General features: G+C 42.1%; 5 protein-coding genes and 1 pseudogene across 5 annotated transcripts in view; all 6 read right to left on the reverse strand.

Annotated features, from left to right (window-relative positions):
• Window positions 1-7606: 7606 nt before the first annotated feature.
• Window positions 7607-11645, reverse strand: LOC139918920 (uncharacterized). Its single transcript, XM_078286082.1, is given in 14 exon segments — window positions 7607-7627; window positions 7795-7926; window positions 8049-8144; window positions 8239-8343; window positions 8428-8598; window positions 8687-8812; window positions 8926-9129; window positions 9228-9539; window positions 9685-10026; window positions 10118-10301; window positions 10533-10729; window positions 10811-10912; window positions 10992-11147; window positions 11277-11645. Coding segments are annotated over 14 exon segments (2517 nt in total).
• Window positions 11646-14326: 2681 nt separating this feature from the next.
• On the reverse strand, window positions 14327-25696 carry LOC139912157 (myosin heavy chain, fast skeletal muscle-like; annotated as a pseudogene).
• A 10249-nt stretch (window positions 25697-35945) lies between these two features.
• LOC139912156 (myosin heavy chain, fast skeletal muscle-like) lies at window positions 35946-47254 on the reverse strand. The gene is made up of 39 exons (XM_078286509.1): window positions 47048-47254; window positions 46822-46965; window positions 46571-46727; window positions 46450-46477; window positions 46250-46361; window positions 46048-46140; window positions 45896-45959; window positions 45716-45814; window positions 45518-45621; window positions 45256-45394; window positions 45016-45134; window positions 44175-44324; window positions 43903-44073; window positions 43515-43815; window positions 42274-42353; window positions 42077-42164; window positions 41832-41949; window positions 41629-41752; window positions 41410-41546; window positions 41072-41327; window positions 40735-40977; window positions 40474-40650; window positions 40239-40384; window positions 40064-40154; window positions 39570-39959; window positions 39357-39483; window positions 39039-39157; window positions 38763-38959; window positions 38484-38667; window positions 38210-38375; window positions 37944-38068; window positions 37479-37787; window positions 37193-37396; window positions 36966-37091; window positions 36691-36861; window positions 36501-36605; window positions 36301-36396; window positions 36060-36191; window positions 35946-35966 (listed from the first exon to the last, which is right to left on the reverse strand). The coding sequence occupies exons 1-39, from the start codon at window positions 47252-47254 to the stop codon at window positions 35946-35948; spliced, it is 5820 nt and encodes a 1939-aa protein (XP_078142635.1).
• Window positions 47255-71490: 24236 nt separating this feature from the next.
• LOC139914295 (myosin heavy chain, fast skeletal muscle-like) lies at window positions 71491-82829 on the reverse strand. Its single transcript, XM_078286504.1, has 39 exons — window positions 82623-82829; window positions 82397-82540; window positions 82146-82302; window positions 82025-82052; window positions 81825-81936; window positions 81623-81715; window positions 81471-81534; window positions 81291-81389; window positions 81093-81196; window positions 80831-80969; window positions 80591-80709; window positions 79750-79899; window positions 79478-79648; window positions 79090-79390; window positions 77904-77983; window positions 77707-77794; window positions 77462-77579; window positions 77259-77382; window positions 77040-77176; window positions 76702-76957; window positions 76365-76607; window positions 76104-76280; window positions 75871-76016; window positions 75696-75786; window positions 75202-75591; window positions 74989-75115; window positions 74671-74789; window positions 74395-74591; window positions 74116-74299; window positions 73842-74007; window positions 73576-73700; window positions 73014-73322; window positions 72728-72931; window positions 72501-72626; window positions 72226-72396; window positions 72036-72140; window positions 71836-71931; window positions 71602-71733; window positions 71491-71511 (listed from the first exon to the last, which is right to left on the reverse strand). Exons 1-39 carry the CDS (start codon window positions 82827-82829, stop codon window positions 71491-71493), a joined length of 5820 nt encoding a protein of 1939 aa, XP_078142630.1.
• Window positions 82830-104935: 22106 nt separating this feature from the next.
• Window positions 104936-121077, reverse strand: LOC139914330 (myosin heavy chain, fast skeletal muscle-like). The gene is made up of 38 exons (XM_078286527.1): window positions 120886-121077; window positions 120660-120800; window positions 119635-119791; window positions 119517-119544; window positions 119321-119432; window positions 119122-119214; window positions 118971-119034; window positions 118774-118872; window positions 118576-118679; window positions 118314-118452; window positions 118059-118177; window positions 117622-117771; window positions 117352-117522; window positions 116969-117262; window positions 116559-116630; window positions 116360-116447; window positions 116155-116272; window positions 115952-116075; window positions 115733-115869; window positions 115395-115650; window positions 115055-115297; window positions 114794-114970; window positions 114561-114706; window positions 114386-114476; window positions 113892-114281; window positions 113674-113800; window positions 113362-113480; window positions 113086-113282; window positions 112806-112989; window positions 112525-112690; window positions 112250-112374; window positions 112025-112093; window positions 111270-111338; window positions 110995-111165; window positions 105480-105584; window positions 105278-105373; window positions 105049-105180; window positions 104936-104956 (listed from the first exon to the last, which is right to left on the reverse strand). The coding sequence occupies exons 1-38, from the start codon at window positions 121072-121074 to the stop codon at window positions 104936-104938; spliced, it is 5283 nt and encodes a 1760-aa protein (XP_078142653.1). The 5' UTR covers window positions 121075-121077.
• A 15398-nt stretch (window positions 121078-136475) lies between these two features.
• The window catches only part of LOC139923159 (myosin heavy chain, fast skeletal muscle-like), a 10578-nt gene continuing 2874 nt past the window's right edge, over window positions 136476-144179 (reverse strand). Inside the window, exons 12-39 of the mRNA XM_078286498.1 lie at window positions 143668-143817; window positions 143396-143566; window positions 143006-143306; window positions 142758-142831; window positions 142559-142646; window positions 142315-142432; window positions 142112-142235; window positions 141894-142030; window positions 141556-141811; window positions 141217-141459; window positions 140956-141132; window positions 140723-140868; window positions 140548-140638; window positions 140054-140443; window positions 139796-139922; window positions 139574-139692; window positions 139299-139495; window positions 139014-139197; window positions 138751-138916; window positions 138475-138599; window positions 138022-138330; window positions 137739-137942; window positions 137512-137637; window positions 137237-137407; window positions 137021-137125; window positions 136821-136916; window positions 136587-136718; window positions 136476-136496 (exon numbers count right to left, since the gene is read on the reverse strand). Of these exons, the coding sequence (XP_078142624.1) occupies window positions 136476-136496; window positions 136587-136718; window positions 136821-136916; window positions 137021-137125; window positions 137237-137407; window positions 137512-137637; window positions 137739-137942; window positions 138022-138330; window positions 138475-138599; window positions 138751-138916; window positions 139014-139197; window positions 139299-139495; window positions 139574-139692; window positions 139796-139922; window positions 140054-140443; window positions 140548-140638; window positions 140723-140868; window positions 140956-141132; window positions 141217-141459; window positions 141556-141811; window positions 141894-142030; window positions 142112-142235; window positions 142315-142432; window positions 142559-142646; window positions 142758-142831; window positions 143006-143306; window positions 143396-143566; window positions 143668-143817 (4548 nt within the window). The remainder of the gene's footprint in view (window positions 136497-136586; window positions 136719-136820; window positions 136917-137020; window positions 137126-137236; window positions 137408-137511; window positions 137638-137738; window positions 137943-138021; window positions 138331-138474; window positions 138600-138750; window positions 138917-139013; window positions 139198-139298; window positions 139496-139573; window positions 139693-139795; window positions 139923-140053; window positions 140444-140547; window positions 140639-140722; window positions 140869-140955; window positions 141133-141216; window positions 141460-141555; window positions 141812-141893; window positions 142031-142111; window positions 142236-142314; window positions 142433-142558; window positions 142647-142757; window positions 142832-143005; window positions 143307-143395; window positions 143567-143667; window positions 143818-144179) is intronic.

Consider the following 144179-nt stretch of genomic DNA (forward strand, 5'->3'; position numbering starts at 1 on the left):
GAGAATTTGGTTGGAAAACATAATTCAGTTTTTTATTACACCCCACATCAAAAGCAAACAGCTCTTGACACAACAGCAATGCTGAAAAGATCAAGGTTTTCTGGGATAAGATATGCTCAGCTTTGAGAGAGATCTTAGGATACGAAATCTCCAATGACTGTAAGATACTATACCTTGGTGTAATATCAGAGGATGTGGTATTAAAATGTGACTGGTACCTTTGTAAGATTTTACTTGCTGCTGGCAAGAAAGCAATCACCAGAAACTGGTACAAAACTGAAGCCCCAGGACTCGAACAATGGATGGACATTGTAGGGGAAATATTTACAAGGACTAAGGAAGATGTATTCCATAGAAAATGGGACAAATGGATGATCTACATCACAAACAAAGAGGACACTGCCAACTCCGATATGAAAAAAAACCACACACACTGTGTTCATTGTTATCTTTTGTACGATAATAAGTGACAAAACCACGCTTTATTGTTAAGAGACAATTCAAGCATTTCAGTGAGCAACCATTCTTACATAATGCATGGGAATGCTTTAAATAATTTGTTATCACTATATGTGATAAGCATGCTCCTACTAAAAGGTTTAGAGTCAGTAGAAGAGATAACCAATGGTTCTCTGATGAAATCGCCTCTTTACTCCGGCTTATGCAGCTTGGGCAAAGGCCAGGAGATCCGATACTCCACCTGACTTGACTTTCTTCAGGGCACTAAGAAATAAGTGGACCACGCGAATCAGAATGTTCTTCTTCTACTTAAGGGTAGAGACCTCTCTGATGTTAATAATTATCGCCCTATTTCTAAATTACCTGTCATGCTTTAAGTATTTGAATCATTAGTGATTGCACAGCTGAAGCAGTTCTTAATGGAAAACAATATTCTTAATGAATTTCAGTCTAGCGTTAGATTGGGGCACAATACAGTCACAGCAATGACGCTTGCTACCAATGACATCATTAGTTCCCTTGATAAGAAGCAACATTGTGTAGCATTGTTTGTTGACTTATCTAAGGCTTTTGACTCAATAGATCATGAATTACTCTTACAGAGACTATATCTACTAATTACATTGGATTCAGTCAGGAAGCATTAGGCTGGTTCTGGAATTATCTGACAGACAGAATGCAATGCGTCTATGCTGAGAAACACAAATCTGAATTTCTAGAGATCACTATAGATAGTATTCGATCAGCGTCATCACGGTCGCCGCGGCCATATTGTTGACATACCGCTGCAGCTGTCAAAAGTAACAAGTGACAGCCTAGGTGACAGCAGCGCTAGGAGGACGCTAGCCACCGTTAGCCTATTACCGTTTTTACTGCGTTAGGATCTATTGCACAACAGCGATGGTGTCCTGTGTAATACACGGCTATACTAATAACAGCAATAAAACCCCCGGAGTTAGTTTTTATGCCATCCCTACTGTCCGCAGACGTGAAGGGAAAGAGACTGAGGATCTAAGCCAGCGCAGGAGAGACCTGTGGCTAGCTAGGATAAACAGGCGAAACTTTCAGCCAACTCCTCACAGCAAAGTCTGTTCACATCATTTTACCACAGGTAGACATTAACGTTAGCTAAGGGAAGAAGACTTTGTAAGATCAATTGATTGGTCATGATTGATCTATTAAGTTAACAGTGAACCTGAGCCTGTGTGGTTTACCTGCTTCTCTAGCTCCTCCTCCTACTTCTCCTTCTCTGAGTTTTGTACCTTACGGCAGATCGCAAACCAACTTTTTTAGGTGCATAGCGCCACCTACTGTACCCGAGTGTGTAGTATCATGACAACATATAACTTCCATAACTGTTAAAATATAATTAAAATTCTATTTAGTAAACCTGGATCTTAAAGAAAACTAATGAGATCCCCTTCCTTCCAATCTCACCTACCTTACCACAAATTCTGTACCTTTCCATAGTAAATTTACTACATGTAATAGTACACATTCTACATTTTACTATTACATTCCTCGCATTTATCTGAAGCACTCTTGTCTATAATAAACAAAGTGGACTTTTGCCATAATTCCATCACTGGCATGTCTAATTGATCCTCTCCAGCTCTCACCTTCTTGATCTCTTTCTTTCTCTCCATCTCTCCATCCCTCCATCCTGTGGAAGCCCCTTTCTGCCACCTATTTAAAAAAATCCGGCACATAACTTTTGCATGCTTTTGTTATGCGCCAAGTATTATTTTCACTATATGACTTAGTAATTATGAGAAGCTTTCTCATTATTTATGACTTAGTGTCTCGTAAATATGAGAAAGTTTCTCATAATTATGAAATACTAAGTTCTAATATTGAGAAATCACTTGATGAAAAAAGAAGATAGGCTATGTGCCAGATTTTTTTAACAGGTGGTGGAAATGGGCTTCCACCTCCCCTCTCTATCTCTCTTATTTGTTCTCCAAAGCCTCCCCCCGTTTCTGACAGAGCACTTTCTTTTAGGCAAGCCATCATACCTACATGACAGCACTCATCCTGACTGGGCCCCCTCACTGAAGCTGGCAGGAGAGACAGGAAAGACAGGAGAGACTGATAGAGGAAAACATATCAGATCAGGGAAGGCAAGAGTAATGGCCAGGTACAACAGGGTGCAGCAGCGTAGAACACAGAAAATGGTGGCAAGCACAGAGAATGTGGCACAGGAGCAAGACAGTTCAGGGATGGATACTACTGAGGCTGTTATGGATGCTGTTGAAACTGTTGAGGAGGACACATGCACATCTGAAGTGTGCTCTAAAACAAAAGTTGATTATCAGAGACTGCTTACTGAGAATATTGCACTCAAATATCAGCTAGACAGTGAAAAGATAACCATGGACACACTCAGAGACAATGAGAAGAAAGTCAGATATTACACTGGTTTACCCAGTTTTGCTACGTTAATGGTGCTCTTTCATTTCATTGAAGGCTTCCTCACTGACAGCGTTAAAACTTCACTCGACAAGTTTCAAAAACTTGTATTGGTACTGATGAGACTCCGTCACAACTTCCCCGAACAGGATCTTGCCTACAGATTTGGCATTTCACAGTCTACAGTGTCCAAAACCTTCGTTTGTGTTATACATGTTTTGTACGTGAGGCTTAAGAAGTTCATTTTTTGGCCAAGGAGAGAAGAGCTTTGGAAGTCTATGCCAATGACCTTTCGACAACATTTTGGGCCTAAGGTTACAGTAATAATCGATTGTTTCGAAATTTTTATCGAGAGGCCTTCAAATTTGACAGCACGCAGTCTCACTTGGTCTTCATATAAACACCATAACACTATTAAGTACCTTATAGGCATCACACCTCAGGGATCGATTTCTTTCCTTTCTAAGGCATGGGGAGGGTGCACTACTGATAAATATATCACAGAAAATTCAGGCTTACTAGAGCTGCTTACCCCAGGTGATTTCATCTTGGCAGACAGAGGCTTTGACATACAGGACAGTGTAGGCTTAAAATGTGCACAAGTTGTAACACCCAGTTTTACTCGAGGAAAGTTACAGCTGTCTGCTCTTGAAGTTGAGGCCACCCGCAAAATTGCACATGTCCGCATACATGTTGAAAGAGTGATCGGACTGGTGCGTAATAAATATGTGATACTGTCAGAGAAGATACCAATCTCCTACTTGGTGACATCAGGATCTGAGACAGCAACTATCGATAAGATAACAACAGTGTGTTGCTGCCTAACCAACATGTGCACTTCTGTCGTACCTTCAGACTAAATGTAGGGTTGTAAAACAGGGGTTGATACTGCATGTGTAGTGTGACCTTAACATGAAAGACCTTAATCACAAGAAGAGAGAATTCAGTATGGAATTAGAAAAAGATGTGTATTTTCAATGTACATTTAAGGCAGATTTCAGGCCAGATCTGAGAAATTACACTTAATAGATTTAACTGAGTTTACTAAAACAAATTGTTACACTGTTTATGAAATCAAAAGTTCAGTATGGAATTAGAAAAAGATGTGTATTTTCAATGTATATTTAAGGCACATTTCAGGCAGGATCTGCAAAATGACACTTAATACATTTTAACAGTGAGTTCACTAAAACAAATTGTTTATGACATTAAAAGTATAGTAGGGATGGGACGATATGCTGATCTCTCGATACGATTCGATACACAATATGGGATTCACAATTTAATACAACCACAATGCGATGTAATACATATAAGTTCAATGACAACAAAGTCTAACTGTTCAGAATTATGGTTATTTCTGAGACATAAATCTTTCCAGAAATGTCACTGGCTTACTAGAATTTAAACAATTTAAAAATGTCATTACAAAGTGCAAATAATATAATTTGGATGGAGAGCTTGTGAAATTGTGGACACGCATCTCCTTTGTGATTACTGCAGCAGAATAAAATGGAGCTGATATCACGATTAATTTCTCTGCCCCACGATACATATTGTCAGTTTTATGCATTGCGATATATTGAATTTCCATACATTGTCCCATCCCTAAAGTATAGCATGACAAAATACATTAAAATAAACAGTATAAATAGTATTAGTATTTTAGTATTAGTATTAGAATAGTATGAGTATTTTACTTCATTTCACTTAATAAAACCCTGTTACTTTGAAATTATCCCATTTCATGTGTCATACTCTATTCTGGTTACGTTCACAATAATGCCATTTGTTCCCGTCTTGAGTCTATTTCATTTGCAAATGTAAATTAGACTAGAATAGTCTAAAAGTCTGTATCACAAATGTACAAGTCAGTACCACTATCACACTTTGGATCTACACACCAAACAGTACCATTTGCTCCCCTTTTTAGGCATTCGTTTCATATTCATACATGAAAGATGAAACCATCTATGAAGGCAGTCCTCACTGTGACAAAGCACCACACGGTCACGCACTTTGTATGGTTGCTTGCACACGCAGACAATGTCTGATGGGATTGACATTTTTCTGCTTTCAGAGGTATCCACTTGGGTCATGTCAGCTGTGTCAGTCGGCATTGCTGATGGACATGGCCTTGAGAAAAGTTTTCCCACAAGCTCTGGGAGAATGGCTCTGTCAAAAAGAGCTCTAGATTTTGACTTCATTAGCTCCCACAGTTCCATATCTGGTTCTATTCTCTCTATGTGTACATCATTCTCTGACCATACAACAAAATCTGCAAACTCCTTATTGCATACAAGCAGCTGTGTCTGGACTTGAAAATAGTAGACATGTGAATGTTTGAGCTGTAATCTGCCATTAGATTCCCCCAAACAGAATCTGCCGTCAACACATTCTTTGAGACTTATACTATCATGTGCACAAAATGGACATTTAACCTCCACTACACCATCACCACAGCAATCACAATGTATCATCCCATCAGGTGTAGCCCCCATGTGAGGCAGCTCTGGATTTATTACAAAACCACTGGTTTCACATCTAAAGTTGGTGTGTGAAACCATTTGCTGACGATAACAACTTAGTGCCTGTAGTTCATGATTGCATCCCCAAGCGGTTGCTTTAGTTGTAAACCCTGTGCTTAGAGGGTAACAGATGTTTTTGATGAGACTTGGTGATGGATTCTCAGGTGGTGTGCAACAAACAGCTTTCATACGTGAGGCTGTAACTCTGCCAGCCCTAAATCTATACCAGGCTTTGCTTTTAGACTGTTCTCTTGTCTGCTGTTCTATTATGTCAGCTTGCCTTTGAGTAATGTCAACTGCAATAGCACCACAATGTAGGAGTAACTCTTCGCTTGTCATAGAAATGCGCTGTTCATCAAATAGCTCACTCGGGAGCTGGCATGTATTAGTGTTGGACACTGGAGCATAGAGCTCAGCATAGTCTGCCATGACAGAGAGCAAGACTGGTTTATCATCTGTAGCATTCAGCTCACCAAGGAAAGCAGCAATCTCAGTATCTGTTGGCTCTGACACATCAGGTAGCTTTTGTTTTTCCTTATATTGTGTTGGTTTCCCTTCTGACAATGTTGTGTCTAGCCTCTGTTTAATCGTCACTTTTGAGTGAAAGTCAATGTTCTCCACTTCAAGGTACTTTTCCTTTGGTTGCCCACTCGGAAGTAACCAATATGCAGGTTTTTCTGTCACAGTTTGGGACTCACGGAGCGAAACAGCTGCCTGGATAGCAAAAAGTACCGCTCCAACATGGCTGCATGTCTCCCCTAATCATGCCATGCATGTGCAGTGCGCAGCCAGGATAATGCCATCCTTCTGGGCAATGACCCATGGGTGCAGAGGTGGGGCACTTAATTTCTGACTGTGTTTCACCTGTGGAAAGACAAGAACACAGATTGTTTGCAATCAAGATTTCAAAAACCAAGAGGCATCATATACAAGCACAGTATGCCAAGTGTAGCTGCTGTTAGCTGCCCAGAGAAAGCAGCTCTAGAGATCCTGATTAGTTGGTTTGTTGATCGGTGACTGTTGGTTCCTTGGTGGGCCCAGGAAATGGTTTGCTGTCTGGCAATGCTTGACTGACTGCTGTAATTAACATTTTTAACAAAAGTGTGACCTAGCTCTTTGGTTATTTGTCATATGAAATTATAGGAGGTGGACAAAGTAACACAAACCTTACAATATAATGCAATCCAATACAATAGTCCTTCCATACATACCAGTTTTGTTAAGCTTATAATATTACATTTGTGTTGAGACTGTGTCAAGGAGGTGTTGATTCAACTCCATGGTATTTTTTTATGGTGGTTTATGGTGTCCTTGAGCAAATATGTATTTTCATTCAGTATGTTGGTCAGGGTCTACTTGTGACCACTGTTCCTCTTAACCAATGCAATTTGCCTATGTTTGGCATAGTCATCATGTCATCATTAATGGCATATCTGATTTAACCATAGAGTTTATTCAACACTTACCTGACAGTCCCAACAAAAATGTAATATTATAAGCTTCACAAAGCTGGCATGTATTGTAGCTGGTATGCATTATATTGTTTAGATAGCCACCACAAGTGGGATCCAAGTTGTGTTTTATCAAAAAGACAAAATTGCAGAAATCCAGTATGGTGGACAGGTGACATCCCAGTGGCAAATTTGTACAGCACGTCCGGCTGCATAAGGATACCAAGTTTGGTGTTAATTGGACTTTCAGTGTAGGAGTTATGTGTATTGGGTGCCACTAACTGGACTATCAGGGACATTTTTCTTGAGGAACAATCCACCATCAATATCTATCGTTTGCCAAATGGAATGACTGTATCATGTACCATCTCACGGGTATATTGCAACAATAAACCAGCACAAAAACATAACCTGCACAAAAACGATAAGGATTCTGCCCTATGGGCTTGTGTTGTATTTCTAAGAAAAAAATTTGGTTAATCTGACAGTTTCTTCTAAATCTATATTTGTATATTTGTAAACTGTAAATGCTGTTTATCTGTGCTTTTACCACTGTGCTTTTACCACTGATTTCCTACATTTTCCTACAGTTTATCAGCAATGACCCAAAACTCATTCTTCACTCAATACATCTTAGGAGAAAAAAATGACATAACAACTGAAAGTGATTGAAATGAAAGTGATTTTATTGAACAATAAAAACTGTCCTTGATATACCCATCATATTATTTGATGAGAAACAGTCAGCCATAGTGTGTTTTATTCAGCTGCCTCTTTTCCCTGTAAAAGACAAAATAATTTAGTTTATTTTTTTGGTCACAATTAAACATTTTATTTGTCCTATTCATTTTAAATTAAATATCTGCACACTACATATTCAGTACACACAGTATCAATTAAGGGTTTTATTTTCATAAATTGTTTATTTGTTGTATGGCCTCAGTTACCTTGCCAGAGTCACGGCTCTTAGCTCTCAGTTTGTTGACCTGGGACTCAGCAATGTCAGCACGCTCCTCAGCCTCCTCCAGCTCATGCTGAACCTTCCTGCACTTGGACAGATGAACGTTGGCTTGCTCCTCCTGGAATGCCATAGAGATAGCTCAGTGTTTAAATCTCTGAAATGACTGTAGGTGTACTTTGATTGAAATTTAGTATAGTATCTAGTAGTTACACATGTAAAAGATGAATATTTTGCCCTTACCGCTTCCTCAGCCTGCCTCTTGTAGGCCTTCACCTTGAGCTGCAGCTTGTCTACCAGATCCTGTAGCCTGGTAACATTTTTCTTGTCCTCTTCAGTCTGACAGAAAGTAAATATGCAAGTGTAAATATCTTCAGTAATAACTATGTATATTTGACTGATATGGATGCATCAGCTGTAAGTCAGATTATACCTGGTAGGTGAGTTCCTTCACTCTCCTCTCATATTTGTGGACACCCTTCATAGCATCTCCTCCTTGTCTCTGCTCTGCCTCAACCTCTGCCTCCAGCTCACGCACCTTCAGAAAAGAATCAGATGTTAAGAATCCATTTTTTTTAAACAGTCTCATATAAACCATGCAAATCTAACATATTTCTCTTACTCTAGACTCCAGTTTCTGGAGCTGCTTCTTGCCACCCTTCATTGCCAAGTTCTCAGCCTCATCCAGGCGGTGCTGCAGGTCCTTGACAGTGACCTCCAGGTTCTTCTTCATCCTCTCCAGGTGAGCGCTAGTGTCCTGCTCCTTCTTCAGCTCCTCAGCCATCATGGCAGCCTAGAAAAAATGTGTATTAGAAATGTCATAAAAACATGTACTTACTTGGAGTAAAAAGAAGAAAGTAACAACCGCAATTTAAACCTACATCAGTGATGGCCTTCTTGGCCTTCTCCTCTGCATTCCTTGCTTCCTGAACAGTGTCATCTACTTCACCCTGGACCTGGACCAGGTCAGTCTCCAGCTTCTTCTTTGTGTTCAGAAGGCTTGTATTCTAGAAGAGAAAAAAGGGTTAGGGTTAGGGTTACTCATGACTATAATGATATACACATATTTTAAAAATGCATATATTTGAGAATTAGTGAAGCAATGATTTTGTTTGTTTACCTGAGAGTGCAGAAGGCCAACATGCTCACTTGCATCCACCAGCTCTTGCTCAGCCACTTTGCGGCCTCTCTCTGTCTGCTCTAGAGCAGCCCTAAGCTCCTCAATTTCAGCCACCATGAGACCGTTCCTACGCTCCACCATGGCAGCCTGCTCCTTGACATCTTCCTGTGCTCTGGTAGCATCATCAAGGTGCAATTGTGCATCCTAATGCAAAAAATATCAAGAAAATGTTTAGTGAAATATCAGAATGTGACTACACTAACAATGTCTATGTATGTCTGCACAACTGCTGTGTGTCCTACCTTCAGTTGTCCCTGGACATTCCTCAACTGCTTCTGGGCCTCAGCAGCCTGGCGGTTAGCATGACTCAGCTGAATCTCCATCTCATTCAGGTCTCCCTCCATCTTCTTCTTGATTCTAAGGGCATCATTCCTGCTCCTGACCTCAGAGTCCAGAGTGCTCTGCATGGAGTCAGTCGCCCTCTGGCTGTTCCTCTTGATCTGCTCATGGATCTCCTCATCTTTCTCTGCCAGCTTTCTGTCAACCTCACCCTTAACCTGGTTGAGCTCCAGCTGGACACGCAGAATCTTGGACTCCTCATGTTCCAGAGTTCCCTAAGGATTTAAACAAATATTGAAATAGAGCCCTTCCTACCTTTCGAATATTAAATTGAACTGTCTTCCATTGCTATTTAAATTTCTTGTAGAAACCTAATACACAGATTAACAATTACAATATTAAACTCTATAGAAGTTTTACCTCAGCTTCCTCAAGTGCTGTCTGGATTTCTCTGCAGGGGGATTCATGTGTTTAATATTGCTAAACCTTGAAATGTAGATTATATAGTTAATTCAAACTAATGTACATAGATCCAGCCTGTTCTCATTTCAAGCCAACGTAACTGCAAAGTCTAACATTTACTGGAAGGAACTCACGTTGCAGGTTCTTGTTCTCACGTTTCAGGGTCTCCAGCTGATCCAGAGCTTCCTCATAGGAGTTCTTCATCTTGAACAGCTCAGTGCTGAGAGAACAAGCCTCTTTCTCAGCTCCTTCAAGCTCTGCCTGACCCTCCTCATACTTTTGTTTCCACTCTGCCAAGACCTGAATAAGATGCAACCCATACAGTTGACATAGTTTCATATTCATCAATACAAAAACAACTGATTATACTTCAAGAAGAAAAAAATGCTACCTTGTCAAAGTTCCTCTGCTTCTTGTCAAGGTTGGCAGCCAGCCCATTGGCCCTCTCCACATCAATCATGAGGTCCTCCACCTCACCCTGGAGCCTCTGTTTGGTCTTCTCCAGAGAGGCACACTTGGAATTCACAGCCTCAATCTGCTCCTCAGCTTCCTGAAGGCGCTGGGCAAGCTTTTTCCTGTTGAATATTTATAATTTGTCTCTCAATGAAAATAAGTAACTGAAGCCTTAGTCTATTGCTTGATTTTCTGACTAGGCCTATATCAAATACAAATAAATTATGCATAGATGTTTGAAGGGCAGGATTCATGGATGGAAAGTACATTTGAAATATACGAACATGGCCACCAAGAGCACTATGCTCCAGTTCTGAACTGGGCATTGATGTGTGGTTTTGGATTTTACTCACTTGGACTCCTCAAGCTCCTCAGTGCGCTGGATAGCATCAGTTTCATACTTGGTCCTCCACTGGGCCACTTCACTGTTGGCCTTGGACATTCCACGTTGCAGCTCAGCCTTTGCCTCCTGCTCCTCCTCAAACTGCTCCCTCAGAAGATCACAGTCATGGCGGGCCGATTGCAGTCCGTGGGCAAGGGCATTCTTGGCCTGTTAAATTAAAGACTTTTGAGTATGCAAAATTTCCAATACAGACAAGACTTGATCAGTGGACACTCAATAATTTCCTACCTTAACCTCCTCCTCAATCTGTCTCTTCAGCTCCTCAATCTGCTGTGTGAAGGCCTGCTTGCCTCTGGTCAGTTGGGAGACAAGAGCTTCTTTCTCTTCAATCTAATGACCAAACTCGCCCAATTGGAATATTGCATCAGTTTTGTATGCTCGGTATATCTGAAAATACACACAGCAGAACACCCTGTTTGAATGGTGAACTATACATACCATTTTCTGTCAGGAGACGTGCTTTCTGTGCACTTGAGTCATTCATCTGATGGAGATTTTCATCATTCTTGGTCTTGATTTCACTGAGTTGATCCTCAAAAGTTCGGCACATCTTCTCCAGGTTTCCCTAAAAACAATAAAACAATACTATTTTAATGTATTCAGCCTCTACTTTATTACTGGATCTGAGATTAGATTTTTAATGTTACAAATATTTTAATAAAAGCATATCAAAGCAAAGGTACATAATATATACCTTTGCTTTAGCAACAGCTTCCATGTTGCTGGACAGGTCATCGATCTCCATCTTGTATTCACTCTTCTCCTTCTCAAGCTTCTGCTTGACACACTGGAGGTTGTCGATCTGTTCTCCCAGTTCTGCAACACTGTCGGCCTGTTTCTTGCGGAGAGCAGCAGCGGTGGCTTCATGCTGTAGGGTGGACTCCTCAAGGTCACGACGCAGCTTCTGGAACTCTGCCTAACGCTTCTTGTTCATCTCAATCTGAGCAGCAGTGGCTCCACCAGCCTCCTCAAGTCTCTCACTGATCTCTTCAAGTTCCCTGGAGAGGTCAGCTCTCTGCTTCTCAACCTTGGCGCGAGCATTGTAGTGCAGAAGAATTTTCATGTGTATGAAACATAGATTGTAAAAAAAGATGTAGTGACATAGTGACTGTGACGTCACCCATAGGTTTCTGAAGGGCCGTTTTGAAGCCAAAAGTTGGGGTTCACGAGCGCCGCCATGTTGACATTTTTTGGAGCCGGAGCAGCCAGAGGTTTCCCACAGCTCCGCAGCGCCGCCTGCTATTGGTACGTGATCTGCGACCTGCGTGATCACTGGACAGGTGACCTGTCAATCACTCGGTAAACTACCCCATTTTATAACCGTTATAGCTATTCTTCTGCACCACAATGCATTTGCTTGAGAAAGTATTCAACCCCTGAGTCAAAACTTTGTTGAAGGATTTTCTCCTAATCTTCCTTGCACATAATCTCAGGCTTGGTAAATTGGATGGGGAGCGTCTGTGACCAGCTATTTTTAAAGTCATCCCACAGGTTTCCGATGGAATTCAAATCTGGCCGTTGGCTGTGGTACTCAAAGACTTTCCCATTCTTGACGCAATTATTTTGAAAATCGCCATACGGACCCATATTAGAAGAAGTGAAATTAGCTACTGAGACCATAATCTCGTCGAAAACATTTATTGACTTTATATTTTGAGTGAGAGGTTGAGCTGTGGTCCCATAGACATGAATGGAGTTGGGCGGGACTTAGAGTCTTTTTGGAGCCGACCCTAGCGGACGTTAGAGGAATTGCAGCTTTCAGCCACTTCCTTATTGGCTTCAAAATTCACCCGTGGTTTTGGCCGCTTGGTATGAAAGCAAACCTGTGAGGGGAAAAATTTTGGAGAAAATCCCCAAATCTAGATGTGCCAATATGATACAGATGTATCCCCCCACCGCCCCCCCCCCCCCCCCCCCCCCCACACACACACACACACTCACACGTACGTACGCCCTCATGCACACACCGATAAAACGAAGCTTGACTTAAAATCAAATGAAAGTGCAATAAAAATAAAACAATATGGGAATAAAACACAATTGAAGAAAACTACAACAAATAAAAGGCTTTTTGAAAGAAGAATGTTTTAAGAAGCGATTTAAAAGAAGATACTGATTTAGCAAGCCTGGGCTCCTCAGGCAGGTCATTCCAGAGCTGAGGAGCCCTGATAGCAAATGCACGGTCACCCTTAGGCCTCAACCTCGAGTCAGGGACAGCCAGCAGGTTCCTGCCTGAGGACCTCAGGCTGCGCACTGGTTCGTAGGGGGATAGTAACTCTAAAATGTAATCAGGAGCCCGGCCATGTAGAGCCTTAAAAGTAATCAGTAAAACCTTAAAATCAATCCTAAAACAGACAGGTAACCCCACCCGTTCTCATTCCCAACTCATCCTATGTTGACTCTTTATCAAATCCCTTGGCGTCGCTATAACGACGCAAAAGGTACCCTTTCGCGTCTGTATAGGACGCACCGGGTGTTCCATAAGGTACATACCCTTTATTATTGGGGAGACAATCCCTAGAGGATTATATCCATTCATTTTGGAGTGTTTAAGAGTAATAATAATATAATTAACTTTAGATTAGCCCAGAAGGAAAAATTTTATTATTTGGCGAAATAAAAACAGTTGGGACATACAACCAGTATAATTGGGAAGATTAACCCTGGAGTCTCATTGTGTGATTATTGAATGGCTTTTAATACATTTGACTTAATGGGGCCTTCGAGGATTGGGGAATTTCGGGGATATACCCTTGCTGTCGGCCCCGACAGCATCCTAGTTTGACTTGTTGTAGCTTACTGCCTCTGAGGATTTGATATGTTCTGATTGTAATTAACTTGTGTAACTAAGCTTATTATCAAGTTCATTTATTAACATTCATACTGTAAGGTTAACTGTGGTGGTTACATTTAATTTTAATTTTGAAGCCGTTGCTAATGTAATTATGGTTCCCTGATTCTGAATTTAAGCTTACCAATTGGTGTACCGGTGAAAGCAATTAAGATTTGCTTTTGGATTTTAGGTGTGTACACACATTTATTATTTTAGTTTGTTATTTTGGCCAATTATATTGATACTATTGGAGTACTTACCTGCTTTAATTTCCAATACAATATATATTTTTCTATACAGTTTTGTGTTGTCTCTTTCATTACTGCTGTTCAACATATATGCTACACAAGACATCGAGTCTGAATTATTTTTGATTGGGTTTATGTTCAGAAAATAATAGTGCCTGGTTCCAAGCAAAGATTTTGAATGACCTTCAACGTTATTCAACTGGATAGTTCCTCCACATCACGCAAGACAGTATAGTAGCTGGAAATTTAACCAGGAATAACCTGAAACAGCCAGATTTTTCACTGCGTAATTATGAATTATGGGTATGATGGACAGTAATAGCAGCTTGCTTACTTTGGTTCGTGGTTCTGAGTGTAATATAATGGTTTATGGCCATAGTATGTGTGACTTGTATTGCTGTGCTGTTGGGCAAGTAGTGAATCTCACTCTCTCACACTCTCTCACCAAGTAAATCTAATAACAGTGTTATTAGTTGGTTGGGGCCCTTTATCACTGACTATCACTCCTGATATACAATAACTCAGAGGCTTTGATCGCTTGCTTTCTTAAAGGAATGAAACAATGACTAAATACAAGACAAATATTTGTGGAAACATTTATTGTATGTAATAAACAATGTTGTCATATTTTATGACTTATTGTGATGCTTTTCATGAGAGAATTTATTCAGCTGCTTCTTTTCCCTGTGAAAAATAAACATATATTTAGACTAAACCCAAAGTTCAAAGTTAATATTCAATGAATTAACATGCACTGTTGAAAGACATGTATTTACCTTGCCAGAGTCACGGCTCTTAGCTCTCAGCTTGTTGACCTGGGACTCGGCAATATCAGCTCGCTCTTCAGCCTCCTCCAACTCATGCTGAATCTTTCTGCACTTTGACAGGTGAGTGTTGGCCTGTTCCTCCTGTGAAACCATCATAAATTCTCATTGCAAATTCTAAAAGTAGAAAAGTTTGCAAATAGATGAAGCATTTTTACATCTTTTTATTTATTTTTTTTAACAACTTACCGCTTCCTCAGCCTGCCTCTTGTAGGCCTTCACCTTCAGTTGCAGCTTGTCTACCAGATCCTGTAGCCTGGTAACATTTTTCTTGTCCTCTTCAGTCTGACAGACAGTAAATATGCAAGTGTAAATATCTTCAGTAATAACTATGTATATTTGACTGATATGGATGCATCAGCTGTCAGTCGGACTATACCTGGTAGGTGAGTTCCTTCACTCTCCTCTCATATTTGCGGACACCCTTCACAGCATCTCCTCCTCGTCTCTGCTCTGCCTCAACCTCTGCCTCCAGCTCACGCACCTTCAGAAAAGAATCAGATGTTAAGAATCCATTTTTTTTAAACAGTCTTATATAAATCATGCAAATCTAACATATTTCTCTTACTCTAGACTCCAGTTTCTGGAGCTGCTTCTTGCCACCCTTCATTGCCAAGTTCTCAGCCTCATCCAGGCGGTGCTGCAGGTCCTTGACAGTGACCTCCAGGTTCTTCTTCATCCTCTCCAGGTGAGAACTAGTGTCCTGCTCCTTCTTCAGCTCCTCAGCCATCATAGCAGCCTAGTAAAAAACATTTATGTTAATCAGGAATGTCATACAAAATTCATGTCTTTCCAGACGTATGAGATAACATGAAGATACTACCACATAAGATTTAAACCCACATCAGTGATGGCTTTCTTGGCCTTCTCCTCTGCATTCCTCGCTTCCTGAACAGTGTCATCTACTTCACCCTGGACCTGGACCAGGTCAGTCTCCAGCTTCTTCTTTGTGTTCAGAAGGCTTGTATTCTAAGAAGAGAAGGGACTAATTAGCAATGACTATAATGATGTACAAATATTATTTAAAAATGCATTCATTAAAGAATTAGTGAAGAAATTATTTTGTTTACCTGAGAGTGCAGCAATCCAACACGCTCACTAGCATCCACCAGCTCTTGCTCAGCCACTTTGCGGCCTCTCTCTGTCTGTTCCAGTGCAGACCTAAGCTCTTCAATTTCAGCCACCATGAGACCGTTCCTACGATCTACCATGGCAGCCTGCTCCTTGAGGTCTTCCTGTGCTCTGAGAGCATCATCAAGGTGCAACTGGGCATCCTAATGTTAAGATTGCGGAAATAGGAAAAGATCAGAATGTTGCTACACATAGAATGACCTGCACAGTTGTCATGTGATGTACCTTCAGTTGTCCCTGGACATTCCTCAGCTGCTTCTGGGCCTCAGCAGCCTGGCGGTTAGCATGACTCAGCTGAATCTCCATCTCATTCAGGTCTCCCTCCATCTTCTTCTTGATTCTCAGGGCATCATTCCTGCTCCTGACCTCAGAGTCAAGAGTGCTCTGCATGGAGTCAGTCACCCTCTGGCTGTTCCTCTTGATCTGCTCCATCTCCTCATCTTTCTCTGCCAGCTTTCTGTCAACCTCACCTTTAACCTGGTTGAGCTCCAGCTGGACACGTAAAATCTTGGACTCCTCATGTTCCAGTGTTCCCTAATGATTTAAAAAATATTAAAATAGAGCCATTCCTACCTTTTGAATATTAAATTGGACAGTCTTCCATTGTTTGATTAACTATTTAAATTTCGAGTTCCCTAAAATGTAAAAATATTAAAACATAGCCCTTGTTGCCTTCTGAATGTAATATTAGGCATGTCTCTATTGTTCAATAATACATGTAAATTTCATGGACAAAGGATAACACACTTTTACAATTCCGATGTTAAACTTTCCAGTTGAAATTTTACCTCAGCTTCCTCAAGAGCTGACTGGATCTCTGCCTTCTCTGTCTCTGTCTGCTTCTTGGACTTCTCCAGCTCATGGATGCTTTTTCCAGTCTCACCAATCTGTTCAGTCAGGTCTGAGATTTCCTCTGCAGAAGGTTGTATATGTTGAATATTTATAAGTCAAAGAATGAAGGCTATGTATGTCATTCTAACTGATAAACAGTGTATTAACAATTAATTAACAATCATAGTCCATATTTCAAATTACTATTGCAAACATTTTTGGAGGAGAACTCACGTTGCAGGTTCTTGTTCTCGCGTTTCATTGTCTCCAGCTGATCCAGAGCTTCCTCATAAGAGTTTTTCATCTTGAACAGTTCAGTGCTGAGAGAACGAGCCTCTTTCTGAGCTCCCTCAAGCTCTGCCTGACCCTCCTCGTATTTCTGCTTCCATTCTGCCAGAACCTGCATAACAATTTAAACGGAATGAACAATGCTACCCAATTTTGGAGGCTAAAATTCCAGCGGCTATGGCATTGTAAAGTAATCAGTGTCAGTAATCAGTGATAATACCTTATCAAAGTTCCTCTGCTTCTTGTCAAGGTTGGCAGCCAAAGCATTGGCTCTCTCCACATCAATCATGAGGTCCTCCACCTCACCCTGGAGCCTCTGTTTGGTCTTCTCCAGAGAGGCACACTTGGAATTCACAGCCTCAATCTGCTCCTCAGCCTCCTGAAGGCGCTGGGCAAGCTTTTTCCTTTTTTGTCAAGCATTTGCCAAATGTAATCAATCATGTGTACTATTGTAAAAAGTATTTTGTAGAGACTGTTATGAAAAACAAAATCTTCATTGACTTACTTTGACTCCTCAAGCTCCTCAGTGCGCTGGATAGCATCAGTTTCATACTTGGTCCTCCACTGGGCCACTTCACTGTTGGCCTTGGACATTCCACGTTGCAGCTCAGCCTTTGCCTCCTGCTCCTCCTCAAACTGCTCCCTCAGAAGATCACAGTCATGACGGGCTGATTGCACACCGTGGGCAAGGGCATTCTTGGCCTGCAAAACATTATTAAAACAAAAAACATTTAACAAATGAACATATAATACTTAAAAAATCTTTGAAAATGTTCCTCACCTTAACTTCCTCTTCGATTTGTCTCTTCAGCTCCTCAATCTGCTGTGTGAAGGCTTGCTTGCCTCTGGTCAGCTGGGAGACGAGGGCTTCTTTCTCCTCAAGCTGACGACCAAACTCACCTAGTTGGAAATTTATTTTTTAAAGGTTTTAGTCATTTTCCTAGAAATATATGCAATATATACAAATATATGGTGGGCCCAGCATTAACTTTTCAATAAATGGTTTCCAATTATAGATTGATTGTAATTATGGATTGAGTTCAAAAGTACATTGACATTTTTTATGAAAACAAAACTGCACTTTGAAAATAAGACTTGCCATTCTCCGTCAGCAGTCTTGCTCTCTGAGCGCTGACATCATTTATCTGGCGAACATTCTCATCATTTTTTGCCTTAAGTTCACTATGCTGGTCCTCAAGGGTGCGGCACATCTTCTCAAGATTTCCCTGTTCATCAACATTAGAGAGGTTCAGTAATTCTTTCACCAATACACGTTTTTTCTCAAGTGTGAATGTACAAAATAATATTATACCTTGGCCTTTGCAACAGCTTCCATGTTGCTGGACAAGTCATCAATTTCCATCTTGTATTCACTCTTCTCCTTCTCAAGCTTCTGCTTGACACGCTGGAGGTTGTCGATTTGTTCTCCCAGCTCTGCAACACTGTCGGCCTGCTTCTTGCGGAGAGCAGCAGCGGTGGCTTCATGCTGTAGGGTGGACTCCTCAAGGTCACGACGCAGCTTCTGGAACTCTGCCTCGCGCTTCTTGTTCATCTCAATCTGAGCAGCAGTGGCTCCACCAGCCTCCTCAAGTCTCTCACTGATCTCTTCAAGTTCCCTGGAGAGGTCAGCTCTCTGCTTCTCAACCTTGGCGCGAGCAGCACGCTCAGCTTCAATTTCTTCCTCCAGTTCCTCAATACGAGCCTTGAAAGGTAATAAATATTGATCAAGTTAATGCATGCAGCTGATACACTGCATACATATTCAATGATAAGTTTTACATAGATTTTAAATTCAACATTACACACCTGGAGCTCTTTAATCTTCTTCTGTAGCTGAGCACCCAAAGATTGTTCATCTTCAATCTTACTAAGAAGCTGGCTTGTCTCAAAGTCCTTCCTGTTGAGTAAATTACATAATGATAAGATATGAGTTGCAATAACATATTTTGTATGTAGAATTTTCAAAATATGTCCACATTACTTCTTGATTTTCTCCTCAGACTGCTGCTTGTCATTCTCAAGATCCATGATGGATTCCTGGGCCAGTTTCAAATCACCCTCAAGCTTCCTCTTGGCTCTCTCAAGGTCCATGCGAAGCTTCTTCTCTTGCTCCAGAGAACCTTCAAGCTGCAAATTAACACGTTTGTAATTCCAAAAGATAAACGGCAAGTATATATTCTCACTGAATAGCAAATACCATTTTCATGAACTCACATCATCCACTTGCTGCTCAAGCTTGGTCTTGGCCTTGGTCAGAGTGTTGACTTTGTCTTCCTCTGCCTGCAGGTCATCAAGAGTCTGCTGATGTGCTTCTTGGAGGGCTTTCTTCTCCTTGGTCAGCTTAGCAATGCTTTCATCTTGAGAGGCCATCTCTTCAGTCAGGTTCTTCACCTGAATATGTAAAAACAAATTGTCATAATCAGGTAATTATTCAAAAATTGGATGATACAGTAGTTAAAGTGAATATTCATTAACCTTGTTCTCAGTGGCATGCTTCTCCTTCTCCACTTTGGCTAAGGTAAGCTCCAGGTCATCAATGTCCTTCTTGAGTTCAGAGCATTCATCCTCCAGTTTCCTCTTTTTGGCAGTTAGCTCAGCATTGATTTCCTCCTCATCCTCCAGTCTCTCAGTTGTCTCTTTGAGTTTTGCCTCCAGCTGAATCTTACTCTTGATAAGTCCCTCACATCTCTCCTCAGCATCTGACAGATTCTCTGATTCCTAGTTAAGAACAAAAGTGAAAAAGGGAACATATCAACATTTGTTCTGGAAAAGCTGTGAGAAATCACCAAACTTTCTGTTAACATTTACTCACAGATGCCACTTGCAGCTGCAGATCATTCTTCTCCTGCAGAAGAGACACCATCTTCTCCTCCAGTTCCTTCTTCTTAGCCAGGGCCGTGGCCAGGTCTGTTTTCATCTTCTCATAGTTTTCCTTCATGTTCGCCAGCTCCTTCTCAGTTTCGGCACTCTGCAGAAGAGGCTTGATCTTGTAGTACACCTTCATCCATGGCCAGTGTTTAACATTCATGAATGAGCGGACGTTGTACTGGATGGTGTAAACAGCATCCCTATGGAAAAAAAGTTGCTGTCATGGATAATGTCACTTTTGGATTGGGTGGTATATGACAGAAATATTTATTTAGAATGTGTTGTTTTCAACATGCCTTGTCGCCGTCATCTTCACGAACTCCTTCCTCATGAGGTAAGCACGGCAGAGAGCCTGAGTCATGGAGACCAGAGAAGCAAGCTTCTCATCTCGCATCTCCTCAAGGGTACCCAGCAGACCAGCTTTGAAGAACACCTGATGAGAATATAAAAATATTTTAGGCAAAATACTTTCAGCCGTGGAACAGAGTTTAGTTTTTTTCTTACTGAATGCTCACCTTGGTGTGTCCAAATTTATACTCTTCATGATCCACATCAATTGATCCTAGCAGCTTCTCAGAGGCCTTCTTGTTGTCAATGAATTGTCCCTCAGGGATGACGCTGGCATTCAGTACTTTGTATCTATTGGAAAAGAGTTAATTATCAGATTTGGCACCTTCTTTTCAAAGTCCTGAAAACTCTGTGGTAAATTGGGTAATACCTCTGCTTGAAGTCACCATAGAGGATTCTGCTGGGGAAACCTTTCCTGCAGATTCTGATACCCTCCAGCACACCGTTACACCTCAACTGGTGGATAACCAGGAAGTTTTCCATCAAACCTGAAAAGAAGTCATCATTTCATAATTATTGTGAGAAAGTAAAGACTCCCTACAACTAAGTTTAAATTACTAAAGCAACCTATACAGACAATAATAAGAACATTTGTTAGTTGTCAATGTACAGTACCTGGAGTCTTTGACTCATTGGGAATCAGGCAACGTACAAAGTGAGGATGAGTGCTTCTCAAGTTGGTCATAAGCTTGCCCAAGTTCTCCTGTAGGTACACGATAAAATCAAACATTCTTCATGAAAAGCATAAAATATTTTTGATTTTATTTGAGCTTAATTCTAACCAGGCAGTTTAGGTTGTTCTTAAACTTTACCCTGAACTGTGAGGACACAGTCTGCATGGAACCACCCTTCTTCTTGCCTCCCTTTTTAGCACCGCCAGATTCTGTTGAATTGTTGATTTATTAATATCATTAGCTGATAGGTTCAATGTTATTTGGTCATGATCAAGCTAGAAACAACTGGGATCATTTAACTGACTTTTTTCAGTAGACATATTATTCATCCCAAAGACAAAAACATCACATTATTGGGCTCATTCACAAAACTCTGCGGTAACAGAATAGTGGCGTGAAAAATCTGCGACCCGGTAATTTTACCTAATTCATAAATTCACCACCGCTGTGAATACCGTGACAGAGCCACATCACCGCTGTGTTATCCACAGCTGCAGGCCGGGAGACAGCCAATCAAAACCAACATGTTAATTAAGCTTTACATATATAACACCTATCCACCTGTGTGTCAGTGCAATGGGCAGGTGTCACCCTCCTCAGTCACTCCTATTGCTTATGATGTTACTTACTGAAATTATGAATTGACCATAGGTGGTGATCTTGACCTGATGTAGACCTATCGAAATGCTGTAAGATAAATAAATATATGGGAGCATTGGCAGCAGTGAGCAGCGTTCTCTTTGTCTTTCTCAGCTCTAGTACACTCCAGCACCTGATTAGAAGTTTATGGGATGTGTGTATGGTCATCTTCTCTTTTGTGTCATGATAAACTGAAACATAAGCTATCAGAAACTGGCTTTTATAACCGCAATCAGAGTGGTAATTAATAATTGCAAAGCCAGTGTGTGAGTCATATTTATTAAACATTTCCTTGTTTCCAATGATAATTAATGACCTGGAACTTTATCTATCTATTTATCTATCTATCTATCTATCTATCTATCTACTTTTTTAATGATTAAACATTTTAATTCATTTCTACAATATACTGTCTGACTAGATCAGGTGGTATTTTTTGCGCCGCAGTGTTCTTTTATGAATCACTTTAACAATATGTAAATGATCAAAAGGGGTGGAAGTATGGGGAAAATGATAACGCTAATAACGCCCCGGTATTTCACATTTATGAATGAGAAAACACCCTACCGTGATGGTATCTGCCCCCAACGTCACGCTAAACCTGCTGGTAAGTTTTATGAATGAGCCCCATTGAGTTACAAATTTCAAATTTCCATGATCCTAATCAGAGTTATAAAGTAATAATGTACCTTCAACAACAGGGGGATACAGGACAGGCAGCAGCTTAACTGAGGACTTCTGGTACAGCTGTATAACAGACTCGTTCAGGGGATCCTTGTTCTTGTCCAGCCAGCCACAGATATTGTAGTCCACAGTTCCAGCATAGTGCACCAGGGAGAAGTGGGCCTCAGCCTTGCCTTTGGCGGGCTTTGGCTTCTCAAATGCTTTGTTTTTACCAAGATGCTGGTCATACAGTTTGTTCTTGAAGGTTGTGTCTGAAGCCTTGGGGAACATGCACTCCTCTTCAAGGATGGAGAAGATACCCATGGGCTGTATAAAAGGTGCAGAGAGATACATCATGAAAAGGCCCTGTTGTAGCTGCAAACAATAATTACATAGTCACAACATTATTCATACCTTTTCAATAAGCTCAATGCAGGCAGCCAAGTCCATGCCGAAGTCAATGAACTGCCAGATGATGCCCTCCTTCTTGTACTCCTCTTGCTCCAGGACAAACATGTGGTGGTTGAAGAACTGTTGCAGTTTCTCATTGGTGAAGTTGATGCACAGCTGCTCCATGCTGTTGTACTGTCAGTGGACAAAGGATTAACCAAATATAACACAAACACGGTTAAAAATCATTTTTTTTCTATTATCTAGTCAATGTATTACCATGAATGCATACTTACATCAAAGATTTCAAAACCAGCAATGTCCAGCACACCAATGAAGAATTGCCTCGCCTGCTTGGTGTCTAGCATTTGGTTGATACGGATCACCATCCACAAGAACATCCTCTCATAGATGGACTTAGCCAGGGCACTCACTGAGTTCATGACCTGAAGAAAATTTTGAATTGAATCAATATCATTAGAATCCATAGATTTAATAAAGTAGAGATCCATCAACTGAAATTTAGACATTGGATTTACTTGATTTTCTTGCTACAGGACAAATATTACATCACATCTAGCAGTACAATTTTAACTGAAATAGAACTAATGACAGGGCAACCAACACATGCAGTACAGTCCAGCTAACAGAGGACATTCAGTTACAAACTATTCCAGATAAATGTAATTCATGAAATGCCTCCACTCCATTTGAAATACTTTATACATACTTCAGCCTCATGAGGAATTTGCAAACTTCTCTCTGCTTAATTTTGTAGCAATCGTGTAGCCTTCCACTCAAAATCTTACTTTCACTTCAGTTTCAGAGAAGTTTTATTGATCAAACAAAAAATAGAATGGCATAAAAAGCGGAAATTTGCAACTGGAAATCTGTAAGGACAGTCCCTGAAACTCGAGTAAAGTATATTTCCTGAACAAAAATATTCATCCATACTCCTCCCCTGTCTTTTGTAACTGCTTTAGATGTACTAATAAAGCACTTGTTCATGGTATTCACAGTCATTTACCTGAAATTGCAGCGTAACCACATTCATGCACTCTTGAACTACTGCTCTTGACTTAATTATGAGATATGTATAAAATTAATTAAACAACAGAACAATCGTGCTCACCTGGGGTACAGTCTGTCCTTTGGTGACAAACTCATTTCCGACCTTCACTCTGGGGTAGCACAGAGCCTTCAGCATGTCAGCTGAGTTCAGACCCAGCAGGTAAGCAACCTTGTCAGCATCTGAAAATGTCACAAAAATACATTTACTACATATATAAGTGATTGTAAAATGTGACATTATAGAAAATACTAATTGTATTAATTTCATGCCAGAGGTTTTTTAACTCAAGTTAATACTCACCCTCTGTGCCGTCTGGCTCAGCCTGCTCTTCACGCTGCTTCTGCTTGAACTTCATGCTACCATGGTGGAGCACAGCACCGGTAAACTTGTAGATGCCCATCTTTTCATCATTGTTGAAGCCCAGAATATCAATAGCTGTCTGTATTCAAAAAAGGCATTGACATTGAGTGAAAGTCTGTATAGAAAATACATTTTACAGATTAATTGTGATGGCACATTGAATGTATAATAGATTAAGAAAATGAAAGCGCAGATCCCTCACATCAGTGGCAACCAACTCCTCTTTGTCATCAATACTGGCCACAGTGATCTGACCCTGACTGCACATGGGGAAGTCATAGGGGTTGGTGGTGATGAGTGTCATTTCTGGAGATTTAAAAAGGTTTAAAGGAATGAGTGATTATGGATTATGTAAACAGTTTGTGTTAGGGTTAGCACGATCAGTTATTCATCTTACCAATCAGCTCAGGCTTGTGGTTGGTCATCATCTGGTAGAAGATGTGGTAGCCTCTCTCATCAGGAAGCTGGAATGTCACTCTGGACTTCTCCAGCAGATCTGTAAGGGTTGTTCATAACTCAAAATCTGGTCCACTGATTATGGCAGCCATTTTCATTCACCATAAGAACTTTTTACTTACATGTCTCAATATCAGCACTAGACAGTTTACCAGTTGTGCCGAAATGGATTCTGATGAATTTACCCTGTTTGAAGGAGCATACTATTTAATGTAGCTCTACACTGGCAATATATAATGGAACAGGTTTTTTTTTCACAGGTTGAAATCCTTCCATACTTACAAAGCGAGAGGAGTTGTCATTCCTCACAGTCTTGGCATTACCATAGGCCTCCAGCAAGGGATTGGCTGCAATAATCTGATCCTCCAGTGAGCCCTATAATCCATTTTTTATATTAATATTGATTTCAGTAGTAAATTTCCACTTTTTCTTTATTTCACAGAAGTGTTTTCAGTGTTTTTAGAAAACATTCATGATAATATACCTGTATCTTTCCTGCTTGCTCCTTCTTCTTGTCTCCTCCACCCACTGAGATTGTTGCAAAGTACTGGATGACACGCTTAGTGTTCACAGTCTTTCCAGCACCAGATTCTCCACTGGGCATAGATATGTAGAATCAGACAAATTTACTCAATGAATTGGATTATATTGGTGTTATAGAGGTGCAATAGATATAAAACTTACGTGATCAAGACAGACTGGTTCTCCCTATCTGTAAAAGGAAAAATTAAGAAATATATTTCTCATCTATGTAACATAAACCCAGTTTATTGATAATTTATCAATTTTCTTGACAAGGACATACCAGTAAGCATGTTTTGGTAGGCATTGTCAGAGACAGAGAAGATGTGGGGTGGGGCCTCCATACGCTTTTTGCCTCTGTAAGCACTTACAACCTCAGAATCGTACACTGGGAGCCACTTGTAGGGGTTCACAGTGGCACAGAACAGCCCAGAGTAGGTCTGAGGGGGATGAGAGAGATGTGAGCACTTACAGTATGTTATATATGAGTCCATGCACAATATTATACTTTACTCCATAGGCAGAATATCTTACGTAGATCATCCATGCTGCATAACGCTCTTTGAGGTTATACAGCACAGAGGCTTCATTGAGATGGGTCATCATGGCCATGTCCTCAATTTTGTCATACTTGGGAGGGTTCATAGGGGTGACATCATCCTCCTTAACTGTCTTCTCCTGAAATATTGAAACACAATGTTAGTGTTGAAATTCCAACTGCAAGTTGGACTGTCGTGAGTTCCGTGAAACGTCAGCCTACCTCCTGGGTGTCAAGGACTTTCACGGTGACTTTGCCACCATCTTTCTTCAGGATTGTACATTTAAGGTACAGCTCCTTAGCATCGACCACATATGCAGCACTTTTGGCATCAAAGGGTTTATTCTGAGCCTCAATCCTCTCTTTCTCTGGTTTACGAAGGTAAATGGCGGCCTTGCCATAAACGGCCATCTCTGCGTCCGTACTCATGGTGGCGGCTTTCTGTAGATAGACAAATAGAAATTAGATTTGCCTCTCAACAGATTGCTTTGGAGACTGAGCACTGCATGCAAGAATAATTCTTTACATTCTGTAGTTTAAATAGAGAAAATATAACTCTCACCTTTTCCTACTACCCAATCACAGAGGAACTTTTCACAACCGTCACCCCTAAATGAATGAAGAAAGTTTTGTGACGTTTTTGAGTTATACTTTGAGTTTTAAATGATAGATAGTACAGAAATTATAGATTAGTACAGTATATTATAATGAAATACAGATTAGTATATACTCACTCATTTACATTTGCTGAACTTATAGTCACACAACCCAATTTTTACCCTCGACTCATAGCTTACTGATTTGCAATATTCTTTCTTCACACTGACGTGTTTTCTCATCTCACATTATCATGCCATTATCTAAATAAACATTAAACTGGTTATTAATCAAACACTTGAGTCAAGCACTAAACATCTCTAATACAACTTCTTTATTATGAATGACAGCTGAAGCATCAGTCTCACTTACCACCAGTTAGTTTCTGAAATCCCCTGTAGTCTGTCCGTCCCATCATGACCCTCCTTATATTGAGGTTGTTCTGCAGGCCAAGCAGAAACTAAATAGGGGCATGTCTTCAAAAGGCTCTTATGCATTTTGATTTACATTTCACTCTGCACTGGCACCCATCTTGTAGTGCAAAATAATGTACCATTTAAATGTCTCATATTATACAAGATTAGAAAGAATTTCCTGCCTATATATTTCATGTATTATAAGTGAACACTTAATTGCCACTCTAATGTATGTCAATCAATTATCATGCTTAAATCCAACAGATTAAACAGTTACATTCATAGCATGCAATCATACATGTATAAATTGTGCACTGATTACAATACATGAGATTTACCAACATTTCTAAACTCAATTTCAGATATTATATTACATTTGCAAGTATTGCAAATAAATATTTAAATTTGACCATACTATTTCATTTTTTAAATTGGTTCCCATACATATGTTGATATCAATTAATTTGTTTTGACTCATTAAAGAAAAGAAATCTATAAATAAATCATGTCAAGGTGCATTCAACATTGCAACCATAACTGGCAATCCTTTTTTTGGCATGCGTAAAGCCTATACATTTTTGAGTCCATGCCAGAGGATAAGATTCACAGGAGCGCACTAGCTATTTTACAGTGGGTGTAGTGTTGCATGTATTTATAATTTGTTAGGATCACATTTCCATTACTACATGTTTTGAATTCATCAACATATTTCATCTTCTAATGAAAATAATATTGTTTTCCCTCATCATTATTAATGAGGGGAAGCTTTACTACATTTTTAAAATAGCAAAACTCAATCCTGTTGTGCTACATGTAAGTTAAATTCCATAAACAAAAATAGAGCATGTATAATGGACCTTCTAATGAGCTCATGTAGGTGTATTTGATGTGTGAGTGTGATATTTATGAAGTCAAACCCATAATGTAGCATTGTCTCAACTGATTTCCATGATCTCTTCACTCACACCATGATTTTAAATCCTTGTTTATATTTTCAAGTGGCCCATTGGTGAGGCAATCTTTTTTCCAATTTAAACAGAATTGTCTTGGGACATTGTAAGGATAATCATATTTTGTTTAATTAAAAATCCCTATTGAATAAGACATTCACAGCTGTCAAGCACAGCTTTTACTTTGTAAGATATAAAGTTGATGTCAAAAGGCACAAGAGCCCTTGCTTCTACTGAAGAACAAGACGCCTGGTTTCACACGACGCCTAATGGCCACATAACGGCCCCGAAGCGGAGGCCGCTTCCTTTCAGTGCCCATGTTAATGGATCAGGTCGTTCACACTGGCCGCAGCGCGGCGCGGAGCGGAGCTCGCGGCTCGTGATCTGGAGCGCCAGTTTCGGCGTCTGGTCTATTTTCTCTGCGTGCCGTGGCGCGTATTTCACAGGAAAACACCATAGAAATACACTAAAGATGGTCATATCTCCATTATATCACCACAGACGCACAAATATATTAAATGATCAACTTACCAGGGTCTTCACTGTTGTTGATTAATCCATCTGCACTGATGCAAGTTTTAAATGCAACACATTGTAGGATGATGATCTATCTGGTTTTGAATTATCACTTGTCTTTTGAAAATTGTGTCTGTTATTGAATTGCCACAAAAGTAAACAAGGATATGTGGTATCCTAGCATGATGACCCTGTTAAGTAATATTGATGATACTTACCTAGTAAGAAGAATACTACGTTTTCTTGCCTTGTTTGATACTGATGTAGAAGAATGGTATCTGTTACTAACAAATGGTCCAGTAGGGGGCGAGCTTACACTGTGTTAGGGTAGAGTGCATGTTCTGTAAGAGGAAGGATACAACCTGAGTTCATGCTAGCTGGAGACATGTGAGAGTAACATGTAAATATGCCACACCAAACAGTTCAGTAAAGTGTTCCACAGTATTGGATGTTGTGGACATTCCGTTCTTCAGGCTACTTAATTTATTTAGGCCTATATGTCATTATTTAAAGAGAGAGAGAGAGATAGAGAGAGAGAGAGAGAGAGAGAGAGAGATCTAGGTCCCCTAGGCTTTCCTATTGCCTGATCACAAGTCACGACAAGATGGATAAAGTTCATCCCTAATGTGGAAAAGTACAGTGAGCTGTCAGCATTGTTTCTACAAGGACAGAGGAGCACAATGTAAGAAGCCTACAGCTGTTTCCGCGGGTTTTTCTCCTCTTGTAGAGCAGGAGAGCTGCTGGCGGGAGTGGAGAAATACGCTTCTTGTGTGAACAACGGTACTTGGCCGCTACGTGTCCTGTGTGAACCAGCCCCAAACTATTTACAGTCTATACTATTTACACACCCCTTGGCTACAGACACTGCCAGACGCCGTGCTGTGATGCCCAGGGCCTAGGCGCCAGACACTACCCAGGCTTGACTGACCCCGGCAGGCGCAAAGACCAGCCACAAAGGCGTGGCGAGGCCGCTCAAGTTAGCCAGCCAGATGCTAAGCTAACTGAAAAAGGATAACGTGACTTCACCCCTAGACAGGGCCCTGTTGAAAGGGGGCTCTACCATCCTGGGGGAATGGTAACACGTGAGTTGTTCTACTGGGCAGTGCCTAACCCGTTCACCAAACGAGGTGCTGGCTGCCACATTCATGCTGTAGAATCTCGCAAACATGGATGGGGCACCTCACTATAAGGCTCAAGAGGTCACCACGCCCCGTGTGGAATGCGCATGCACCCCCACTGAGGCTGGCATGTCCGTCTCTTTGTGTGCTTGCTGGATCGCATCCACAATCCAGTGGGAAAGTCTAGACTTAGAGACTGGCTGCCCGAGGCATTTCGGTTTGAAACAGACAAACAGCTGGTCTGTCTTCCTGTGTGCCTCTGTCCCTTCAAGGCCCTAACTAGGCACAGTGGTGACTGTCCACTGACCCCTCCCTCACCTACTTGAAGAGAGCGGAAGGGGCACAGCTTGACTGACGGGCTGACATGGAACTCAGAAAGTACTTTGGGGAGGAAAGCAGGGTTAGGGTGTAGCACCACCCCCGCATCCTCAGGCAGGAAGCGGCAGCAGCTCTCATGCACAGAGAGAGCATGCAGCTCCCCCACTCTTTTGGCTGATGTCATGGCCAGCAAAAATGCAACTTTGAGTGACAGTCACTTAAAGCCCACTGTTTCAAGTGGCTCAAAGGGACCATGCCGCAAAGTACTCAAAACCCGCTCTAGATCCCATGGCGGGACAGCTGGTTTCCTACAGTTGGGGCCAATCCCGCCTTAATAGCCGCTGCCATGCCCCTAAGGGTCGAAAGAGATTTCCCCGCTTGCAGCAGCTCCTGTAGGAACTGCAGAACTGCGTGGGACGTACAGAAGAGAGGGTCGACCTGCCTTGTCTCACACCATGCTCTAGGTCCAGGTGTAACCTGAAGAGATGTGTCTTTAGTCTCCGCTGAAAGATGGGCAGTGAAGAGCCAGAGGAACCACCTGTACTGTGGCCGCCATTAAGCCCAGAAGGCGGAGGCACAGTCTCCAAGTAACTCTGGCCCCTAAGTGGAATTGAGAGAAGCAGGCCGTGAAGGACACCTGCCTCACTGGAGTCAAAGATAAAGTTGCTGTCCTGGCATCCAACCACATACCCAGGAACTCTGCTGATTGGGAAGGCTGGAGCCTGCTCTTTTTCATGTTGAGGCGCAGGCCCAGGTCCTGAATGTGACCTATGAGCCAAGCCACGTCTTGGTGACACTGCTCCTCTGACCGAGCACACACTAGCCAGTCGTCCAAATAACTGAGAAAACCTTAGGCCCTGCCGCTGCAAGGGTGCAAGGGGCTAACGAAATGCCGAATGGGAGGACACAGAACTCGAAGGTCCTGCCGTTGAAGGTGAACCTGAGGTAGCGCCGGTGCCCCTCCCAAATTGGGATCTGAAAATAGGCATCCTCGAGGTCGATCATAGCAAACCAATGTCCTTGGAGGATGGCTTGTTTGACCCTTGGCACCTTCAGCATTTTGCACTTCAGGGGCGCAGACATTTGTTGAGCCCCCTCAAATCCAAAATTGGTCTCAGCCTCCCATCCTTTTTGGGCATGAGAAAGTAACGGGAGTAGAACCCAGCCTGCTGGTTGTCTTTCCCCACCTCCCTGATTGCCTTCTTGGCCAAGAGAGTGGAGATTTCTGCACACAAGACCTCCCTGTGACCTGCACCTTTCTACTTTGTTAGCCATTGTTCACCTCGTGGTTAGAGACTCAGCTGACCCTGGAAGTTGTTGAAGGCAAGAGCTAAACACGCCAAATGTTCCATTGTTGGCTGCAAGGATGAACATATATCATTACATTCATTCCCAGCATCCGAAGATAAAAAGTGGTTGAAATGTATTTTTAACAATAACATTCTGGCTACAGTTAGTCCAAATTTGTATGTGTGCGCTAATCACTTTGTGTCAGACTGCTTTGCAAACGAGGGTCATTTGCAACAAAACTTCTCCTGAAAGATGGATCGATTCCGAGTGTACATGACCTAGCTGCAAGCGTGGAATCGGTAAGTGTCACCACTTTGTGGTAATCTTTACAGTTTATTCAAAGTGTTGCGCTTTGCTAACGTGTGTAAAGTTATGTACCATTAGCTTGCTTGTGACATTGTTCCTTGTTTGTTTTGCTGCATCAGTTGTCTTGTGTAGAGAGATGTGTCCGCTAACGTAGCCAGAGAAAGAGAAATGGATAAGGTAGTTTATGCAGGGGTCTTCAACCTTTTTCAGCCCAAGGACCCCTTGGTCGATAGAGAAACAGAGCAGGGACCCCCTAGATTAAAAAAAAAAAAATTGTGTTGCATTTTAAGCCTGGCCTATAATAAAATATTTATAATCCCTTATTAACCTATTTATATACTCAGTTATTATGCTTACGGTTGCTAAAACGTTTATACATAATTATTATTATTTATGATGATTATTATTATTATTATGATTATTATAGATTGAGGCTTACACTTTTTTTTTTTTTTTATACAATGAAACATTTAGCTTAACTTTAGCTTCAGGATGACACAGGCCTACCTCAGTGAGATGACTGACCCTGGTGAGTGGCACAGCTTGTCTATTCTGGGGGAGATGGAGGTTGTCAGGCAGAGCATCATATCATCCTCAGGCTGCAGTCTTGAACGGTATTTACTCTTCAGGTAGGTGAGGGAGGAAAATCCACTTTCACAAAGATAAGTTGCTGCAAAAGGCTCACCATTGCCTTTGCTGTCAGCTGGTAGAAGGCTTTCTGGCAATAGATCCAGGACTGGATGAGAGGCCTTGACTCATACACATTCTTGTGCATACTGTCTGTGGATAGGTCGATCAGCTGATCTTCCTCAGAGGCTGTCAAATTTGAGCCGTCCAATGCATTGTGTTTGAATGGAAACTGTATCCATGTCTTGTCCCTTCTCCAGGACTCAGCCTCAGAAAAGTATTTTTCAAATTGACTTTCGAGTGCCTCCAAGTGTCCAACAATTGCGCGTTTCACGTCAGGCGAGAGCACCGCAGAATCAGCCAACTCCTCCATTGATGGAAACATGGAAATGTTACCTCCCCTGATTCGCTCTCTCCATCTTTTTGTTTTCTTCAGAAAGCCTTCCATCTTGTCATACAGCTGAATGGCATTTTTATTGCGGCCCTGCATAGAACTGTTCAGTCTGTTCAACTCTGAGAAAACGTCTGCCAGATATGCCAGTTTAGTGACCCAGACATTGTCATTGAAATCCGCAGCCAGCTCCACGCGGTTTTGACCAACTAAAAACTCGTGGATAGCTGTGCGTAACTCGAACACGCGTGCCAATACTGATCCACGAGAAAGCCATCTGACCTCAGAATGGTAAAGGAGCGCATTGTGTTCCTCTCCCGTAGCATGGCAGAGAGAAGCAACGAGACGCGTTTGCAAGGCACTCTTCTTAATAAAATTGACAGCCTTCACAACAGTGTCCATAACGTCAGCAAATTCAGCACTCATTTCTTTGGCAGCGAGAGATTCTCTGTGTAACATGCAATGAGTCCACAGAACTTGTGGGGCCACTTTTTTGACAAGCGCAATCAGTCCACTTTTTTGACCAGTCATAGCTTGCGCATCGTCAGTACAAATCATCAGTACAACACATTTTGCCCAGATTATGTCATTTTCTCTGAAAAAGTCATCAATCAATTTGAAAATTTCAGAACTTGTGCGTTCAGGAAGCTTCTTACAAAACAAAAATTCCTCACACATTTCGTTTTGGTCAACAAAACGCACAAATGCCAAGAGCTGTGCGTCTTTGGACATGTCCACAGATTCATCCAACTGTAATGCAAACGCCTCCGCCAATTTTAGTTTCTTGATTAATTGCACCCTCACATCAAATGCCATTTCACCAATTCGCCGAGCAATCGTTGTGTCTGACAACGGGATAGTCTTCAGTTTATTTACATATTCATCATTCCCAAACATTGTCTTGCACATATCACTGGCCGTGGGCAATATCAAATCTTCTGCAATTGTATATGTTTTTTTACACTGAGCAATGCGAAGAGCAACTTGATATGAGGCTTTCAAAGCAAACTCTCCAACTTTCGCTGATTTTCTCATCATTGTCTGTTGGTATTGGAGAGAGTTCAGACGAGCCTGAAAGTATTCCAGTGTTTTATCTTGCAAGTGGCCGTGATTCTTCTCCAAGTGTAGCTGCAGCTTTGATGGCTTCATGCTTTTGTTTGAGAGCGTCGCTGAACAAACACACACCGGCAATTCAATCCCTTCGGTTTCTTTGAAGGTAAATCCAAACTTTAGGTAGGTTTCTGAATATTTCCGGGACTTCTCTCTTTTGTGTTTACCCTCTGCCGCTGGGGCAGGTTCACCTGTGGTCTCGGACAAGGTGGAAGGAATAATGGTAGGATCCCGAGCTCGAGGCCTAGTTACTGTTACAAAGCGATCCATTCTACTTCACATATTAACCTAGTAGTAGGCTAGTTATTAATTATTTTAGCACCGAACTGCGTTTTAGCCAACACTTAGCTTGCTAGCAAGCCAGCTAATTTTTTCAATGGCGGTTGGTCACGTGTAGGCTCTGCATCACGCACAGTGGTTGCATGGGAATCATTCATTTTGTAAATCGTTTTTGTCAAAAGTATCTTATTATTGCCTATTAATACTTGGAGTTTGCTCAATATTATTATTTTTGTCTAAAATACATTTTTAAATTTTTCACATAAATTATTTTGACGAAAATTGGCGGACCCCCTGCAGTACCTTCGCGGACCCCCTAGGGGTCGCGGACCCCCGGTTGAAGACCACTGGTTTATGGTATGCTCTGATGAAGGCCACTAGGCCGAAACGTTAGCATGTTTGTTGACATGGCCAGAATAAATTGGTGAAATTGAGATTAGTCAACTTTGTCCTGAAGATCTGTGTGTGTGCTACCTTTTTACCTTTGAATATTCAACGTTGGTAGTTTATGGTAGCTCAGTCTGATTAGCATCGGGTATCAACTTTACTCCAGTCCCGAGGAGACGGAGTTTGATGTGGGCCTGTGAATAGGATGAAGCCTGTTGGCCACAACAAGAAAAGCTAGCAATTGGGGCAGAAAAAATGTGCAGCCAGAGTCGGTTGTACCTCAACTGTCGTCCAAAACAAGCACCTTGTCTCCTACGGATTTCATTAAATTGGCTAACTTTACCCGAAGCCTATAGGACAACATTACTATGTTCAAGGTTAGGGGCTAGTGCCGCCAACAGCTAGCTAATCTAGCGCTAGCTAAGGTTAGATCCTCTGGCTAAGTTTGCGGACACATCTTTGTAACTAGGCAAAAGTTGAAAAGTAGCCTACTTTGTTGATCAGGGACTCTTGTCACTACGAACATTACACTTCTAATGCCAAATGAATGGAAGGTAGTTATTGGTTATTGATGAGATGTACAATTTCAAGTTCTGTTTTTGCACCAGTCTGGTAACTCCAGTCTTGTAATCAGCTGGCGTTGTGGCGAAAAATAAGAAAACCTGAATAAAAAGACAACAGCCCTTCAATAAATACTACCTTTCAGAAGGTTATAATGTCCAATTTTTGTTGAGACTGTGTTAGAGAGATTTTGAATCAACTACATAGTAATTATTGGGGCTGTAGTTTGTGTGTTGTGACAATATTTGTATCCCCTAAATTTATTTTTCTTTAGCAGCTTCACATCAATTTCACACCCTCTTCAAAGCAGGTGAAGAGGGTAGTCCTGTTTGTTTCAACTGAGAAATATATCCAAAATCAAACCATTCTTATATTCTCCTTACCTAGAGAAGATCATTCATGCCTTCATCTTCTCCCGTCATGACTACTGCAACTCCCTCTACTCCTCCCTCAGTCAAAAGTCCCTCTCACGCCTCCAGCTCCTAAAGAATGCAGCTGCCAGGGTTTTAACAGGTGCCAAACATAGAGATCACATCACTCCAATCCTTGCTTCCCTCCACTGGCTACCTATCATTTTAGAATTGATTTAAAGATTCTTCTAATCACTTTTAAAGCTCGTCTAGGCCTGCCGCCTACCTAGATTTCAGATCGGTTAACCCCAAATGAGACAGGGCGCAGCCTGAAGTCGGGCAGAGCTCTGCTGGCTGCTCCCCAGTCTAGACTGAAAAGTAAAGGTGACCGAGCATTTGCCATTAGACCCACGACACTGTGGAACAGCCTGTCAGAAGAAATTAGACTGGCAAAATTTGTGCAATTGTTTTATCCTGTTTTTAAATCTTGTGTTTTTGCCCTGTGCTTTTCTATTACTGTCTGTCTTTTGTGCAACTGTCTTCTGTATTACTGTCTGTCTTTCTTTTTTGAGTTGTTTCTCTTGTTTCCTGTAAAGCACTTTGTAAACTCTGTTTCTAGAAAGGTGCTATACAAATAAAGTTTATTATTATTATTATTATTGTTATTGTCATTATTACTGATCACATGAATCTAGAGTTCCCAACCTACAAGGATTGACCGGGAGACTGGATTTCCTTTGCTCTCCCAGAATGCAAGTCCATCCAAATCCACAAATTTAACCAGGAATAACCTGAAACAGCGAGATTCTTCATTGTATAACTGGCAAAAGCATGATGGGTAGGATGGACAGTAATAGTAGCTTGCTTACTTTGGTCATGGTTCTGAGTGTAATATAGTGATATATGGCCTTAATGTGTGTGACTTGTGTCGCCATGCTGCTGGGCAAGTAGTGAATCTCTCTTTCGATGAAAGGATGTCAATGAAAGTAGTGGGCTAGAAAAGGGTTTAGTATGATTGCAGGGCCACCATAATTAAACCATGTGTTAACTGATGAGGTACATTTAATTAGGGACCACACAGCCAAACAGAAAACCAACCTTACTATAGCCTAGAGAGCAAAAGTAGTGGCCACAAAAATAAAACTCTAGTTCCTTGCAAGTTACTGTTGCAAGTCACAGTTGAAGAATGTATCCCCATATTAATTTAAAACTTCAAACCCATATGTCAGTTATAGTGGATGTGTGACTGAGTTTGAACTACAATTGGGGCCCTCTGTCACTGACTATCACTCCTGATATAGAATAGCACCTTCTACCTAAGTCCAATACTTTGATTGCTTGCTTTGTTAATGGAATGAAGCAATGAATAAATAGAAGACAAATATTTGTGGAAACATTTATTGTATGCAATCAACAATGTTGTCATATTTTATGACTTCTTGTGATGCTTGAACTTATGAACTCATTCAGCTGCTTCTTTTCCCTGTGAAAAAACCCATATTTTTAGACTAAACCCAAAGTTCAAAGTATTAATATTCAATGAATTAACATGCACTGTTGAAAGATGTGTATTTACCTTGCCAGAGTCACGGCTCTTAGCTCTCAGCTTGTTGACCTGGGACTCAGCAATATCAGCTCGCTCTTCAGCCTCCTCCAACTCATGCTGAATCTTTCTGCACTTTGACAGGTGAGTGTTGGCCTGTTCCTCCTGTGAAACCATCATATATTCTCATTGCAACTTCTAAAAGTAGAATAAAAATTGAGAAAACGTTTGCAAATAGATAGAATAGTTTGCATTATACATTATTTAAACTTACCGCTTCCTCAGACTGTCTCTTGTAGGCCTTCACCTTCAGTTGCAGCTTGTCTACCAAATCCTGCAGGCGGGTGACATTCTTCTTGTCCTCTTCAGTCTAATGTAAATACACGAACATGAATGACCATTAATAATTAGCATATTGTCTAATATGGTAATTTAGTCAATAGGAACACCATCTCAAAAGTAAGCTTGGTTTACCTGGTATGTGAGTTCCTTCACTCTCCTCTCATATTTACGGACACCTTTAACAGCGTCTCCTCCACGTCTCTGTTCAGCTTCAACCTCTGTCTCCAGCTCACGCACCTTCAGAAATAAATTATACACTATGAAACTCGTTCTTCTTATTTTGTAATGTCATTTGCTGTAATCTGTGTAACATTTATCTTACCCTGGACTCCAGTTTCTGGAGTTGCTTCTTGCCACCCTTCATGGCCAAGTTCTCAGCCTCATCCAGGCGGTGCTGCAGGTCCTTGACAGTGACCTCCAGGTTCTTCTTCATCCTCTCCAGGTGAGAACTAGTGTCCTGCTCCTTCTTCAGCTCCTCAGCCATCATAGCAGCCTAGAATTTTTTTTTAATGTTAATCAGGAATGTCATACAAAATGTATGTTCTTCCAGATGTATGAGATAACATGAAGATACTATAACATAAGATTCAAACCCACATCAGTGATGGCTTTCTTGGCCTTCTCCTCTGCATTCCTCGCTTCCTGAACACTGTCATCTACTTCACCCTGGACCTGGACCAGGTCAGTCTCCAGCTTCTTCTTTGTGTTCAGAAGGCTTGTATTCTAAGAGGAGAGAGGGAAAAATACCAATGACTATAATGATATACACATATTATTTAAAAATGCATTGATTATAGCATTAGTGAAGAAATTATTTTGTTTACCTGAGAGTGCAGCAATCCAACACGCTCACTAGCATCCACCAGCTCTTGCTCAGCCACTTTGCGGCCTCTCTCTGTCTGTTCCAGTGCAGCCCTCAGCTCTTCAATTTCAGCCACCATGAGACCGTTCCTACGGTCCACCATGGCAGCCTGCTCTTTGAGGTCTTCCTGTGCTCTGAGAGCATCATCAAGGTGCAACTGGGCATCCTAATGTTAAGATTGTTGAAATAGGAAAAGATCAGAATGTTGCTACACATAGAATGACCTGCACAGTTGTCATGTGATGTACCTTCAGTTGTCCCTGGACATTCCTCAGCTGCTTCTGGGCCTCAGCAGCCTGGCGGTTAGCATGACTGAGCTGAATCTCCATCTCATTCAGGTCTCCCTCCATCTTCTTCTTGATTCTCAGGGCATCATTCCTGCTCCTGACCTCAGAGTCCAGAGTGCTCTGCATGGAGTCAGTCACCCTCTGGCTGTTCCTCTTGATCTGCTCCATCTCCTCATCTTTCTCTGCCAGCTTTCTGTCAACCTCACCTTTAACCTGGTTGAGCTCCAGCTGGACACGCAGAATCTTGGATTCTTCATGTTCCAGTGTTCCCTAATGATTTAAAAAATATTAAAATAGAGCCCTTCCTACCTTTTGAATATTCAATTGGACAATCTTCCATTGTTTGATAAACTATTTAAATTTCTTGTAGAAAACAAATACACAAATTAACAATTAAAATGTTAAACTCTATAGAAGAAATTTTACCTCAGCTTCCTCAAGAGCTGACTGGATCTCTGCCTTCTCTGTCTCTGTCTGCTTCTTGGACTTCTCCAGCTCATGGATGCTTTTTCCAGTCTCACCAATCTGTTCAGTCAGGTCTGAGATTTCCTCTGCAGAAGGTTGTATATGTTTAATATTTATAAATCAAAGAATGAAGGCTATGTATGTCATTCTAACCGATAAACAGTGTATTAAAAATCATAGTCCATATTTCAAATTACTATTGCAAATATTATTGGAAGAGAACTCACGTTGCAGGTTCTTGTTCTCGCGTTTCAGGGTCTCCAGCTGATCCAGAGCTTCCTCATAAGAGTTTTTCATCTTGAACAGTTCAGTGCTGAGAGAACGAGCCTCTTTCTGAGCTCCCTCAAGCTCTGCCTGACCCTCCTCATATTTCTGCTTCCATTCTGCCAGAACCTGCATAACAATTTAAAAGAAATGAACAATGCTACCCAATTTTGGAGGCTAAAATTCCAGTGGCTGTGGCATTGTACAGTAATCAGTGTCAGTAATCAGTGATAATACCTTATCAAAGTTCCTCTGCTTCTTGTCAAGGTTGGCAGCCAAAGCATTGGCTCTCTCCACATCAATCATGAGGTCCTCCACCTCACCCTGGAGCCTCTGTTTGGTCTTCTCCAGAGAGGCACACTTGGAATTCACAGCCTCAATCTGCTCCTCAGCTTCCTGAAGGCGCTGGGCAAGCTTTTTCCTGTCAAGCATTTGCCAGTGTAATCAATAATGTATACTATTGCAAAAAGTATTTTGTAGAAACTGTTAGGAAAAACAAAATCTTCATTGACTTACTTTGACTCCTCAAGCTCCTCAGTGCGCTGGATGGCATCAGTTTCATACTTGCTCCTCCACTGGGCCACTTCACTGTTGGCCTTGGACATTCCACGTTGCAGCTCAGCCTTTGCCTCCTGCTCCTCCTCAAACTGCTCCCTCAGAAGATCACAGTCATGACGGGCTGATTGCACACCGTGGGCAAGGGCATTCTTGGCCTGCAAAACATTATTAAAACAAAAAACATTTAACAAATGAACATACAATACTTAAAAAATCTTTGAAAATGTTCCTCACCTTAACTTCCTCCTCGATTTGCCTCTTCAGCTCCTCAATCTGCTGTGTGAAGGCTTGCTTGCCTCTGGTCAGCTGGGAGACGAGGGCTTCTTTCTCCTCAAGCTGACGACCAAACTCACCTAGTTGGAAATTTATTTTTTAAAGATTTTAGTCATTTTCCTAGAAATATATGCAATATATACAAATATATGGTGGGCCCAGCATTAACTTTTCAATAAATGGTTTCCAATTATAGATTGATTGTAATTATGGATTGAGTTCAAAAGTACATTGACATTTTTTATGAAAACAAAACTGCACTTTGAAAATAAGACTTGCCATTCTCCGTCAGCAGTCTTGCTCTCTGAGCGCTGATGTCATTTATCTGGCGAACATTCTCATCATTCTTTGCCTTAAGTTCACTATGCTGGTCCTCAAGGGTGCGGCACATCTTCTCAAGATTTCCCTGTTCATCAACATTAGAGAGGTTCATTAATTCTTTCACTAATACACGTTTTTTCTCAAGTGTGCATGTACAAAATAATATTATACCTTGGCCTTTGCAACAGCTTCCATGTTGCTGGACAAGTCATCAATTTCCATCTTGTATTCACTCTTCTCCTTCTCAAGCTTCTGCTTGACACGCTGGAGGTTGTCGATCTGTTCTCCCAGCTCTGCAACACTGTCGGCCTGCTTCTTGCGGAGAGCAGCAGCGGTGGCTTCATGCTGTAGGGTGGACTCCTCAAGGTCACGACGCAGCTTCTGGAACTCTGCCTCGCGCTTCTTGTTCATCTCAATCTGAGCAGCAGTGGCTCCACCAGCCTCCTCAAGTCTCTCACTGATCTCTTCAAGTTCCCTGGAGAGGTCAGCTCGCTGCTTCTCAACCTTGGCGCGAGCAGCACGCTCAGCTTCAATTTCTTCCTCCAGTTCCTCAATACGAGCCTTGAAAGTTAATAAATATTGATAAAGTTAATGTATGAAACTCATACACTGCATACATATTCAATGATAAGTTTGAGATAGTTTTAAAATTAAACATTGCACACCTGGAGCTCTTTAATCTTCTTCTGTAGCTGAGCACCCAAAGATTGTTCATCTTCAATCTTACTAAGAAGCTGGCTTGTCTCAAAGTCCTTCCTGTTGAGTAAATAACATAATGATAAGAAATGAGTTGCAATAACATATTTTGTACATACAATTTTCAAATTATGTCCAAATTACTTCTTGATTTTCTCCTCAGACTGCTGCTTGTCATTCTCAAGATCCATGATGGATTCCTGGGCCAGTTTCAAATCACCCTCAAGCTTCCTCTTGGCTCTCTCAAGGTCCATGCGAAGCTTCTTCTCTTGCTCCAGAGAACCTTCAAGCTGCAAAATAACACATGTTTGTAATTCCAAAAGATTAACAGCAAGTCTATATTCTCACTGAATAGCAAATACCATTTTCATGAACTCACATCATCCACTTGCTGCTCAAGCTTGGTCTTGGCCTTGGTCAGAGTGTTGACTTTGTCTTCCTCTGCCTGCAGGTCATCAAGAGTCTGCTGATGTGCTTCTTGGAGGGCTTTCTTCTCCTTGGTCAGCTTAGCAATGCTCTCATCTTGAGAGGCCATCTCTTCAGTCAGGTTCTTCACCTGAATATGTAAAAACAAATTGTCATAATCAGGTAATTATTCAAAAATTGGATGATACAGTAGTTAAAGTGAATATTCATTAACCTTGTTCTCAGTGGCATGCTTCTCCTTCTCCACTTTGGCTAAGGTAAGCTCCAGGTCATCAATGTCCTTCTTGAGTTCAGAGCATTCATCCTCCAGTTTCCTCTTCTTGGCAGTTAGCTCAGCATTGATTTCCTCCTCATCCTCCAGTCTCTCACTTGTCTCTTTGAGTTTTGCCTCCAGCTGAATCTTACTCTTGATAAGTCCCTCACATCTCTCCTCAGCATCTGACAGATTCTCTGATTCCTAGTTAAGAACAAAAGTGAAAAAGGGAACATATCAACATTTGTTCTGGAAAAGATGTGAGAAATCATCAAACTTTCTGTTAACATTTACTCACAGATGCCACTTGCAGCTGCAGATCATTCTTCTCCTGCAGAAGAGACACCATCTTCTCCTCCAGTTCCTTCTTCTTAGCCAGGGCCGTGGCCAGGTCTGTTTTCATCTTCTCATAATTTTCCTTCATGTTCGCCAGCTCCTTCTCAGTTTCGGCACTCTGCAGAAGAGGCTTGATCTTGTAGTACACCTTCATCCATGGCCAGTGTTTAACATTCATGAATGAGCGGACGTTGTACTGGACGGTGTAGATGGCTTCCCTATGAAAGGAAATGACTATTATGCACAAAGATATTTTGGCACTGCATTCAACCTAAATATATGGTTAAAATTTTCACATGCCTCCTTTCCATCATCTTCACAAACTCCTTCCTCATGAGGTAAGCACGGCAGAGAGCCTGAGTCATGGAGACCAGAGAAGCAAGCTTCTCATCTCGCATCTCCTCAAGGGTACCCAGCAGACCAGCTTTGAAGAACACCTGATGAGAATATAAAAATATTTTAGGCAAAATACTTTCAACTGTGGAACAGAGTTTAGTTGTTTTCTTACTGAATGCTCACCTTGGTGTGTCCAAATTTATACTCTTCGTGATCCACATCAATTGATCCAAGCAGCTTCTCAGAGGCCTTCTTGTTGTCAATGAATTGTCCCTCAGGGATGACGCTGGCATTCAGTACTTTGTATCTATTGGAAAAGAGTTAATTATCAGATTTGGCACCTTCTTTTCAAAGTCCTGAAAACTCTGTGGTAAATTGGGTAATACCTCTGCTTGAAGTCACCATAGAGGATTCTGCTGGGGAAACCTTTCCTGCAGATTCTGATACCCTCCAGCACACCGTTACACCTCAACTGGTGGATAACCAGGAAGTTTTCCATCAAACCTGAAAAGAAGTCATCATTTCATAATTATTGTGAGAAAGTAAAGACTCCCTACAACTAAGTTTAAATTACTAAAGCAACCTATACAGACAATAATAAGAACATTTGTTAGTTGTCAATGTACAGTACCTGGAGTCTTTGACTCATTGGGAATCAGGCAACGTACAAAGTGAGGATGAGTGCTTCTCAAGTTGGTCATAAGCTTGCCCAAGTTCTCCTGTAGGTACACGATAAAATCAAACATTCTTCATGAAAAGCATAAAATATTTTTGATTTTATTTGAGCTTAATTCTAACCAGGCAGTTTAGGTTGTTCTTAAACTTTACCCTGAACTGTGAGGACACAGTCTGCATGGAACCACCCTTCTTCTTGCCTCCCTTTTTAGCACCGCCAGATTCTGTTGAATTGTTGATTTGTTAATATCATTAGCTGATAGGTTCAATGTTATTTGGTCATGATCAAGCTAGAAACAACTGGGATCATTTAACTGACTTTTTTCAGTAGACATATTGTTCATCCCAAAGACAAAAACATCACATTATTGGGCTCATTCACAAAACTCTGCGGTAACAGAATAGTGGCGTGCAAAATCTGCGACCCGGTAATTTTGCCTAATTCATAAATTCACCACCGCTGTGACGGAGCCACATCACCGCTGTGTTATCCACAGCTGCAGGCCGGGAGACAGCCAATCAAAACCAACATGTTAATTAAGCTTTACATATATAACACCTATCCACCTGTGTGTCAGTGCAATGGGCAGGTGTCACCCTCCTCAGTCACTCCTATTGCTTATGATGTCACTTACTGAAATTATAAATTGACCATAGGTGGTGATCTTGACCTGATGTAGACCTATCGAAATGCTGTAAGATAAATAAATATATGGGAGCATTGGCAGCAGTGAGCAGCGTTCTCTTTGTCTTACTCAGCTCTAGTACACTCCAGCACCTGATTAGAAGTTTATGGGATGTGTGTATGGTCATCTTCTCTTTTGTGTCATGATAAACTGAAACATAAGCTATCAGAAACTGGCTTTTATAACCGCAATCAGAGCGGTAATTAATAATTGCAAAGCCAGTGTATGAGTCATATTTATTAAACATTTCCTTGTTTCCAATGATAATTAATGACCTGGAACTTTATCTATCTATTTATCTATCTATCTATCTATCTATCTATCTATCTATCTATCTATCTATCTATCTATCTATCTATCTATCTATCTATCTATCTATCTATCTACTTTTTTAATGATTAAACATTTTAATTCATTTCTACAATATACTGTCTGACTAGATCAGGAGGTATTTTTTGCAGCGCAGTGTGCTTTTATGAATCACTTTAACAATATGTAAATGATCAAAAGGGGTGGAAGTATGGGGAAAATAATAACGCTAATAACGCCCCGGTATTTCACATTTATGAATGAGAAAACACCCTACCGTGACGGTATCTGCCCCCAACGTCACGCTAAACCTGCTGGTAAGTTTTATGAATGAGCCCCATTGAGTTACAAATTTCAAATTTCCATGATCCTAATCAGAGTTATAAAGTAATAATGTACCTTCAACAACAGGGGGATACAGGACAGGCAGCAGCTTAACTGAGGACTTCTGGTACAGCTGTATAACAGACTCGTTCAGGGGATCCTTGTTCTTGTCCAGCCAGCCACAGATATTGTAGTCCACAGTTCCAGCATAGTGCACCAGGGAGAAGTGGGCCTCAGCCTTGCCTTTGGCGGGCTTTGGCTTCTCAAATGCTTTGTTTTTACCAAGATGCTGGTCATACAGTTTGTTCTTGAAGGTTGTGTCTGAAGCCTTGGGGAACATGCACTCCTCTTCAAGGATGGAGAAGATACCCATGGGCTGTATAAAAGGTGCAGAGAGATACATCATGAAAAGGCCCTGTTGTAGCTGCAAACAATAATTACATAGTCACAACATTATTCATACCTTTTCAATAAGCTCAATGCAGGCAGCCAAGTCCATGCCGAAGTCAATGAACTGCCAGATGATGCCCTCCTTCTTGTACTCCTCTTGCTCCAGGACAAACATGTGGTGGTTGAAGAACTGTTGCAGTTTCTCATTGGTGAAGTTGATGCACAGCTGCTCCATGCTGTTGTACTGTCAGTGGACAAAGGATTAACCAAATGTAACACAAACACGGTTAAAAATCCATTTTTTTCTATTATCTAGTCAATGTATTACCATGAATGCATACTTACATCAAAGATTTCAAAACCAGCAATGTCCAGCACACCAATGAAGAATTGCCTCGCCTGCTTGGTGTCTAGCATTTGGTTGATACGGACCACCATCCACAAGAACATCCTCTCATAGATGGACTTAGCCAGGGCACTCACTGAGTTCATGACCTGAAGAAAATTTTGAATTGAATCAATATCATTAGAATCCATAGATTTAATAAAGTAGAGATCCATCAACTGAAATTTAGACATTGGATTTACTTGATTTTCTTGCTACAGGACAAATATTACATCACATCTAGCAGTACAATTTTAACTGAAATAGAACTAATGACAGGGCAACCAACACATGCAGTACAGTCCAGCTAACAGAGGACATTCAGTTACAAACTATTCCAGATGAATGTAATTCATGAAATGCCTCCACTCCATTTGAAATACTTTATACATACTTCAGCCTCATGAGGAATTTGCAAACTTCTCTCTGCTGAATTTTGTAGCAATCGTGTAGCCTTCCATTCAAGATCTTACTTTCACTTCAGTTTCATAGAAGTCATATTGATCAAACAAAAACAAAAATAGAATGGCATAAAAAGTGGAAATTTGCAACTGGAAATCTGTAAGGACAGTACCTGAAACTCAAGTCAAGTATATTTCCTGAGCAAAAATATTCATCCATACTCCTCCCCTGTCTTTTGTAACTGCTTTAGATGTACTAATAAAGCACTTGTTCATGGTATTCACAGTCATTTACCTGAAATTGCAGCGTAACCACATTCATGCACTCTTGAACTACTGCTCTTGACTTAATTATGAGATATGTATAAAATTAATTAAACAACAGAACAATCATGCTCACCTGGGGTACGGTCTGTCCTTTGGTGACAAACTCATTTCCGACCTTCACTCTGGGGTAGCACAGAGCCTTCAGCATGTCAGCTGAGTTCAGACCCAGCAGGTAAGCAACCTTGTCAGCATCTGAAAATGTCACAAAAATACATTTACTACATATATAAGTGATTGTAAAATGTGACATTATAGAAAATACTAATTGTATTAATTTCATGCCAGAGGTTTTTTAACTCAAGTTAATACTCACCCTCTGTGCCGTCTGGCTCAGCCTGCTCTTCACGCTGCTTCTGCTTGAACTTCATGCTACCATGGTGGAGCACAGCACCGGTAAACTTGTAGATGCCCATCTTTTCATCATTGGTGAAGCCCAGAATATCAATAGCGGTCTGTATTCAAAAAAGGCATTGACATTGAGTAAAGGTCTGTATGGAAAATACGTTTTACAGATTAATTGTGATGGCATATTGAATGTATAATAGATGAAGAAAATGAAAGCGCAGATCCCTCACATCAGTGGCAACCAACTCCTCTTTGTCATCAATGCTGGCCACAGTGATCTGACCCTGACTGCACATGGGGAAGTCATAGGGGTTGGTGGTGATGAGCGTCATTTCTGGAGATCAAAAAATGTTTAAAGGGATTAGTGGTTATGGACTATGTGAACAATATGGGTTGTTTTAACATTGTATCACAGTTATTTAGCTTACCAATCAGCTCCGGTTTGTGGTTGGTCATCATCTGGTAGAAGATGTGGTAGCCTCTCTCATCAGGAAGCTGGAACGTCACTCTGGACTTCTCCAGCAGATCTATAAGCATTGTTCATGATTCAAAATCTACACCACTGATAATGGCAGTCATTTCATTTACTATGTGAAGTTGATACTTACATGTCTCAATATCAGCACTAGACAGTTTACCAGTTGTGCCGAAATGGATTCTGATGAATTTACCCTGTTTGGAATACCACATTTTTTAACATATCTGCATAGGCAATATATAATGCAAGATATTTCTCAGTTTGAAATCCTTCCATACTTACAAAGCGAGAGGAGTTGTCATTCCTCACAGTCTTGGCATTACCATAGGCCTCTAGCAAGGGGTTGGCTGCAATAATCTGATCCTCCAGTGAGCCCTATAATCCATTTTTTATATTAATATTGATTTCAGTGGTAAATTTCCACTTTTTCTTTATTTCTCAGAAGTGTTTTCAGTGTTTTTAGAAAACATTCATGATAATATACCTGTATCTTTCCTGCTTGCTCCTTCTTCTTTTCTCCTCCACCCACTGAGATTGTTGCAAAGTACTGGATGACACGCTTAGTGTTCACAGTCTTTCCAGCACCAGATTCTCCACTGGGCATAGACATGTAGAATCAGACAAATTTACTCAATGAATTGGATTATATTGGTGTTATAGAGGTGCAATAGATATAAAACTTACGTGATCAAGACAGACTGGTTCTCCCTATCTGTAAAAGGAAAAATTAAGAAATATATTTCTCATCTATGTAACATAAACCCAGTTTATTGATAATTTATCAATTTTCTTGACAAGGACATACCAGTAAGCATGTTTTGGTAGGCATTGTCAGAGACAGAGAAGATGTGGGGTGGGGCCTCCATACGCTTTTTGCCTCTGTAAGCACTTACAACCTCAGAATCGTACACTGGGAGCCACTTGTAGGGGTTCACAGTGGCACAGAACAGCCCAGAGTAGGTCTGAAGGGGATGAGAGAGATGTGAGCACTTACAGTATGTTATATATGAGTCCATGCACAATATTATACTTTACTCCATAGGCAGAATATCTTACGTAGATCATCCATGCTGCATAACGCTCTTTGAGGTTATACAGCACAGAGGCTTCATTGAGATGGGTCATCATGGCCATGTCCTCAATTTTGTCATACTTGGGAGGGTTCATAGGGGTGACATCTTCCTCCTTAACTGTCCTCTCCTGAAATATTGAAACACAATGTTAGTGTTGAAATTCCAACTGCAAGTTGGACTGTCGTGAGTTCTGTGAAACTTCAACCTACCTCCTGGTTGTCAAGGACTTTGACGGTGACTTTGCCACCATCTTTCTTCAGGATTGTACATTTAAGGTACAGCTCCTTAGTATCGGCCACATATGCAGCACTTTTGGCATCAAAGGGTTTATTTTGAGCCTCAATCCTCTCTTTCTCTGGTTTACGAAGGTAAATGGCGGCCTTGCCATAAACGGCCATCTCCGCGTCCGTACTCATGGTGGCAGCTTTCTGTAGATAGACAAATAGAAATTAGATTTGTCTCTCAACTGATGTGGATTGTTTGCTTTGGAGACTGAGCACTGCATGCAAGAATAATTCTTTACATTCTGTAGTTTAAATAGAGAAAATATAACTCTTACCTTTTCCTACTACCCAATCACAGAGGAACTTTTCACAACCGTCACCCCTAAATGAATGAAGAAGGTTTTGTGACATTTTTGAGTTATACTTTGAGTTTTAAATGATACAGATAGTATAGAAATTACAGATTACTACAGTATATTATAATGAAATACAGATTAGTATATTCTCACTCATTTACATTTGCTGAATTTATAGTCACACAACCCAATTTTTACCCTCGACTCATAGCTTACTGATTTGCAAAATTCTTTCTTCACACTGATGTGTTTTCTCATCTCACATTATCATGCCATTATCTAAATAAACATTAAACTGGTTATTAATCAAACACTTGAGTCAAGCACTAAACATCTCTAATACAACTTCTTCATTATGAATGACAGCTGAAGCATCAGTCTCACTTACCACCAGTTAGTTTCTGAAATCCCCTGTAGTCTGTCCGTCCCATCATGACCCTCCTTATATTGAGGTTGTTCTGCAGGCCAAGCAGAAACTAAATAGGGGCATGTCTTCAAAAGGCTCTTATGCATTTTGATTTGCATTTGACTCTGCACTGGCACCCATCTTGTAGTGCAAAATAATGTACCATTTAAATGTCTCATATTATACAAGATTAGAAAGAGTTTGCTGCCTATATATTTCATGTATTATAAGTGAACACTTAATTGCCACTCTAATGTATGTCAATCAGTTATCATGCTTAAATCCAACAGATTAAACAGTTACATTCATAGCATGCAATCATACAATATAAATTGTGCACTGATTACAATACATGAGATTTACCAACATCTCTAAACTCAATTTCAGATATTATATTGAATACATTTGCAAGTATTGCAAATAAATATTTTAATTTGACCATACTATTTTATTTTTTAATTTGTTCCCATACATACTTTGATATCAATTAATTTGACTTGACACATTAAAGAAAATAAATCTATAAATAAATCATGTCAAGGTGCATTCAACATTGCAACCATAACTGGTAATCCTTTTTTTGGCAAGCGTAGTGCCTATAAATTTTTGAGTCCATGCCAGAGGATAAGATTCATAGGAGCACTAACTACTTTACAGTGGGTGTAGTGTTGCATGTATTTATAATTTGTTTGGATTACTTTTCCATGACTATATATTTTGATTTCATAGACGTATTTTATTTTCTAATGAAAATAATATTGTTTTCCCTCATCATCATCTTAATGAGGGGAAGCTTTATTACGTTTTAAACAAAGCAAAACTCAATCCTATTGTACTACAATTTAAGTTAATTGCCGTAAACAAGAAATGTATACTGGACCTTCTAATGAGCTCTTGTAGGTGTATTTGATGTGTGAGTGTGACATTTATGAAGGCAAACCCATAATGTAGCATTGTCTAAACTGATTTCCATGCTCTTTTCACTAACACCATGATTTTAAACCCTTGCTTATATTTTGAAGTGGCCCATTTGTTTGGTAATCTTTTTTCCAATTTAAACAGAATTGTCTTTAACTGGTATCTGCAGACATTGTAAGGATAATCATATTTTGTTTTATTATAGACTCCTATTGAATAAGATATTCACAGCTGTCAAGTACAGGTTTTACTTTGTAAGATATAAAGTGGATATCAAAAATATACACATTCTTTAACTTTTTTTGACACATTTTCACTTTCATTGGGATATAATAACCAGCAACATTACAGTAAAAACAAAAGGCTACTAATTTCTGACAATGTATTAAAAATGGAAAATCAAAATACCTTGATTGCATGAGTGTGCATATCCTTTAATTAATTCTTAATAGAAGCACCTTTTGCTTTGACAACAGCAGTAAGTCTATATGGATAAGTCTCCAAGTCTCTACCAAATTAGCACATCTGGATTTTTTTTTGTTCAAGCTCACTCAATTTTCAATGTTCATAAAGTTCCTCCTATGCATACTCCTCTCTATGTCATCCCACAGATTTTCAATGATAAAATCACATCAAATAGAATCTGATAGATTTTCCACAGGATTGAAATCCAGGCCATTCCTTGGTCCGGTTGGTCTGGCTTGGTACTGATTTTTCTTTATTCAGCCATTCCTTGGTTGATTTGGTTGTGTCCTTTGGATCACTGGCATGTTGGAAGATCTGTAGCTTGAACTTTGTTCCAGAGGGCACACAAGCCCTTGCTTCCGCTGAAGAAAAACGGCCCCATAGCACTGCCTAACTGTTCTAAATTGGTTTCATCAGACCTAAATAATTTTCATAGTTTTGGGAGAATGTGTCCTCTTGCATAGATAATTGTGGCTTCTGTCCTGCCCTGAATGTTGTTGGCTTGTTAGCTTTTGGTTGTCTCTATGCTAGCTGATATATTGTTTGCAGGTAGCATGACTGTTCTGGCTGTTTGCTAGGAGGCTACTGTAGCCAGTGTTGTGCAAGTTCACACTTCACAAGAGCTAGCTCAAAGTTCACTTCACACAGATTAAAATGAACTAGTTCACGTTCATAGTTCACAATTTTGAATTTTGAACTAAGTTCACTGTCCCAAAAAATGACCTAGTTCACGTTCATTTCTTCCGTTTTTTTTAAATGAGCTGCTCCGAGCTATTCTTTTTCAATAGAACCTCCCCTACCTATCCATCCCCAGCTCCCAATCATTGCCACTGCCAACTTCCCAAACTAAATGAATTACTGTATACTATTATAGAATTACAGACAGAGATTACTTTTAAAAGCCAAGAAAAATCAATGTGAGTATATGTTTTACCACTTAAACAATGTGTTGTGGCGGACTCTATAGACATTATTCACCATAATCTGTGGTTTGGGTATGTTTAACACACACAGTTATATTGTGTGCTTCTCAGGGTTAAGGAGACACTGTCCCGTTAAGAAAGTCTGGTTCTGAGTCTGACGTCAGCTCGACGTATGTTGGTTTTTGAGCGCAAAATAAATGACACACGAGTTGGTGTAGTCAACAAGAGAAGTCGTCTGTTTCACTTTCCTGCAACTTCTACACTGGTGACCCCGACGTTTGTCTGCTGGACGTTTCCAGTGACAGCTCTTCAAGAACATGGCGACTTTCCCTCAAACTACCGGAGTTCTGGGAATCGTCTGCCTCGGCCTGGTTCACCCAGATGGAAGCACAGTTCGCGCTTCCATCTGCAGACGCCACAAGATACTTTTACGTGGTGTCGGCCCTCGGGAGTTCGACTGCATCCTGAGTGGTGAACCTCCTCAAAACTCCCCCGCTGCAGGATAAATATGAGACACTCAAACCCACCTGTTGAGAGCTTTTGAACTTTCGAACGCCGAGCGGGCTAGCCGGCTCTTCTCTCTGCAAGGCCTCTGTGACAGCAAGCCGTCTGAGCTCATGGACAGGATGCTGAATCTCCTGGGTGGGCACAAACCCGATTTCCTCTTCGTCCACCTGTTCCTGCGACAGCTGCCTTCCCAGATACGGGCTGCCCTGGCCAACACCGCCATCACTGACTGCCATGCTCTGGCCGAGGAGGCTGATACATTTTTCCTGGCTGGTCAACAACACTGCGCGGCCACGCTGCTTCCTGCCCCAGCTCTTTCACCACTGCCTGGAGGCACAACGGTCGCCGCCGTAGCAACAGCTCCTCGTCGGCGGTAGGACCCCGGCCTGTGTTTTTACCACGCAAAGTTTGGACCCACAGCCAAGCGGTGCCGAAGCCATGCAGCTTCGGCGTGGCCGGCGCTCAGTAGTGGCCCTGAGCGTCGGCCGAGGTACGTGGCGCTGTGTTTCGGCGGACAGCGGTTTGACTGGGACTTTGTCACGGCGAAAGTGTCCGTCTCCCTCCTCGGCGCGGATTTCCTATGTGCCTATGGACTGCTGGTGGATGTCAAACACCGCCGCTTGATCGACGCTGTCACCTTCAGTTCATACGCGTGTACACTCAGCGGAGCAGACTCCATCAGACTGTCTAGCATGCTGTCCGCCGCGGACGAGTTTCTCCGTCTTCTCGTTGAGTTCCCGGACCTCACGCAGCCCACCTTCTCGTCATCCACCGCCAAGCACAGGGTGGAACACCACATCGCCAACACCGGACCCCCGGTCTACGTCCGGGCCCGGCGCCTCGACCCGGCCAAGCTCGCCATCGCCAGGATGGAGTTCGAGACTATGGAGCGCCTCGGCATCATTCGCCGCTCCAACAGCCCGTGGGCTTCACCCCTCCACATCGCCCCAAAGCCCAACAGTGGGTGGTGCCCGTGTGGCGATTACCGCTGTCTCAACAACGTGTCGACACCGGACCGCTACCCGGTTCTGCACATCCAAGACTTTTCCGCCCACCTGGCGGGGAAAGTACTCCCATAAAAACTGACTCAAGTAAAAGTGAAAATTACCATTTGAGAAACCTACTCAAGTAAAAGTAAAAAAGTACCTGGTTAATAAATTACTCTAATAAATTACTCTAATTTGCGGCCGCAAATTATTGGCAATGGGCCAAAAGCTCTCAATTTTTTTTTGAGTATTCTGATTCAGAAGAGAATCTTTAAAGCCATTTTTGTCATTTTGTACTTTTAGACACATGAAGAATTAAAAAGCTCATAACTCTGGATCTGAGAAAGATATCGCCATCATTCAAAAATATATGAATAATCAGAATCAGAATCAGAATTCTTTTATTATGCCGAGTATGTTTGCACATACAAGGAAAGTGACTTGGTGTGGTTGGTGCATAGGTACATAAATATAGCAAATACAAGAAATATCAAAATATTAACAAAATATTAACAAAATATTAACAACATATATACAATAGGGGAGTGTTCCTAGTTTTCAGAAATATAAAAAAAACAATATGTTAAAATTTCACCATGTGAAGGGCCACCCAGGACACATTTTAAAACATCTTATATTAATAATTTGATACACTGCAAGAAAACTTACCCAGCTTTATGATGCTTTCTTTGTGTGTCCACTTGGTTTTGAACTTCGGGAGCAGGATGGCTGCAGCAATGAGCTCGGGGTCCTTCTTCATTTCCCCAAATCGCTTGTTGAGGCCATGTTGGAGAGCCTGTAGTAGTGGGAGGCACACTTTGACTGAAGTCTCCATCTTTGCCAACTTAGATGGTGATAGATGATAGATGGCGGGGAGAAGCCAACCCATGTGAGAGTTTGTTTCTGCCTGGAGAATCTTGAGAGCTGCTGCCATAGGCTTCATCACTGCGATGTACTCCTCCAGAAATGACAGTTCTGCAGCGCTCAACCTAAAATTTAAGAAATGAGTAGAGCAGGGCAGAGACAAAAGTAGGGACAAAAATGTATTCATGCTACAGCCAAGTATTTATTAATTTTTTGTTCAGGTGCTCATAATCTTAAAGAAAGACTACAAAAACATAAAACATGTCCATCATTTAATATAATGACATGAAGTAACAGAAATAAATGAACAAAAGAGGCGTGTGTGTGTGTGTGTGTGTGTGTGTGTGCGTACTCAATACATATAATGATACTTACATCTTTATTTTGAACTCGGAACAGATATTCCTCATGGCTTCCTCTCCTTTCTCCTTGACAATACGGACAACCCGCTCCACTGCCATGAATGTGGAATTCCATCTTGTCTGGCTGGGACGGATGAGTTGCAGATCACACTCATTCTCCACCACTTCTGCTGCCCGACTTGACCTCCCCACCTTGTTCCATAATGCAGTGCACTTAGCAAATGTAGAGCGAAAGAGGCATTTGAAAGTCTCGTTGTCCCCCTTCTCCAGCTTGTCTGATGTGGCCACAAGATTCAGTAGATGGCAGGCACATCTTTGATGTGGTGGTAGCTGGTACTCCAGGGTGTGGTTGTTGTCACTTAATATTTCAGTGGTATTCTGGAACTCCATATCTTCTGGCTCATTCTCAGGTGCGTCCTCATCCTCATCCTCATCATTAATCTCTGGCTCAGGTTCTGAGATTACTGTGTGCTCCTCAAACACCCTAAAAGCTTTAAGGAAATTGGAACCACTGTCAGTAGTTGTCTTGACAACCTTGTCATGGATTTGATATTCAGTGTGGATGTCTTCCAAAGCAGCAGCCAGGACTTCAAATGTATGTGACCCCCTCAGGGGTCTGCACGACAGAGCAGCAGAGCGTCTTTGGAGACTGTCTATCCAGTGGCATGTGACTCCTAGGAAGCTGCGTTGCCATGCGGTCCAGCAGTCAGTGGTGGTTGCCACATACTTGACAGCACTCAACTCCTTCACAGACGATTTCATGGCCTCAGCTGTTACATCTATCCTGGCTCGTAGAGTTTTTCTGTTCATCATTGAGCTTTTTGGACTGAGTGTTACCACAAGCTTTTTGAAAGCAGGTAGCTCAATAACTGAAAAGGGGAGTAAACCGTCACACACAATGTCAATGATGAGCTGGTCAACTTTCACCTGGGACACTTGGCAGAGTCTGGGCCCACCAGTCAGTTTGGTTTGGACAGTTGTGGCACTGCTTTGATTTGAAGTTACGTTATCTTTTTAACCAAAACATAGGCGGGAGGCAATGATTAGTACTGCAATTATGAAAGTAATGTTAACATTGAAGTTGGCACTACGTTAGGTTAACTGCTTTCTAAAGCACACCAATTTAAAAGCCCAACAGACCACTAGCTACAAGATAAGTTAATGTCATTATCATAACATCAAAGATTAACGTTACACATGAAAAATTAACATAGCTAACGTTAGCTAGCTAACTACATTTTCACCTACAGTATGTGCAACTTACTTCAATGTGCTTGCGGAGGTTAGAAGAGAGAGAGATCTCAGTGTTTTTCGGGAGGCACAGCAAGCACTTCATCATGTAACTGTTGTCTTTTTTAGATTTTGGTATAAAAGTGTGGCCAGATGTGGCAAAACCCAGAACCCTTGTTCTGGGTTTTGCTCCGTCATCATTGCATCGTGGTCAAAACAGGTGGTGCTTATTTTTCTTCCAGGCAGCTCGCAATTTGGCATCTGCAGTAGAGGTGCTCCTCGCGCGCTCTCCCCCCCTACACTCAATCCCCGCATTTAGAGCAGACTAGTTGGAACGAAGGTATAAATAGCAAATGTAATGAAGTAAAAAGTAGATTACTGGCTCAAAAATATACTCGAGTAAAGATTAGAAGTACGGTTTTAAAAAAGGAACTATAAGTAGGCTCGTTCCTTAAAAAAAACACGCAGTTCCCGGTGCCCGAAAGGAGGTCGACCACGTCAACGTGGACCTGGTGGGCCCCCTTCCCCCCTCCCACGGTTTCACTTACCTCCTCACCATGGTGGACAGGACCACTCGATGGCCAGAAGCCGTCCCGCTGTCGTCGACGACGTCCACCGAGGTGGCCTGGGCGTTCATCGGGTCCTGGGTCGCCCGGTTCGGCACCCCATCTGACCTCTCCTCTGACCGAGGCCCACAGTTTACATCCGAGCTCTGGAACGCAGTCGCAGAGGGCCTGGGGGTGAAGCTCCACCACACCACCGCACCACTGCGTACCACCCACAGGCTAACGGGTTGTGCGAGTGGTTTCATCGCTCCATGAAGGCCGCTCTTCGGGCCAGCCTCAAGGACAGCAGCTGGGTCGACAGGCTCTCGTGGGTCATGCTGGGCCACAGGACCGCCCCTAAAGAGGACCTCCAGTCCTCATCTGCCGAACTGGTTTACGGCCAGCCGCTGTGGGTCCCAGGGGATTTCGTCCCTAACACCACGGCTCCCTGGGCTGCAGCCTGCCAACGGGCCACGCTCCGGGACAACGCCAGTGTTTTCGCACCGGTCCCCACTTCGCATCACGGCCTCCCACGGTCTCACGTCCCCACAAGTCTCCAGTCGGCAAGGTACGTTTTCATCTGCCACGACGCCCACCGTGGGCCCCTGCAACCTCCCTACGACAGCCCGTTCCGCGTCCTGGAGGCCGGGGACAAGCACTTCGTGGTGGACGTCGGCGGCAAGCCGGAGCACGTTTCTGTGGACCGCCTCAAACCAGCTCACCTGGACTTGGACCAACCCCTTGGCCTGGCCCTACCCCCGCGGCGGGGGCGCCCCTCTGCCCTGCCTCCACCCCCCACCCTGGCCCCGCGCCGCCGCAGGGTCCCCAGGGCTCCTCCTGCGGGCGCCCCGGCCCCCGCTCCCGTTCTGCGGAGCCGTTGTGGCCGGGTCATCCGTCCCCCTCCACGTTGACTTTCTCTGTTATGGTGAATTCTGGGGGGACGTATGTGGCGGACTCTATAGACATTATTCACCATAATCTGTGGTTTGGGTATGTTTAACACACACAGTTATATTGTGTGCTTCTCAGGGTTAAGGAGACGCTGCCCCTTTAAGAATGTCTGGTTCTGAGTCTGACGTCAACTCGATGTATGTTGGTTTTTCAGCGCGAAATAAATGACACACGAGTTGGTGTAGTCAACAAGAGAAGTCGTCTGTCTCACTTTCCTGCAACTTCTACAGTGTCATATTATGCAGAAAGTGAAAAAAAGGGGTGCAGTAAAGGTATACTGTAGATGCAATGGAAATGTTATTTAGCCTGCATGAACCAAATTATGCAGCAGTTCAAAAACATAAAATAGATTCATATGCTTCCAAGCGAGCTGGTACAGCCTCCACCACTGGCTTCATTACAGTCGCTAGCTGAAAGATGTGCTATGATTTCAGTTCTGCAGAGCACACATAAAGAGTATTTAGAGTGCGTAAGCAGTACCGGTAGCTGCATCTGAATTGCCAGTTGCACTAGCGTCGTTAACTCTCGTGGGAGTTAACGATGCTCACGTTCACGTTCATTAATTGCAAACGGATACGTTCAGTTCACCGCTCACCAAAAACATGAGCACGTTCAATGAACGAGCTCTTTTAGCGCGTTCATGCACAACACTGACTGTAGCATGGTTGCTGGTATATGTGTAGCAGATCGGCGGCAGAGAGGGCTGAGACAGCATACAAGGGTTTACTAGCTGCTGGAGCTCCACAGCTGGCCGCCCGTCCTCTCACAGAGTTTTATCAGGAGTGGTGGGACCACTGTGTGTTGACAGAATGGATGGACAGGACACTATGGCTGGGTTATTCACTCCAGTTCCATTCCATTCTGCCTCTGTTTGCGAGAGTCGATCATGAACGGAGGAATTGCGCTCCAAAAGGAGGAAATTTCTGTGGTTCCTCAGGAGGACAGAGACAGAGGTCTGTACTCTGGATATTTTCTTGTTTCCAAGAAAACCGGAGATATGAGACCCATCTTAGATCTCTGCCCACTAAATGTATGTGTCGCCCAGAGAACATTCCACATGCTTACACTGAAAACGCTGCTGGAATTGGTTCAGCCAGGCAATTTGTTAACCACAGTGGATCTGAAGGATGCTTACTTTGATGTCCCAGTGGTGCAGAGACACAGGAAATTCCTACGTTTTGCTTTTCAGGGAATTACCTACGAGTACAATCAACTGCCGTTCAGCTATTCCCTGGCTCCTTGTACCTTTTTGAAGTGTGTGGATACAGCACTTGAACCGCTACGCCGCCGAGGTCTGTGGGTCTTCTTTAATCTAGACGACATGATCCTCATGGCTCGGTCGAAGGAATGGGCTATGTTTTATCAATATGGTCAAAATACTTTATGCTGTTGAAAACAATTAATCCTGTAACTTTTCACTCGACAAAGCACTCCATATCCTTATATGCAGATAACATTATTTTATTTCTTGAGGAAGTGAAAACCTCTCTTCCAAATATCCTAACTATTATGGAAGAAGATGAAACGGTAGGCCTGGGTATTCCTGTAGTTTCTAATTTTAAATATTTAGGAATTGAGATACAACCCAGTCTGGTCCAAATGGTTTATGGGAATTTTAATAATACCCTTAAAGCCACTGAAATGGATCTTGGAAGATGGAGAAATCTCCCCATATCATTGTCAGGTAGGATATCAATTGTCAAAATTAATATTCTTCCAAGTGTCAATTTTTGTAGCTCTATGCTCACTTTACCGCCTCCTCCTGGTGATTGGGAGAAGTTGCACCAGTTCATTTCAAATTTTTCAAAAAGAAAACGGTGGCCTTTTACTTTCAAATTTTAAATTATACTTTCAGGCTTTGCATTTACTTGACTCCAATGAAAGCCTATCATATGAAGAAGACAAGTACTCCAACATGTACCATATGCTCATCGAATCAGTTAAGTACATATTTAAAGAGGGAACAGGTCTGACTGAACAGTTCAGAGGATCAGTGTCTCAGTCTCCCCACACCACTTCTGAAAACCCAACCATTTCGCTTGTAATTAACAGGGACTGATGCATGCAGGATTGTCTGCAAATGTGTTGCAGACTATCCAGGGTGCACAAGCGCAATGCTCGTGCACCCTGGATAGTCTGCACCACATTTGCATTACATGTACCATATGCTCATTGAATCAGTTAGGTACATATTTACATATGATGTGGGCTTGTCATCCAGTGAAAATCTTGCACTCTCAAACACTCTCAATCAAACAGCAACAGGCTGTTGCTGTTGCTGTGTCTTTAAGGCTCATTAATATTACCGACCCCTCTTTTCTGATTGGCTAACCGTTTCAAGAGTGACCTTTAATTTTCGTTTAACATGTTCTCCTCAACTTAACCCATTTGTTCCCAAATTTTTCCCAGACATGTCCATACAGAATTTGTATTCTATTTGTATCACTAACAAACAATCAATCTTAATTTAAAAAAAAAATCAAGGACAAGTATGTGAAAAGGTGTGTTTTATTTCTGGCAACAATTGTGACCGGTGGTATAACACAGGGACTCTATGTAGTAAATGGTAAATACAATATAGAGGAGAATGAACATAGGGATCTTCAGTCACATCTTGTAAACAAATACTAAAGGCTTTTCCAAAACTTATATTTATTTTTGAACACTTCAAAAATACTCATAGATTTACTTAACAAGAGCATTTTAGATCAAACCACTTCAACTTAGAAAAAAAATTGAATATTCACCCTTCATAATAAGGAAGGTTTTACAAAGGGCCCACTGTTTGTACACTCAAAATAACTTAACAGAAATAAATAAAAATGTATTTTTAAGTAAAAATGTAATTTTAACAATTTTTTAAATATTTTTAAAACACACGTTAAACAATGCATGTAATTTTAAAAGTAGCATAAGTAGCATATACTTCATCTAAAATTAATTCATCCAGTATGACCCATTACTTATAGCATCTCAAAGGACTGAACCATCAAAAACTAAAACAAAAACTGAACAATTTTCAAGGCTTTTGCTGCTACTCCTCCTGTGTTGATAGTGTTTTGGTAGTATATTGGTAGTGTGGTGGTAGAGCGGTGGCAGTGTAGTGTGCTGCTACAGTGGTAGTAGTGTTGTGGTAGTGTGGTAATGGTGTGTAGTGTGTTAGAAGTGTGCTAATGTGTTATTATAGTGTGCTGATAAAGTGTTGGCAGTGTACTGTTTGTGCGTTGGTGGCATGTTGGTAGTGTGCTAATTTAGCACTGATGGAATTTCTTGAAACATTCTATATGTAGTGGCTTGGCACACTTCTCACAAGCGTATGTTGTGCGACCATCACATACAAGACATCTGGAAAACCGCTTCCCTGTGGAAAGATAAACAAATAAATATTTCCCAAAGGTTTTCCACTCTCTTATGTACTGAGATTTTTAAGAACTCATTTCTTGAAGGATTCTATATACGTGTGTGGCCTGGCACTTCCATACAATGATATGCTGAGTGACCATTACAAACACTGCATCTGATAAAGTGATTACCTGTGTTGATTGACCTGGCTGAATCAACCACAGTGGCTGACAGTGAGGAGGGCCTTCCATGACCTTTTGGTTTGGTTCCAAATCTTTGCAGAAGACTCTGTGCAACAATGCGCTGAAAGCGTAGAAGGTCATAATCATCATTTATTTGATCCCTGTAGAACAGCCAGCTGTTAACTAGGGCAGAGTTGAGCGTCCATGAGTAAATGGGCCACCACCATTTCTTGGATCTGATGGTGTTGTGGTAGCAGGACACCTGAACATCATGGAGATCCACTCCTCCCATTCACTTATTATACGACTGGATGGTTTGTGGCTGTTGGAGATGATCAAAGGTCTTTTTTTCCTTGTTCCATCTTTTGACTGGTGCTTCAGTGTATTGGTTTTCGATATTTGTTGCCACAGTAACGACACTGTTATCCTTCCATCTGGTGAGAAGTTTTTCTCCTTGGACCAGTACTTCTATGGATCCTCGTGGCATTTTCTCAAATTCCTTCACAGATTTGAATGGAACGTCAAACAGGCAATTTTGCCGCATGGTCCCTGAACAGCCATAACCGCGCTTGGTCATTTCATCAATTAGTGACAATGACGTGAAAAGGTTATCATGTGTGAACTTGCAGCCTGCAGGAATCCCAGCTTGCTCTGCTAGACCTAGCACCACACTGGGTCCCTGACCCAGTCCAGTCTCCGGGAGGAGGGTATGGGCACCAGCATATGGCTCCATGTGGTAAAGGTATCCATTTGAAGAGGCAAGGCTCCAAAGCTTAAATCCGTAACGGATGGGTTTCCCTCTTATGAATTGCTTGTAACCATGGTGCCCATAGTAGGGAATCATACTCTCGTCAACTGATAACCATTCACTGAATGGCAGGATCTTATAGGAGTTGTTCAGTTCCCTGAAGATTGGCCTGACTTTGAAAAACGGCTCATCAGTTGCATTTGTGTTGTCGACAACATGAATAGAGGCCATGATTTCATCAAATCGATTCCTGCGCATGGCATTTGAGATGCTGGTAGTGTGAACATCATCATCTAGTGACCAATGCAGGTGTCGTCGTGGTACAGTGCTGTACCCGGAAGTAAGTAGCACACCGTAGAATGTGAGCAGCTCATTCATGTCCAAAGTGAGCGGCTTGCCCTTGGTCTGAACCGAGTAAAGGTTCGACATTTCAATGGTAATTTCTCTCAGTGATGGTGGGTACATCATCAAAAAGACATCAAGTGGGTCTGGATTTGTTGCTGTAACACACTGCGCTGTTGTTGGCTCGTACACAACGTAATCAGGAAGATTGCTATCAGCTGCTTTTCTTGATTTTTTGAATTCTCTGGTTTTATTTTTTCTGTTCAGCAGCGGAACACATGTCGGTTCTGCTGGGGTGGCACAATGTAAAGATGTTGTAGTGGTGGGGGTGGCACCATTTAAAGGTGCTGTTGTAGTAGAGGCAGCACCATTCAAAGATGATGTAGTAGTAGAGGAAGTGCCATTCATAGATGATGTACTAGTAGGGGCAGCACCAGTCAAAGATGATGAAGCAGTAGGGGCAGTACTAGGAGTTGCTTGAGGAGCTTCGGCTAAGTTCTTGGTCATGCTTCTCGTTATGCGTAGTTGTGGTTCGTCATCTACTGGTTCAGTGTCTTCTAATCCAAATAAGGCTGCAGTGGAATTCAAGAGCCTTGCTGGCAGATGACCTGTTTCACCAGTGAATTCCATGTCGGACGCATCGCTATCACAATCACTCCCAATAGCATCTTTTTCTGGCTTGGGGACTATTGCAATATTACAAATTGCCTCCCTTGGCTCATTAAGGTCAAGTAGGTCTAGTACTTCACATAAGGTAAATCTATAAAATAGGGATAAACAGAGAAAAAAGGTATACCAAACAAAAAACGTACAGTCCCTGTATTATACCGCCGGTCACAATTGTTGCCGTCAACAAATAACACTGTTTTGCAAACAGTATGAACTACATATCAATAATATTTCTTTATATACTGATAAACAACCGTTTAAAGATGTATTGTATACAAAAAGTATGAACATTTTCATAACATAATGAGTACTTACCTTTTTTTGGGGAGCTTTGATGCTGCCATGTTCTCATGATTACACAACCAGGAAGTAAAGGAGCGTGGTCACATGACCAAATCCACTAATCACATGAAACTTTCCAAAATTTTTCAAAACAACCTAGTGATGTATTATTTATGAAAAAAATATCTAAAAATACTATTGATTTTTATTTAGAACTACTAAAAGACAAAAAAAAGTTTTGGCAACAATTTTGACCGGTGGGATTAAATGGGCCAAATTGCATGGGGCCAGTACAGACACTGTCAATATCTGGAAGGCACCCATAGATACAGTGAAGATCTAAGAGGTTAAAGCCACTCCTCTCTTTGTTATTACAATGTATTTTTCCTCTCCCTCTTTTTCTTTTTTGTTTTCTCTCCTTTGTTTATGTTTCTTTATTTATTTATTTACTTTTTTTCCTCTCTCTCCTTTGTTTATGTTTATTTATTTATTTATTTATTTACTTTTTTTCCTCTCTCTCCTTTGTTCATGTTTATTTATTTATTTATTTACTTTTTTTCCTCTCTCTTTAGTTCAGCCTGGGTAGGGTGTGTGGGGTAGGGGAGGTGGGAGGCACCAAAGGGAATAAGGGAGTGCAGGAAGGTTTAGCAAGCAGTGGCATTATTATTATTGCTGCTTATTAATACTGTTATTGTATTACTAAATCAGTATCATTTATTGTTTTGTGAAAAAAATATGTGACTGTGGAAATTATGCTGTACATCCATCCCAAGAAAATTAATAAAAAATATATACAGTACATTAAAATAAAAATTCCACACAGTACAATTCTTGCAGCATCTAACTCAGGCTTTGCGATCAATTGGAAGAAGAGCGCATCTCAACATCTCAACAGACGGTATATTTGGGGGGCAAGACCGGGTGAAACGGTGACAGTGTTCACTGTCATGCATCTCTTGGGTCTCATGTCAGCGGCTCACCCTGTGGTTCCACTGGGACTGCTGCACATGAGACACCTGCAGAGATGGTTTGCCAGACTACGTTTTGGACCCACAACGTATAACCAATAAGGACTTTGACTACTGGGGAGCAACCCGGATACTGGCGGTATAGGAAGACCATTATGGAGAGTAGCCTCCTACATATCGGTGTTGACGGACGCCTCCTAGACGGGATGGGGGGGCTGCCTGGCAAGGTCGATGGTGTCTAGCCTTCAGGAGAAAACTATCACATCAACCTACTGTACCTGACGGCGGTGCTGTTGGTCCTGCAACCCTTTGCCCCGTTACATGGCAAAAATGTGTGGGTGACACGTGGTGGGGGGTGGACACGTTTGGACACATGCTATGGCCAAGAAAGCTGCTCTATGCTTTCCCTCCTCTCCATCTCATTCCTCCCCTGTTGGTGAGGATACAACAGGAGAGGCTGTCTGTTATCCTGGTAGCCCCAGACCACACGATGGCACTGTGGTACGCAGAGATGACTAAACTGCTGGCAGCTCCGAGGGCAATGCGGTCGCGACGCGCACGCGTTGCCTTTTTTTGCCTTTTTTTCAACCGTGACCATGGCGCACTGAGATAAAAATATCTCAACTTTTTAGAACTCTGCAAAAGCACCGCATGTCAAATGTCACCGCATGTTGAATCGCTCACCATCCAAACAAAGGTCCAGGATCTACCGGTGATATTTCCGTACTCTTGTATTTTTGCGGGCTTGGAGAGATGGATGCATTCATGGCGAGATCTTTTTCTGCTCCATATGTAGATCAAGAAGTAAATCTACTACGACAGTTTTACTGCGATGGTAATCCATTATTTGAGATAACTACTGAAGTTGTTGTCTTTGGTTGCATGGCAATGGTAGGCGCACCCGTAGCGCAACCATCCAAGCGCACTTGATAAAAGGATGCAAGCAGCAGTGCGCCTCGTGTTTTCCAAGCGTTTTAGAGCACTGCATGTGAATCGGCCCTAAAGCTTTACCGAGCAGCAGTTGTTTATTGATAATGGTACAAAAATCATTATAAAACAGGTTCCAGGCATCTTCAATAGAGGGGATCAGACTGATTCTATACCATCTTATAGCAGCTAGGTCATGCAGAAAGGCTTGCTCATTGAAATTTTTCAGACGTTTATAACAGATCAGAGGTGTTTTTTTAGCAGAACAATTTGCACGAATACAAGCTGTAAAACAATGGTCACTGAGATACAGAAACCCCCAGCACGATACATGTGGGATGCGTTTTTTGACATGAGGGAATTGCTGACGCATACACCTTGACAGTAGAATGTGCCAATCCCCTCTCCAGTATGTGCTGGAGGAAAGAGGGAACAGGTCTGACTGAACAGTTCAGAGGATCAATGTCTCTCTCCCCACACCAATTCTGAAAACCCAACCATTTCACTTTCACTTTAATTAACGATGGTGGATTGCGATCGTGCACCCTGGATAGTCTGCACCACATTTGCAGACAATCCTGCATGCATCAGTCCCTCTCAGGAACCAAACCTTGAGAGGCTGTCCCAGACTGGGCATTGTGCCAATCATACCGTTCGCCTGTGACAGAGACCCCCAAAACTGAGGAACTGTCCAGGGCGGAGCTGCCAGCAGTTGAGTCATCTCTGCCTATCACAGTGCCATTGTTCAGCCTATTCAGCCCATAGGGTTGAATAGGCCCATAGGGTTGAATAGGCTCATCCTGATTGGCTGAGCACATGCATGCAATTTCAGTGCACTGACGCAACTAGATGAGTGGTTAAGCCAATAAAGCCCCATTAGAGGGCTCCGCCTGTGATCATAGAACTAGAGTTACAATGCATAACTATCGTTACTATGGTCTGGATGGTGAGAGCTGTGGACAAGGCAGTAGGAGACACTGGCACATGATAATGATAGAAAACAAGAAAATATAGTTTTGTTTTGGTGGAACCAAGTGGAACCAACATGGTTCAGCACGAACCATGTTGTGTTTACCACATGGTCTGCTGGACACGGAGCATGTGAATGGTAAATACCATATGATAGATTAACAGACAGCATCTGTGCGCCAGCCTTATTGGGGTGAAGACCATGCACGCCAAACCGACGGCCCCATTCCCGAAGAGAATGAAATTATCAATGAAGTTCCCGCAATAGGAATCACAGGTGGAGGAGAGCCAGGTGTTCAAACTCAACAGCCTCCTGAAGCACCCCATCCCGCAGCCAAAAGTGGGGACGGTAAGTGGGGGCATTATGTTGCAGCTAGTCCGTATAAGAGGATATCAGAGGAGGCTGAAAGAGAGGGGACTGCCTGTCAAACTGTCAATGCTCACCGAGGTGCTCTTGTGTCATTTTATCGGTCAGATTTTAGATGTTTTACCAGATTTTACTTGCATTTCACTGTTTTCTACTTGGATCTCACTAATATTGACTGTACCTGATCAACAACTATGGCTAACACTCCTGCACAATGGTATGCAGCCAACCAGCCTGGTATATCGCCGAGGCAGATCCCGGTGTGGCGGAGTTGGAGGCAACTGTCCCCTGGGCCTGCTTCACTGCGGACCCTAGTGTATCCTACACTGCGCCAGGTATGGTGGACCATCCCTGGTCTAAACCAGAGGCAAAGCATAAGACTCTGTCTTGTTATACTCCCCTGGCCTCTGATCAATGGTCCCTGGTCCGGGACAAAAAACGGCGAGGCAGACGTTCCTCTCGACCACTTCCATTAGAAGACCATCAGCAACGAAACAGATTCCTTCCCTTGGATGGACTTGAAACCCCACACTCAGCCATGCCTCACGATCGCTCCTTTCCCTCACCATCGGACCCTTCAGCCGACCCTTGGAGTGTGCTCACCAAGCGGACTAGCCCTCCAGCCCATCCCCACTCATGGCGACTGCCACCGTCGCTGCCCTCCAACAGGTGGGTTGGTGGCCGCAATCCTACGTCTCACCACCCTCCCCCTTCTACTTTGGTTATAGGCGACTCAGTCATCAGGGATATGTCCTCATCTCCGGTCCAATTCCCATGGTGGACCGTGGGATGGGACGCTTTTGCAGACTGCTGAGTTTACAGTCTTGTCTGTCCTCCACATGTCATGTTCACAATCTGGATTTTATTGACAATTTTAACCTCTTCTGGGATCACAGAGACAATTTTAAAGGTCTTATGGTTATAACTATTATTGTTATGATTATTATTAATAATATTACTACAGTATATTTATTTATAAAAAGGGCAGCACAGATCTTTTCCGGTTTAGTGATTGATTTTGTGAGCAAACAAACACAGAACAAGTTACGTTTAGTCTCACACACATTTATTTCTGCCGTTACTATCTACAAGTACAACTAAACAGCAATACAGACAACAAACACAAAAAGGAAAAACACAACACAATCTAGATGGAAGGACTAGGGAAAATGTCAACAAAGCAGTATAACATTGGGAGAGTTATAGAATGAAAATGACATCAAATTATTGATAGACTGAGGTGACCGGCCCTATAGTGATCATTCCCTGAGAAACAGAACGTTGTTTATTGCCAGCGGTCTGAGTGTCTGCTGACCAATTATCTTTAGTCATGCTGGACTGGCTGATCGTTTATCAGCCATCAGTCGATGAAAGGCTCTGGTGTTAGGGTTAGGGTTCGGTTAGGAGATTAAATCATGAGCATATAATATGCCCAGAATGCACGGGCACACGCCAGGATCCTTATCAAACCTCCCAATGTACATCATCAATCATGTTTGTAGAAGTGACTTTTATCCTTGTAATGGGGAATGAAAGAGGGACAGGATGAGACAGAAAATAATAGAAGGATAAACAAACTATAAGCAGAATGAGAACTGTATTTCAAAAGAAAATATTATATACCAAACCTAAACTGAACCCTATCTCTCTTCCATTCCCTAAGTCTCTTGTTTTTAGCTTTGTGAATGAATGTTTTGACTGTTTTTAATCACCCCTAGCTAACTTATTAAACATTTTAAACCCTCATATTTATATCATGAAATACACTACATTTTTTTTTTATCAAACTTTTATTTTATGAGAATACTTTTTAATAGAACACTACTCCTTTTAAAAGATTCTTTATCATATTCATCGGTTTATGATCAGTATAGTAATTAAAGACCACCTATATTTATGGAGACCCACAGGCAGACCCCTACAACTTTTCACGCCATAGATGTTCAGTGTCAGGTCATGCGTGCACTTGGGGCAGGCTTGCTTTCCTCCTGACTGAGGGTCTCCTACAAGAACTCAAGAAAAACTCAACTATACCAAGCTGTACAATGTAATACACCTCTGCATTCTCTCTCAACCCATAAGGCTAAATTGGATTGATAAAAAGTTCAACTCCATACACAATACACATGACCTGAAATTACTTGGAGAAAAGGTGAGTATGATGAGCATCCCATGGTGATCAAGCTGGCATTGATGCTTGGATGTCTCATCCAGGTCACAGCACCGATGTAACCAGTGTGAATGTTACTCATATGGAGCATGGTGTCAGTTCAGACAGGACACAGAAGTCATACTTTGCTAGTCATCAAGTACTCAAGTCATCAGCTGAGTGCTATACACCCCAATCACAATCCATTCTCATGACCTCCTCTAATACTGATTCTTGCTACTTCAACTGCTGCACCCAATCTGCTGCTTGGTAAAGCTTTGATTTATGCCACTGCTGCTGTTACTGATTATGCTGCCTATTACATGCTGCCATCAATGGCTGTGCTACTTACTCCTGCCAGCTACTCGCTGCTTTCTCGTGCTCAAGATGTCTTGCTTTGAGCCAGATGAAGATGTCGGAGCTGTTAATGGGCAAGGGCAAGAGTCCAAACTCAGATAAGAGTTGACGGCCATTCATAATAAACAGCCCTCAGTCATGAATGTCCACTCAAGCCCTGGAAACCGGTCTTTTCCTGCTCACTCCATTTCCAGCATTGGCGGCTCATTAGACCCAGGCATGAACCCAGGACTTTCCCTTCCCAAGGGATCTTCTTGTCACATGCAATGATGTCATGTCATTGCTAGGAATGCAGTCCCCACTGCCCCACTTCACCTAAACTGAGTATTTACATTGAATAGATATACTCTTATCATGTTGCAAGCATGCGTCATTATGGGTGGCTGAGATTCAATTTCAATTGTGTATTTCTGTGTATGTTGGCATATGAGTTGAATACTTTGAGTTATTTCTGTATTTCATTTTCAATAAATAAAAAAATAAAAAAAAATCCAACAAGAAGTTTATGATTATGGGGTATTTTGTGCACATTATTATTAAAAAAAAATTCTATTTTTTTCCATTTTTAATTCAGGCTGCCACACCACAAACTGTGGAAAACATCAAGGGGGTCGAATACTTTCTGAAGACACCGTACATCCCTGGGATGCTACAAGGCATTCAGACTTTGATGAAAGTCCTTCTGCCACTGTGGGTGGATAGACAGTGACTATGGTAGGGAAGGGAATTCAGTAAGTTTGTCTGATAGAGGTGTGGACATTTCATAAGGCCAGTGGTGAGGCTCATTGAGTCTATACAGACACAGTTCTGGGGACACAAGGTGTGGGTGTAGGGCAGTCCTTTCTGACAGTCAAGGTAATTTTTGGCAGGAATACTTGGTGACTAACTATGACTAACTGTAAAAGTATTGTTTCCTATATTTTGTTTATTTTGTCTTGTCTTTAGTGGGAAAGTAGATTCAGTGGGGGAGGGTGTAACAGAGTTAGTTTTGTCTCCACTTTTGTAGCCACTGTACAATTGTTTTAGTAAGACATCTTGCTATTGGTTAGATGATTGCATGCTTGCGGATATGTGAGGACGGTGCCATTTGGCTCTTTTTTTTATCTGCAAGTGGTAAATAAGGTTGTAGGCATGCCTGGACACTTTCTGTACATATATGGCGTTCTGTAGACCCATTAATATGAATGTTTGTACTGATCACATGTTCCCGAGTTCCCAACCTACAAGGATTGGCCAGGAGACTCCTGGAATTTCCCTTGGCCTCCCAGAATGCTAATGCAGTCTGAGAGACTTTTGATTGTGTTTTTTTGGAGAATCTGAGTGCCCATCAGAGTGCCTGGTTTCAAGCAAAGGTTTTGAATGACAATTGTTATTCAACTGGTTCCTCCACATCATGTGAGACAGTATTGTATCTCCAAATTTAACCAGGAATAACCTGAAACAGCCAGATTCTTCATTGTATAATTGGCAAAAGTATGATGGGTAGGATGGACAGTAATAGTAGCTTGCTTACTTGGCCATGGTTCTGAGTGTAATATAGTGGTATATGGCCTTAATGCATGTGACTTGTGTTGCTGTGCTGCTGGGCAAGTGATGAATCTCTCTCTCACACTCTCTCTCTCGCTCTGTCTCTCTCTTCTGTGTGCGTGGGGCTGTGGCATTTAGTATTTATTCTGGCATGTAGTATTATTTCTGGCAGTGGCAGTTGTAGCCTTCCCAAGTAAACTGATACCAATGGCATAATTCAGTTGGAATTAGCCAACCATGTTTGTCATTTTCTCAGGACACTTCAAGTACATACCAAGTATAACCTGTGACTGTTTCATTTGAGCAAGGATGTCAATGAAAGTAGTGGGCTAGGAAAGGGTTTATTATGATTGCAGGGCCAACATAATTAAAGCATGTGTTAACTAATGAGGTACATTTAATCAGGGACCACACAGCCTAACAGGAAACCAACCTCACTATAGACTGCTAAAGTAGTGGCTATGACAATAAAAAGCTGACAAGTGAGGTATTTCAGCTAGCGGGATTTGGAAGATTACCAGCTTCCAAATAAATTCAGACTCTTTGTTTCCTGGGGCATCCTAGTGGTGGGCTAAGTTGCATGCAAATTTGGATTTTGTTCCACGTCATCTTCCCTCTTTATGCCATCTTTCTTGTCACTCTTTGTGTTACCGGCCTCAGGCCTAGGGGAACCTGGGCCAGCAGCAAGTTGCTCTGCTGAGCACTGTTGAGCAATGAAGAAAGGAGGGACACAGAAAACACTTGTCAGCTCGTACGCAGGTTTATTCTGCCGTGCACAATAATATCAAAAACACTTATTATTGTCACCGGACATTCACTTACAAATGACACACAATACCTTTTACTCTCTTTTAACCCATAGGTTATATAGTAAGGTGCATTCTACATTTCTTCTTAAACAACATGCTCTTATAACAAGTTATCAAAATCAAATAATTACTCAAAAGAAACTAAACAGAGGCACTTCCATTTTACAGCAGTTATTCTGTCTAAAACCCACATTTTTACAGCCTGCTCCTAACATGAAATGCAACGTCAAACTCACTGTAACATGGCGGGCCGTCTATAGACGCAGTCATTAAATAGGTACAGAAAAATATACATTTTAAACACGGGCGGGCCGTCGATAGACGCCGTCATTACATAAACATAGAAGAATATACATTTTAATTCAACGTTTTACTGCTTTACCGAAGCTGCATTTTAAAGCTGTACATCCATATTACCCTTAACGAGGTGGAGGATAACTCCGTCGTCGTTAGCATTAGCTTGGGACGCTACAGTTAGCTAACTGACTTCACTCGACAAAACATCTCTTTTCTTAACAACACTTCCTCAATACAGCTTTTACACAAATCTCCCTGCCATTTCACGGGACTCTAAGTGATAACTAAATGTGTTTTTTAACATATTTACGTACCTGTTGAGCAATGAAGAAAGGAGGGACACAGAAAACACTTGTCAGCTCGTACGCAGGTTTATTCTGCCGTGCACATGCGCAGTGCTTGAGCTTAATGCCTCCCTCATTACTCACACTAATGGTGCCACCTGCTGTTCAGATGGTGTAACATGTTTTAGGTGAAAAATAAAGAAAACAATATATAAAAAGACTTTACTCTGGTTAGTTTGGCACAACATACTCAAAAAAATATAGGGGGTGTCTGTTTTTCATAAAACTACAAATAAGTCAATTTTCCAACCCTTTACATTTGCAACAAGACTAGGTAGACCTAGTGCAAGCCGGGCCTCCTCTTGGCTTTCGTACCCTAGTATAATACGTATGCTGTACTGCCCTCTGCATTGTAGTGATATACTATAAGTGTGGTGGCCTGCAAAAAACATTTTACATGTTTAATTTGTGATATGTTGATTTTGAGTTTTTTAATCTGTTATGTGTCTAAAAGTAAAAAGTGAGAAAAATGGCTTTAAACGTTCCAAAACATTCAATTTTCTCCAGTGGCATTCCACCAACTTAGTCTACAGGAAAGTGTAAGGAAAAAACACATCAGCACTGAAAAAAATCCAATATGATTTGTTTTCATTTGTTTAACATACTTGGTCACTTCTTTACAGCAATCTGAAATCATAGGATTGTCTTCAGTATGTGTCTGTGGATGTCCTTCACACCTAGCAATGCATTCTGGTAGCGCCACGGTTTCGAGAGACGGCGTGTGACGTTGGCCGCTCCACAGTTGCATATTGTTGAGGTCTAGGCTACTTTATGCAAATCAGGGGCGTCCAGCGCGACTCACCGCCTCTGGAAACTCCCGAAACTCGTGTACAAACTTTTAAACTAGCTGTTGTCGATGTAAAATGAAGACAGATTCAGAAACTGCATGGCTTATTTCTCACCTCAAATGTTTGCAGAAACACATTTCGGTGAACCATTTTCATAATATAAGAGAAATTTTCCAAACGAGCCGCCATGTTATTACAGTTTGAGATGGCGGCCCAACGAGACAGCGTTCGTCCAATCAGGTGCAGCAAGGAAGTGTTTATTTGTCGGTCTGTAGTTAAGTTTGTAGATAGAGGGGCACACCCCTCGTGTGAAATGACAGCACTGTGGAAACAACGCGATATCACATATACCACAATAACTGTGTAGGTCTTGACGCCACATCTTGCGCGACTTTCAACAATGGGTAGTCAGTCATTCAGTCAGTCAGTTAGCTACTTTCATTCTTCTAGGCCGGTCCCAGAGGCCCGGCAAAAATCAGAAAGTTGATTCCACAATGCCAGGTCTAAACTGAGGAGGGCAAGGAACTGTAGCTCCTTGCAAGTTGCTGTTGCAAGTCACACTTAAATAATCTATCCCCATACTAATTTAAAACTTCAAACTCATATGTCAGTTATGGTGGATATGTGACTGAGTTCTAACTACAGTTGGGGCCCTTTGTCACTGACTATCTCTCCTGATATAGAATAGCACCTAAATTCTACCACATCAGTTGCTTTGATCACTTGCTTTCTTAAAGGTATGAAGGAAAGAATAAATACAAGACAAATATTTGTAGAAACATTTATTGTATAGAGTCAGCAATGTTGTCATATTTTATGACTTCTTGTGATGCTTTTAATGAGAGAAGTTATTCAGCTGCGTCTTTTCCCTGTGAAAAATAAACATATTTTTAGACTAAAGCTAAAGTTCAAAGTTAATTCAATATATTAACATGCACTGTTGAAAGATGTGTATTTACCTTGCCAGAGTCACGACTCTTAGCTCTCAGCTTGTTGACCTGGGACTCTGCAATATCAGCTCGCTCTTCAGCCTCCTCCAACTCATGCTGAATCTTTCTGCACTTTGACAGGTGAGTGTTGGCCTGTTCCTCCTGTGAAACCATCATATATTCTCATTGCAACTTCTAAAAGTAGAATAAAAATTGAGAAAACGTTTGCAAATAGATGAAGCATTATACATTATGTAAACTTACCGCTTCCTCAGACTGTCTCTTGTAGGCCTTCACCTTCAGTTGCAGCTTGTCTACCAAATCCTGCAGGCGGGTGACATTCTTCTTGTCCTCTTCAGTCTAATGTAAATACACGAACATGAATGACCATTAATAATTAGCATATTGTCTAATATGGTAATTTAGTCAATAGGAACACCATCTCAAAAGTAAGCTTGGTTTACCTGGTATGTGAGTTCCTTCACTCTCCTCTCATATTTACGGACACCTTTAACAGCGTCTGCTCCACGTCTCTGTTCAGCTTCAACCTCTGTCTCCAGCTCACGTACCTTCAGAAATAAATTATACACTATGAAACTCGTTCTTCTTATTTTGTAATGTCATTTGCTGTAATCTGTGTAACATTTATCTTACCCTGGACTCCAGTTTCTGGAGTTGCTTCTTGCCACCCTTCATGGCCAAGTTCTCAGCCTCATCCAGGCGGTGCTGCAGGTCCTTGACTGTGACCTCCAGGTTCTTCTTCATCCTCTCCAGGTGAGAACTAGTGTCCTGCTCCTTCTTCAGCTCCTCAGCCATCATAGCAGCCTAGAAATTTATTTTTATGTTAATCAGGAATGTCATACAAAATGTATGTTCTTCCAGATGTATGAGATAACATGAAGATACTATAACATAAGATTCAAACCCACATCAGTGATGGCTTTCTTGGCCTTCTCCTCTGCATTCCTTGCTTCCTGAACACTGTCATCTACTTCACCCTGGACCTGGACCAGGTCAGTCTCCAGCTTCTTCTTTGTGTTCAGAAGGCTTGTATTCTAGGAGGAGAGAGGGAAAAATACCAATGACTATAATGATATACACATATTATTTAAAAATGCATTAATTATAGCATTAGTGAAGAAATTATTTTGTTTACCTGAGAGTGCAGCAATCCAACACGCTCACTAGCATCCACCAGCTCTTGCTCAGCCACTTTGCGGCCTCTCTCTGTCTGTTCCAGTGCAGACCTAAGCTCTTCAATTTCAGCCACCATGAGACCGTTCCTACGATCTACCATGGCAGCCTGCTCCTTGAGGTCTTCCTGTGCTCTGAGAGCATCATCAAGGTGCAACTGGGCATCCTAATGTTAAGATTGCGGAAATAGGAAAAGATCAGAATGTTGCTACACATAGAATGACCTGCACAGTTGTCATGTGATGTACCTTCAGTTGTCCCTGGACATTCCTCAGCTGCTTCTGGGCCTCAGCAGCCTGGCGGTTAGCATGACTCAGCTGAATCTCCATCTCATTCAGGTCTCCCTCCATCTTCTTCTTGATTCTCAGGGCATCATTCCTGCTCCTGACCTCAGAGTCAAGAGTGCTCTGCATGGAGTCAGTCACCCTCTGGCTGTTCCTCTTGATCTGCTCCATCTCCTCATCTTTCTCTGCCAGCTTTCTGTCAACCTCACCTTTAACCTGGTTGAGCTCCAGCTGGACACGTAAAATCTTGGACTCCTCATGTTCCAGTGTTCCCTAATGATTTAAAAAATATTAAAATAGAGCCATTCCTACCTTTTGAATATTAAATTGGACAGTCTTCCATTGTTTGATTAACTATTTAAATTTCGAGTTCCCTAAAATGTAAAAATATTAAAACATAGCCCTTGTTGCCTTCTGAATGTAATATTAGGCATGTCTCTATTGTTCAATAATACATGTAAATTTCATGGACAAAGGATAACACACTTTTACAATTCCGATGTTAAAGTTCCAGTTGAAATTTTACCTCAGCTTCCTCAAGAGCTGACTGGATCTCTGCCTTCTCTGTCTCTGTCTGCTTCTTGGACTTCTCCAGCTCATGGATGCTTTTTCCAGTCTCACCAATCTGTTCAGTCAGGTCTGAGATTTCCTCTGCAGAAGGTTGTATATGTTTAATATTTATAAATCAAAGAATGAAGGCTATGTATGTCATTCTAACCAATAAACAGTGTATTAAAAATCATAGTCCATATTTCAAATTACTATTGCAAATATTATTGGAAGAGAACTCACGTTGCAGGTTCTTGTTCTCGCGTTTCAGGGTCTCCAGCTGATCCAGAGCTTCCTCATAAGAGTTTTTCATCTTGAACAGTTCAGTGCTGAGAGAACGAGCCTCTTTCTGAGCTCCCTCAAGCTCTGCTTGACCCTCCTCATATTTCTGCTTCCATTCTGCCAGAACCTGCATAACAATTTAAAAAAAATGAACAATGCTACCCAATTTTGGAGGCTAAAATTCCAGTGGCTGTGGCATGGTAAAGTAATCAGTGTCAGTAATCAGTGATAATACCTTATCAAAGTTCCTCTGCTTCTTGTCAAGGTTGGCAGCCAAAGCATTGGCTCTCTCCACATCAATCATGAGGTCCTCCACCTCACCCTGGAGCCTCTGTTTGGTCTTCTCCAGAGAGGCACACTTGGAATTCACAGCCTCAATCTGCTCCTCAGCTTCCTGAAGGCGCTGGGCAAGCTTTTTCCTGTCAAGCATTTGCCAGTGTAATCAATAATGTATACTATTGCAAAAAGTATTTTGTAGAAACTGTTAGGAAAAACAAAATCTTCATTGACTTACTTTGACTCCTCAAGCTCCTCAGTGCGCTGGATGGCATCAGTTTCATACTTGCTCCTCCACTGGGCCACTTCACTGTTGGCCTTGGACATTCCACGTTGCAGCTCAGCCTTCGCCTCCTGCTCCTCCTCAAACTGCTCCCTCAGAAGATCACAGTCATGACGGGCTGATTGCACACCGTGGGCAAGGGCATTCTTGGCCTGCAAAACATTATTAAAACAAAAAACATTTAACAAATGAACATACAATACTTAAAAAATCTTTGAAAATGTTCCTCACCTTAACTTCCTCCTCAATTTGCCTCTTCAGCTCCTCAATCTGCTGTGTGAAGGCTTGCTTGCCTCTGGTCAGCTGGGAGACGAGGGCTTCTTTCTCCTCAAGCTGACGACCAAACTCACCTAGTTGGAAATTTATTTTTTAAAGGTTTTAGTCATTTTCCTAGAAATATATGCAATATATACAAATATATGGTGGGCCCAGCATTAACTTTTCAATAAATGGTTTCCAATTATAGATTGATTGTAATTATGGATTGAGTTCAAAAGTACATTGACATTTTTTATGAAAACAAAACTGCACTTTGAAAATAAGACTTGCCATTCTCCGTCAGCAGTCTTGCTCTCTGAGCGCTGATGTCATTTATCTGGCGAACATTCTCATCATTCTTTGCCTTAAGTTCACTATGCTGGTCCTCAAGGGTGCGGCACATCTTCTCAAGATTTCCCTGTTCATCAACATTAGAGAGGTTCATTAATTCTTTCACTAATACACGTTTTTTCTCAAGTGTGCATGTACAAAATAATATTATACCTTGGCCTTTGCAACAGCTTCCATGTTGCTGGACAAGTCATCAATTTCCATCTTGTATTCACTCTTCTCCTTCTCAAGCTTCTGCTTGACACGCTGGAGGTTGTCGATCTGTTCTCCCAGCTCTGCAACACTGTCGGCCTGCTTCTTGCGGAGAGCAGCAGCGGTGGCTTCATGCTGTAGGGTGGACTCCTCAAGGTCACGACGCAGCTTCTGGAACTCTGCCTCGCGCTTCTTGTTCATCTCAATCTGAGCAGCAGTGGCTCCACCAGCCTCCTCAAGTCTCTCACTGATCTCTTCAAGTTCCCTGGAGAGGTCAGCTCTCTGCTTCTCAACCTTGGCGCGAGCAGCACGCTCAGCTTCAATTTCTTCCTCCAGTTCCTCAATACGAGCCTTGAAAGTTAATAAATATTGATAAAGTTAATGTATGAAACTCATACACTGCATACATATTCAATGATAAGTTTGAGATAGTTTTAAAATTAAACATTGCACACCTGGAGCTCTTTAATCTTCTTCTGTAGCTGAGCACCCAAAGATTGTTCATCTTCAATCTTACTAAGAAGCTGGCTTGTCTCAAAGTCCTTCCTGTTGAGTAAATTACATAATGATAAGATATGAGTTGCATTAACATAATTTGTACATACAATTTTCAAATTATGTCCAAATTACTTCTTGATTTTCTCCTCAGACTGCTGCTTGTCATTCTCAAGATCCATGATGGATTCCTGGGCCAGTTTCAGATCACCCTCAAGCTTCCTCTTGGCTCTCTCAAGGTCCATGCGAAGCTTCTTCTCTTGCTCCAGAGAACCTTCAAGCTGCAAAATAACACGTTTGTAATTCCAAAAGATTAACAGCAAGTCTATATTCTCACTGAATAGCAAATGCCATCTTCATGAACTCACATCATCCACTTGCTGCTCAAGCTTGGTCTTGGCCTTGGTCAGAGTGTTGACTTTGTCTTCCTCTGCCTGCAGGTCATCAAGAGTCTGCTGATGTGCTTCTTGGAGGGCTTTCTTCTCCTTGGTCAGCTTAGCAATGCTCTCATCTTGAGAGGCCATCTCTTCAGTCAGGTTCTTCACCTGAATATGTAAAAACAAATTGTCATAATCAGGTAATTATTCAGAAATTGGATGATACAGTAGTTAAAGTGAATATTCATTAACCTTGTTCTCAGTGGCATGCTTCTCCTTCTCCACTTTGGCTAAGGTAAGCTCCAGGTCATCAATGTCCTTCTTGAGTTCAGAGCATTCATCCTCCAATTTCCTCTTCTTGGCAGTCAGCTCAGCATTGATTTCCTCCTCATCCTCCAGTCTCTCACTTGTCTCTTTGAGTTTTGCCTCCAGCTGAATCTTACTCTTGATAAGTCCCTCACATCTCTCCTCAGCATCTGACAGATTCTCTGATTCCTAGTTAAGAACACAAGTGAAAAAGGGAACATATCAACATTTGTTCAGGTAAAGATGTGAGAAATCATCAAACTTTCTGTTAACATTTACTCACAGATGCCACTTGCAGCTGCAGATCATTCTTCTCCTGCAGAAGAGACACCATCTTCTCCTCCAGTTCCTTCTTCTTAGCCAGGGCCGTGGCCAGGTCTGTTTTCATCTTCTCATAGTTTTCCTTCATGTTCGCCAGCTCCTTCTCAGTTTCGGCACTCTGCAGAAGAGGCTTGATCTTGTAGTACACCTTCATCCATGGCCAGTGTTTAACATTCATGAATGAGCGGACGTTGTACTGGACGGTGTAGATGGCTTCCCTATGAAAGGAAATGACTATTATGCACAAAGATATTTTGGCACTGCATTCAACCTAAATATATGGTTAAAATTTTCACATGCCTCCTTTCCATCATCTTCACAAACTCCTTCCTCATGAGGTAAGCACGGCAGAGAGCCTGAGTCATGGAGACCAGAGAAGCAAGCTTCTCATCTCGCATCTCCTCAAGGGTACCCAGCAGACCAGCTTTGAAGAACACCTGATGAGAATATAAAAATATTTTAGGCAAAATACTTTCAGCCGTGGAACAGAGTTTAGTTTTTTTCTTACTGAATGCTCACCTTGGTGTGTCCAAATTTATACTCTTCATGATCCACATCAATTGATCCAAGCAGCTTCTCAGAGGCCTTCTTGTTGTCAATGAATTGTCCCTCAGGGATGACGCTGGCATTCAGTACTTTGTATCTATTGGAAAAGAGTTAATTATGAGATTTGGCACCTTCTTTTCAAAGTCCTGAAAACTCTGTGGTAAATTGGGTAATACCTCTGCTTGAAGTCACCATAGAGGATTCTGCTGGGGAAACCTTTCCTGCAGATTCTGATACCCTCCAGCACACCGTTACACCTCAACTGGTGGATAACCAGGAAGTTTTCCATCAAACCTGAAAAGAAGTCATCATTTCATAATTATTGTGAGAAAGTAAAGACTCCCTACCACTAAGTTTAAATTACTAAAGCAACCTATACAGACAATAATAAGAACATTTGTTAGTTGTCAATGTATAGTACCTGGAGTCTTTGACTCATTGGGAATCAGGCAACGTACAAAGTGAGGATGAGTGCTTCTCAAGTTGGTCATAAGCTTGCCCAAGTTCTCCTGTAGGTACATGATAAAATCAAACATTCTTCATGAAAAGCATAAAATATTTTTGATTTTATTTGAGCTTAATTCTAACCAGGCAGTTTAGGTTGTTCTTAAACTTTACCCTGAACTGTGAGGACACAGTCTGCATGGAACCACCCTTCTTCTTGCCTCCCTTTTTAGCACCGCCAGATTCTGTTGAATTGTTGATTTGTTAATATCATTAGCTGATAGGTTCAATGTTATTTGGTCATGATCAAGCTAGAAACAACTGGGATCATTTAACTGACTTTTTTCAGTAGACATATTGTTCACCCCAAAGACAAAAACATCACATTATTGGGCTCATTCACAAAACTCTGCGGTAACAGAATAGTGGCGTGCAAAATCTGCGACCCGGTAATTTTGCCTAATTCATAAATTCACCACCGCTGTGAATACCGTGACGGAGCCACATCACCGCTGTGTTATCCACAGCTGCAGGCCGGGAGACAGCCAATCAAAACCAACATGTTAATTAAGCTTTACATATATAACACCTATCCACCTGTGTGTCAGTGCAATGGGCAGGTGTCACCCTCCTCAGTCACTCCTATTGCTTATGATGTCACTTACTGAAATTATAAATTGACCATAGGTGGTGATCTTGACCTGATGTAGACCTATCGAAATGCTGTAAGATAAATAAATATATGGGAGCACTGGCAGCAATGAGCAGCGTTCTCTTTGTCTTTCTCAGCTCTAGTACACTCCAGCACCTGATTAGAAGTTTATGGGATGTGTGTATGGTCATCTTCTCTTTTGTGTCATGATAAACTGAAACATAAGCTATCAGAAACTGGCTTTTATAACCGCAATCAGAGCGGTAATTAATAATTGCAAAGCCAGTGTGTGGGTCATATTTATTAAACATTTCCTTGTTTCCAATGATAATTAATGACCTGGAACTTTATCTATCTATTTATCTATCTATCTATCTATCTATCTACTTTTTTAATGATTAAACATTTTAATTCATTTCTACAATATACTGTCTGACTAGATCAGGTGGTATTTTTTGCGGCGCAGTGTGCTTTTATGAATCACTTTAACAATATGTAAATGATCAAAAGGGGTGGAAGTATGGGGAAAATAATAACGCTAATAACGCCCCGGTATTTCACATTTATGAATGAGAAAACACCCTACCGTGATGGTATCTGCCCCCAACGTCACGCTAAACCTGCTGGTAAGTTTTATGAATGAGCCCCATTGAGTTACAAATTTCAAATTTCCATGATCCTAATCAGAGTTATAAAGTAATAATGTACCTTCAACAACAGGGGGATACAGGACAGGCAGCAGCTTAACTGAGGACTTCTGGTACAGCTGTATAACAGACTCGTTCAGGGGATCCTTGTTCTTGTCCAGCCAGCCACAGATATTGTAGTCCACAGTTCCAGCATAGTGCACCAGGGAGAAGTGGGCCTCAGCCTTGCCTTTGGCGGGCTTTGGCTTCTCAAATGCTTTGTTTTTACCAAGATGCTGGTCATACAGTTTGTTCTTGAAGGTTGTGTCTGAAGCCTTGGGGAACATGCACTCCTCTTCAAGGATGGAGAAGATGCCCATGGGCTGTATAAAAGGTGCAGAGAGATACATCATGAAAAGGCCCTGTTGTAGCTGCAAACAATAATTACATAGTCACAACATTATTCATACCTTTTCAATAAGCTCAATGCAGGCAGCCAAGTCCATGCCGAAGTCAATGAACTGCCAGATGATGCCCTCCTTCTTGTACTCCTCTTGCTCCAGGACAAACATGTGGTGGTTGAAGAACTGTTGCAGTTTCTCATTGGTGAAGTTGATGCACAGCTGTTCCATGCTGTTGTACTGTCAGTGGACAAAGGATTAACCAAATGTAACACAAACACGGTTAAAAATCCATTTTTTTCTATTATCTAGTCAATGTATTACCATGAATGCATACTTACATCAAAGATTTCAAAACCAGCAATGTCCAGCACACCAATGAAGAATTGCCTCGCCTGCTTGGTGTCTAGCATTTGGTTGATACGGACCACCATCCACAAGAACATCCTCTCATAGATGGACTTAGCCAGGGCACTCACTGAGTTCATGACCTGAAGAAAATTTTGAATTGAATCAATATCATTAGAATCCATAGATTTAATAAAGTAGAGATCCATCAACTGAAATTTAGACATTGGATTTACTTGATTTTCTTGCTACAGGACAAATATTACATCACATCTAGCAGTACAATTTTAACTGAAATAGAACTAATGAAAGGGCAACCAACACATGCAGTACAGTCCAGCTAACAGAGGACATTCAGTTACAAACTATTCCAGATAAATGTAATTCATGAAATGCCTCCACTCCATTTGAAATACTTTATACATACTTCAGCCTCATGAGGAATTTGCAAACTTCTCTCTGCTTAATTTTGTAGCAATCGTGTAGCCTTCCATTCAAAATCTTACTTTCACTTCAGTTTCAGAGAAGTCATATTGATCAAACAAAAACAAAAATAGAATGGCATAAAAAGTGGAAATTTGCAACTGGAAATCTGTAAGGACAGTACCTGAAACTCAAGTCAAGTATATTTCCTGAGCAAAAATATTCATCCATACTCCTCCCCTGTCTTTTGTAACTGCTTTAGATGTACTAATAAAGCACTTGTTCATGATATTCACAGTCATTTACCTGAAATTGCAGCGTAACCACATTCATGCACTCTTGAACTACTGCTCTTGACTTAATTATGAGATATGTATAAAATTAATTAAACAACAGAACAATCGTGCTCACCTGGGGTACAGTCTGTCCTTTGGTGACAAACTCATTTCCGACCTTCACTCTGGGGTAGCACAGAGCCTTCAGCATGTCAGCTGAGTTCAGACCCAGCAGGTAAGCAACCTTGTCAGCATCTGAAAATGTCACAAAAATACATTTACTACATATATAAGTGATTGTAAAATGTGACATTATAGAAAATACTAATTGTATTAATTTCATGCCAGAGGTTTTTTAACTCAAGTTAATACTCACCCTCTGTGCCGTCTGGCTCAGCCTGCTCTTCACGCTGCTTCTGCTTGAACTTCATGCTACCATGGTGGAGCACAGCACCGGTAAACTTGTAGATGCCCATCTTTTCATCATTGGTGAAGCCCAGAATATCAATAGCGGTCTGTATTCAAAAAAGGCATTGACATTGAGTAAAGGTCTGTATGGAAAATACGTTTTACAGATTAATTGTGATGGCATATTGAATGTATAATAGATGAAGAAAATGAAAGCGCAGATCCCTCACATCAGTGGCAACCAACTCCTCTTTGTCATCAATGCTGGCCACAGTGATCTGACCCTGACTGCACATGGGGAAGTCATAGGGGTTGGTGGTGATGAGCGTCATTTCTGGAGATCAAAAAATGTTTAAAGGGATTAGTGGTTATGGACTATGTGAACAATATGGGTTGTTTTAACATTGTATCACAGTTATTTAGCTTACCAATCAGCTCCGGTTTGTGGTTGGTCATCATCTGGTAGAAGATGTGGTAGCCTCTCTCATCAGGAAGCTGGAACGTCACTCTGGACTTCTCCAGCAGATCTATAAGCATTGTTCATGATTCAAAATCTACACCACTGATAATGGCAGTCATTTCATTTACTATGTGAAGTTGATACTTACATGTCTCAATATCAGCACTAGACAGTTTACCAGTTGTGCCGAAATGGATTCTGATGAATTTACCCTGTTTAGAATACCATATTTTTTAACATATCTGCATAGGCAATATATAATGCAAGATATTTCTCAGTTTGAAATCCTTCCATACTTACAAAGCGAGAGGAGTTGTCATTCCTCACAGTCTTGGCATTACCATAGGCCTCTAGCAAGGGGTTGGCTGCAATAATCTGATCCTCCAGTGAGCCCTATAATCCATTTTTTATATTAATATTGATTTCAGTGATAAATTTTCACTTTTTCTTTATTTCTCAGAAGTGTTTTCAGTGTTTTTAGAAAACATTCATGATAATATACCTGTATCTTTCCTGCTTGCTCCTTCTTCTTTTCTCCTCCACCCACTGAGATTGTTGCAAAGTACTGGATGACACGCTTAGTGTTCACAGTCTTTCCAGCACCAGATTCTCCACTGGGCATAGATATGTAGAATCAGACAAATTTACTCAATGAATTGGATTATATTGGTGTTATAGAGGTGCAATAGATATAAAACTTACGTGATCAAGACAGACTGGTTCTCCCTATCTGTAAAAGGAAAAATTAAGAAATATATTTCTCATCTATGTAACATAAACCCAGTTTATTGATAATTTATCAATTTTCTTGACAAGGACATACCAGTAAGCATGTTTTGGTAGGCATTGTCAGAGACAGAGAAGATGTGGGGTGGGGCCTCCATACGCTTTTTGCCTCTGTAAGCACTTACAACCTCAGAATCGTACACTGGGAGCCACTTGTAGGGGTTCACAGTGGCACAGAACAGCCCAGAGTAGGTCTGAAGGGGATGAGAGAGATGTGAGCACTTACAGTATGTTATATATGAGTCCATGCACAATATTATACTTTACTCCATAGGCAGAATATCTTACGTAGATCATCCATGCTGCATAACGCTCTTTGAGGTTATACAGCACAGAGGCTTCATTGAGATGGGTCATCATGGCCATGTCCTCAATTTTGTCATACTTGGGAGGGTTCATAGGGGTGACATCTTCCTCCTTAACTGTCCTCTCCTGAAATATTGAAACACAATGTTAGTGTTGAAATTCCAACTGCAAGTTGCACTGTCGTGAGTTCCGTGAAACGTCAGCCTACCTCCTGGGTGTCAAGGACTTTGACGGTGACTTTGCCACCATCTTTCTTCAGGATTGTACATTTAAGGTACAGCTCCTTAGTATCGGCCACATATGCAGCACTTTTGGCATCAAAGGGTTTGTTTTGAGCCTCAATCCTCTCTTTCTCTGGTTTACGGAGGTAAATGGCGGCCTTGCCATAAACGGCCATCTCCGCGTCCGTACTCATGGTGGCGGCTTTCTGTAGATAGACAAATAGAAATTAGATTTGCCTCTCAACAGATGTGGATTGTTTGCTTTGGAGACTGAGCACTGCATGCAAGAAGAATTCTTTACATTCTGTAGTTTAAATAGAGAAAATATAACTCTTACCTTTTCCTACTACCCAATCACAGAGGAACTTTTCACAACCGTCACCCCTAAATGAATGAAGAAAGTTTTGTGACATTTTTGAGTTATACTTTGTGTTTTAAATGATACAGATAGTATAGAAATTACAGATTACTACAGTATATTATAATGAAATACAGATTAGTATATTCTCACTCATTTACATTTGCTGAATTTATAGTCACACAACTCAATTTTTACCCTCGACTCATAGCTTACTGATTTGCAAAATTCTTTCTTCACACTGATGTGTTTTCTCATCTCACATTATCATGCCATTATCTAAATAAACATTAAACTGGTTATTAATCAAACACTTGAGTCAAGCACTAAACATCTCTAATACAACTTCTTCATTATGAATGACAGCTGAAGCATCAGTCTCACTTACCACCAGTTAGTTTCTGAAATCCCCTGTAGTCTGTCCGTCCCATCATGACCCTCCTTATATTGAGGTTGTTCTGCAGGCCAAGCAGAAACTAAATAGGGGCATGTCTTCAAAAGGCTCTTATGCATTTTGATTTGCATTTGACTCTGCACTGGCACCCATCTTGTAGTGTAAAATAATGTACCATTTAAATGTCTCATATTATACAAGATTAGAAATAATTTCCTGCCTATATATTTCATGTATTATAAGTGAACACTTAATTGCCACTCTAATGTATGTCAATCAGTTATCATGCTTAAATCCAACAGATTAAACAGTTACATTCATAGCATGCAATCATACAATATAAATTGCGCACTGATTACAATACATGAGATTTACCAACATCTCTAAACTCAATTTCAGATATTATACTGAATACATTTGCAAGTATTGCAAATAAATATTTTAATTTGACCATACTATTTCATTTTTTAATTTGTTCCCATACATACTTTGATATCAATTAATTTGACTTGACACATTAAAGAAAAGAAATCTATAAATAAATCATGTTAAGATGCATTCAACATTGCAACCATAACTGGTAATCCTTTTTTTGGCATGCGTAGTGCCTATACATTTTTGAGTCCATGCCAGAGGATAAGATTCATAGGAGCACTAACTACTTTACAGTGGGGGTAGTGTTGCATGTATTTATAATTTGTTTGGACTACTTTTCCATTACTATATATTTTGATTTCATAGACGTATTTTATCTTCTAATGAAAATATTGTTTTCCCTCATCATCATTTTTTTTTTTTTTTTGTCCCCTTTTTATTGCAAGACAAAAGACAGAACATTGACAGGACAACACGGGAAAAACAAAAGAATGAATACAGGACAGGACAATTAATAAAAGTCTAGCCAGAAAACAAGAGAGCAAAGTAACATTAGTTGGGTATTGTGTTGATCTGGTGTGTGTGTGTGTGTGTGTGTGTGTGTGTGCGTGTGTGTGTGTGTGTGTGCGCGCCTGCCTGTGTCCCACATTGTCAGACTAGGAAGAGGTCTATAAGGTGGATGGGAGATAGAGTAATAATAATAAATAATAAATAAAATAAAATAAATTAAAAAAATAATAATAAAAATAAATAAAATAAAATTAAAATTAAAATTAATAAAACGTTAATACTAATACTACCTTTGACACCCCCTGACAAAAATAATACTACTGCTGTTATTACTACCACCATCACCACCACCACCACCACTAATAATGATAATAATAATAAAGTCAGGGAGGGTGCGAGCAGCACGTCCACCTCAGCCACTGGCAGTGAAGCAGGGTTGGAGCGCCACCTGGGAGCTCCAGAACGGGCTGGCAGGGTCAGACATGCTGGGTCAACAGTATTTTTATTACTACCTTATAAGATTATTACTATGAATGTCATTTCTGTGCCGTTATTACTATGTTTCCAATGTTGTTGTTTTGTTTGTGTAGATTTTTATTTATTGCGTCTGATGTTGGTCCCGCTTTGGGTCACCCCCAGACCCTTATAGACCCTTATAGGAGGGGGCTGGCCCATTGTAGGCTTGATCCTTTCCTAAACCGCTCCCAGACCCTGAGGAGGGGGCCTATTTATTAGGGATTGGCAGTCGCATTTAGTTGTGGACTTTGTTGAGGGGAGGAATATGGTGACCCAGCCTTGCCCCCCATGCTGCCCGCTCTAGAGATATCCGTCAGGGCACCCCAAATCAGCCCACCCCAGCTGCCCGGGACAAGGTGGAGCACTGCCCGACCGTTCCCATGTACTCTAAAGATGGTAGGGTGGTGGTGGTGGTGATGGAAAAGGAAAAAAACATATATATTTAAATGAATAAAATTCATGTGCATGTGTCTAGTCAGTCATGTCAGTTTTATAACAACAACAATAATAGTAATAATAATAATAATAATAATAATAATAATAATAATAACAATATAATAATAATAACAATGTCAGAAATAATAGTAATAATAAAACAAAATAATTATGATATGGTAATATTGTCAGCAACAACAGCGACAGTAAATAAATAAGACAGACACAAAACATAAATAAAATAAAATAAACAAGAACAAAGTTAATAAAGATAAAAAGTAAATAAATAAATAAATAAATAATGATAATCATAATAACCATTGTAACAATAATAATAAAATAATAAAGTAACATTTTTTTTTCCCTTCCCCTCTTCTGCATTGTTTCTTTTTTTTTTTCCTTTCCTTTCCTTTTCCCCCTCCTCCCTTTATGTGTGTATGTATGTAGGTTTAGGTGAGAGTGTAGGTGTAGATATTGATACAGATGTAAACGTGTTATGGTTGGTAGTCAGGCAAGAAGAGTAATGGAATCAGGATTGTAGGAAATTAATGAAAGATGACCAGGTGGAGTGCGGATCCGTTGTAGTGCTTTTGATGGAGATGTATAAATTTCCCATAGAGATGTAATCTATAAGTAAGTTTTTCCAATGTGTAATATGTATGGTGTTCCTTGATTTCCAGTTCATGAGGATAGTTTTCTTGGCGATAGTTAGAGCCACAAGGAGTAATCTATTGTTTTTTTCGTTCAGGTTGATATGTCTCCTAGTAAGCAGAGGGAGGGGGATAGTGGGATGTGGCAGCCCAGGAAGAGGGATAATGATTTAGTGATGTCTTTCCAAAATTGTTTAATTGGTGTGCAGTGCCAGGTGGCGTGAACATAGCTATTGAGGTTATTTTGTCTGCAATGTGGACAGGTTTCTGATGCAAATCCCATTTTAAACATTTTTTGCCCAGTGAAGTGAATTCTGTGGAGGACCTTATACTGTATGAGTTGTAGGTTGGCATTTTTAGTCATGAAATAGATGTTTTTGCAAATTTGGTTCCAGAAGTCGGCATCAGGAGTGATCGATAGGTCTAGTTCCCATTTTATTGATGGTATGGATAGCGTTTTGTCAGATTGTGATATTATTCTATATATTTTGGAGAGGAGTTTTTTTGAGGAAGGGATGTTAATTAATTCTGAAGTTGAAGGAGGAAGATCTAGGTTAATGGTCATAATGTTAAGTTTTGTTTGGATGGATGATTTGAGTTGCAGATATTCCAAAAAATGTTTACTCCCAATGCCGTACTTCTGGACCAAGTGGGAGAATGAGACCAAGGTGTTATTGAAGATGTGTGATGCCTTATTCAATCCATGTGCAGAAGTTAAGTGGTTTCTTGTTAATTGCAAAATCAGGGTTATTCCAGATGGGAGTAAATTTGGATGGTGCAAAGGTGGTGTTTGTGATTTTGTGGAATTTCCACCAGGCTGTCAGAGCTGCTGCTATTGTTAATGTTTTGAAACAAGGATGGCGTTTGATTGTCTGGCTAAGGAATGGTATGTCTGAAATCGGAATGTCTTTACAAACTGTTTAACCATGTGTTTTCTGATGTGTTAGGGTGAATCCATTTGAATATATATTGAAGCTGATTAGCCAGAGAGTAATGGTAAAAATGCAGAGCTTCAAGGCCTTCTTGTGCTTCTGGTTTATGTAGAGTGGTCAATTTAATTCTTGGTGTCTTGTTTTTCCAGTAGAATTTGGAAATGATTGAGTCTAGAGATTTGAACCAGGTAAGGGTGGGTTGAGTCGGAATCATTGAAAATAGATAATTTATTTTAGGAAGTATTGTCATTTTAATGGTGGATATTCTGCCCATAATGGATAATGGTAGGTTCATCCAGCGCTGGAGGTCGTCATTTATTGTTTTGAGTAGCGGAGTGAAGTTGAGCCCGAACTGATGCCTAAATACGTGATGTGACCTGTGCATAATGGGATAGGTGGTGTATGGGCTGCCACATCCCACCTGTTGCTGTGTAGTGGAAGGATAGAAGACTTATCAGTCCCACCAGGATTTCGCAGAGTTTTTTTGTGATTATTGCAGCCAAAAATGCTTGATTTTGCTGCGGCTTTTCTCAAAAATTGCGATACAATTTGCGAGGTTTTATGTGCTCTTTTTGCGGTAAAATTGCGGGAATTGGGAAAAATTGCAAGCAAAGAAAAAAAAAATTCTCTCACTCTCTCTCTCTCTCTCACTCACTCACTCACACACACGCACACACACACACACACACACACACAGCCTCCCCCTATTCTCTCCCACTCTCCGTTTAAGCTATTAACTCCTCCAAGAGCTTCAATTTTGCACTCACCTCGATTCTTGCTGCTTTTGTTTTGTTTTGCATGGTCTATGGCAGTAATTTTTGTTGGCAGGTGAGCTTTGTTCATCTTCCACCTGAATGCGCGCTGCGATGACATAAGTTACCACGACACCGAATGCGACAATTGGTCCAAATCACAAGCGGTCTGTTGATTTGGCCATTTCATGCGGAAAAGTTGCGGCAATTTTGCAAAGCTGCAAGCTCTCGCAAATATTGCGGAGATTTCTTGAATTTGCGTTAATTATTGCGATCGCAAAATCGCAAGTTCCTGGAGGGACTGACTTATTCCAGTTAACAGAGTATTCTGAAATTTCGGAGAATAATTCAATACGTTTTATTGTTTCTTGTAGTGATGAGGGAGGGTCTTGTAGGAACAGCAGTATATCGTCTGCGTAAAGACTGATCTTATGATGTGTGTTTAGTGTTTGGATTCCTTTGATGCAGGTGTTCTGACGAATGGCTGCTGCTAACGGTTCGATGAAAATGGTGAATAGAGAGGGGGAGAGTGGGCATCCTTGCCTAGTCCCCCTGTGCAGTGTGAAGCTTTGTGATGTTAGTCCATTGGTGATGACGGTGGCTGAAGGTGAGGTGTAAAGAATCTTGATCCAATTAATAAATGATTCCCCAAAGCCAAATCTCTCTAATGTGGCAAACAGAAACGTCCAGTTTACCCTATCAAAGGCTTTTTCTGCGTCTAGGGTGGCTATGATGGTTCCTGCTTGTTGTAGTGATGAATAATGCATTAAGTTAAACAGTCTGCGTGTGTTGCTGGATGCGTGTCTACCTTTGATAAAACCGGTTTGATCTGGATGGATTATGGATGCAGTGACTTTTTCTATTCTGTGGGCTAGTGCCTTACTGATGATTTTTATATCTACGTTGATGAGAGAGATGGGACGGTAACTTGATGGTAGGGTTGGGTCTTTGTTAGGTTTAAGGAGGAGTGAAATTGTGGCTGTGTTCATGTTTGCTGGAAGTCTTGAATTTTGTTTTGTTTCAGTTATCATTCGGTTAAAGAGTGGTGCTATAATGGACCAGAAGTGTTTATAGAACTCAGCAGGGAAGCCATCAGGTCCAAGTGCTTTATTATTAGGCATAAGATTGAGGGCAGTGAGAAGTTCGTCTTGTATTATTGATGAATCAAGTATGTTGGTTTGGTCTTCACTAAGTTGTGGTAAGTCAATACTGCTGAGAAATTAGTTGATGTCTTCTTGACTTTGGTCTTTTTCTGATGAGTATAGATTGCCATAAAAACTTTGGAAGATTTTATTTATTTCTTCAGTTGAATGTGTGGGCTTCCCTGCTGAGTCCTTAATGATTGAGATTGTTGTTTTTTCTTTATTTTGTTTAATTTGATTTGCCAAGTACTTACCAGATTTATTGTTATGGTGGAAATGTTCTTGTCTAAGTCTGTGTATCAGGAATTGAGTTTGCTTTGTCCTCTGTTGGGTTACTTGCATTAATGTTTTCGAGTTGTTTGATTTTTTGTTCCAGTTCGGCTTCCTGTTCCTTTTCTTTCTTTCTCTTATAAACGGAGAATGAGATTATTTTTCCTCTTAATACTGCCTTTCCTGTTTCCCACAGAAGAGTTGGAGATGACTTTGGGGAATCATTTATTTCTAGGAAGGATGCTGTCTTGTTTTGTACAATATGTACGTAAATTAAGTCCAGACGACGACGTGCTATAAACCAAAGTATTTATTTGGCGAATCGGAGGAATGCAGGTTGACTGTTATACAGGAAGGCAAACTTCACACACTCAGACTACGCTGACACACACTATCCACATGTACTATGGACCAATCACAATCAAGCACTGTTCAGCATCCAATAGGGATCTTTGTTACCATCCCATAGTTCTAACATTACTGTTAAACAGGTCTACCAATATATTCTATGTGAATATTACAGATGCCCACTCTCTTTTAATATAACTGTCAAATTCAGGATCTTTAAGAAGAGATGTGTTAAAGCGCCATCTGGTGATGGGTTTATGCGGACTGGTTCTATTCCATTTAAATGTTACAGGAGCATGGTTGCTAATAATGATGGGGTGGATCTTTGACTCTGAAATATTAGATATAATTGAATTGCTGGTGAGGAAGAGATCAATGCGAGAATATGAGTGGTAAACTGGTCAGAAGAATGAGTATTCTTTAGCAGTTGGGTGTTGCAGTCACCAACTATCGCCAAGACCAAAATCATGAACTGTTTCTGCAGATTGCCAAATACGTTTATTGCTTGAAATGTTAGATCTGTCTACTGATGGGTCGATAACTGTGTTGAAGTCTCCTCCTATTATCACTAGACAATTGGAAATGTTTGAAATAGAGGGAAAAAAATTCTGAAAGAAAGATGGGTCATCTGTGTTTGGGCCATAAACATTATCGATTGTTACTGAGCTATTGTTGATTGATATATTTATGATGATAAAACGTCCTTCAGGATCTGTGATGGTGATATTCCACGTTAGAGTGAGTGATGACATGTTATGTTATTATGAAAAACTGTACATTAATGCTGGTGTGTGTGTGTGTGTGTGTATGTGTGTGTGGTTGATAATGCAGTGTGTTGATGTAGGGTGCATGGCACAACAGGACTGGCAGACACAAAAATGTGTCCCTCATCATCATCTTAATGAGGGGAAGCTTTATTATGTTTTAAACAAAGCAAAACTCAATCCTATTGTACTACAATTTAAGTTAATTGCCGTAAACAAGAAATGTATACTGGACCTTCTAATGAGGTGTATTTGATGTGTGACATTTATGAAGGCAAACCCATAATAATAATAATAATAATAATAACTTAGATTTATATAGCGTCTTTCAAGAGACCCAAGGACGCTTTACACAGTGAGGCAGACAAAACAAATAAAACAAGAACAGAAAATAATAAAAGCAATAATTGCCGGGGATGAGAGAGTTAACTAGAGGCCATAGGCCTTGGTTAACAGGTGGGTTTTCAGGATTTTTTTAAAAGTGTCCAAAGATAGGGCGTTGGGGATCTCTGCCAGGAGAGAGTTCCAGAGGGTGGGGGCTGCCACACTGAAAGCTCTGTCCCCAAAAGATCGCAGGCTGGTGTGGGGGGTGGAGAGCAGACCCATATCTGAGGACCGCAGATTCCGGGACGGGGTATAGGGGTGGAGGAGGTCAGATAGGTACTGGGGGGCGAGGGCATGGAGGGATTTGTAGGTGAGGAGGAGGATTTTGTAGGAGATGCAGGATGGTGGGGGTGATGTGCTGCCAGGGTTTGGTGCGGGTGAGAACCCTAGCAGCTGAGTTCTGCACATACTAGAGCCTGTCCAGGGCTTTGCTGGGTACCCCGAACAGGACTCCATTGCAGTAATCCAGACGGGAGGTAATGAAGGCATGGATGAGGGTCTCTGCCACGGAGTCAGAGAGTGATGGCCAAAGTCTGGAAATGTTTTTTAGGTGGAAGAAAGTGGATTTGGTGATGGATTTGATGTGTGATTGAAAAGAGAGGGTGGAGTCCAGAATGACACCCAGGTTGCGGACTTCTGGGGATGGGCAGATGGAGCAGCCGTCCACGTCAAGAAGAAGATCTCCAACCTTCCGGAGCAGCGCCTTGGAAGCCACAACCATGAGCTCAGTTTTGTTGCTGTTAAGCTTGAGTAGGTTAGATGACATCCGTATTTTTATTTCATGCAGGCAGTTGACAAGAGACTGAGGGGGGAGCTGAGTGGATGGTTTAGTGCTGAGATACAGCTGTGTGTCATCAGCGTAGCAGTGGAAGCTTAGACCGTGGTGGCAGATGATCTGACCAAGGGGGAGCATGTAGATGGTAAAGAGGAGGGGTCCAAGCACAGAGCCTTGAGGTACGCCTTGGTTGACTGGGGCCGGGGTGGAACTGGAGTCACTGATGGTAACAAACTGTTTTCTGTTGGAGAGATATGACTGAAACAGGAGAGAGCAGCACCGGTGAGGCCTAGGTAGTCGGATAAGCGGTTAAGGAGGAGAGTGTGGGAGACTGTGTCGAAGGCTGCAGAGAGGTCCAGGAGGATGAGAATACTGATGTGGCCGGAATCAGCAGCGATGAGGAGGTCATTGGTGATTTTGATGAGGGCGGTCTCCGTGCTGTGGTATGCTCTGAAGCCAGATTGAAGGGGTTCATAGAGCTCATGGTTGGACATGTGCTGATGGAGTTGGGCGGCAACTGCTCTTTCCAGGATTTTGCTAAGAAAAGGAAGGCTGGAGATCGGCCGGTAGTTGTTGAGGTCATCCGGGTCCAGAACTGGCTTTTTGAGGATAGGGGTGACTGAAGCTATTTTGAAGCTGGAGGGTACCATGCCAGATTCTAAGGAGGAGTTGATAATGTCCACCATGATGGGGCAAAGGGTAGGTAGGCATGCCTTAACCAAGGCTGTGGGCATGGGGTCCAGAGAACGGGTGGAGACCTTGGCCTTGCTGACCAACTTAGCAACTTGAGGAGCAACCACAGGGGAGAAGGAGGAGAGGCAGCGCTGAGGCAGGTGTGCAGCGGAGAGAGCGACGCCCAGTGGCTGAGGTGTGTGTGGAGGGGGGAGGGCCGGCGCCAGAAGCTGCTGGTGGATAGAATCCACCTGGAAGAAGTCCAGGAACTTTGAGCAGAGGTTGGGAGCACCTGAAGGGTGGGGGGCATCGAGGGGGCGGAGTAGCCGGTTGATGGTGGAAAACAGCATTCTAGGGTGGTTCTGCTGGTTACCAATGAGAGTGGAGTAGTATTGCGTCTTGGTCTGGGAGAGAGCTTCTTTATAGGACCTCACATGGTCTTTAAAGGCCTCAAGGTGAACAATGAGGCCGGTTCTTTTATAGAGCCTCTCCAGTTGACAACTGGTGGCCTTCAAGGTGCGGAGTTCGGTGGTGAACCAGGGTGCAGGACGGGAGAAGGAGACAGTCTGGGTTTTGAGGGGGGCAAGAGAGTCAAGGCTGAGGGATAAAGCAGCATTGTAATGGGCTACCAGGCCATCCACCATGGTGTCGGGGGGATCAGAGGCCATATGGGTCGCTATCATGTTAGTTAGGGCTGGTACGCTCACTGTCTTGATGTTCCTGAACGTGATGTGATGGTACGTTTTGTGCGCTGCCTGGACAGGGGGACAGGAACGGTAAAGAGGATGGCATGATGGTCAGATACAGCTAGGTCCAGGCATTGGAGATGGGAGGGAGTTGTACCAGTGGAGCATACCAGATCCAGCGTGTGACCTTTGGCGTGGGTGGGACCTTGAACATGCTGTGTGATGTTGAAGCAGTCCAGCGGTGACAGGAATTCAGCGGCAAACGTGCAGCTGCTGGAGTCCACATGAATATTGAAGTCACCGAGCAGAAGGTGAGTACACAAAACCAGAGGTGTACAACCTTCAAACTGTTAGCAGCACAGGACTGGAAAGTGTTGAGACAAGATAAGAAGTGGCGGAGACAGTCAACACCTATTCCTACTTGCAGTGAAAAACACAATTTGCCTCGGATTGAGAAGCGGCGTCATACACGCCAGCGTCCTCTCACATCTGGGGAAGAAGTGGTTGTAAATGTCTTTATTACATTTCCATGCTCTCTTCACTAACACCATGATTTTAAATCCTTGCTTATATTTTGAAGTGGCCCATTTGTAATCTTTTTTCCAATTTAAACAGAATTGTCTTTAACTGGTATCTGCACACATTGTAAGGATAATCATATTTTGTTTTATTATAGACTCCTATTGAATAAGATATTCACAGTCTCCAAGTCTCTACCAAATTAGCACATCTGGATTGTTTTTTGTTCAAGCTCACTCAATTTTCAATGTGCATAAAGGTCCTCCTATGCATACTCCTCTCTAGGTCATCCCACAGATTTTCAATGATAAAGTGGTCTGGCTTGGTACTGATTTTTCTTTATTCAGCCATTCCTTGGTTGATTTGGTTGTGTCCTTTGGATCACTGGCATGTTGGAAGATGAAACTCTTCTGTAGCTTGAACTTTGTTCCAGAGGGCACACGAGTCCTTGCTTCCGCTGAAGAAAAACGGCCCCATAGCACTGCCTAACTGTTCTAACTTGGTTTCATCAGACCTAAAGAATTTTCATAGTTTTGTGAGAATGTGTCTTCTTGCATAGAGAATTGTGGCTTCTGTCCTGCCCTGAATGTGGTTGGCTTGTTAGCTTTTGGTTGTCTCTATGCTAGCTGATATATTGTTTGCAGGTAGTATGATTGTTCTGGCTGTTTGTTAGGAGGCTACTGTAGCATGGTTGCTGGTATATGTAGCAGATCGGCGGCAGAGAGGGCTGAGACAGCATACAAGGGTTTTCTAGCTGCTGCTCCACAGCTGGCCACCCGTCCTCTCACAGAGTTTTATCAGGAGTGGCGGGACCGCTGTGTGTTGACAGAATGGATGTACAGGACACTATGGCTGGGTTATTCACTCCAGTTCCATTCCATTCCGCCTCTGTTTGCGAGAGTCGATCATGAACGGAGGAACTGCGCTCCAAAAGGAGGAAATTTCAGTGGTTCCTCAGGAGGCCAGAGAGAGAGGTCTGTACTCTGGGTATTTTCTTGTTCCCAAGAAAACCGGAGATATGAGACCCATCTTAGATCTCCGCCCACTAAATGTATGTGTCGCCCAGAGAACATTCCACATGCTTACACTGAAAAAGCTGCTGGAATTGGTTCAGCCAGGCAATTTTGCTTTTCAGGGAATTACCTACGAGTACAATCAACTGCCGTAGTGCCGTATCCACAAGATACAGAATTTTCTTAATCGCGATTAATCTCCGAATTTCAATAGTTAATCGCAATTAATCGCATTTTTAATCGCATGTTTACAATTCCATTATTTTGCATTTCAAAACAGTTTTTAAGTCCATATTAACAATGTAAAGCAATTCTTACCAGAGTGTCTTGATTGGGAATCAAATGAACACAACACTTCTTAGATGTAGTTTCATCCACAGGTCTGTGGCGATTCGCACATTCTAAAATAGTGCTTTGCCGGCTTTGGCAAAGCGGTTGCCCGCTAGTCTGATTAACGTTAGCACCTGTATGTTTGGCTCGTAGGTGGTAGCTCAAACTCGAAGTACTTCGGTGATATTGAAATTCCATTTGACACAAGATGCATATTACTTTTGATTTGTCAACTGAGCCGTCTGGGAGTCTTTTAAAGTGAAACGAGCCATTCAAAATCCCAGTGGTGTCGTTTTTATCCATCACCGCGATGTGAATTACACAGGCAACGACACAGCCAGCAGGATGCAGCAGCAATCCATGGCGCTTGATTAGCCAACTAAGGGTGTGTAGAAGGGACAAAATAACATGTGATTAACACGCGATTAAAAAAAAAAAACACGTTATACATCTGAAATGAATCGCATGCGATTAACGCGTTAACGCTGACAGCCCTAATTATTTCAGATTACTACTAACAAACGTGTGAAGTTGTTGTCTTTGGTTGCTTGGCAACAGCAGGCGCACCCGTAGCACAACCGTCCAAGCACACTTGTTAAAAGGATGCAAGCAGCAGCGCGCCTCGTGTTTTCCAAGTGTTTTAGAGCGCTGCATGTGAATCGTCGCTAAAGCTTTACTGAGCAGCAGAGTGTGCAGCAGTTGAGAAGCAAGAATCAGTATAGGAGGCCATTTAAATAGACCGCCTTGTTATGAGAATGGATTATGATTGGTGTGCGCAGCGATCAGCTAGTAGATGACAAGCATGTGTGACGTCCATGTCCTGCCTGAACTAACGCGATGCTTCATTTGTGTTTTCGGCTGGTCTGAGTGCATTTATTTTTAAGTTGTCTGAATGTCTGTAGAACCAGTCTGTAGGAGACTGTGAGAGTCGAGCCTTACGCCAGGAGGCATTTTTGCGATGAATAAGCTCAACCAGATCACCGTTAATCCATGGACTGAGATGAGTTTTAATTCTCATTGATCTTCTGGAGGTGTGTTTATTGATAATGGTACAAAAATCATTATAAAACAGGTTCCAGGCATCTTCAATATTGAGTGGATGAGTGGTTAAGCCAATAAAGCCCCATTAGAGGGCTCCGCCTGTGATCATAGAACTAGAGTTACAATGCGAAACTTAACATTCCACAGTCAGTAACGGGGATTTGTAGACACTCGCTACCCTACAGATTTTAATGGTAGTTGCCTTCAACGTTACCTTGTGGTATTTAAGTAACGTTAGTGGAATTAGGTAATTTAACCGTGTCGCAGTGCTTCAGTGCATAGAATTGAACACACGCCGTGGGTCTGTACAGGATCTGTGCTTGTTTACAATAGCACTGGATGGTCCAAACCCTGTGAAGGAACTACCATAACTAGAAGTGGAACCAGGTTGGTGGAACCAAGTGGAACCAACATGGTTCAGCACGAACCATGTTGTGTTTACCACATGGTCTGCTGGACACCGGAGCATGTGAATGGTAAATACCATATGATAGATTAACAGATAGCATCTGTGCGCCAGCCTTATTGGGGTGAAGACCATGCACACCAAACCGACGGCCCCATTCCCGAAGAGATTGAAATTATCGATGAAGTTCCCGCAATAGGAATCACAGGTGGAGGAGAGCCAGGTGTTCAAACTCAACAGCCTCCTGAAGCACCCCATCCCGCAGCCAAAAGTGGGGACGGTAAGTGGGGGCATTATGTTGCAGCTAGTCCGGGTAAGAGGATATCACAGGAGGCTGAAAGAGAGGGGACTGCCTGTCAAACTGTCAATGCTCACCGAGGTGCTCTTGTGTCGTTTTATCGGTCAGATTTTAGATGTTTTACCAGATTTTACTTGCATTTCACTGTTTTCTACTTGGATCTCACTTATATTGACTGTACCTGATCAACAACTATGGCTAACACTCCTGCACAGTGGTATGCAGCCAACCAGCCTGGTATATCTCCGAGGCAGATCCCGGTGTGGCGGAGTTGGAGGCAACTGTCCCCTGGGCCTGCTTCACCGCGGACCCTAGTGTATCCTACACTGCGCCAGGTATGGTGGACCATCCCTGGTCTAAACCAGAGGCAAAGCATAAGACTCTGTCTTGTTCTACTCCCCTGGCCTCTGATCAATGGTCCCTGGTCCGGGACAAAAAACGGCAAGGCAGACGTTCCTCTCGACCACTTCCATTAGAAGACCATCAGCAACGAAACAGATTCCTTCCCTTGAATGGACTTGAAACCCCACACTCAGCCATGCCTCACGATCGCTCATTTCCCTCACCATCGGACCTTTCAGCCGACCCTTGGAGTGTGCTCACCAAGCGGACTAGCCCTCCAGCCCATCCCCACTCATGGCGACTGCCACCGTCGCTGCCCTCCAACAGGTGGGTTGGTGGCCGCAATCCTGCGTCTCACCACCCTCCCCCTTCTACTTTGGTTATAGGCGACTCAGTCATCAGGGATATGTCCTCATCTCCGGTCCAATTCCCATGGTGGACCGTGGGATGGGACGCTTTTGCAGACTGCTGAGTTTACAGTCTTGTCTGTCCTCCACATGTCATGTTCACAATCTGGATTTTATTGACAATTTTAACCTCTTCTGGGATCGCAGAGACAATTTTAAAGGTCTTATGGTTATAACTATTATTGTTATGATTATTATTAATAATATTACTACAGTATATTTATTTATAAAAAGGGCAGCACAGATCTTTTCCGGTTTAGTGATTGATTTTGTGAGCAAACAAACACAGAACAAGTTACGTTTAGTCTCACACACATTTATTTCTGCCGTTACTATCTACAACTACAACTAAACAGCAATACAGACAACAAACACAAAAAGGGAAAACACAACACAATCTAGACGGAAGGACTAGGGAAAATGTCAACAAAGCAGTATAACATTGGGAGAGTTATAGAATGAAAATGACGTCAAATTATTGATACACTGAGGTGACCGGCCCTATAGTGATCATTCCCTGAGAAACAGAAAGTCGAGTGAGTAGTTCAAATAACAGGACTTTGGAGGCTATGCCAATTGATAAATGGACCTCTAACAGTGCACCAGGAGATTAAGCAAAGTAGAATGGAGTGCTGTGATACTTGCTTGTGTCCTGAGTCTGCTGCGGATGACGTTGCTGGACTTGTTGATGGTGAGAGAGTCTTCTGGAGCCAAATTGGACGGACTGGACCGGTGAGTGGAGAAACTCTAACACAAGCGAACTTGAAACAAGCTAACTCAAAGACTATTCTCTGGGAACAAGATATTGTGTCACTGCCTCCAGACGGGCGTTCAGCCAATCAGGCTCGTCAGCGATGCCGTGGGGGTAATTCCCCCACCTACTTATCACCTAGACCAATGCCGTTTTGATCCGGGTGGTTGCACATTTGAAATCCTATGATTCATTATTATTTTCACCAAAGTTGTACACTCAGTCATAGTACATTTCTGGTGGCAGATTTTAAAAGTTAAGATCAGAACAAATAAATTGATACCAAACTCGGGACCAAGGAAGATTGGTGAAGTAATAGTGTTTTGTTTATTAACTTACTAAATCATAACTTTATGAGCTTACAAATAGGACAAGATGCTGACTATCACATCCACAGAGTAAGACAACATAAAATAGTCACATTCCTGTATGGAAAAGAAGTTAAGAATGTTATATTTAAGTTTGTATAATTTGCAGTCCTTTGTTATTGTTATGGTGTGTGTGTGCCATTCACACGTTCATGGCAGTTGTTTATTGCCAGCAGTCTGCGTGTCTGGTGACCAATTATCTTTAGTCATGCTGGACTGGCTGATCGTTTATTAGCCATCAGTCGATGAAAGGCTCTGGTGTTAGGGTTAGGGTTCGGTTAGGAGATTAAATCATGAGCATATAATATGCCCAGAATGCACGGGCACACGCCAGGATCCTTATCAAACCTCCCAATGTACATCATCAATCATGTTTATAGAAGTGACTTTTATCCTTGTAATGGGGAATGAAAGAGGGACAGGGTGAGACAGAAAATAATAGAAGGATAAACAAACTATAAGCAAGATAAGAACTGTATTTCAAAAGAAAATATTATACACCAAACCTAAACTGAACCCTATCTCTCTTCCATTCCCTAAGTCTCTTGTTTTTAGCTTTGTGAATGAATGTTTTGACTGTTTTTAATCACCCCTAGCTAACTTATTAAACATTTTAAACCCTCATATTTATATCATGAAATACACTACATTTTTTTTTTTATCAAACTTTTATTTTATGAGACCCACAGGCAGACCCCTACAACTTTTCACGCCATAGATGTTCAGTGTCAGGTCATGCATGCACTTGGGGCAGGCTTGCTTTCCTCCTGACTGAGGGTCTCCTACAAGAACTCAAGAAAAACTCAACTATACCAAGCTGTACAATGTAATACACCTCTGCATTCTCTCTCAACCCATAAGGCTAAATTGGATTGATAAAAAGTTCAACTCCATACACAATACACATGACCTGAAATTACCAATTTGGAGAAAAGGTGAGTATGATGAGCATCCCATGGTGATCAAGCTGGCATTGATGCTTGGATGTCTCATCCAGGTCACAGCACCGATGTAACCAGTGTGAATGTTATTCATATGGAGCATGGTGTCAGTTCAGACAGGACACAGAAGTCATACTTTGCTAGTCATCAAGTACTCAAGTCATCAGCTGAGTGCTACACACCCCAATCACAATCCATTCTCATGACCTCCTCTAATACTGATTCTTGCTACTTCAACTGCTGCACCCAATCTGCTGCTTGGTAAAGCTTTAATTTATGCCACTGCTGCTGTTACTGATTATGCTGCCTATTACATGCTGCCATCAATGGCTGTGCTACTTACTCCTGCCAGCTACTCGCTGTCATCATGCTGCTTTCTCATGCTCAAGATGTCTTGCTTTGAGCCAGATGAAGATGTCGGAGCTGTTAATGGGCAAGGACGAGAGTCCAAACTCAGATAACTAAGAGTCGATGGCCATTCATAATAAACAGCCCTCCGTCATGAATGTCCACTCAAACCCTGGAAACTGGTCTTTTCCTATTCCTATTCCTATTCCTGTTGAGTAGAAGTAAAAGTACTGGTGTAAAGGAAAAAAAGAACAGAAACAACTCCACTAAAGTGAATTGGTCAGATTGAAAACGCACAAGTAAAAAATTGCTGAGTTACTTTTCAGAAATTAGAGGTTAAAAATGATGTGCAGAAACAAAGGAGAGTCAGATTCCTCTTCTCACTGAGAATGAATTCACAGTTGGTTGTTACATCAGTCCAGTTTCTGCTGCTGATGGAGAGATGGAGTGTCCTCTGTAATTGATGTGACTTAAATTGTATTGTACTTAAGACACAAAAAGTAACATCACTGACGTAAAAGAAATACTCCATGTACAAGTACAGAAAAGCCACTCAGTTACAGTAACTTGAATAAATGTAATTAGTTACTTCCATCCTTGGATGTAACTAATTTCCTAAACCAGTGAATGAAGAAGTAGGATTATTTTATGCTCAGCCTAGCTTCTGAATGGGCAAGAATAATTTTATGGGAGACTACAGATAACAAAGAGGGAGAGCAATTCCAAGGCAACAAGGTGTACATGTAGAGAGGGACTGTTGTTTTGTTGATAGCCATTTGGGACATTGGGGTAGGAATTTGCCCCCATAGAGATCAAAGTCTGTCCCTACTTCTCACCTACAGCTAATTTCACTGTGAATAACCCCTTTCAGAACAGCGAACAATAGGGGAGCCAGCAGGTATAGCACTAGAGAAGTGTGATGTGTGTGTTTTGCATTCCCTTACTAAAGGATTTAAGGAGACACCCACACTGAGCTTGGATGCTAACCGTAAAACTGTTTAGTTTCAGTTCTAGTTTTAGTCGATACAGGAACAATATTTTGTATCTGTTAGTGCCCTTATTGTCTTCAGGTAAAGAGGTGCTAACTGTAGGAATATCTGGAGTGCCACAACACACTCTACTATCTGTTCCTGCAAAAGTAGCATTAACTATACATCCATTTACCACAAAGCATTCTTTGCTATTAACATCTCCAGTTAGTTTGTTGGGTAAAGACTAGTGAAATACATTGTACACCTGAAAATGTTTTTCTAGAAGTACCAGTTCATAGATGATATTGTGTTTTGTTGGAAACTAACTGGCCTTCTATTCAGGATTTTGTTTCCATAGTATTAGGTGTGGTCTAACACCCCTCACCAGAGCTGCTTGGCTTGATCTTCAGCAAGACACCTTTGGCCAATTTGCATGGCACAGCTTCCTATTGGTATGGTAACGTTCCAGACGACTATCCACAGAGAGTGGACCTTCATGTTGGTAAAACTATAGCATGTCCAGCACTTTCAAATTTTATAATAACCCAACTTCTGTTCTTCTGTTGTCATAGCAGGGTCTTCTACCAACACATCAGGCCCTATTGAATGCTTGCAGACAGAGAAGCATGGGGATAAGGAAAATCTAATGGGTGGACAATGATGATTAAATTGGAGAATGAGCATGGCATCACATGTTCTTCCTTCACTGCTGAAGGATTATTCAAATTTACTTCCACCTCTCCACAGTTTGCTAAGTGACACCTTAGCGTTACTACCATGAAAACTGTGAGCGAGCCACTCTTCTGAGAGTAAATTTGTAGACTATGCTGCTCTGCCACTCTATTATTGTGAAGCCTAAAACTATTGCCATTATTGCCCCACTTATCAATTGGAAACTATTTTGGTAGTTCTAGACTTCTAGATGTAGAAATAACCCCCATTCCAAGAGCGAATGTGCTTCTATGCAGATGACAGCTCTACTGAACACTTGAATGGAAAAGACGTAAATGCTGAATGTGTTATAGTCACTGATAATGAGGTAATTGAAAGTGCAAAGTTACCTAACGATTTTTCTGCACAGGCAGTTGAATTGTTAACCTGTACACGTGTATGCATCCTGGCCAACAGTAAGACGGCTACGATTTACGCAGGCTCTACGTATGCATTTAATGCTCTTGAAACAAAGGTTTATCACTAATGCTGGGATAAACTTTAAGACTTCCATGGATGAACACGTCTCCTAGAAGCATGTTTGCTTCCTTGTTGATTGGCCATTGTGAACTGTGGGACACACACTTCTTCCATTTCTCTAGGTGCAAAGGGTAAAGCTAGGGCTGATATGTACACAAAATGTGCAACAGTTAACCCGTCCCTGCTGGTGAAGCATTCACCTAGTAACATTGTCAGTGATCCTGTCCCTACTCTTAATGATGTCGCTGTGTTACAGGCTAGCACTGAAGCTGAGTGGATGGGAATCTGTCCAGACAGTAGTGAAAATCCTCATAAAAGAGATTATCCCCAGATTTGGTATTCCTCACTCAATCAATGGTGACAGAGGAACACACTTCACAGCTCAGGTGGTGAAGAACCTCAGTACTTAACTTTCACTTATCATCCACAGTCTGCAGGAGCTGTGGAGAGGCAAAATGGCCAAGCTCTGTGATGCAACAGGACTGAAATGGCCAGATGCTTTACTGCTTGTGCTCAGGTCATATAACCACATGAAGTGTTAATGGGAAGGCAATGTCAACTCCACTAACGCCTCTTCAACCCCTCTCTAAGGTCAAGCCATTGATGGCAGATGAGACAGCCCTGAATAATCACAAAGCAGTACACAACTAAACCATCTTCACCCACAGGTTCCACAGGTTCGACACAGCCACCTAACAGTCTGTGCCATAGCTTTGAGCCTGGTGATCATGTGTACATAAAAGTGTTCAAAAAGCAAGAACAAGTTGTCTCCTAGGTGGGTTAGTCCGTTTCAGGTGCTGCTGACTGCGGATGCTGCAGTAAGGTGCAAATGAACGAGCCAGAGCGCCTGAAGTCCCTGACAACCCCCTGGATGCAAGGCCATCATGAGACCTGGAGTCCCCGGACGCCGCGTGACCCATTTCATCACCATCGTCTTCCTGCTTCCTGTTGCCATATCTTGGACCCAGGGGACTAGGCGAAGACAAGGAGGTGACCCTGATCCCGTGCCAAGGGATCCAACGGCGTGTGCCCGGCAGCGCTGAAGAAGATGACACTGATCCCGTGCCAAGGGATCCAACGCCATGCGCCCGGCAGCGCTGAAGAAGATGACATCTATGTCACCAAGATTAACGAAGAGCCAAGACAAAAAATCTGAACATTAAAAGATCAAGAATGGACATTGCAACAACCTATGCCTCAACTTGAGCCGTACCATAGCCTTCATGGCTTACAAGACCAACTGCTATGTCTGTGTACTGATCCCTCACTCCTTGCCCTTGACTTAGAATGTTTGTTCATTTGTTCATCAAAATCTACATTGGCTGCAGCAGCAGCTATTCTTCCTAGGGTCTACTTAGGACTTTACACAGCGGTAATACATTGTAAAAGTACAACTAAACGTAATATATAACATTGCAGGCAAAACAGGATCACCGATTGTAGACAGATAAGACAAGCTCCGAAACGCAAATATACTCAACTATTAATTAGATATTGGATTTAGGCTGCGCTGCAGTTCCATTTAATCTACTAATAGCCAACCTGGTAGCCACTATAATCATACATATGATTATTAGGGGTCCAAGCACTGCAGGTGCTGAAGCTCTATTGTTTTGTGCAGATTATTCTTATGCTCCTTCTTCTTTCCTAAAAGTATCTGGATCTCAGAAAACATAAAATCTATAGCAACCAAACTTGACAGATTGGCAGACTTTAACAAGCAACTTTATCTTTTGGCCTATAACTTCTGAACTGTAAATCGTAGAGAGGAAATTTTGTGTCCCTAGATTCTTTGGAGGATGCTGAGTCCACACTTTACTTTCAATATCCACCATATTGGATTTTCCGCCGTTTTGCATTGTTTCCAAATGAGTTTACGCTACTCCTCCTAGGCCGTTCATCCAATGCCCACACAACTTGGTGTGGATTTGTATTTTCTCCCTATGTTTGCAGTAGATAGTTATAACTCAGTTCCCAGAGAATAGTATTGATGATTACCATTTTAACAAAATTACTTAATTGTCAAGCCTTTTCCATGATAACAGTGGCAAAAGATATTCTTGGACATTAGACCAACAAAGATCTCTAAAATGCATCAGCTTTCCAAACCGTGGACTCATAACTAATGATAAGGTCTTAGGTTTCTCATTTTGGGCAAATTACCGCTTGCGGCTATATTTATTATTTTGGTTATGAATTAATGAATTCATAAAAGACAGAAACAATACAAATATTTACACCTAGCTTAAATGGTACTCACAAGGATAGTCTAGTGATAATTTGTTATAGTGCATAATCCCAATACAAATTATTTGAGCATGTAGATGTAATTCACCTTAAAACACTCATTTCTTAGCAGTCAATGAAAATTCAAATTATAATGTTGCACATATATTCCAAGGAGTCCACTCACCAAACCCTGCTAAGTTTTCTGATAAGATTGATGCCTTTGTTACATTACTTTACATTATATTCTTTATGCTTTATTGTATTGATATGTCTTTACTGATGATATACTGTTTAAAACATTAATCTCTTCTTGTTGTACTAAGACCTCTGCAACCCTCATGATAAATAGATATGGCCAATCTATTATCGAAAAGAATTAGGAACCGCTGAATCCCTTAGCTCCATACATGGGTTCCGCTAACCTACCTTACCTGTATCCTACCTGTACATAGATTTCCCTTCCTCCATTTCCCATTCATTGTACACTATTTTTATTGTATAGTTTGTTTTGATTTTCTTCTTCTTGTTATTTTCATGATTTCATTTCTTATAAAAGCTACGCCTCCACATAGTATAAAGTTGATCTATATGATCAAAGAGGGGGGAATGTGGAAGAATTGTGTATATATATGCTGTGCGCCGCCAGACCTGTAGGTGTCACTGCAGGCTGGATGTATGTAAGATTCTACTTCCTCTATAAGCTCCACCCCCCGAGCAAGTATAAATACTGATCAGTGTCTAGCGTCCGGGGAGAGAGATTCATTTGATTGCCACGGCAATGGTCTTCTCCCGTGCATGTAAATAAAGCATAATCAACAGCAGTCCACTGAGTGGTTCTTGAAGGGTTCCACGACACCAGGTAAAAACTGAGGAGGGCAAGGAACTGTATAACACTTAAAGAATCTATCCCCATACTAATTTAAAACTTCAAACTCATTATGTCATTTATGGTGGATGTGTCACTGAGTTCTAACTACAGTTGGGACCCTTTGTCACTGACTATCTCTCCTGATATAGAATAGCACCTAAATTCTACCACATCAGATGCTTTGATCGCTTGCTTTCTTAAAGGTATGAAGGAAAGAATAAATACAAGACAAATATTTGTGGAAACATTTATTGTATAGAGTCAGCAATGTTGTCATATTTTATGACTTCTTGTGATGCTTTTAATGAATGAAGTTATTCAGCTGCTTCTTTTCCCTGTGAAAAATAAACATATTTTTAGACTAAAACTAAATTTCAAAGTTAATATTCAATAAATTAACATGCACTGTTAAAAGACGCGTATTTACCTTGCCAGAGTCACGGCTCTTAGCTCTCAGCTTGTTGACCTGGGACTCTGCAATATCAGCTCGCTCTTCAGCCTCCTCCAACTCATGCTGAATCTTTCTGCACTTTGAGAGGTGAGTGTTGGCCTGTTCCTCCTGTGAAACCATCATAAATTCTCATTGCAAATTCTAAAAGTAGAATAAAAATTTAGAAAAAGTTTGCAAATAGATTTTTTACATTATTTATACTTACCGCTTCCTCAGCCTGCCTCTTGTAGGCCTTCACCTTCAGTTGCAGCTTGTCTACCAGATCCTGCAGGCGGGTGACATTCTTCTTGTCCTCTTCAGTCTAATGTAAGTATGAACACAAACGTGAATGGCCACTAATAATTAGCATATTGTCTTTTAATTCATTCAGTCAATAGGAAACTGTAACAAATGAAAGCTTAATATACCTGGTATGTGAGTTCCTTCACTCTCCTCTCATATTTACGGACACCTTTAACAGCGTCTGCTCCACGTCTCTGTTCAGCTTCAACCTCTGCCTCCAGCTCACGCACCTTCAGAAATAAATTATACACTATGAAACTCGTTCTTCTTATTTTGTAATGTCATTTACTGTAGGCGGTGTAACATTCTACTTCCGCCCCTCCAGCACTACAGACGCTCTCTGCTTTGCTCCTGCTTTGCTCCTGCCTGCTTATCTATTTTTCGGCAATATTTTCCTGTTTTCCCGGCTGCATTGCACAAAAATACGAGTGGGAGTTCCTGTTAATTACTAATTCTGCAGGATTAAAGTGATAGAGGTCGTGATCACCTATTTTTAAAACTCTTTCACCATTTGGGAATACACGATGCCTCCTCACACTCTGGACTGCCATAAACTGCTACAGAAGATTGCTCTGCTAGAAACCAGAATTTTTGCACTGGAAAATGACAGAGAACTTCATGACACACTTCCAATGTCTTCAGTCGGTGAGTTAAAACAGCCTAGAACTCAGGCTCAGAGTGCTAATGAAGTGCCAGCATTGAATGATTCCATAACCTTCCCAAAACTTGGTAAACCTGAACTAGTGCCAAAGAAACTAACTGAACAGACTGAGTCTACTACTCACTCGTATACGCTGGGCGCAAAGCCCAAAAATAATCACACAAATAGACAACAGACTAATGCAAATAAGAGACTGCAGTCATCCCCGACACTACGGCTGGAAAATAGATTTGAACCACTATTGAATCTGTGTGAATCAGAAATGCCGACCACTATTGATCATTTGCACAAGGAAGAACGGCGACGGACTGAGGTGCGCACAGATAAAGGGTTAAAGTCAAAGGCTTGGACGGACAAGAAGCCTGGCCCCCCAGTGGAGCAGACACCTGTGCCGGACATTCTCATTGTTGGAGATGCCGCTATCAGAAACATAAGCGGTAAGATGATCAAAACATGTTGTTTTCCAAGTGCAATGGTCTGTGACATCAGTGAAAAAATCCCCCAAGTACTGTCTGACCACCCAGAAATGAATCAAATCATTGTACATGTGGGGACAAATGATATTCACAAAGAGCAGTCGGAACTGCTAAAGCTGGATTTCATTGAACTTTTTAACAGACATGGCAAACTAGAGATTCAATCCTTTATCAGTGGGCCATTACCAACAGCTGACAGAGGAATCAATAAGTTTAGCAGGCTACTTGGATTGAATACATGGCTGTCCAAAACCTGCAATTTAAAAGGACTGAACTTCATTGATAACTTTAACCTGTTCTGGGGGCGTAGAGACCTTTTCAGAGCAGATGGCCGCCATCTAAACGGCTCCGGAGTGAAACTACTAACGGACAATCTCCTCTACTCCCTTCATCACCCATCTGCCCCCCTCCCGGATGCACTCAACTCTGACACACTTCAGTCCCAACTTCAACAGCAACCCATAGATGACCAGTCACTCTCACCGCAGCCCCAGTCCCAGCCTCAGCTTGGAGCTCTCTGTTCCTCCAGGTCACCCTCCCCCTGCCCCTCCCCCTCCCTCTCCCTCTCCCCCGCCTCCCCTCTGTTAGGATTCACAGATAAGATGGAAGAACTGGTGAATGCTGGACTTAAACTTCTGCTTCCCTGCCCCGTCCTAGCCAGCCCTCAGGCTCCACCACCCCCACAGCCCCGCTCTTCAATTCTCCCCCCTCGTCCCCCTCGCCCATGCCCCCCCTCTTCAACTCCCAGATGTCCTCCCCCTCCCTGCCCCCCTCGACCTTCATCCATCCTGGAGGTGCCAAGCGCACTGTGTCACACCAGCGTTGCTGATATCAACACCGGAGAAGCAAACAACTGATGGCCTTGGGGTCCCTGCTACAGTGTAGCTGGTACTCATGAAATTTCCCATATCAAGCTGGGAGTTTTTACGTCAGTGCCTGTAACTTTCCCCATTCCTGTTTTGACTAGCAGTAGAATAAGCAAGACATACCCTCTCCATGCTGCAAACTTATCAAATTTGATAAGTGTGAAACAACTTGACAATTGGATATGTGTCCCTCATCACTCAAAATTGGGTTCAGGCCCTGTCAAAACTTCAAAATTAGCTTTACTAAATGTTAGGTCACTAACAAACAAATCATTTTTAATTAATGATCTTATTGTTAATTTTAAACTTGATTTCATGTTTTTAACGGAAACACTTATTGAAGCATGTCCTCCAAATTACAACTTCTATCAGTCAGTTAGACAGGGCAGACAAGGGGGTGGAATAGCCGCAATCTACTCAGATCAGTTTAACTGTACAAAGGTTGACCTAGGAGAGTTTTCGTCTTTTGAATATCTGGCCTTTGTCCTCAAGGCTGAAGCTCCAGTACTTATTTTAACACTCTATCGGCCACCTAGGCAACTACCATTTTTTCTCCCAGAATTCTCTGAATTGGCATCACTTATTATCACCAGATATGATAGAATAATTTTGAATGGTGATCTAAACATTCACATAAATAATATGTCTGATTCGAAGGCTATGGAATTCATTAACCTACTGGACAGTTTAGAACTAACTCAACATGTCACTGAGGCTACACACCAACATGGTAACACACTCGACCTGGTCGTGACGAAAGGGTTAACGATTGACAATGTATCAGTGTCTAATGTCTCTGTTTCCGACCACTACTGTGTATTCTTTGATGCTCATTTGATTGTAACCAGGAACATGAAAGAAATTGTTGCTCAAAAGCGGTTCCTAGATGCAACAGCAGAACTTGAGTTCTCAGAGCTTGTAAGAGAACTGGACTCATGTCATCTAAACTGCTCAGTACATGAAATGGTTGATGCTTTCAATAACAATCTGAGTAATACACTGAACAAAGTGGCGCCACTCAAGGTCAAAAAGAGGTTAAGTGGCAAAATATCACCATGGATAAATAACTCTGTCCGTGAGCTCAAGAAAACATGTAGAGCAGCAGAAAGGAAGTGGAGAAAATCTGGACTTGAGGTCCATCATAGCATTTATAAAGAATCCTTAACTGCATATAACAATGCTGTACGTGCTGCAAGAAAAGCCCATTTCTCAAAGATCATTACAGAGAGCGGGAGTGATCCTAGAATACTGTTTTCCACCATTGACCAACTGCTGAATCCTGCCCCTGTCTCTGACATTTTAAGCTAAGCCTCTGATGCAAAATCTTTTTTAAAAACAAAATCACAACTATCAGGGCTAGTATCGCTTCAGGTGCTGGTCATTTCAATAACCAACCTTGTAAAAGTCAAACATCCATGAGAGCATTTTCTAGTATTTCTGTTGCAGAACTTAATAAGATTGTAATAGAGAGTAAATCTTCCACCTGCTCTCTTGACCCTGTCCCCACTACATTTTTTAAGAGGGTTTTCAATAGTGTTTCAAACTCTGCTCTGAAAATCATTAATACATCACTTGAGACTGGGGTTTTTCCTGATGCCTTTAAAACCGCTGTTGTGAAACCGCTGTTGAAGAAATCACATTTGGACTGTGGGGTCCTAAGTAACTACAGGCCCATATCAAACCTTCCTTTTTTAAGTAAGGTACTTGAAAACGTGGTTTCTAACCAAATTAACAACTTTTTAAATGAAAACAACAACAAACAAACTGGAGAAGTTTCAGTCAGGTTTCAGAGCCAACCACAGCACAGAAACTGCTCTCACCAAAATAGTCAATGATTTGCGACTTAGCACTAATGCCAATAGGGTCTCAGTTCTGGTTCTTTTGGACTTGAGTGCAGCATTTGACACCATCGACCACAATATTCTCATAGATCGTCTCGGGAACTGGGTTGGTCTCTCTGAATGTGTCCTAAACTGGTACAGAACATACATTACAGGGAGGAAATTTTTCATCTGTCTTGGAGATCGTGTATCAGAGAAACATGATCTAACTTCTGGTGTTGCACAAGGAAGCTGTCTTGGTCCCCTGCTTTTCTCACTGTACATGCTTCCATTAGGTGATATTATCAGAGAACATAATGTCAATTTCCATAGCTATGCTGATGATACACAACTATACATTTCTGTAGAGCCAAATCATGCAGATGCCTTAAGCTCCCTTACTACTTGTCTATTGGCTATCAATGATTGGATGAACACAAATTTCTTAAAACTGAATGAAGATAAGACAGAAATACTTTTGGTCGGCCCCAAAGCCAAAAGGGAAGAACTCTCCACAAGACTTGGGAACCTGAATCCCTCAATCAAATCAGAAGTAACAAGCCTGGGTCTTATCTTAGACTCTGATCTAAGTTTTAATTCCCATATAAACAAGGTGACCAGAACAGCATTCTTTCATCTTAGAAATATTGCCAGGGTGCGGCCCTTCCTAACCCAGAAAGATGCTGAAAAGCTAACTCACGCGTTTGTTACAAGTAGACTGGACTACTGCAATGCCCTTTTTACCGGCCTCCCAAAAAAGTCTATTGAGAGGCTTCAGCTTATCCAAAACTCTGCAGCTAGACTTTTAACAAAAACAAGGAAGCGAGAGCATATCACTCCGGTTTTAGCTGCATTGCACTGGCTCCCAGTGTCCTTTAGAATTGATTTTAAAGTTCTTTTACTTGTATACAAAGCTCTTAATGGCTTAGGGCCGGCCTACATTACAGAATCCCTGCTGTTCTACATTCCATCAAGAGCCCTCAGGTCTTCTACTGCTGGTTTTTTAGAAGTACAAAACCCCACTCAGAAGAAGATTGGGGATGCAGCCTTTTTTAACTATGCTCCTAAACTGTGGAACACCCTCCCAAAGAATATTAGAGAGGCGGGCTCTGTAAGCATTTTCAAACAACTGCTAAAAACGTATCTTTTCAGCTTAGCTTTTAAGTAGCCTTCATTTTAACTGTTTCTGTTCAGGATCCCAACAGAGCTGACACGGGCAAGTATGAATTTTCATTGGTCTTGTCCAGGTAATGCTTACTTGCACGAGTGAACACTATATGTGTGTGTGTGTGGGGGGGGGGACAGAGCTTTACCCTGTATGATTCTCATCCATCTGTGGATGGTGAGGTTTTTGACCAAGAGGAGAATCTATGATTCTCGTCTGCCTTAGGCAGTGAGATCTGACGTAAATATCAGATCAAGAGTAGAATCAGATGGATTCTCATCCATCTGTGGATGGTGAGGTTTTTGACCAAGAGGAGAATCTATGATTCTCGTCTGCCTTGGGCAGTGAGATCTGACGTAAATATCGGATCAAGAGTAGAATCAGGAAGGACAGGGGAAAAGAAAATTAAAGAAAAACACATGGGTTCACTCACAATGTGCATCTAAAAGTGGGAGTATTTGTTGTGTTCTTTTATCTTTACTTGATTTGATTATTTTAATGCAATGCATCTTGCTTGTTCTTTTATATGAATTTTATCTTTTTATCTGTCTCTTATCTGCCTTTTATTGATATAAAGCACTTTGAGCTGCATGTTGTGTATGAAAGGTGCCATACAAATAAAGGTTATTATTATTATTATTATTTATCTTACCCTGGACTCCAGTTTCTGGAGCTGCTTCTTGCCACCCTTCATGGCCAAGTTCTCAGCCTCATCCAGGCGGTGCTGCAGGTCCTTGACTGTGACCTCCAGGTTCTTCTTCATCCTCTCCAGGTGAGCACTGGTGTCCTGCTCCTTCTTCAGCTCCTCAGCCATCATAGCAGCCTAGAAAAAAACATTTATGTTAATCAGGAATGTCATACAAAATGCATGTTCTTCCAGATGTATGAGATAACATGAAGATACTATCACAAAAAAATTAAACATACATCAGTAATGGCTTTCTTGGCCTTCTCCTCTGCATTCCTTGCTTCCTGAACAGTGTCATCTACTTCACTCTGGACTTGGACCAGGTCAGTCTCCAGCTTCTTCTTTGTGTTCAGAAGGCTTGTATTCTAGGAAGAGGGAGGGAAAATTACCAGTGACTATAATGATATACACATATTTAAAAATCCATTGATTATAGCATTAGTGAAGACATTATTTTGTTTACCTGAGAGTGCAGCAATCCAACACGCTCACTAGCATCCACCAGCTCTTGCTCAGCCACTTTGCGGCCTCTCTCTGTCTGTTCCAGTGCAGCCCTCAGCTCTTCAATTTCAGCCACCATGAGACCGTTCCTACGATCTACCATGGCAGCCTGCTCCTTGAGGTCTTCCTGTGCTCTGAGAGCATCATCAAGGTGCAACTGGGCATCCTAATGTTAAGATTGTGGAAATAGGAAAAGATCAGAATGTTGCTACACATACAATAGAATGACCTGCACAGTTGTCATGTGATGTACCTTCAGTTGTCCCTGGACATTCCTCAGCTGCTTCTGGGCCTCAGCAGCCTGGCGGTTAGCATGACTGAGCTGAATCTCCATCTCATTCAGGTCTCCCTCCATCTTCTTCTTGATTCTCAGGGCATCATTCCTGCTCCTGACCTCAGAGTCAAGAGTGCTCTGCATGGAGTCAGTCACCCTCTGGCTGTTCCTCTTGATCTGCTCCATCTCCTCATCTTTCTCTGCCAGCTTTCTGTCAACCTCACCCTTAACCTGGTTGAGCTCCAGCTGGACACGCAGAATCTTGGATTCTTCATGTTCCAGTGTTCCCTAATGATTTAAAAAATATTAAAACAGAGCCCTTCCTACCTTTTGAATATTAAAGTGGACAATCTCCCATTGTTTGATAAACTATTTACATTTCTTGTAGAAAACAAATACACAAATTAACAATTAAAATGTTAATCTCTATAGAAGAAATTTTACCTCAGCTTCCTCAAGTGCTGTCTGGATTTCAGCCTTCTCTGTCTCCATCTGCTTCTTGGACTTCTCCAGCTCATGGATGCTCTTTCCAGTCTCACCAATCTGTTCAGTCAGGTCTGAGATCTCCTCTGCAGAGGGATTTATGTATTTAATATTGCTAAACTTTGAAATGTAGATTATATAGTTAAATCAAACTAATGTACATAGATATTGGTCCAGCCTGTTCTCATGTCAAGCCACGTAACTGCAAATTCTAACATTTACTGGAAGGAACTCACGTTGCAGGTTCTTGTTCTCGCGTTTCAGGGTCTCCAGCTGATCCAGAGCTTCCTCATAGGAGTTCTTCATCTTGAACAGCTCAGTGCTGAGAGAACGAGCCTCTTTCTGAGCTCCTTCAAGCTCTGCCTGACCTTCCTCATACTTTTGTTTCCACTCTGCCAAGACCTGAATAAGGTGCAATCCATACAGTCAACACAGTTTCATATTCATCAATATAAAAACAAATGATTATACTTCACTTAGTTAGAATTTCATTACTATACAAAGAAAAAAATGCTACCTTGTCAAAGTTCCTTTGCTTCTTGTCAAGGTTGGCAGCCAGCCCATTGGCCCTCTCCACATCAATCATGAGGTCCTCCACCTCACCCTGGAGCCTCTGTTTGGTCTTCTCCAGAGAAGCACACTTGGAATTCACAGCCTCAATCTGCTCCTCAGCTTCCTGAAGGCGCTGGGCAAGCTTTTTCCTGTCAAGCATTTGCCAAATTTAATCAATAATGTATACTATTGCATAAAGTATTTTGTAGAAACTGTTAGGAACAACAAAATCTTCATTGACTCACTTTGCCTCCTCAAGCTCCTCAGTGCGCTGGATGGCATCAGTTTCATACTTGCTCCTCCACTGGGCCACTTCACTGTTGGCCTTGGACATTCCACGTTGCAGCTCAGCCTTCGCCTCCTGCTCCTCCTCAAACTGCTCCCTCAGAAGATCACAGTCATGGCGGGCTGATTGCACACCGTGGGCAAGGGCATTCTTGGCCTGCAAAAGATTATTAAAATAAAAGCCATTAAACAAATGAACATACAATAATTAAAAACTCTTTGAAAAATTTCCTCACCTTAACTTCCTCCTCGATTTGTCTCTTCAGCTCCTCAATCTGCTGTGTGAAGGCTTGCTTGCCTCTGGTCAGCTGGGAGACGAGGGCTTCTTTCTCCTCAACTTGACGACCAAACTCACCTAGTTGGAAATGGATTGGGTTTTTTTTTTCAAAATTGAAGTAATTTAAAATATATACAGTACATTTCTAACTGGCCCAATATTAACATGATTGGCTTCTAATTATATGACTGAGTTTAATTATGGCTTGAATTCAAAAGTACATTGGCATTTTTTTTTATGAACACACTTAAAAATTTAGAATAAGACTTGCCATTCTCTGTCAGCAGTCTTGCTCTCTGAGCGCTGACATCATTTATCTGGCGAACATTCTCATCATTCTTAGCCTTAAGTTCACTAAGCTGGTCCTCAAAGGTGCGGCACATCTTCTCGAGATTTCCCTGTTCATCAACATTAGAGAGGTTCAGTAATTCTTCCACAACACAGGTTTTTTCTCAAGTGTGAATGTACATATATAAAATAACTCTATACCTTGGCCTTTGCAACAGCTTCCATGTTGCTGGACAAGTCATCAATCTCCATCTTGTATTCACTCTTCTCCTTCTCAAGCTTCTGCTTGACACGCTGGAGGTTGTCGATCTGTTCTCCCAGCTCTGCAACACTGTCGGCCTGCTTCTTGCGGAGAGCAGCAGCGGTGGCTTCATGCTGTAGGGTGGACTCCTCAAGGTCACGACGCAGCTTCTGGAACTCTGCCTCGCGCTTCTTGTTCATCTCAATCTGAGCAGCAGTGGCTCCACCAGCCTCCTCAAGTCTCTCACTGATCTCTTCAAGTTCCCTGGAGAGGTCAGCTCTCTGCTTCTCAACCTTGGCGCGAGCAGCACGCTCAGCTTCAATTTCTTCCTCCAGTTCCTCAATACGAGCCTTGAAAGGTAATAAATATTGATAAAGTTAATGCATGCAGCTGATACACTGCATACATATTCAATGATAAGTTTGAGATAGATTTTAAATTAAACATTACACACCTGGAGCTCTTTAATCTTCTTCTGTAGCTGAGCACCCAAAGATTGTTCATCTTCAATCTTACTAAGAAGCTGGCTTGTCTCAAAGTCCTTCCTGTTGAGTAAATTACATAATGATAAGATATGAGTTGCAATAACATATTTTGTATGTAGAATTTTCAAAATATGTCCACATTACTTCTTGATTTTCTCCTCAGACTGCTGCTTGTCATTCTCAAGATCCATGATGGATTCCTGGGCCAGTTTCAAATCACCCTCAAGCTTCCTCTTGGCTCTCTCAAGGTCCATGCGAAGCTTCTTCTCTTGCTCCAGAGAACCTTCAAGCTGCAAAATAACACGTTTGTAATTCCAAAAGATTAACAGCAAGTCTATATTCTCACTGAATAGCAAATACCATTTTCATGAACTCACATCATCCACTTGCTGCTCAAGCTTGGTCTTTGCCTTGGTCAGAGTGTTGACTTTGTCTTCCTCTGCCTGCAGGTCATCAAGAGTCTGCTGATGTGCCTCTTGGAGGGCTTTCTTCTCCTTTGTCAGCTTAGCAATGCTCTCATCTTGAGAGGCCATCTCTTCAGTCAGGTTCTTCACCTGAATATGTAAAAACAAATTGTCATAATCGGGTAATTATTCAAATATTGGATGATACATTAGATAGAATGAATATATATTAACCTTGTTCTCAGTGGCATGCTTCTCCTTCTCCACTTTGGCTAAGGTAAGCTCCAGGTCATCAATGTCCTTCTTGAGCTCAGAGCATTCATCCTCCAGTTTCCTCTTCTTGGCAGTCAGCTCAGCATTGATTTCCTCCTCATCCTCCAGTCTCTCACTTGTCTCTTTGAGTTTTGCCTCCAGCTGAATCTTACTCTTGATAAGTCCCTCACATCTCTCCTCAGCATCTGACAGATTCTCTGATTCCTAGTTAAGAACAAAAGTGAAAAAGGGGAAAACATATCAACATTTGTTTTGGAAAAGATGTGAGAAATCACCAACCTTTCTGTTAACATTTACTCACAGATGCCACTTGCAGCTGCAGATCATTCTTCTCCTGCAGAAGAGACACCATCTTCTCCTCCAGTTCCTTCTTCTTAGCCAGGGCCGTGGCCAGGTCTGTTTTCATCTTCTCATAGTTTTCCTTCATGTTCGCCAGCTCCTTCTCAGTTTCGGCACTCTGCAGAAGAGGCTTGATCTTGTAGTACACCTTCATCCATGGCCAGTGTTTAACATTCATGAATGAGCGGACGTTGTACTGGATGGTGTAGATGGCTTCCCTATGAAAGGAAATGACTATTATGCACAAAGATATTTTGGCACTGCATTCAACCTAAATATATGGTTAAAATTTTCACATGCCTCCTTTCCATCATCTTCACAAACTCCTTCCTCATGAGGTAAGCACGGCAGAGAGCCTGAGTCATGGAGACCAGAGAAGCAAGCTTCTCATCTCGCATCTCCTCAAGGGTACCCAGCAGACCAGCTTTGAAGAACACCTGATGAGAATATAAAATTTTTTTAGGCAAAATACTTTCAACCGTGGAACAGAGTTTAGTTGTTTTCTTACTGAATGCTCACCTTGGTGTGTCCAAATTTATACTCTTCATGATCCACATCAATTGATCCAAGCAGCTTCTCAGAGGCCTTCTTGTTGTCAATGAATTGTCCCTCAGGGATGACGCTGGCATTCAATACTTTGTATCTATTGGAAAAGAGTTCATTATCAGATTTGGCACATTCTTTTCAAAGTCCTGAAAACTCTGTGGTAAATTGGGTAATACCTCTGCTTGAAATCACCATAGAGGATTCTGCTGGGGAAACCTTTCCTGCAGATTCTGATACCCTCCAGCACACCGTTACACCTCAGCTGGTGGATAACCAGGAAGTTTTCCATCAAACCTGTGAAGAAGTCGTCACTTCATAATTATTGTGACAAAGTAAAGACTCCCTACCGCTAAGCTGTGTTAATGTGTCAATGTACAGTACCTGGTGTCTTTGACTCATTTGGAATCAGGCAACGTACAAAGTGAGGATGAGTGCTCCTCAAGTTGGTCATGAGCTTGCCCAAGTTCTCCTGTAGATACATAATACAACCAAATGTTCTTTATTAAACACATGAAATAAAAACAATTTTGAGTTTCAGTTTAATTCCAAACAGGCACTTTAGGTTGTTCTTAAACTTTACCCTGAACTGTGAGGACACAGTCTGCATGGAGCCACCCTTCTTCTTGCCTCCTTTCTTGCCACCACCACCAGACTCTGTTGATTTGTTGATTTATTAATATCATTAGTTTATAGGTTCAATGTTATTTAGTCATGATCAATCTGGAAACTTTTTAGAGATAATTTAACTGACTTTTTTCAGTAGACATCCTATTGTTCATCCTAAAGACAACAAGACTAAGAGTCCCTGCGACATTGCATTTGCGTCCCTGCCGGGAATTGAACTCGGGTGACCCGAATGAGTGTCTGCAATCTAACTCCGTGCAGTACATTTTCACCCAGGTGACCATAAAGTGGTGAATTGAGTGGCTGACCAACCAAGAATTTCAAATTTCCATAATAAGAATTCTAAAGTAATATTGTACCTTCAACAACAGGGGGATACAGGACAGGCAGCAGCTTAACTGAGGACTTCTGGTAAAGCTGTATAACAGACTCGTTCAGGGGATCCTTGTTCTTGTCCAGCCAGCCAGAGATATTGTAGTCCACAGTTCCAGCATAGTGCACCAGGGAGAAGTGGGCCTCAGCCTTGCCTTTGGCGGGCTTTGGCTTCTCAAATGCTCTGTTTTTACCAAGATGCTGGTCATACAGTTTGTTCTTGAAAGTCGTATCTGAAGCCTTGGGGAACATGCACTCCTCTTCAAGGATGGAGAAGATGCCCATGGGCTGTATAAAAGGTGCAAAGAGATACATCATGAAAAGGCATTGTTGTAGCATTCAAACAATAATTACATAGTCACAACATTATTGTGTACCTTTTCAATAAGCTCAATGCAGGCAGCCAAGTCCATGCCGAAGTCAATGAACTCCCAGATGATACCCTCCTTCTTGTACTCCTCTTGCTCCAGGACAAACATGTGGTGGTTGAAGAACTGTTGTAGTTTCTCATTGGTGAAGTTGATACACAACTGCTCCATGCTGTTGTACTGTTAGTGGACAAAGGATTAACCAAATATAATACAAACACCGTTAAAAAATCCTGTTATAAAATTATCTTATCTGCGTTACCATGAATGCATACTTACATCAAAGATTTCAAAACCAGCGATGTCCAGCACACCAATGAAGAATTGCCTCGCCTGCTTGGTGTCAAGCATTTGGTTGATACGGATCACCATCCACAAGAACATCCTCTCATAGATGGATTTAGCCAGAGCGCTCACTGAGTTCATGACCTGAAGAAAATGTTTATTTGAATCAGTATCATTAGAATCGATAGTGTCACAAAGAGGATCTAAAATTGGACTCAAGTACAATTTATGAGCAAAAAAAAAGTGCTCATTTACACAGTGCTCTTCTGCCATGTCTTTTTTAACTGTTTTTAGATGTACAAATAAAGCACTTGTGTGGTATTCTCAGTTGTTTACCTGAAAATGCAGCTCAACCACAGTCATGCACTGGCTCTTGATTTCATTATGCAATGTATATGAAATTAATTAAACAAGAGAACAATCTCACTGACCTGTGGCACGGTCTGTCCCTTGGTGACAAACTCATTTCCGACCTTCACTCTGGGGTAGCACAGAGCCTTCAGCATGTCAGCTGAGTTCAGACCCAGCAGGTAGCCAACCTTGTCAGCATCTGAAAAATACACAACATATATTTACTACGTATATACATGATTGTAAAATGTGACATCATAGAAACTTGAATTTTTATTAATTTCATGCCAGAGGTTTTTTAAATCATCCACTCTTTGAATGAAGTTAATACTCACTCTCTGTGCCGTCTGGCTCAGCCTGCTCTTCACGCTGCTTCTGCTTGAACTTCATGTTACCATGGTGGAGCACAGCACCGGTAAACTTGTAGATGCTCATCTTTTCATCATTGGTGAAGCCCAGAATATCAATAGCGGTCTGTATTCAAAAGAGGTATAGACATTGAGTAAAAGTCTGTATAGAAAATACATTTTACAGAGTTACTGTGATGGCATATTGAATGTATAATAGATTAAGAAGATGAAAGTGAAGATCTCTCACATCAGTGGCAACCAACTCCTCTTTGTCATCAATGCTGGCCACAGTGATCTGACCCTGACTGCACATGGGGAAGTCATAGGGGTTGGTGGTGATGAGCGTCATTTCTGGAGATCAAAAAATGTTTAAAGGGATTAGTGGTTATGGACTATGTGAAGAATATGGGTTGTTTTAACATTGTATCACAGTTATTTAGCTTACCAATCAGCTCCGGTTTGTGGTTGGTCATCATCTGGTAGAAGATGTGGTAGCCTCTCTCATCAGGAAGCTGGAACGTCACTCTGGACTTCTCCAGCAGATCTATAAGCATTGCTCATGATTCAAAATCTACACCACTGATAATGGTAATAATGATAATGATAATGTCATTTCATTTACTATGTGAAGTTGATACTTACATGTCTCAATATCAGCACTAGACAGTTTACCAGTTGTGCCAAAATGGATTCTGATGAATTTACCCTGTTTGGAATACCATATTTTTAACATATCTGCATAGGCAATATATAATGCAAGATATTTCTCAGTTTGAAATCCTTCCATACTTACAAAGCGAGAGGAGTTGTCATTCCTCACAGTCTTGGCATTACCATAGGCCTCTAGCAAGGGGTTGGCTGCAATAATCTGATCCTCCAGTGAGCCCTATAATCCATTTTTTATATTAATATTGATTTCAGTGGTAAATTTCCACTTTTTCTTTATTTTTAAGTGTTTTTAGTGTTTTTAGAAAATATTCATGATAATATACCTGTATCTTTCCTGCTTGCTCCTTCTTCTTCTCTCCTCCACCCACTGAGATTGTTGCAAAGTACTGGATGACACGCTTAGTGTTCACAGTCTTTCCAGCACCAGATTCTCCACTGGGCATAGACATGTAGAATCAGACAAATTTACTCAATGAATTAGAATATATTATGTTATAGAGCAATTGGTGCAAAACTTACGTGATCAAGACAGACTGGTTCTCCCTATCTGTAAAAAGAAAAAATAAGAAATATATTTTTCATCTATATAACATAAACCCAGTTTACTTGTAATTTATACATTTTGACAAGAACATACCAGTAAGCATGAACTGATAGGCATTGTCAGAGACAGAGAAGATGTGGGGTGGGGCCTCCATACGCTTTTTGCCTCTGTAAGCACTTACAACCTCAGAATCGTACACTGGGAGCCACTTGTAGGGGTTCACAGTGGCACAGAATAGCCCAGAGTAGGTCTGAGGGGGATGAGAGAGATGTGATCACTTAAAGTATGTTATATATGAGTCCATGTACAATATTTAAGCAATATCACACGAGAGGGAGTGCTGTTGTACTGTATATCAGCACGGCTGTGATTCGGTCGTAGATAATCACAGCCGTGCTGATATACAGTACAACAGCACGACCTCGAGTGTGATATTGCTTTTATACAACAGTTGTATAAACAAAGCTATTTATCAAGTAATGGTAATTTGAGACAACAGATGATTTTTGTCTGTTATTTGTCTCCGCCAACAAAAACAGTTCGCTCAGGATTCCACTACCAAGTGTTGCCAAGCAACTGGTAAACTGTTTCCTGACTGCAAGCTAGCTAGCTACTTTTAGGTTAGGACAGACGATTTCAGCTTACTTTCTTCTCAATCTTCTGCCTCGACCGTTCATAATTAAGGTCAAATGTATCCATATTTGCGTTGTCGCTACTAGGTGCGAATGCAGTTAGAGTTTTGTGTGGACGTGTACTGGGAATATCTGGTAAGCATTTGTTTGTTGCACAACACTATTGTCTAGAAGTGCTAACCAGCTGGTTAGCTTGCCAGCTACTCAGCTAACGTCAGATGACGTTGTCGCGATCCGCTTTTTATTTATGCTCACAAAAAGCGCTCCAGGCAGAGCTTTCTCCACACAAAAAAACGCTATGTGTGAACGCAGCCTAATCAAGGTTACATTAGAACACCTGTGAAGCGGAGTGATACATACAGTACAGCGTCCCAGTGCTGTTATACTGTATATCAGCACTCATGGAATGCCTCTTGTCCAATCAAATTGCTCGACCGGAACTAACTGTTGTATAATATACTTTACTCCATAGTCAGAATATCTTACGTAGATCATCCATGCTGCATAACGCTCTTTGAGATTATACAGCACAGAGGCTTCATTGAGATGGGTCATCATGGCCATGTCCTCAATTTTGTCATACTTGGGAGGGTTCATAGGGGTGACATCATCCTCCTTAACTGTCCTCTCCTGAAATATTGAAACACAATGTTAGTGTTGAAATTCCAACTGCAAGTTGCACTGTCGTGAGTTCTGTGAAACTTCAGCCTACCTCCTGGTTGTCAAGGACTTTCACGGTGACTTTGCCACCATCTTTCTTCAGGATTGTACATTTAAGGTACAGCTCTTTAGCATCGGCCACATAGGCAGCACTTTTGGCATCAAAGGGTTTGTTTTGAGCCTCAATCCTCTCCTTCTCTGGTTTACGAAGGTAAATGGCGGCCTTGCCATAAATGGCCATCTCCGCATCCGTACTCATGGTGGCGGCTTTCTCTAGATAGACAAATAGAAATTGAATTTGCCTCTCAACTGATATGGATTGTTTGCTTTGGAGACTGAGCACTGCATGGTGGAAGGATTCTTTAAATTCTGTAGTTTAAATAGACAAAATATAACTCACCTTTTCCTACTACCCAATCACAGAGGAACTTTTCACAACCGTCTCCCCTAAATGAACGGAGAATGTTTTGTGACATTTCAGAGTTTGAAATCATACAGGTAGTATAGAAAGTACAGATTAGTATATTATAATCAAATACATATTGGTATACTCTTACTCATTTACATTTGCTGAACTTAAATCATAGTCACACAACCCACACAACCCTTTACTCATAGCTTACTGATATGCAATATTCTTTCTTCACACTAAGTGTTTTCCCATCTCACATTATCGTGCCATTATCTCAGTAAACATTTCACTGGTTATTAATCACTTATTAAACACTTGTGTGAAGCACTAAGTATCTGTAATACAACTTATTTGTTATGAATGACAGCTGAAGCATCAGTCTCACTCACCACCAGTTTCTGAAATCCCCTGCGGTCTGTCCGCACCATCATGAGCCTTCTTATATTGAGGTTATTTTGCAGGCCAAGCAGAAACTAAATATGGGCATGTCTTCAAAAGACTCTTCTGCATTTGACTTTTCATTGGCCCCCCATCTTGTAGTCCAAAATAATGTGACATTCAAATGCCTCATGTAATACAAGATGACAAACAATTTTCTACCTATATATTTCATGTATTGTAAGTGAACACTTAACTGACACTAATGTATGAGAATATGTTAACCAGTTACATTTATAGCAGACAATCCTACATGTATATTTTTTTGCACTGATTACAATTATTTTAATTTGAAAAGTTAAAGAAATAATATCTATAAATAAATCAGGTCAAGGTTTAATGCTAGCTTGCAACATTGCAACCATAACTGGCAATCCTTTTTTGGCATGCAAAGTGGTTATAAACTTTTATGAGTCCATTCCAGAGGATAAGATTCAATAGAGGACTAGCTACTTTACAGTGTGTGTAGAGTTGCATGTATTTATAATTTGTTTGGGTTACTTTTCCATTACTACATATTTTGATAATATCAACCTATTTTATATTCTAATAAAAATAGCAAAACTCAAGCCTTTTGTGCTACAATTTAAGTTAAATGCCATAAACAAAATTAGAGCATATGGACCTTCTAATGAGGTCATGCAGGAATATTTCATGTGTGAGTGTGACATTTATGAAGGCACACTCATGCTGTAGCATGGTCTCAGCTGATTTCCATGCTCTCTTCCCTAACACACCATGATTTTAAATCCTTGTTTATATTTTGAAGTGGCTCATTTCTTTGGTAATCTTTCTTCCAATTTAAATAGAACTGTCTTTATTTGGTATCTGCAGACATTGTAAGGATAATCATATTTTGTTCATATTAAAGATCCCTATTGAATAAGATATTCACAGCTGTCAAGTACAGCTTCTACTTTGTAGGATATAAAGTGGATTTTAAAGTGGACTTTTTAATTTTGTATTGCTTTGAGATCTGGCGTGACAATTTATTAAATGACACTTTTTATTTTCGATATAATAACCAGCAAAATTAAGGTAAAAACAAAAGGCTGCTAAATTCTGACAATGTATTGAAAATGGAAAACAAGAATACCTTGATTGCAAAAGTGTGCACAGCTTTCAATTAAAAGTCCCATATTCTGTACTTTCCAGTGTTTTATTTTGTCTTGAGGTCCATTAAAAGCTGTTTGTGTGGTGTCATGTACCAAAAACACTCTCAATCCATTTTTACACGTTCATTTGCCAGCATCTCTCTGAGCCTTACCAAGAACACGGTGTTTACTTAGTATCAGCACGTTTTGCTTTGACAACAGCAGTAAGTCTGTTTGGATAAGTCTCTAAGGCCCCATTTACAGTTGTCATTTCATGCATCCCTTATCCAGATAGTATCCAGATATGATTTATCCACATTCCATTTACACCTGGCAGGGATGTGCAGAGAGTTCTTCAGGGGCAGGTGCTCAAATGAAAAAAGGGGCATCTACAGTGGCAAACAGTCTGTGGAATAATCTCTGTGTTTTAGGAGTGCAGCAATGCAGTGTTATGTTATGCGGATGTCCGCATGTGAGAAGGACAGAGAAAGGGGCAATGCACTGTGCAAAGAATCTCATTTGTGTTTTTTTGTGCCAATCAGGATGAGCCTATACACCCTCTATTCAGCATCCACTAAGTCTTCAGTGACTCGTGGAGCGGCAGGGCGAGCTGTTAGAGGGCTCCGCCTGTGATCATAGAACTATAGTTACAATACTTAGCTATCGTTCTATTTCACACAGGCTTTGCAGTCTAACAGGGCTCTGTTGGCTTAGGGGGCGAAGCCCAATGACTTCACTCCCTGCCGAGACACTAACACGAACAACATGCTGTGTCATAGCCTGGATTGACTGTAACAATGCAATAGGTCAGCCAGATATGGTTCCGCTCACACCCATGTCTATAGAATGGGGGGCGTGAAAACCTCCTCCACACCTGTTCCACTGAACAGTGCCGTCGACGCAGCCACACTCCGTGTTGAGTGCACGCGGATGACTGCAGGAGGGTCCCTACCCACCAGCACATAAGCCTGTGATATGCCCTCACAGAGCCAGTGGGCGAGTCTCTGCGTTGACAGGGGCTTGCCAGCCTCACCGTGGCTGTGCGTTCCACATAACATGCCAACGCACGCACGGGGCATAAATGGTGCAGCCTCACCTCTCCTCACCATGAGGAGGAGGATAGAAAGCCTCCAGCTGAATCGTACTAGACCGAAAAGAACTATTGATGTTCTTGGGTGCAAAAGACGGATTCTGTCTGAGTGTCACTCAGGTCCCCACGTATCAGCAAACAGCTGGGATGGACCGAAAGAGCGCACAAGTCACTCACTCTTTTAGCTGAGGTCAAAGCAAGCAGCAGAGCCGTCTTGACCGACAACAGCTTAAGAGAAGTCTGCCTAATCGGTTCAAAAGGCTCCTTAGACAGAACCTCCAAGACCAAAGGCAGTTCCCACTGGGGGGCGGTGGAACCCACCACTGGGAGTTTTCTCCTAGCCCCCTGCAAAAAACGCTTCATGAGGGGGTGGCCGAAAACCAACCTCTCTCCAAACCCCTCATGGCAGGAAGAGATTGCCGATGCATACACTTGAATAGTGGAGTCCGCCAGCCCCCTTTCCAGCAGGCACTGGAGGAAAGAAAGAACAGATCCAATTGAACAGTTCAAAGGATCGATGTTCCGCTCCCTGCGCCATTTCTGAAAGCCCAACCATTTAGCCTTGTAGCTATCAATGGTGGATCGAGCCCTCGCGCCCTGGATGGTCTGCACCACATCCGCAGCCAGTCCAGCACGCATCAGTCTGTCCCTCTCAGGAAACCAAACCCTGAGAGGCTGTCCCAGGCTGGGCATCACGCCTATCGCTCCATTCGCCTGAGACAATGCCCCCCAAAACTGGGGAACTGTCCAGGGCAGAGCCACCAGCAGCTGTCTCATCTCCGCGTACCGCGGTGCCGTTGTGCGGTCCGGGGCCACCAGAATGAGCGACAGTCTCTCCACTCTCACTCTCGCCAGCAGGGGAGGAATGAGACGGAGGGGAGGGAAAGCATACAGCAGCTTTCCTGGCCATGGCGCGTGTCCAAAGCCGTCACTGTTCCGCCCTGTCTCGCCCACCGAACCGCCTCCAACACGGCCGTTTGTCTGGGATCTGACAGACACGCCCGTAGTGTGGGGGAGTCCAGCTGCACTCCCAAATACACCGCCTATTGGCTTGGTATGGGTGCGCTCTTTTTCCAATTGATGGCAAAACCTAACCTGGTTAAGTGCTGCACCAATTGCACTGTGTGGAAAATAGCCCATTCTTTCGAGCGGGCCATGAGAATCAGATCGTCTAGATAAAAGAAGACCCGTATTCCCTGGCGGCGCAGGGGTGCGAGCGCTGTGTCCACACACTTCAAAAAAGTGCGGGGGGCCAGGGAGTAGCCGAACGGAACCTGAAAGGCAAAACGCAGGAATTTCCTGTGTCTCGGCACCACTGGGACATGAAAGTAAGCGTCTTTCAAATCCACTGTGGTGAACCAATCGCCCGGCTGTACCAATTCCAGCATCTTTTTTACAGTAAGCATGCAAAATGGTCTCTGGGTGATGCATGTGTTGAGCGGAGATCCAGAATAGGTCTCATATCTCCGGTTTTCTTGGGAACCAGGAAATAACCGGACCTTTCTCTCTGTCTTCCTGGGGAACCACAGAAACTGCTCCCTTCTGGAGTAGTTCCTGTATCTCCCTGGAGAGGGCGCTCATGCCTTCCTGAGAAGTTATGATCGACTCTCTCACTCCTGTGAATGGGGGCGGTATGCAATGAAACTGGAGTGAATAGCCCAGTCGTAACGTCCTGTCCATCCATTCTGTCAACACACACTGGGTTTGCCACACCTGATAAAATTCTGTCAGGGGGCGAGCAGACAGCTGTGGAGCGGAGGAGAGAAATTCTCTGTATGCAGCCTTGGCCCTCGCTGCCGCCGAGGTGGGGGGCCGACCTCTCGTTTGAGCCGGGCGGGCGACTGATTCCCCGTGCTTCACGAAGGATCTGCCGTCTGGAGCTCATCCGCCGGCCGAAATGGTTGAGAGGCCACTCTGCCGTCATCGAGTCCGCATTCTTGTGACGAGTGAGGCGGGCCGAAGAAACGGCGTGCCGGTCTGTTGTTCATCCACCGTTCTTTCATGGAAAAAAGGTGGAGAGTTGGGAGCGACTCCCGGCGATGCATCTCGTCGTCCCGAAGCACGATCAGGTGGGTTAACGTTGCCGATACCAGCCTCCAACTCACGCCGACTCACAAGACCGGAGAGCAGGGAGTGGTTATGCAACGTATCAGTCGCCCGCCGCTCTGCTGTGTTTTCCGTGTGGAAGACAGGCAGAGCGGTAAAAGCCTTCCGGCTTCCTTCTTGTTGTTCCCCGGGACAGCAGGGTGGGTTGGTGATACTGAGACCATCCCATTTCGGCCCGAAGACCAGGGGGGAAGGGGGTTACCGCACCACCGAACCGATCGCTGCTCTGCCGTGCTTCCCGTGTGGGAAGAGAGCAGAGAGCAAAATGATGACTGTGATCGAGGCTCTGGCCGGTGTCCCTTGTGGGAGGAGGACAGAGAGCAATCGGCAGTCAGAGTGGTAGGAATAGGCTCTTTATGGAAGAAGTAATTTGTTTTATTACAAACAAAAACATCATTCACACAAGGCACAATGGGAACATATCCAGGAACATTGTGGGGGGATGCGCGGACAACGCCACTAACACACGGCTGGGGCTGAACAGAAGCCTCGCAAGCCGGGTCGGTTCTCCCCTCCGGCAGTCAGTATCGCTTCTTGCTGGGCAGCTGGTTCCCAGCCTTCCAGGAACAAGCCAGCGGTCGACGGGAGCCCTGGGGTCCTCTCTGGGCCGGTGGCGGAGGAGGAGCATCGCCATCGAAGCGAGCCGGTGGGTGGAGGATGTAGCGGAAGAGGAAGCCACATTACGCCGTCCACGCCTCTTGGATGCCACTGTACCCGTTCCCTTGGGTCCTGGGAGGAAGTCTTCTGCTTGGCAGAAGAAGACGCCAACGGCAGATGACGGCGCAACTGAGCCTTTTCCTCCTCTAAGCATTGGAAACGCTGTGTAGCCAAGGTGACGGATGCGCCGAAGAGCCCATCAGGCGACAGCGGAGCACCCAGCAGGTCTTCCTTGTCCTTCTTCTGAAGGGCTGTCAGACCGAGCCACACGTGCCGAGTACCGACAATAGCCAGAGCCATGGCGCGTCCAGCAGCGGTGGCGATTCCCCTGGTTAAATTGTTCATCTGTCCCGCAATACGGGATACATGATCCAATTCAGAAGTGGAGAGGGAGGCTTTTCCAGTCGACACGGTGGATAGGGACACCCCCAGCAGCCTCAGGTTGTTGGCCATGGCTGCCGTCTGGGCCGCCAGGTGGAAAAACTTGCCATAAAATTCCACCGTCTCCTTGTCTCTGGGTTGAGGAGGAGCATGTGTCCTGCTGCCAGACCAGCTGGTTGAGCCAGGAGAAAAATGAGCAGCCAGCGCGTCATTGAGCGGGGGAACACCAGAACGCCAGAAAGCACTTTTCCCGTGGACATTGGAAAATCAGAGAGGCCGGAGATAGGAGCCTTGCAACGGAGCGGCTCCTTCCAGGATGCTTCCACAGCCACCCAAACCTCGTCCAAGGCGGAAACGCTGTGACAGGGGCAGAGGAGCAGGGCTCGGGCGAGCCGCCAGCGGCCTCCGCCTCACTGTCATCACAGCGGAGCTCGATTTCAGGGGAACGCTGATGCTGATAGCGTTCAGCCCAACGCTGCCGGCGTCTCACCCTGGAGAGAGCCTTGCAGCTGCTGCAGTCCGGCGAGTCGGAGACACCGTCCGCGGCGTGTTCCGAGCCGAGGCACTCGAAACACGCCTCATGCGGGTCCGTCGTCGTGATCAGGCTGGGGCAGCCCGGGCAGTCTTTAGCGATGTTGGTCTCAGACGATGCCATCCTAGGCAAACTTGTTCATCAGCGCTGAAGACTTAGTGGATGCTGAATGAGGGGCCGCTCGCCATTTATAGTGCGAGGCCCCATAGAGGGTGTATAGGCTCATCCTGATTGGCTGAGCACGTGCATGCAAATTTCAGTGCGCTGAGGCGACTAGATGAGTGGCTAAGCCAACAGAGCCCTGTTAGAGTGTGAAATAGAACATATCAAATAGAATCTGTTAGATTTTCCACAGGGTTGAAATCCAGAGTTTGACCTGGTTTGATCTGGTTGGTCTGGCTTGGTACCGATATTCCTTTCTTCAGCCATTCCTTAGTTGATTTGGCTTTGTCCTTTGAATCACTGCCATGTTGAAACTCTTCCTTAACTTGAAGTTTGTTCCAGATGGCACGAGAGCCCTTGCTTCAACTGAAGAAAAATGGCTCCATAGCATGATGCTGCTTGGGATGATTAGTTTGGGATTGGCAGTACTGTATGCCTAACATATCTTTTAGAATTAAGATGAAAAAGTTTCATCAGACCTAAAGCGTTTTCCCACATAGTTTTGGGAGAATGTGTCTTCTTGCGTAATCAAAATGGTACTAGGGTTAACTGTAACAAGCTCTCTGATTGGCTATCACCTGGCATGTCATATGCAGACTAGTGATGGGAATTCCGGCTCTTTTTAGTGAGCCAGATCATTTGGCTCAGCTCAGCAATAAGAGCCAGCTCTTTCGGCTCCCAAATGGCTCTTCATTTAGTACCACTTCTGGCTTTTATAATTCAGCCAAATTTAGCAATGTTTTGACCTATGATTGGTATGTGTGCACATATATCACTTAAATTATTCAATGTACCAGAATACCATGATTTTACATTATGTTTGGTATAAAAACCTTAAATAATGTAAAAACATCAAACACTATTACACATGTGTATTGAACGTTTTATTTATATTGAACTATCCAAAACACAAACCATTCCAAACAAATGACACTCAAAACGGAACATGGTGTGTGTGATATTTTTACCTTACAAATTCTACATTCTGCCATTAAGTTTTCTATGTTATTAAAATGCATCCAAATGCTACTTCGTTTGCGACTGTCACTCATCTTGTTTTCTGCTGTTCTGTCTGTCATCACACGTGATTGGAAGAAGGGGAGTGATATGGGTAAATTGTGTGCTTACTGGGTACACTAGCCATGCGGCTTTCACTGGCACAGGACTGAGTACTTGACATTTTCTTTTCTGTAGTAACACTCGAGGTCGGGAAGGCGGTCCAGTGATACGATCAAAAGTCTGTTGCCTTGCGGAGCTCGACATAAGCTTCGGGCATAGCATTGCCTTCCAGCTCGCGCAGGAGGTTAGCTTGGTAGGCTTGCAGCAGGCAGACAGTATTTAGCAGTGCGGCAGCCTGACCCGCAGCTTTGTATGATTTCTCCGCCAAATAAGCCGTGAGACTACAACCAGGGGTACTCAAACTTTTTTATTGAAGGTCCACTTATGAATTTTACACAAGTTCAAAGGTCCGGAACAATGCCAGTAAAACGCACCAAAATCAACGTCCATAACTTGTCCATAACATAACTTAAACATAGCTTTAAGTACACACATTCAATGCTACAGTATGGTGGCTTGAATCAGTGGAGTAATGGCACTGTTTGCCTGTAACCAATGCCTTGAACCTGGGTACTTGGGCACTGACCCAATTGTTCATTGGTCAAACAGCTGCTGTAGGAGTTTTTAACAATGTTCATCGTGGAAAATCCAGTTTCACATCGATATGTGGAACCAAACATGGTGAGCACACATGAATGGCCACCTTCTGAAGGTGGGGAACATTTGCTGCAGTAACGCAATCGGCAACCCACCTTGCTTTGAAAAAAGTGGCAGAAACAAAGCGGAGCGGTAATGTGTTGTTTGTTGCGCAGTGACGCATGACGCGCAGATTTTATCCGCTCAAGTTGAACTATTTTCAACTCATTGCGCGACCAACCACTGCGGAAAAATCCGTGCTCTGCCGCACAGCCGGCGGTGAGCACGGAATCTGCGCCCTTCCATAGGAAATACTAGCGTTTTGAGCGGAAACCGCTCCGCAATGTGAATGCAGCCATAGCCATCTATGTCCAAACTGCCGACAGGCGCGCCGCACACACAAACACACACAAACACACACACAAGCGGCTCCGTGAAAGTAAAAATCAAGGATGGTTAACTTGCGCTCTGCAATGTGTGTCACACATGCGCTCGCGCACACAAGTAGTCGTACACTAATGTGACACAAGGTCCAGTCCAGATTGATTTGTAGTGGGGGGGCGTGGAGAGGTAGCCCAGCTCCGGCTCTGTATCCAGGGTGGACCACATACCGAAAGCCTGAATGGGAGAGCAGGTTTTTGGTGGGGGTCTCCAGGAAAGCCTCACCTCCTTTCGTCAGGTCATTCAGCAACGGGAGAGGGCGGGGAGGTGCTGGAGCAGTCACAGCTTCGGTACAATATGCTCCAGCCAACATGGAGGGAGTAGGTGGCTTGGGATCTGACCAAGGAATCCATGGTTTCTCTACAGCCCGCTCCACGCATAAGTTCCTCGTGGTAAGGACCTTTCACCGAGATCTGGTGGGCTGCCATGTGCTGTTCCTCAGCAGGCACTTCTCTGTCATCCTCCTCTTCGGAGCCCCACTGGCCGGCGTGGAAGTCCCGCAACTCCTTAGGGTAGCTCGACGGTATCTCTTCCTGCTCTCCCTGGCGTGAACACTGAGAGAGACAGGGAATGAGAGCGTGCTGTGGTGCCCGAAGGGGCTAAATCAGCACATTCCTCTTCATCAGCCTCCTCCAGAGCGCCTGTAGGCTGTACGGCAGTACAAGGGTGGCTGGACAGAGAGCTATACAGTTCCGCTCGATGGCGGATGACCCCGAGTGGAAGGCTGGTGCAGTCAATGCAAAAGAAGGGGTCGGAGAGAGCCGCCTCGGCGTGTCCTTGGCCGAGACAACGAACACACACGTGGTGAGAGTCCCTTTTGGTCATGTGCAACCTGCATTCCGTGGAGCGCTTGAAGTCCGACATGAAGCGATGATAGCGAAAACGAAGCTATATCTGCTAGCTAGCGAGCTACGAAAGGATAAGGGCTTGCTTAAACATTGGTGGCTGAATTAGCAAGAGGAAGATTGACAGTCAGTGACAGTATTTATAGCGCCTGGGTGGGCTGAGTGACGTAGACCCTGGGGGTTCCTACCTGTCAAGGCCAAGTTTGGACTTGGTTGGGTGAAAAGGGCTATCGCTTTATTCAGTGGTGCTGCCTGGAGACAGCAGAAGGCATTAGTACGAACTCGAGTTCAAAATGAAGTAAAACTTTCATTCGTTGATAATATGGTCAATTAAGTACCTGCTATATCTTCGATATAATAAATTATCATGGAAAGCGAAGTGATTTTACTGGTCTGTAAACACGTCACCCAGTGAACAGCACTCCTTACTGTCTGTTAATTCAATAGTAGCCTAAAAGTTTTCATTATTATTTGTCATTTTCATTTGAATGCAGTATTTTTATCCATATCGGGATCCTGAATGGTAACTCCCTGTTTCCAGAGAGCTGATTGGTCAGGAGGCGGGCCTTTCATACGTTTTGTTCTGATAGCCTGAACTTAATCTGCTCCACCTGCATCCAAAGTTAGCTTGTTAACCCACTAATCTTGCTTCGTGAGACAGACCTTAGATCTTACACACTCAACCCTGTAACATTTACATTACTGTAACTGTTGAATGGTGCTGCCTGTCTGATGATTCTGTAGATTTATGATGGCATAGCCTGATGTTCTTGTGGGTTAGTACATCATTCTTTTGACATTTGAATTTGGCTTCTGTATGAATGCTCATTATGTCAGCAAGAGTTGCAACAGTCCAGTGTATTGGTAAATGCTGCAGCCTGCCCTGACTGCTGTGAACAGAGCAGCTGACAACTAGGGAAAGGCCATGTGACAGGCTGGACTGACAAACTTCTTCAGTTACCATAATAACCACTTAAAAGGCAGACACACACACACACACACACACACACACACACACACACACACACTAGGGTTGGTATGGTTCCCATCAGAAATCCAAACTGTTCAGTTCTGCCCCCACGGTTTGGCATGCACAAGGTACGTTCGGTTCATTTGATTAACTTACTAATTGAAGTGAGATATATTACTTGGGAAATATTTTTTATACTGGGCAAAACTTACGTAGTAGTAACATCGACCATACCCATTGTCATAAGTTATTATTATTGTAATTTATGACAAATTAAGCACTGCAAATAGGTATGCAAGCCTTGTGCTACACATGTGTCATATTGCTGCTGTTGGGTGAAAACCTTCAATCTCCAAAATCTCACCATTTCAGGAACTAAGAAAAACAGCCTTGTATTCAATTCACTTGACCACCACGCATTGTTTACTTCACTGCCATGCATGAATTTATACAATTGGTTTTGAAAGGCATTCATAAGCCCAAGGTTTGTTGAATTTTCTTGTCCCATAGAGTACCACGTGATTAAAATATGAAAATCATCAAAATTGGAGTTCCGAGGTTTTCACCCGACAACGACGATATGCTAATGAAAACACGTCAAACACGATGGACCACCTACTTCGGCATCATCCTGCTGTGCCTGTGTCAAGGCCATGCAAACAGGAGTTGGCGAGATGAGAACAATTGCTTCTCCCCTCAGCATTTAAATAGCCTCTACTTGCAGATTCAGAGAGGGCAAAAACTATAACCAAAGCTTTGGGTGTGTTTATAGCGGAATATTATGTAGCGCATTGTAGTTGTTGAGTTTTTGGGATTTCAGTATATGATTAAAATGCTTGAGCCAAGTTATAACATCCCCTCTCGTCATCACTTCAGCAACAAGGTAATTCCCGATCTTTATGAACAGACACGTATCAGAATTGTCACCAAACTAATAAACACCCTATGTAGCTCTCACAACAGACGGGGGGACCTCCAGGGCAAATGAGAGTTACCTAACAGTGACTGCCTTCTACATTACACCTGAGTGGGAGATAAAAAGCTCTGTGTTTCAGACACGCCCCCTGCATGAGAGCCACATAAGCACACATCTGGCTGGTGCACTGATGGGGGCAGTGACAGAGTGGGAACTGGAGAGGTACAACACCACAATCCCTGTCCTGGACCTCGGACCTAATACTGGACAGTTCGTTGGCGGATGCCATCGTCATCGGCTCAGATGTGGAGGTCATCGGTAGCTGGGACTCGCATTCAGATGAACAGGTGTGTGAGTAAGGTGTATAGTTCTTCTTTTCCAAAGCTAGTGCATACAACACTGATCATTTTTAATCCATTTAAAACCAGTCATAAGAACAATGATACAACATAAAAGCGTGAGATCAGGTAAAATCCAATGTGAAAATCGAATACAAAGCACTAGAATCAAAGCCAAGAGCAAGTCAGCAAACAAACAAATGGCCAAGTGACAGCCGGACGTGACAGAATTTAGTAAAAGGCACTGAGGACCAGCTACTACAGTTTAATTTTGAGTGGAAAAGCTTAATAATTGAATTAAGAACTGACAGTTAACTGAACTGTGACTTCTGTTCATGTGCTGCTGTTTCGAATAGCTGAAATGTTGTAGTGCAGGTTGAGTTCATGCCTTAGCCTATAATGTCGGTATTTCTCAGTTAAAAATAACAAAGCAATGGGGTGCCCCGGTGACTCAACTGCTAGAGCACGTACCATTAAGGCAAAATCCTAATCGCAATGGCACGGGTTTGAATTCGGCCCGTGCCCATTGCTGCATGTCATCCCCTCTCTTTGCCCTGTCTTAAAAAACAAAACAAAACAAAGCAACACTTCTTGAGAGAATCTGAAGGGCATTTTATACTTTAATGAAAATGGCGTAAACTGACGCTATTTGACCTGCCCAAGAATCTCAACTTTGCATCAAGTCTACGCGGAGTCGTGCACTCTGATTGGTTGATCATAGGGGCAATCATGACGGCATTCAACTCTTCAAGCTCCAACTGCTCCAGCACATCCCATTCCTCCAGATGCGTTGCTATAGTTGCGTCCATGTTTGTTTTTACCGGTGACTGTTGGTGCATCTGCTTCCTGTTCCTCTCTTGTTTCGTTTTGGTGCAATATGATTTTTTTAAAAATATTGCTACCCTATGTGCCTGATTTCAACAACATGCTACCCGCACACCAACGCAGAAATATAAAAACTATATAAAGAAATATAAATATATTTTTCTTTAACAAACATCTATCATGGAGTGTTTGTGTTCCTGATTTAGGCAAATTTGATGATTTATTTGCCAAATAAATGAAAATCATATTGGGATTGGCCTGGTTTTGTATTTCCCCCCTATACTTAAAGTGCACAGCACCGAACTGAAACTATGACCCCAAACCTGAGAACTGAACCAACCTGTGACATTTGTGGAACATACCTTCCTCAACACACACACATACACACACACAGACACACACAAACACACACAAACACACAATCATCGACACATAATTCATCAGTTAATACTACAATACGCAAATGGACAATTATATATTTCTTCCTCCACATCAGACATTATCACACACACAATCCAAAACTACACAAATGGGCAATCTGATTAGCAGAGGCTGATATGAAACAATGCCACTCGCTGTGCGAGTTCACATTGCCAGATCACATTACTGCCCTAGTTGTCATTGCACCCTCCTCTACGGTTAGTTTGTCAACATCAGAAGCTGATATAAAATAATAGTACTTACTCTGCTGGTTTCCAAGCTGGTTTGTCAGATATAGCCTCAGAGGCAGATATGAAACAATATTATTTGCTGTGCTTGTTTACATTACATCCTGCTTCCAGGCAGCGGTCAGCCTTTTCTGATAATTTCTGACACTAATCTTTTCTTCCATTTAGTGTTCAAGTGGATTCAGTGGGGGAGGGTGTAACAGAGTTAGTTTTGTCTCCACTTGCCACTGTATAATTGTATTATTGTAAAACATCTTGCCATTGGTTAAATGATTGCATCTTTGCCGATGTGAGGAGGTGGTCCATTTGCCTCTGTTTTTATCTGCAAGTGGTAAATCAAGTTGTAGGCATGCCTAGACACTTCATGTACACATGTAGGGTGTTCTGTAGACACATTAACATGACATAGCTGATCACATGAATATAGAGTTCAGCCTACAAGGACTGGCTGGGAGACTCCTGGAATTTCCATTGATCTCCCAGAATGCAAGAAATCTGAGTCTGAGTTTTTGTGCCTGAGTGCCCATCAGAGTCCCTGGTTCCAAGCAAAGGTTTTGATTGACATTCAGTGTTACTCAACTGAATAGTTCCTCCATATCATGCGAGGCAGTATTGTATCTGCAAATTTAACCAGGAATAACCTGAAACAGCCAGATTCTTTGTGTGAGTGGCAAAAGCATTATGGGTATGATGAACAGTAATAGTAGCTTGCTTACACAGTGTGTGTGTGTGTGTGTGTGTGTGTGTGTGTGTGTGTGTGTGTGTGTGTGTGTTTGTGTGTGTGTGTGTGTGTGTGTGTGTGTGTGTGTGTGTGTGTGTGTGTGTGTGGCTTTGGCATTTAGTGTGTATTCTGGCATGTAGTATTATTCCTGGCAGTGGCAGTTGTAGCCTTCCCAAGTAAATCTGATACCAGTGGTGTAATTCAGTTGTAACTAGCCAACCATGTTTGTCATTTTCTGAGGGCACTTAAACTCTATATTGAAGTTAAACTCTATATTTGCTATGACTATCTCATTTGAGCAGTGAAAAATTATTATTGTTACTCTCTAATCCCCATTTTTACTGTCTGTAAACACAACAGTCAACATTTATCACAAAAGCAAGGCAACCAAAACCCTGTTGTATCGAATAGATCAAAAGTTGAATTTGTGCCCTCACCAGAATGTACTTACTTAATTTACTTGTAGTAGTGGGCTACAAAACAGAAAACCATCCTCACTATAGAGCGCTTAAGTAGTGGCCACAACAATAAAAATCTGACAAATGGTATTTCAAGTAGTGGGATTTGAAAGACAACTAGCTTCCGAATAAATTCAGACTCTTTGTTTACTGGGGCATCGTGGTGGTGGGCTAAGTTGCAAGCAAATTTTGTTCAAAGTTAAATTCCCTCTTCACCCCATCTTTCTTGTGTCTCTCTGCTGCATGCTATCTTACAAATCAGAAATGTGTGATTCCACAATGCAAGGTCAAAACTGAAGAAGGCAAGTAGCTGTAGCAACATATCCTCCACATCTCTGTTTGACTTGGATGCTATGTCAATTAATCATCTTCCATGAAATCTTCCATGAAAATATTATCACACTTTTGAGGCCATGGATTGATAAAATTTGTAAAATCAAGCATTCAAATAATTATATCTGAATAATCTGAATAACTTGAACGTCCAGTAAACTAGTAAAAAGAAGTCCTCCAGCTTACACAGTATTGGTTAAACACTGAAGAAAAGGAGACTTTCACATTGTATTAGTGAAGTAAATGGGTTAACAAAAGCACATTTTACAAGTCACAGTTAAAGAATCTAGCCCATACTAATTTAAAACTTCAAACACATATATCAGTTATGGTGGATGTGTGACTGAGTTTGAACTACAATTGGGGCCCTTTGTCACTGACTATCACTCCTGATATAGAATAACACATTCTACCTAAGTCCAATACTTTGATTGCTTGCTTTGTTAATGGAATTAAGCAATTAATAAGACAAAGACAAATATTTGTGGAAACATTTATTGTGTGCAATCAACAATGTTGTCATATTTTATGACTTCTTGTGATGCTTTTATTGAAAGAACTTATTCAGCTGCTTCTTTTCCCTGTGAAAAAAACATATTTTTAGACTAAACCCAAAGTTCAAAGTTAATATTCAATAAATTAACATGCACCGTTGAAAGACATGTATTTACCTTGCCAGAGTCACGGCTCTTAGCTCTCAGCTTGTTGACCTGGGACTCTGCAATATCAGCTCGCTCTTCAGCCTCCTCCAACTCATGCTGAATCTTTCTGCACTTTGACAGGTGAGTGTTGGCCTGTTCCTCCTGTGAAACCATTATATATTCTCATTGCAACTTCTAAAAGTAGAATAAAAATTGAGAAAAAGTTTGCAAATAGATGAAGCATTTTACATAATTTAAACTTACCGCTTCCTCAGACTGTCTCTTGTAGGCCTTCACCTTCAGTTGCAGCTTGTCTACCAAATCCTGCAGGCGGGTGACATTCTTCTTGTCCTCTTCAGTCTAATGTAAATACATGAACATGAATGATCATTAATAATTAGCATATTGTCTAATATGGTAATTTAGTCAATAGGAACACTATCTCAAAAGTAAGCTTGGTATACCTGGTATGTGAGTTCCTTCACTCTCCTCTCATATTTACGGACACCTTTAACAGCGTCTGCTCCACGTCTCTGTTCAGCTTCAACCTCTGTCTCCAGCTCACGTACCTTCAGTTTATAGGTAATAGGTATAGTAAGTTTATAGGCAAATTATACACTATGAAACTCGTTCTTATTTTGTAATGTCATTTTCTGTAATCTGTGTTACATTTATCTTACCCTGGACTCCAGTTTCTGGAGCTGCTTCTTGCCACCCTTCATGGCCAAGTTCTCAGCCTCATCCAGGCGGTGCTGCAGGTCCTTGACTGTGACCTCCAGGTTCTTCTTCATCCTCTCCAGGTGAGCGCTAGTGTCCTGCTCCTTCTTCAGCTCCTCAGCCATCATAGCAGCCTAGAAAATGAACCATTTATGGTAATCAGGAGTGTCATCAAATTCATGTCCTTCCAGATGTATGAGATAACATAAAGATACTACCACATAAGATTTAAACCCACATCAGTGATGGCTTTCTTGGCCTTCTCCTCTGCATTCCTCGCTTCCTGAACAGTGTCATCTACTTCACCCTGGACCTGGACCAGGTCAGTCTCCAGCTTCTTCTTTGTGTTCAGAAGGCTTGTATTCTAAGAAGAGGAAGGACTAATCAGCAATGACTATAATGATGTAAACATATTATATAAAAATGCATTGATTATAGAATTAGTGAAGAAATTATTTTGCTTACCTGAGAGTGCAGCAATCCAACACGCTCACTAGCATCCACCAGCTCTTGCTCAGCCACTTTGCGGCCTCTCTCTGTCTGTTCCAGTGCAGCCCTCAGCTCTTCAATTTCAGCCACCATGAGACCGTTCCTACGGTCCACCATGGCAGCCTGCTCCTTGAGGTCTTCCTGTGCTCTGAGAGCATCATCAAGGTGCAACTGTGCATCCTGTTAAGATTGTTGAAATAGTAAAAGATCAGAATGTTGCTACACATAGAATGACCTGCACAGTTGTTGTGTGATGTACCTTCAGTTGTCCCTGGACATTCCTCAGCTGCTTCTGGGCCTCAGCAGCCTGGCGGTTAGCATGACTCAGCTGAATCTCCATCTCATTCAGGTCTCCCTCCATCTTCTTCTTGATTCTCAGGGCATCATTCCTGCTCCTGACCTCAGAGTCCAGAGTGCTCTGCATGGAGTCAGTCACCCTCTGGCTGTTCCTCTTGATCTGCTCCATCTCCTCATCTTTCTCTGCCAGCTTTCTGTCAACCTCACCCTTAACCTGGTTGAGCTCCAGCTGGACACGCAGAATCTTGGATTCTTCATGTTCCAGTGTTCCCTAATGATTTAAAAAATATTAAAATAGAGCCCTTCCTACCTTTTGAATATTAAATTGAACTGTCTTCCATTGCTATTTACATTTCTTGTAGAAACCTAATACACAGATTAACAATTACAATATTAAACTCTATAGAAGTTTTACCTCAGCTTCCTCAAGTGCTGTCTGGATTTCAGCCTTCTCTGTCTCCACCTGCTTCTTGGACTTCTCCAGCTCATGGATGCTCTTTCCAGTCTCACCAATCTGTTCAGTCAGGTCTGAGATCTCCTCTGCAGGGGGATTCATGTGTTTAATATTGCTAAACCTTGAAATGTAGATTATATAGTTAATTCAAACTAATGTACATAGATATTGGTCCAGCCTGTTATCATTTCAAGCCAACCTAACAGCAAAGTCTAACATTTTCTGGAAGGAACTCACGTTGCAGGTTCTTGTTCTCGCGCTTCAGGGTCTCCAGCTGATCCAGAGCTTCCTCATAGGAGTTCTTCATCTTGAACAGCTCAGTGCTGAGAGAACGAGCCTCTTTCTGAGCTCCTTCAAGCTCTGCCTGACCCTCCTCGTATTTCTGCTTCCATTCTGCCAAAACCTGCATAGCAATTTAAATGAAATGAGCAATGTTACCCAATTTTGGAGGCTAATATTCCAGTGGCTGTGACGTGTTAAGGTAATCAGTGTCAACATACCTTATCAAAGTTCCTCTGCTTCTTGTCAAGATTGGCAGCCAAAGCATTGGCTCTCTCCACATCAATCATGAGGTCCTCCACCTCACCCTGGAGCCTCTGTTTGGTCTTCTCCAGAGAGGCACACTTGGAATTCACAGCCTCAATCTGCTCCTCAGCCTCCTGAAGGCGCTGGGCAAGCTTTTTCCTTTTTTGTCAAGCATTTGCCAAATGTAATCAATCATGTGTACTATTGTAAAAAGTATTTTGTAGAGGCTGTTATGAAAAACAAAATCTTCATTGACTTACTTTGACTCCTCAAGCTCCTCAGTGCGCTGGATAGCATCAGTTTCATACTTAGTCCTCCACTGGGCCACTTCACTGTTGGCCTTGGACATTCCACGTTGCAGCTCAGCCTTCGCCTCCTGCTCTTCCTCAAACTGCTCCCTCAGAAGATCACAGTCATGGCGGGCCGATTGCACACCATGGGCAAGGGCATTCTTGGCCTGCAAAAGATTAGTAAAATAAAAAAAATTGAACAAATGAACATACAATACTTAAAAATCTTTGAAAACGTTCCTCACCTTAACTTCCTCCTCGATTTGTCTCTTCAGCTCCTCAATCTGCTGTGTGAAGGCTTGCTTGCCTCTGGTCAGCTGGGAGACGAGGGCTTCTTTCTCCTCAAGCTGACGACCAAACTCGCCTAGTTGGAAATTTATTTTTTCTTTTTTAATTATGGATTGAGTTCAAAAGTACATTGACATTTTTGTATGAACACAAAACTGCATTTTGAAAGTAAGACTTGCCATTTTCTGTCAGCAGTCTTGCTCTCTGAGCGCTGATGTCATTTATCTGGCGAACATTCTCATCATTCTTAGCCTTAAGTTCACTAAGCTGGTCCTCAAAGGTGCGGCACATCTTCTCGAGATTTCCCTGTTCATCAACATTAGAGAGGTTCAGTAATTCTTCCACTAATACAAGTTGTATTTTTAAGTGTGAATATACATATACATATATACACAGTATATATATATAAATAAAATAACATTAAAATAACATTATACCTTGGCCTTTGCAACAGCTTCCATGTTGCTGGACAAGTCATCAATCTCCATCTTGTATTCACTCTTCTCCTTCTCAAGCTTCTGCTTGACACGCTGGAGGTTGTCAATCTGTTCTCCCAGCTCTGCAACACTGTCGGCCTGTTTCTTGCGGAGAGCAGCAGCGGTGGCTTCATGCTGTAGGGTGGACTCCTCAAGGTCACGACGCAGCTTCTGGAACTCTGCCTCGCGCTTCTTGTTCATCTCAATCTGAGCAGCAGTGGCTCCACCAGCCTCCTCAAGTCTCTCACTGATCTCTTCAAGTTCCCTGGAGAGGTCAGCTCGCTGCTTCTCAACCTTGGCGCGAGCAGCACGCTCAGCTTCAATTTCTTCCTCCAGTTCCTCAATACGAGCCTTGAAAGTTAATACATATTGATAAAGTTAATTTATGAAACTGATACGATGCCTACATATTCAATGATAAGTTTGAGATAGATTTTAAATTAAACATTACACACCTGGAGCTCTTTAATCTTCTTCTGTAGCTGAGCACCCAAAGATTGTTCATCTTCAATCTTACTAAGAAGCTGGCTTGTCTCAAAGTCCTTCCTGTTGAGTAAATTACATAATCATAAGATATGAGTTGCAATAACATAATTTGTGCATACAATTTTCAAATTATGTCCAAATTACTTCTTGATTTTCTCCTCAGACTGCTGCTTGTCATTCTCAAGATCCATGATGGATTCCTGGGCCAGTTTCAGATCACCCTCAAGCTTCCTCTTGGCTCTCTCAAGGTCCATGCGAAGCTTCTTCTCTTGCTCCAGAGAACCTTCAAGCTGCAAAATAACACGTTTGTAATTCCAAAAGATTAACAGCAAGTCTATATTCTCACTGAATAGCAAATGCCATCTTCATGAACTCACATCATCCACTTGCTGCTCAAGCTTGGTCTTGGCCTTGGTCAGAGTGTTGACTTTGTCTTCCTCTGCCTGCAGGTCATCAAGAGTCTGCTGATGTGCCTCTTGGAGGGCTTTCTTCTCCTTTGTCAGCTTAGCAATGCTCTCATCTTGAGAGGCCATCTCTTCAGTCAGGTTCTTCACCTGAATATGTAAAAACAAATTGTCATAATCGGGTAATTATTCAAATATTGGATGATACATTAGATAGAATGAATATATATTAACCTTGTTCTCAGTGGCATGCTTCTCCTTCTCCACTTTGGCTAAGGTAAGCTCCAGGTCATCAATGTCCTTCTTGAGCTCAGAGCATTCATCCTCCAGTTTCCTCTTCTTGGCAGTCAGCTCAGCATTGATTTCCTCCTCATCCTCCAGTCTCTCACTTGTCTCTTTGAGTTTTGCCTCCAGCTGAATCTTACTCTTGATAAGTCCCTCACATCTCTCCTCAGCATCTGACAGATTCTCTGATTCCTAGTTAAGAACAAAAGCGAAAAAGGGGAAAACATATCAACATTTGTTCTGTAAAAGGTGAGAAATCACCAAAACTTTCTGTTAACATTTACTCACAGATGCCACTTGCAGCTGCAGATCATTCTTCTCCTGCAGAAGAGACACCATCTTCTCCTCCAGTTCCTTCTTCTTAGCCAGGGCCGTGGCCAGGTCTGTTTTCATCTTCTCATAGTTTTCCTTCATGTTCGCCAGCTCCTTCTCAGTTTCGGCACTCTTCAGAAGAGGCTTGATCTTGTAGTACACCTTCATCCATGGCCAGTGTTTAACATTCATGAATGAGCGGACGTTGTACTGGACAGTGTAGATCGCGTCCCTATGAAAGTAAATCGCTATTATGCACAAAGCTATTTTGGCACTGCATTCAACATAAATATATGGTTAAAATTTTCACATGCCTCCTTTCCATCATCTTCACAAACTCCTTCCTCATGAGGTAAGCACGGCAGAGAGCCTGAGTCATGGTGACCAGAGAAGCAAGCTTCTCATCTCGCATCTCCTCAAGGGTACCCAGCAGACCAGCTTTGAAGAACACCTGACAAGAATATAAAAATATATTAGGCAAATTACATTCATCCATGAAACAGAGCTCTGTTTTTTCTTACTGAGTGTTCACCTTGGTGTGTCCAAATTTATACTCTTCATGATCCACATCAATTGATCCAAGGAGCTTCTCAGAGGCCTTCTTGTTGTCAATGAATTGTCCTTCTGGGATGACGCTGGCATTCAGTACTTTGTATCTATTGCAAAACAGTTCATTATCAGATTTGGCACCTTCTTTTCAAAGTCCTTAAAACTCTGTGGTAAATTGGATAATACCTCTGCTTGAAGTCACCATAGAGGATTCTGCTGGGGAAACCTTTTCTGCAGATTCTGATACCCTCCAGCACACCGTTACACCTCAGCTGGTGGATAACCAGGAAGTTTTCCATCAAACCTGTGAAGAAGTCGTCACTTCAGAATTATTGTGACAAAGTAAAGACTCCCTACCACTAAGCTGTGTTAAATTACTAAAGCAACCTATACATACAATATTAAAAACATTTGCTAGCTGTCAGTGTACCTGGAGTCTTTGACTCATTGGGAATCAGGCAACGTACAAAGTGAGGATGAGTGCTCCTCAAGTTGGTCATGAGCTTGCCCAAATTCTCCTGTAGATACACGATACAACCAAATGTTCTTTATTAAACACATGAAATAAAAACAATTTTGAGTTTGAGTTTAATTCCAAACAGGCACTTTAGGTTGTTCTTAAACTTTACCCTGAACTGTGAGGACACAGTCTGCATGGAGCCACCCTTCTTCTTGCCTCCCTTTTTGCCACCACCACCAGATTCTGTTGATTTGTTGATTTATTAATATCAGTTGATAGGTTCAGTGTTATTTAGTCATGATCAAACTGCAAACTTTTCATAGATCATTTAACTGACTTTTTTCAGTTTTCATCCAAGACATGTTAAAATTTTAACATTTCCATGATCCTAATCACAGTTATGAAGTTATAATGTACCTTCAACAACAGGGGGATACAGGACAGGCAGCAGCTTAACTGAGGACTTCTGGTAAAGCTGTATAACAGACTCGTTCAGGGGATCCTTGTTCTTGTCCAGCCAGCCAGCAATATTGTAGTCCACAGTTCCAGCATAGTGCACCAGGGAGAAGTGAGCCTCAGCCTTGCCTTTGGTGGGCTTTGGCTTCTCAAATGCTTTGGTTTTACCAAGATGCTGGTCATACAGCTTGTTCTTGAAGGTTGTGTCTGAAGCCTTGGGGAACATGCACTCCTCTTCAAGGATGGAGAAGATGCCCATTGGCTGTATAAAAGGTGCAAAGAGATACATCATGAAAAGGCATTGTTGTAGCATTCAAACAATAATTACATAGTCACAACATTATTGTGTACCTTTTCAATAAGCTCAATGCAGGCAGCCAAGTCCATGCCGAAGTCAATGAACTGCCAGATGATGCCCTCCTTCTTGTACTCCTCTTGCTCCAGGACAAACATGTGGTGGTTGAAAAACTGTTGCAGTTTCTCATTGGTGAAGTTGATGCACAGCTGCTCCATGCTGTTGTACTGTCAGTGGATGAAGGATTAACCAAATATAACACAAACAAGGTTAAAAATCATTTTTTTTCTATTATCTAGTCAATGTATTACCATGAATGCATACTTACATCAAAGATTTCAAAACCAGCGATGTCCAGCACACCAATGAAGAATTGCCTTGCCTGCTTGGTGTCTAGCATTTGGTTGATACGGATCACCATCCACAAGAACATCCTCTCATAGATGGACTTAGCCAGGGCACTCACTGAGTTCATGACCTGAAGAAAAGTTTTAATTGAATCAATATCATTAGAATCCATAGTATCATAAAGCTGATCCTCTGACAGATTTAATAAAATAGAGATCCATCAACTGACATTTAGACATTGGATTTACTTGATTTTTTTCCTCCAGGACAAATATTATGTCACATCTAGCAGTACAATTTTAACTGAAATAGAACTAATGACAGGACAATCAACACATGCAGTACAGTCCAGCTAACAGAGGACATTCAGTTACAAACTATTCCAGATAAATGTAATTCATGAAATGCCTCCATTACATTACAAATACTTTATACATATTCAGCCTCATGAGGAATTTGCAAACTCCTTTCTGCTGATTTTTTTTAGCAATC

The sequence above is a fragment of the Centroberyx gerrardi genome, chromosome 2 (assembly GCF_048128805.1).
Source record: "Centroberyx gerrardi isolate f3 chromosome 2, fCenGer3.hap1.cur.20231027, whole genome shotgun sequence".
Classification (NCBI taxonomy): Eukaryota; Metazoa; Chordata; class Actinopteri; order Beryciformes; family Berycidae; genus Centroberyx; species Centroberyx gerrardi.

What these genes read in the sequence shown, in the direction of transcription:
- LOC139912156 (XM_078286509.1), bottom strand. Translation starts at nt 47,254, where the DNA reads ATGAGTACGGACGCGGAGATGGCCGTTTATGGCAAGGCCGCCATTTAC. An exon ending in CTACCAAAACATGCTTACTG is followed by an intron (nt 46,478 to 46,570) that starts GTATGTCCTTGT and finishes TTCCTTTTACAG; the next exon opens with ATAGGGAGAACCAGTCTGTC. An exon ending in AAATCGAGGAGGAAGTTAAG is followed by an intron (nt 38,960 to 39,038) that starts GTGAGGAACATT and finishes AATGTTTTGCAG; the next exon opens with GCCAAGAATGCCCTTGCCCA.
- LOC139914295 (XM_078286504.1), bottom strand. Translation starts at nt 82,829, where the DNA reads ATGAGTACGGACGCGGAGATGGCCGTTTATGGCAAGGCCGCCATTTAC. An exon ending in TGAAGGAACTCACATACCAG is followed by an intron (nt 71,932 to 72,035) that starts GTAAACCAAGCT and finishes TATTTACATTAG; the next exon opens with ACTGAAGAGGACAAGAAGAA. An exon ending in AGAGTCGTGACTCTGGCAAG is followed by an intron (nt 71,512 to 71,601) that starts GTAAATACACAT and finishes TATTTTTCACAG; the next exon opens with GGAAAAGACGCAGCTGAATA.
- LOC139914330 (XM_078286527.1), bottom strand. Translation starts at nt 121,074, where the DNA reads ATGGCCATTTATGGCAAGGCCGCCATTTACCTTCGTAAACCAGAGAAG. An exon ending in CCACAAACCGGAGCTGATTG is followed by an intron (nt 118,680 to 118,773) that starts GTAAGCTAAATA and finishes TTTGATCTCCAG; the next exon opens with AAATGACGCTCATCACCACC. An exon ending in TGCAGCTGCAAGTGGCATCT is followed by an intron (nt 115,298 to 115,394) that starts GTGAGTAAATGT and finishes GTTCTTAACTAG; the next exon opens with GAATCAGAGAATCTGTCAGA.